General features: G+C 43.3%; 1 protein-coding gene and 1 non-coding gene across 2 annotated transcripts; one reads left to right on the forward strand and one right to left on the reverse strand.

Annotated features, from left to right (window-relative positions):
- Nucleotides 1-5,963: 5,963 nt before the first annotated feature.
- FBXW8 (F-box and WD repeat domain containing 8) lies at nt 5,964-120,784 on the forward strand. Its single transcript, XM_027124697.1, has 11 exons — nt 5,964-6,360; nt 21,031-21,135; nt 33,642-33,806; nt 37,545-37,633; nt 50,700-50,857; nt 71,969-72,165; nt 75,338-75,544; nt 101,085-101,212; nt 114,455-114,628; nt 117,009-117,119; nt 117,854-120,784. Exons 1-11 carry the CDS (start codon nt 6,040-6,042, stop codon nt 117,996-117,998), a joined length of 1,800 nt encoding a protein of 599 aa, XP_026980498.1. The 5' UTR covers nt 5,964-6,039; the 3' UTR covers nt 117,999-120,784.
- Nucleotides 16,188-16,294, reverse strand: LOC113630108 (U6 spliceosomal RNA). The gene has a single exon (XR_003436826.1). It is a non-coding gene; the product is annotated as a U6 spliceosomal RNA (small nuclear RNA).
- Nucleotides 120,785-121,896: the final 1,112 nt, after the last annotated feature.

The raw sequence follows: 121,896 nt of genomic DNA on the forward strand, positions 1-121,896 counted from the left end.
GCAGGCAAGGAAATCAGCTCTTGGAGTCTCAGAGTCTAAGCAGGAGTGAGAGCCCCCAAACCATGGCCACCTCCATTAACAGAGCGTCTCTGATGAGCCTCAGGTGGAGCTGAATTTTCAAGACAAATAAGGACCCAGGGATAGAACCCTGGGGAGAGTAACACCTACGGAGGGGGTGGTTTTGGAACCGGGCTGGGGAGATGAAAGGGGTGAGGGCTTCAATAAAAACAAGAGGAGACTGAGGAGAGAGAAACAGATATGTGGACTGGTGTCCATATGGGACAACCTCCTTTTAAGTGATTAAGTCTGTAACTGGCAGCTGACACTGAATTCCGTCTGTGCAACATTTTTAAAAATGGAATTATTGATGGGAGAATTCTCAAGAACAAGCAAATTGTTTCTTGCTATAGATAGTTTCTCTTTAAGACCAGAGTTGTTCCCCGAGGAATTTTATATTTTGCTATTTATGAAGGCATAAAACAGCAACAAAGGGCAATAATGCCTATAGCAACGAATACACCAGGGTCATGTTGATATGCGAAATGGCTGCTTGTAAAATTCTGATGTTTTTGTTAATGTTTCTAAACACTATACTTTGAAGTCACAATGATTTCTTTCTATTAGTTTCATGTTAGTCTCCTGGTGTCCTTCACTCATTAGTGGCCCCAAATGAGGTGTCGTTTCTCAATCCTGCTCACAAGAGCTAAAGAGGTATCTTAATGGTAAGTGGAAGGGAGCTTTGTCCTAATTGATGGATTGCTCAAGAATGAACTACCTTTGGGGTTTGGAGGCTACTGAATGCAATTTACACTTTTAATAAAAATCTTTATTCTTTAAAAATCAAAATTTGTCGCTAGTCATTAAAAATCAAGATACTGGGATTTGGAAGATTCCGATTAAGATCCAACGGCGGCTGGAGCAGAGTTTCGGTTTCCCCTCTAGATGGGCGTCCACACTCCATTTGCCGCTGTCCACACCTGCTCTACTTGCCTCATTTTGATTTCGTGGAGTCACCTGAAGGCATTTGGCTCTGTGGTCGCTGAAGGCCTTCTGTGGTAGGACCAACAATGGCCCCCAAAGATAGCCAGGTCCTAATCTCTGGCACCTTGGAATGCCACCTTAGATGGCAAAAAGGGTTTTGCTGATGTGACTAAATTAAGGGTCTTGAGGGACTTCCCTGGGGGGCCAGTGGTTAAGACTCTTCGCTTCCACTGCAGGGGGCACAGGTTCCATCCCTGGTTGGGGAACTAAGATCCTGCATGCTGCGCAGTGGCCAAAAAAAAAAAAAAAAAAGAGTAAATTAAGGATCTTGAGATGGGGAGAGGAGGAGGCTGGATTCCCCAGGTGGGCCTTATGTAATCACAGGAATCCTTATAAGACGGAGGCAGAGGGAGATCTGAACACAGAGACGGAAGGCAGTGTGACGGCGGAAGGAAGACGCTACCCTGCCGGCTTTGAAGATGGAGTCACGAGCCAAGGAACGCAAGGAGTGCACGTTCTAGAAGCTGGAAAAGGTAAGAAAACAGATTCTCCTCTCAAGGTGCTGAGGAAGCAGGGCCCTGCCAGCACCTTGATTTCAGCCCCACGCAATGGATCTTGGACGTCTGGCTTCTAGAACTGTAAAAGAATAATTGCGTGTTGTTTTTAAGTCACTTAGTTTGTTTGTGTGTTAGGAATTTTTTACAGCGGCCATGGAAACTGATAAACCCTCTTACCTTGTACATGAGAGCATCTTTGCTCCTGTCTCCCGCTGTAACTACTTTTTTGAGACCTCCCTGACTCTGCAGTGAAGAAGTTCTTGAACCCTTGTAGTCCAGCATATGAGTGGTCTGAGGAGGAGGTGTGAGGCAGGAGGTACTTGGGGAAGGGTGATGGCCATTTTTCAGCCATCTTTCTGGGGCTCTGGCAGAGCTGGGGTTTGGAGGGGAGCGTACAACATCTCGACCATGGGCAGAGGAGGTGTGCAGGCATGGGAAGTACTAAGACTGACTTCCCAAAGCCTCCTTCCTATGACAGCCTTGCAGATGTTTTAGCCTGGTCCAGTATCCCTTCCCCCTTCTGCTGTTTTGGGGAACTCTGCTGCCTCACTTCATACGGTCCTGGAAATCCACCCCACTGTAGACCCCGCTCCTTAGTCAGGGCCTGGAATGTGACCCAAACTAGGCCATTCCAGTGATCCTCTGGGATGGTGGTTCTCAAACTGGATTGTGCATCAGAGTCACCTGGAGGGACTGTTAAAGCACGGGTTGCTAGGGTTGCATCAGAGTATCTTATTCAGTAGTCTGGCCTGAGGGATTGCATTCCTAAGGAGTCCCCAGGTGATGCTGGTCCAAGGGCCACACTCTGAGAGCTCCTGCTCTGGGATTTTGAATCCCAGAATGTGGAAGACAGGTGGTGAATGTAACCAAAATGGATGGTTCAGGATTTCCTATAATGACATCTCTGAATCTGATCTGGTTCTGGGCATTCCAAGGGCCTAGGCATTCCTCTTTTCCTTTATTTCTCCGAGTTCGATTACTTCACGCTTCAGGTATCGAGATTTGATATCTGTTGCTTGCAACCAAAGATCTCTAATGGATTGGACTTGCAAGGAACACTCTTGATAGGGGAAACGGTGGGGCTCATGGAACACTAGACGTACAGAGGATAGGTTAGACATAATCTAACTGCCAGGACCGTATTAATGTGGATCATAACGGTTATTCACAGAACGCCTGCTCTGTGCCTCATGGATGCTAGCATATGGCACATCTTATGGCATCTTACCAGCCTTACTCTGAAGGGAAGATATCTTTACCTTTATTGTTTTTTTAATAAATTTATTTATTTTACTTATTTACTTTTGGCTGCGTTGGGTCTTCGTTGCTGCGTGTGGTCTTTCTCCAGTTGCGGTGAGCGGGGGCTACTCTTCGTTGCGGCGCACGGGCTTCTCATTGCGGTGCCTTTTCTTGTTGCAGAGCGCGGGCTCTAGGCGCGCGGGCTTCAGTAGTTCTGGCACGTGGGCTCAGTAGTTGTGGGTCGCGGGCTCTAGAGCGCAGGCTCAGTAGTTGTGGCGCATGGGCTTAGTGGCTCCGCAGCATGTGGGATCTCCCCGGACCGGGGCTCGAACCCGTGTCCCCTGCATTGGCAGGAGGATTCTTAACCACTGCGTCACCAGGGAAGCCCTTTATCTTTATTTTTCATTTGAGGATATGGAGGCCCAGGAATTTGCTATTTTATTGGCAAGATATAAACTCAACATGATATTCTTAGTGAATGGTAGGTAATACTGAGAAAAGGACAGTATTTCCCTTCCTCTTAGCATTTTTCTCCCCTCTTTCTTCATTTTCCCTGGGTGACTAATTGCCCCATTAGCCTGCCCCCTCTGCCCCTTAAAATTATTTTAAAGGGGCAAGAGGAAACTGACTTTTTGACCATCAAAATTAGGCATTTAAAACTTTTTCTAGTTTGCTTTTCAAGTATTAGATGCTCCATAAGTCCTAGAGATATAAAAAGAGCCTTATTTGCCTTCTGACCCACAAGCAGATAAATAAAAACAAGTTTGATCTTTGGAATTCATATGGAAAGCATCTAGAATGAAGTGGGATGTTAGCTGAGTGTTTTGGGGGAAAATAGCTCATTTTATCTTTATAACTAAAAATACTTATTGGGCACTTCTAATGCCCTACACTGCATCCTCTTGATTTGCCATTTACTTTAGCCCTGGCTGTAGCAACTGACTTGTGCCTGACAGTCCCTCCTGTTAGCTGTGTAGAGTATCTCTTGCTTTTTGCCCCAGCGTCTCTTCACTGCCTTGGTGTGGGACATCCATGGGAATCTGTTTACTTATATTCAATCTGGAAGTGAAAGATTATGTAAAACCCATGGTTTAACCTTTCTCTAACGGAGGATGAGCCAGTGGATAAATGTTGCCTTCCAGCTCTTACTTCTTGGGAGGACAATCTTCAAGGCTCCTTAGAAGGTCCCAGTGAGATTGAGTGTAAGTTGCCCAGAACAAGACCAACTCAAGAATGCTCTTTGGATTAGCTGTCCCTCCTTCCCTGTTTCAGTCTTCTCAGTCCCCCACGCTTCTTCTCTGGAATCACTCCTACAAATAACTAGCTGCCTGCAAGCCTAGGTCTCGGGCTCTGCTTTCTGGAGGAACTCAGGCTAGGACAACATTTATTGTAGCAAATTATAATATACAGATAAAGAAAAAGAACACTAAAACACCCATAATTCTGTTCTCTCTAGAGACCTCTTTTGGTAAGATTTGGGTGTATATTCTTCTTAATGCATACACCCTCTTTAAGAGACACCACTGGGATCATGCCATACCTACAGTTATGTACCCTGACTTTGCTATATTGTGAATAACTTTCACATAGTTAAGTTTTCTTCTCCAATGTAGTTTAATAGTTGCACAGTTTTTCATTTACTCATTCATTATTTGCAGTACTATGTGCCAGACACTGTTTTGAGCACTGAAGACATAGCAAAGAACAAATAGGTCAGGTCTCTTTTCTCATGAAGCGACAAGCCAGTTAGGATCTTTCTTACATTCTAATGGAGCATAACTTAATTAACCAACGCCCTATTGTCAACTACTTAGATTGCTTCTGATATTTAGCACTATAAACAACGCTTCCGTGAACCTCCTTGAAGGTATTCTTTGAACTCCTCAATTTTCTTCTCTTGGATAAATTCCTAGAAGTGGAATTGCTGGAAGAAAGAGGATGTGAGTAAATGAAGGTGCTGGGATTCCCACCTAGATCCAACTCTGGCACCCAGGCTGTCAACAACCATGCTGGTGATATCACTGAATTTGAAAATAGACACACACACACACACACACACACACACACACACACACACACACGCACGGTAACCAGAGGTGCCGCCAAGTGCTCCCTAGCTGGTTTAGATGTGTGGGCTCTATGATTCTGATAATTAATAGGTCAGGTATGTAGTAGGAAAGAGGATTAGAATCCTGGGTCTGCAAATTGCCAGCTGCGTGATTTGTGGCTATTTATCTGTAAAGTGGAGACAGTAGTTCTCACTTTAAGGGTTGTTATTAAGTAAATATTTATTGAGCTCCTATTAATCACTGGCCTCCAAGCTAAGAACTGACAGTCCAGTAGGGAAGGGAGATGTTAGTAAGACATCACACAGATATAAAATTACAAATTGTGTTCTGTGCTATAAGTATGGGATGCTGTTAAGAATGAATATCAGGGAGACCTGATTTGCGGGGGCGGGGTTTGGGAGGAGAACTGAGATATGAAAGATGTGTAAGAGTTAACCAGGTCAAGGTGGGGATAAAAGTCCCTGAGGAGCGAACAACAGATACAAAGCCCTTAGAAGTTGGTATGCTATTGTATGCCTCTTTCTTTCCAATCTCATAGCCCTCTCACTTGCAGTTCCTTCTGGAAAGATCTCTTCTGAGATCTGATCTTCCCATGGCTGGTTTCTCTCCTCATTTAGCTTTTAGTTCACATGACATATCAGACAGTCCATTCTCTGACCATCCTTCTAAAAGTAATTCTCCCATCCCCGTCCCTCGCCTTGTTTTATTACCTTACCTTGTTTTAGCTTCTTCATAACGCCTCCCACGGATTCAAACGTTCATATTCTTTTGTTGAACGCCTCCTCCTTCCCACCCCCTCACTTGAATGCAAACCCCAAGAGGGAAGAGATTATTTTTGTTGTTGCAGATTCAAATACTGAATTCTCAGCATCTGACATAGTAGTTGCTCAATGCATGTTTGAATGAAAAAACAGGGCTTGGCGCACAGTCTGCGCTTGGCAAAAGCCACAAGCGTAAAGTTGAGAAGCTGGGGGCGGGGGCAGGGCACAGACCTCGGCCTGGGTTGCCGCAAGCCACAGCGCCAGGGACAGCCGGAAGGGAGCACTAGGGGCGGGGCGGGGCCGGGCAGGCCACCCGGAACCCGAGCGCGGCAGCGGCGGCGGTTTCCGGTGGCGGCGGACACTTCCCGCGGAGGGACCGTCCCGTGGCACCTGGTGGGCCGACGGGGACGCGGCTGGCCGGGAGCGGCGGCGATGGCCGACCACAGTCTGGACGAGTTCCGCCGGCACTGGCAGGAGGAGCTGGCGCAGGCCCAGGCGCTGAGGAAGCGGCGGCGGCCCGAGGCTGCCGAGCGACGGCCGTGGCGGCCTGAGGTGGTCCCTGGGCGCGGCGAGCAGCAGGCCTCGGGGTACCTGGCGCTGGCCCAGGGCCTTTTGGAGGGCGCGGGGCGGCCCCCGGCAGCGCGGGCGACCCGGGCCGAGAGGCAGGAGGCGGCGAGCCGTTCCCGCTCCCCTCCGGCCCGCGAGGCTGCCGGCGGCGGGGAGCAGCTGGTGGATCAGCTCATCCGGGACCTGGTGAGTGGCCGTCGCCTCCCGCCGAGGCACGGGCTGGCCGTCGCCCCGGTACAAATGGCCTAATGAGTTGGAAAGTAACTGTGTGCCACCAGTGTGGGGGTGGGGAAATGAGTAGAGGTACACACCGCTGTGTTTGTGCGGGCATTGAGTATCTCTGGAAGGTGTGGTTCCCAGCTGGGGGCGATTTTGTCCCCCGTTTTGGCAGTGTCTGCAGACATTTTTAGATGCCACAATTGGGGCGGGGGTGTGTTCGCTGCAGGCGTCTAGTGGGTAGAGGCCAGGAATGCTCATGAACATTCTACAATGCACGGGACAGCACCCACAAAAAATTATCTGGTCTAAAATAACAAGTATGAGACCGAGAAATCCTGATCTAGAAGGGTTCCTAAACTTTTAACAAGGTTGCCTTTGTGGAGGAGAACTCACGACGTGGATAGGAAGGAATTTTAACTTTTCTCTATATAGTGTTTGTACAGTTCAAGTTTTTCTAACTGTTCATGTATTACTTCAGTTAAAGCAGAAAAAAAACTTTTGATAAGAACCTCCATGCTAATCATAGTGTACATTTTGTGGGGCATGAATCCCTTCCAGAATCTGGAGTAAGCTAGGAACCCTCTCTCTTAAAAAAAAAAAAAAAAAAAAAAGCCCCTTTCACAAAGTTGTCACAATCAAGATCACCTGAAACACATTCATGTTTAAGAGTTGGAAAAAGGCAGCAGGTTTTAGTGACTTAAATTGGGCTCAAAGGCAGCGTCTATGGTTTCTCAATAGGGAGTAATTGTGTAATTGCTAAGCTGTTTCCAGAAGAAATGGCTTATCAACATAATATGTAGTTATATTCAAATAACATTAGTAGCTATAAGATTTCACAGAGTTTCTGGTTCTGTGCTCTGCCTATCTCTAAGGTTAGATATTAACTTTGTGTGTGTGTGTGTTATAAACGTTCTCATTTAATGTGTTAATTCTTATATATGAAAATTCATATTGGCGTCATGCGTGCTTGTGTAAGAAGCGGGTCATCACTGAAGAAGTCTGACATGTAAAAATTAAATTTGTCAATGCCTTGGGAAGGTGACTTAGCACCTGATAAGTCATTCAGGCTAGTCCAGATCTACACACAAGTTATCCCCATAAAAGTAAACTTGTAGGCTGAGGCAAGACCAGCTTTGGGGGTAAAGAGAAACAGGAATGTGGATTATTAGGACAAAGGCACATTTGGGGCCTCGCAAATCCTCCGCACTGAATGTGGCATTGTATTCAGGAGTCACAACAATCCTGGGAGGTAGGTATTGTCAGTCTCATTTTACAAACGAGGAAATGCAGGTTTTCTGTAATTTGCCCAGGGTTACCCAGCTGCAAGTTCTTGGGATTGAATTTGGATTCAGATCTGTTGGACTTTAAATTTCACCAGGTAGGAGTTCCCTAAACTTGACTTGCTGTAACAGTCATATTAAGCCTTATTAAAATATAGGTTCTGGCCCTTCCCAGCCCTGCTGCATCAGTTTCCAGAGGAGGGGCCCAGAAACCTGGTGATTGGGATGATCAGGTGAGTTTGAGACATTGTTCTCAGCTGTACAGCTTATTTTGGTTTGAAGTCTGGATTCCCTACTCTTTCTAGTCCTAACATTCCTGAGGCACAGGCATTGATACCAAAAATAGTGGAGCCCTAACTGAAGTATCCTAAAAATGGAAGCGGCCTGCCTGCTGGAGGATCCAAGGGACTTCAGAATCTGTTTCATTTATAGTTAGAAAAAGCCTGCCCTGGAGTATATGCCCTTGATCCCTTCTGCTCCCTTTGGAATCACCACATTAGGCTCTGCTAGGCTCTAGGCTACCGTGAGGAGCATCCACACTTTGGGGCACCGCTAGTGGTTTTGTTTTTTTGTTTTTTGTACTTAGCAATCATCAGTAACACTGCTATAAATAAAAAATAAAGTAATCATAATTCATTGCGTGCTTACTTGTTTGTCTCCTGGGTATTGTCTTGTCAGGGTTTAGAGACGTTGTCTTCTTCAGTTCTCCCAATGGCCCTCACCAGTGGACAGCATTAGCCCCATATGACAGATGAGGTTTAGGAAAGTAATTGTTTTAAGGGACCCACCCAGTATCTTCAGTCTGAGAAATGATGGCAGCCTTTATAGAAAAGGTATTTCAGGGGTTGTAAGTCCCAAAGCCCACAGAGGGCAGGGAGGAAATGCAAATGAGTGAAGTAGGCTACATGTTACTCATTTGATCCTTTTTTCCCTAGTTCATCAGGTGTTGTGTCTTCAGATTCCAGCCATACTTTTGTAATAATTTGTTTCATAACGGCTACCGTTCTTTTTGTCACATTAAGTAGTAAACATAACGGTGTAGAGATTGTCTTCACAATACCCCTAAAGAAAAATACTCAACCATTTTTTCTTGAAGCACAGCCCTCCTCTTGGTCTTGTTTCCCCACTTTTTAAAAACTAAAACAAAAAGGCAACCTCTCTATTGAAGTGTACCAACCATAAATGTACATCTTGATGTATTTCCAAGAGTGTACACATCAATGTAAACAGCACCCAGGTTACAGAACAGCATTACCAGCTTTTCAGAACCCGTATGTGTGCCATTCCGCCCAAGGGTAACCACTCACCTGACTTCTAACGTCTTATTTTAATTTTATCTGATTTTGAACTATATAAGTAGAATCGTACAACACATACTTTTGGGTTCTTGTGCACAGCATTATGTATGATATTTATCCCTATGAATATGCCACATCTTACTAATTCTACTGTTGATGGGCATTATTATTTATTTATTTATTTTTGCTGTACGCGGGCCTCTCACTGTTGTGGCCTCTCCCGTTGTGGAGCACAGGCTCCGGACGCACAAGCTCAGCGGCCATGGCTCACAGGCCCAGCCGCTCCACGGCATGTGGGATCTTCCCGGACTGGGGCACGAACCCGCGTCCCCTGCATCCGCAGGCAGACTCTCAACCACTGCGCCACCAGGGAAGCCCTGATGGGCATTACTGATAACTAGTTTGTTAATAGCCAGTTTGGGGCTGTCAGGAATAGTGCTGCTGTGAACATTTTGTACATCTTTTGGAACATATGTACACACTCTTCTTGGGTATTTGCTTAGGAGTGGAATTGCTGGGTTACAAGATATGTGTATGTTCAGCCTTAGTAGATAATGACCATTTTCCAAAGTGGTTGTACTTTTTTTTTTCACTTTTCATAGTAACTGGAGTATGTGGAATATAGTATTTCACTTTCTTCTTTGCCATAAGTATACCACCACCCAACTGAGACGACATATGGCAACTGAACGTGACCCCAGCATGGATGAGATGATAGTGACGAATTGGAAAATGTTAAGCTGTGGCTGGGCTAAAAGCGAGAGCCTCTGCCCAGGTCAGCTGCTTGTGGCCGTGTAGGAATGTGGTCCTGGTGTTGCAGAGTCTTTAGGGATTTTTCCCCCCAAATTGCGATTATGTATTTTTATGTGGGCTCTATCAGTTTTTGCTACCAAAAAACCCCCAAAACTTTGGTTTAAGACAACCAAGATTTATTTAGCTCACCATCTTGCAGAGTGACAGTTGAGCTGGGCGTGAGTGGGCTCGTGTACCTGTCTGAGGTTAACTCCTGTCAGCGAGGCAGCTCCACTTCTGTGTGTGTGTGTGTGTGTGTGAGTGTGTGTGTGTGTGTGTGTGTGTGTGTGTGTATTATGTGTCTCATCTTCCAGCACGTTAGCCCTGGGTGGACCTTACCAGAGTTATGAGAGCAGCAAAAAGGCAAGTCCCAACGCCCAAGTGCTTTTGAAGTCTCTGCCTAGGTCATGTTTGTTATTGTCTCATTGACCAATGCAATTCATATGGCCTCACCCAGAGTCAGATACCCAAATGCTTGAACACAGAGAGGCGTGAACAAATTAGGGGACTAGTTAATATAACTATCTACCACAAAAACTTCCCACTTTTAGTTTTTGTTAACATATGTACACGATAGAAAACGACGCCTCTCCTTCGACTAGATTTGCCTTGGGCCATGAGTTTGTGATCTTTGCCTTATGTCTTCCCAAGAATCCTTTGATCTGTGGGTGGCTCCTGAAAAGGAAAATTTAGTTCATTTGGGACTCCCCAGAAACTCTGACAGGCTCATCCAGTTGACATGAAAGGGAAATAAAAAGCCGGTACCACCTCCTAACAGCCCCTCTCCCCTTTTTTCCCCGCCTTTGGAGCACTCTGTTATACCAGCACATCCTGTTGTATTTTTGGTGCAGTCTCTTTCACTTCAGTTTTCAGTATCATCACTAGAGCAAGAACAACTAGTACGTTAGCAGTCAGGCGTGAAATTGCCTCTTGATGGGCACATGAACAGCGTCACCTTACAGTGTCACATGGCTGGGTACAGGCAAGACCTTTGATGGACAAGCCCAGCTGAAACGAAAACTTAGAAACGACTCCCATTGAGCCTCGTCTTCTCTTGTGAAGCTTTTAGTAATAGTGCTTAGAAACCATCTGTTTCAGGTGGTGAGTTAGGGATACCTAAATTGTCTTCTTGGTATATGGTTGAGTTAGTGAAAGAAGTGATACAGCCCTGCATAGAATTTTAGAGGCAGTAGGCACTTTGTCTTTCTTGTCTTTTTTCCCTTTCTCAGTAAATTCGGGCTTCTCACAGATAGTAGAGTATAACTGCAAGTATGCTGCTGCTCTCTTCACTGTGGTGGTTATGAAATCCAGTTGCTCAGTCCCGTCTCTATTTAGGTGATGTGTCAGGACTCTGGGCTGCAAGCAGTCAGCACCCAACTCAAACTGGCTTAAAAAAAACCCAAACTGGGGGCTTCCCTGGTGGTGCAGTGGTTGAGAGTCCGCCTGCCGATGCGGGGGACACGGGTTCGTGCCCCGGTCCGGGAAGATCCCACATGCCGCGGAGCGGCCGGGCCCGTGAGCCATGGCCGCTGAGCCTGCGCGTCCGGAGCCTGTGCTCTGCAACAGGAGAGGCCACAACAGTGAGAGGCCCGCGTACCGCAAAAAAAAAAAAAAAAAACCAAACTGGAATCTGTTGATTCATGTAACTGAAAATTCCAGGTGTGGTCCTTGTTCTGGGTGGTTTTATGATGTAACTAGCAGTCTCTCCATCTCTCTTTTATTTGTCCTCCCCCCACCCCAGTTTTCCTGAGCTATAATTGACATAGAGCACTAACAGGTACAGCACAGTAACTTGACACATGTATATGTTACAAGATGATTACCACAGTAAGTTTAGTTAACATCGGTTACCTCAATAGTTACAAAATTGTTTTTCTCTGTAGAAATCTCTCCATCTCTCAGTCCTGCTTTCCTTTTGTTGGCTTTATTCATAGCCTTGGCTTTATTCATAGAATTGGCTTTATCCCAATTTGGGATAAAATGGCTGCCAGCAACTCCAGTCTTATATTCTGTCAGCTTATCAACCCAGGGGAAAGAGAGCATCTGTTTTATGCAGCAGAAGTTATGAACTTAAATTCCCATTGATCCAGACTGGGTCATGGAGCCATCCTCAAACCAGTCACTGACGCAAACTGGCCAGGCTTATATCCACTGCCCACTCCTGAAGGTAAGAGTGGGGTCAGCCCCACCTAAGCCATGTTGACCAAGAGTGGGGTGGTTTCCTAAAAGAAAAGAGGGGATGGATGTTGGGCAGAAACGACAGATGACCACTTTAAGTGGGTAACTGTTTGAAGCGGCACTAACTGTAGCAATGTAGGTGTTTTCTGTTCATCCAACACATTTATGGATCAGCTGGGCGCCGGGGAATCAGTAGTAAGCAGAATGGACACAGTCCCTGACCTCAGAAGCCTAGTGTTGCTTCTTTTAACTGAAAGGGTAACATTAATGGAGCAGGATGGCTTTGGTTACAAGTCCAGGCTCAGAATCGGGTGGACCTGAGTTCAGGTGCGGTCTCTGCTGCTGACTTGTTGTCTGACCTTGGGCAGGTCACTTACCCTGCCTTATCAGATGAGGACCAGGCTAGTATGATCTTGTGTAGAGGCTGGGACATTCTTAGTGCACCAAGCTGGCTTACAATAAGTAGACAGTAAATTAAAGCTGGTGCTATTATTACCATTAGTATTGCAGAAAAGTTCATTATACTATCTCACTTCCTCTTTGCTAAAGCTTATCCCTGGTGAGCCTCTTGCTTCTGGCCGCCTCCTGGAATCCCTGGAGGGCGGCGTCCCTTGTCTTCCTCTTGTAACCCCGCCTATGGTACTCAGTGCAGTGGGGGCCCCGTCGGCATGTGTGGAATTGAAATAGCATGGGCAGAGCTGCTGCTTCCAGCAACAGCCTCACAAGGAGGCTCTGTGATGGTTAGAACCCCTGTGAACATTCAGAGCGTTACGATTTGGGTTTTCAGGCCTGATGAAAGTTTTAATACTGTTGGCCAGTATTTATTGCTCACTTTGTCAATATTTAATTTGTCAGAGCCTACATCTATGTTGTCAGCAGGTCAATTTGATGACTTGACGTTCCTCTTTTTTTAAAGTTAGAAACAAGTAGGGGAACTGACTAATACAAAATGAGAAGGCAACCGAGTCAAATGTGAGCTCATGCACTGGCTTACCTGGAGTGACTTTCCTTCCTCTTTCTGTTCTTTGCCTTCCTTTTAAGGCTTAACTTGATTCTTGTTCCTATGTTAACTCTCCCCTGATCCCTCCAGCCCAAGGTTCTGCCTTTTCCGTTACTCCAACTAAAACGTTTTCTTGTCAGTGCCATGTATTTTTTTCCTGTTACGAGTGAGCACATGTCTACTTGGACATGTTTTGTAATGGTCTCTGTGTACACTAGAACAACTTGTAACTTAGGACGTCTGTTTGTTGAAAGGTTCTGCTGCTTGAAGCAGCCTGGGCTCCATTCATTCACTCCTCAAGTACTCATTAGGTGGCTTCTTGGTACCAGGTACTATTCTAGGCACTGAGGCTACAGCAGTGAACAAGTCAGAAAAAATTCATGCTCTTATAAAGCCCACATTCTGGGCAAGAGGGAGATGGACAATGAACAAATAATTGTCAGGTAATAGATGCCCTGGAGAAGAAGAAAGCAGGTGGAAGGGACAGAGTGTATATGTGTTGGGGATAGTGCTAGCCAAGAGGCCTTCCTAGGAAGGTCATGCTTATGGAAGAGGTGAGGGAGCAAGTGTGCAGAGATTGGGGGGGGGGGCATTCTAGGCAGAGAATGGCAAGTGCAAAGGTTCTGTGGTGGCCAGGGCCAGCTGGCCTCGTGGGCCCATGTGACCTGTGTGGTCACATAGGGCCCCAGGCTTAGAAGCACCCTGTGCTCGGTTTAATGCTCTGTTGTTGCCATCTTGACATTCTTAATATTAAACAAGGGGCCCCGCATTTCCATTTTCCACTGGGCTCTACAAATTATATAGCCAATTTTGATGGTACGAATGTGTTTGGAGTATTTGGGACCCTTGACGTGAAACTCTTTCCACAAACAAACCATACCCACACAGGCCCCTCTGGGACCGTTTTGATAAGGGAGCTCCCCCTCCCCCTCCCCTGCTGACTTCTTTCTGGAGAGAAAAACTGTATCCGACTAAAAGGGGGTTTTGAAAGCAGAGGTCGTGCGTCCTCTGCCTCCCTAGCTTTCTCCACTGCCCAGCCTCCTGGGGTTGCCCCAGCCCTCGCTGCCCAATCGTTTAGATTGCTCTCTGTGTCCACCCCTTGCCAGAATGCCCAGGGGAATCATACCAGTAGGTGGTGAATGATAATGGCTCTTGAAGTTGGGAAGCCCATTAAAAAAAAATCAAATCCCATGGACGTTTAATGTGCATCTACTGTATGCAGTGCAATGTACCTGTTAGATGTTGTAGTGTTAAAGTTCAGCTATATCATCCACGTATGCTGTCAACAAAAATTTATTGAATACCTTTTGCTCTTTCTCATAGCGAGGCAAGGGATTAGGTTAAATGTTAAAAGACATACCATTGTAAAGCAATTATACTCCAATAAAGATGTTAAAAAAAAAAAAAAAAGATAAGTTGGCTTTTTGTGGACTGCTTGGGAGCTTAACCACTCTTTACAGCATTGTTGCTTCGGAGAAGTGATTTCCAGGTTCTAAATAGCTGGCTTCCTGATGAACTTGGGAATACCTTGGGGGGCTATCTCTATTGCCTTTTGTAGACTCCAGTTTTTATTCCATTTTATGTGACAGTGATTTAGCTCTATAAAAGATTTTAGCTCTTTGGGTGTTGATATCATTTCTTATACATTTGCTAACAGTACCTCCCTCCCCCCAGCACCTGGCATGGACCTGAATTCAGATAGTGTTTTGAACATAAAACACCTTATCTTACAAATGTATTGTTTTTCTTTGTGAAACATGGTTATTGTAAAAATATTGAGGAAATTCAGAAGAATAGAAAGACAAAAACAAAAATCTCTTGTAATGTTATTGCTCAGTGGCTACAGCTGTTAACATTTTGGTGGACTTTTGTCATTTTTTTTCTTTTGTATAAATAAGAACGTGTTTTGAGACACATTTGGGAATGTAAATGAATGGCTGTTTATCTTGGCAGTGTTTCAGACCTTTTTTTCCCCTAATCAACTAATTTTATTTTTCTTAAAGAAAATGCAGGTGAAACTGGAACTCATCTGTTCCTTCTGATTGAGATTGTGTGCGTCTACTCCTTAGCAGTATGTAGAAAGTTGAGATAAATTCATGTAGAAAACAGTCTCCTTTCAGTGATAGATTTAGCAGAAATGCTATGTATCTATTGTTTGAACTCAGGTGCTTTTCTTAGTTTCTTAAAACACCATCTAGAGAGATCTTTCCTGTTGTTTGCCCTGGAGATTACACTGGGAACAAACTTTAAGTCAATTTCTTCACTTTTTACTGATTTGGCTCTTAGTAATTATCCCTCCTTCTACTAAACAAGAGAAGACAGATTAAATTTCTAACAGTAAGGCACAAAACCAGTCCATTTACAGACTTAGTCTTACATTAGCACATAAGAGTACAAATCAGCCTCCCTGGGGATGGATCTATTTGCAATTTCTCTTAGCGTTTTTTGGAGTAAGTCCAGTAGACTTTGGGAAAATCTAGTATTCACTGACTTTGAATTAACAAAGTAACATGACCCCTTTGTGGTGGCTTTTTTTTTTTTTTTCTTTTGGCTTGATTGGGAAAGGATTGATTCTTAAGTCTTTTGGTAAGTTAGGGTTGTGGTTCTCAACTTTTGGTTTGTATGAGGATTCCTGAGGAAGAGTTGCTTGAGCCCCATCCCTGGGAATTTGGGACATTAGGTCTGAGTGAGACCCTGGGCTTTTGGTTTAAAACACACACACACACAGACACACAACTCCACAGATGATTTTGATGTATAATACAGGACAAGAGTCACCAATATTGGAGAGAGAATCAATATCTCAACCATTAAAAAAAAAAAATTAAAACCCAAGTTGTATGTTGTCCAAAGGGTGTCCTTCTTTAAATTTGAAGGGATGTTAATACTTTAAATTTACTGGTCTTCTGTATGGTCTTCTGTAGCATAAATTTGTCCATTCTAAATTATTCTCTAAACATTGTAGTCATACTGATTTTTTATAGTACGACCACGTTTCCTATATTTCAGGTGTCTCTTTTCTTCTTGGAATATCTTAGTTTCTGAACTGCCAACTTGTCCATTTCCATATTTAAGTTACTATAGATATAGTTGGTTAATGTGGCCCATAACCTTTAGGGTGGCTGTATGCTTCAAAATAGCCTAGATGGAAGTCTGATAGCACCTTTTATTATTTTTAATTTTTTTTCTATTTAGAGACTGCAGTTAAATTCTTTTTTTTAACATCTTTATTGGAGTATAAATGCTAAAAATAGGGGACGCTTCACGAATTTGCGTGTCATCCTTGTGCAGGGGCCATGCTAATCTTCTCTGTATCGTTCCAGTTTTAGTATGTGTGCTGCTGAAGCGAGCCCTGATAGCACCTTTTAGATGCAGGGTACTTCTCTGCACACTAGTAGCAAGTAGTAGTTTTTTTTTTTTTTTACTTTGTGAACCAGGGTAGTACCAAATGAGAGTGCTTAGGACCTTCTTGCTGCTACTATTAAGGTACATGTGGTTACTGGGCTGCAGCCTCTGTCCAGGATGTGGCTCCACATCCTTGTCAAATTATGCTGTACCTGTAAAAGAATTGGATGTTTAACCACAGGATCCAGCATGCTCGTAACTCTCAATCTTTTGTAAGGTGTTCCCTAAGTGATATGTTACTAATAATAAGAGAGAGAAGTTTATGAGTGATTTACTTAACCCTGAAGCTGCTCTAGTTTTCTGTTTTTCGGTGTAATAACATCACTCTAACTTACCTGCATTCCACTGTTGCCTCCTTAGTAGAAAGGGAAATAGGTTACCTAATGTCTCTGGAGTTGTGCATAAGAGCCCTTGTGAATGTGCTGAACACAGGACTATTTGGGAATAAAGATTAGAATTTCCGTGAAACAGACTCTGAGATAGAGATTTGCATGCAGGTGGTTTCATGGGTTGGCCTTTCTGAGGGGTCCCACATAGAGGTATTTATATTCAGCTGTTGAGTAGTCATTGGATGCACACTGCCCTTGAGGAGGGAGTGTAACCTGGAATGAGGCAGCTTTTTGGCCAAGGGCAGTGCCTGGGAAGGGACACAGCTATGAGCCATTGGCAGGCAGCATTCTGGGCATCTGGGGGGAAGGTGTCATGGATCCAGAGGGGGAATCTGAGTGACCCACCACAGCCTCCACTACAAGAGCCAATGATAGAATGTCTTGCCAGAAGGATGCTAAGGGTGCAACATGAAACTTCAGCATTTGGTCTCCTGACCTTGTGGGTCTACATATTTCTTAAGATGTGGAGATGTGGACCTTCCTTTAGTATGTTGGTTTCTTTTTTTTTTCCTGCCATTCCCAGCCAGTGGTAGCAACAGGGAAGGTCATTTACATAAGAGTCTGGGACTTGATCTATTTGGGATTGACCATCATTTTGCAGTTTAGATGCAATTCTAAGAGCACAGTGATTTTTTTTTTTCCCACTCTTCACACCTTTTATTTTATTATTATTTTAAACATTTATTGGAGTATAATTGCTTTACATTGTTGTGTTAGTTGCTGCTGTATAACAAAGTGAATCAGCTATATGTATACATATATCCCCGTATCCCCTCCCTTTTGTGTCTCCCTCCCACCCTCCCTATCCCACCCCTCTAGGTGGTCACAGAGCACTGAGCTGATCTCCCTGTGCTATGCGGCTGCTTCCCGCTAGCTATCTGTTTTACAGTTGGTAGTGTATATATGTCCATGCCACTCTCTCACTTCATCCCAGCTTACCCTTCCCCCTCCCCGTGTCCTTAAGTCCACTCTCTACGTCTGCTTCTTTATTCCTATCCTGCCCCTAAGTTCTTCAGAACCTTTTTTTTTTTTTAGATTCCATGTATATGTGTTAGCGTACGGTATTTGTTTTTCTCTTTCTCTTACTTCACTCTGTATGACAGATTCTAGGTCCATCCACCTCACTACAAATAACTCAAATTCGTTTCTTTTTATGGCTGAGTGATATTCCATTGTATATATGTGCCACATCTTCTTTATCCATTCATCTGTCAGTGGACGTTTAGGTTGCTTCCATGTCCTGGCTATTGTAAATAGTGCTGCAGTGAATATTGTGGTACATGACTCTTTTTGAATTATGGTTTTCTCAGGGTATATGCCCAGTAGTGGGATTGCTGGGTCATATGGTAGTTTTTTTTTAGTTTTTGAAGGAACCACCATACTGTTCTCCATAGTGGCGGTATCCATTCACATTCCCACCAACAGTGTAGGAGAGTTCCCTTTTCTAAGAGCACAGCGATTTAAAAAAAAAAAGTTTGGCTTTGTGACGTTGGTGTTTATATAATTATAATTCAATGCTTTGAAGCAGTTGTTGCTCTCCAGAACTTATAAATGATCAAGAACCATAACACCATTGTGTTAGCAGTGAGACCAGCATGGAGTCTCTGACTGTTGGTGTGGGAGCCCTAATACCCCGGACTGGTCATTCACACCCTGCTGGCTACCTCCTTCTCATCCTCTGTGCACTAGAGCAGATCCGTCTGTAGTTATTACTGTGGTATAACCTTTTTAAATTGATGATTCTTTTTTTAAAGCCCTCTTGGAAAAGCCCTTGTTGTGTGGATACTTTCAGTATTCATACTTGTGAATGACAGCTTCTGCTGTACCATCCCCTTTCCACTGTCATCGACTATCATGTGCTTATCTCGTGACAAGGGGAGACAACTTTCTGTGTAAACAACAAGCTGACGTGGGGGCTACGCGGAATGTGGACCTAATCAAAAGTATGTGTTGAAGGAAAAAAAGGGACCTGGAATGCCACTCAAGGAAAGAAAATAGTACTATTAGCAATCAGTTATTGCATGCTGAGCCTGGGTACTTGTGCCAGGCCCTTTCCATGCATTATTTCATTTTATTCTCATAACTGCCCCATGAATAACGTATTAGGTGTGTTAATATCTGTTTCATAGATGAGGAAGCTAAGAATCAGATGCATTTAGCCTGGTCTCGTGGCTAGTCAGATGCAGAACTAGGATGATCGGTTGGAATCTGTGCTCTAACCCTCCATGCTCTGCTGCATCCCAGAGGTCATGGGGGCTGGCATGAAGGAGGATGGTGGCAGAGTTTGGAGTATGCTAAGGCAGAGGCGATATTTTCTAGGATGAGAATAGAGAACTGGCCAACTGAACAGGCAAAAGGGAGAAGGCACCTGCCACCAGAATTGTGACTTTTCTGCACAAGCAAAACTAAAAACAGAGATGACGTCTCATGCTTCATCGCAGTAGTGTCAAGTACAGACATCAGTTTATAGGGAGTCCCGAAGGGACCAATTGAAGAAAGCAATGCCTCTGGCAGGGGGGAGGAAAAAAAAAAAGCTAATTATGAGTTCAGTTTGCATGAGTGCAGATTTTTCTTTGCCTTTATTCTGCTTGTATGAGGATAGGGAACATTTTTCTCTTGTTTCTTTACTGAGTGGATAAGGTAGACTTCTCCACCTCACCATAGTCAAAAACTCCAAAAGAGAAAGCAGAAGGAGGTCCAGGGCTGTGAAGGATAGTCTTGTACTGTGTGCACCTTTCCTCCATTCCCTCCATAGTTACGGTAAGGAGTCTCAAGTTGGATCTGGGCATAGAGAAAGTGATGCCTCTCTCTCTCGATGAGTAAAGCTGATTAGCTGTAGGAGGGGACCTAGCATGACATTAGACAAATGACTTTCCATTATTTTTTTAGGCAGGGACCCCTTTGTCTTCCAATTACACTTGCAGATTTTTTTCTGTTGTTTTCTGTAAAGCCAACACTTCTGTCCTGATTTAACATGCCGTTCCTTCTTTACCCGCCGAGAACTGTCAGCTCTTCCTCTTCTTTCCTCTAGAGATCCTTCTTGGCCTTCGTGCTTAGCCTTGCGCTGTTTTTGCAGTTGAATACATTACCTCCTTATGCCCTGGATTATCTTTTAGCCCTGAGACTCCTAGATGAATGGAAACATGATTCCAGAAAAATCTTCACCCTGAATCGTGGTAGGGTTTGAGTCGGTGCTCACACTCCCTTAAAAATGCTGAGATTCTTTTCATGCAGCCTTGCAATATACAACTGTTGTATTTGACTGGTGGATTAATAATTTGCTTGCAACCAGTAAGTCACCGACGTCAGCCAAAGCTTATTAAACATGAATTTTATTAAGCGAGTTTTGTTGGGATGCAGAGCTCTGCTTTCCCCAGCTTTACAGGAGCACACACCAAAGTGAGCTTTGGCATGTGGAGTCGGGAACAGGCAGAGGGATCCATGTGCACACTTGGCCTTTTTTCTGTTTCACCCTCGTATTTCTTTGTGCTACCAGGATCGTCATGACAGCCTTATCTCTCAAATAAAGCCTGTTACCTCATCCCTAATTGCTTATCCAAAGGCAGGCAAGCTCTAATTTCTCCACATTAATAAATGACACCGAAGAAGAACTGCTCTGTTTGCACTGGCTCACTCAGGTTAAGCAGCACAAGCCCCCGGGTGCATTAGGAAACCTTGTGCTTCTCCTGTGGCCACGGGGAGACGGACTCACCTTACTCAAGAGCAGCACTTCATTTGTTTACTTTTTGCTCACATTCACAGCCCTATCCCCCTCTTCCTGATGAAAACACTGCAGTGACCTAGGTCAGCATTTCTTCGCTGTGGGCATTCACCCCCCTCCAAGTTGGGGGCTAGTAGCAGTTGTCCTGGAAGGACCAGTGGCCTCCCTGATTCCAAGGCTCTTTCTTGACTGCCTACCACTCACCCTTCCTTAGAAGCTGAGAGGTTTTCCACAAACCTTTGCACTGATTCCTGTGGCACACGCCAGGTTGTGAGATGGTACCCCTGCTTCTCCTTTCTGAAGCATTACGGGAAATGGTCTTGTGGAGTTTATAAGTGAATGTAAGGAGGGTAAGCTTGTGGGGGTTGGAGAATTGAGAGTAGCTGTCAAGCTCTGAATTAGTTCCATGACTGTGCTGTGCAGAATAGTGAGAACGCTTTGCTTCTCCTGGGAATCAGCATCGTCTCTCTTGTCACCACTTAAGGCTATTGCTGGTCATTTAAAGGGCCTGTAAATATGAACATTTTCATATCTCAGAATCTTAAGCTTGTTTCTTTTCTTTTTTCCTTCTCAGAATGAAATGGATGACGTGCCCTTCTTTGATATCCAACTGCCGTACGAGTTGGCAATCAATATATTTCAGTATCTGGACAGAAAAGAACTAGGAAGGTGTGCACAGGTAAGCTGTCATTAATGGATGGTCAGGATTTACCTACATGTGTAATTCAAGTATGGGAAGCTCTTCCATAGCAGAAATTTACTTTACAGAATGACAAACTTTAAAGAAATAATGAGTTGGATAGCAGCTTTACTTGAAGGAAAGCAACCTTGAACATAAACGATTATGTTCCATATCACCATGTCATGTTTATCTTTTTGTGACCGTCTGTCCCAGAGCTGTGTTCCTCCTGCAGTCTGAGTTATGGCTGACCTGTGGCAGCGTGCTCAAGGCTGACAAGGTTGTAGTTGCCTTTACTGAGATCGCCAGACCTGTTAATGTCCTCACCGTTTCTAATGCAAAGATGCAAGGCCTTGGTTCAGTCACGCCAGTCGTTAGGTTGGGAGCTGAGGGTCAGCCTGGGGACAAAACAGTGAAGTCATGTTCCACTGTATGATCCAAATTACCCTTCAAACATCAGAATTCCACTCAGTGAGGCGAGAGGCATGTGAGAGCTGAGATCCACCAAGGGAACTGCAGATCGGCGTCACCCATCTCATGCCTACTCTGGGGCACGTGCCCATGGCGTGGAATGGTGGGAGATACAGTCTAGGCGGGACTTTATTGTGTGCATGAATCACAGGGGATCTTGATAAAATGCTAATTCAGATTCAGGAGGTCTGGGGTGTGGCCCAATTATCTGCATTTCTACCAGGTGATGCCAAGTGTGGCTTTGGCCGTGCTTTAAGAGGCAAGCATTTATATCATTAAAGTTAGTCTGTTGTTCTCTTCCTTTTGGTGAAGAATGTCTAATTTCTCATAAGTTAAATGTGTATGTGATTGACCATTTGGCTTTTCATGGACAGCTGTGTTCCCAGAAGGCACTGGAGTATCCATTGCCAAAGAAGTAATTTGTTTAGTGGTTACTGTTTCCCATCCCTGAATCCTATAATGCATTTGATTCAAGTTTCTGTACCTTCAGGAGAAAGAGTTTGGTGAAATTGAGTGGTAGGAGAACTATACAATAAAAATCTGAAACACCACCATGAATATGCAGGTAAAAATATTAAGGCAGTTTGAGGGTGGTGAAAACTAGACAGACTCTAGAGCTGTCTAACTCCATGGCAGTTCAGTGAAATGACACAAAATACAGGACAATGTAGAGAGTTTCTGGTTTTACTTTATTCCCCTATTATGGTTTTACCCTATTGTGAAGCATTTTGCTTAATCAAAACTATTTTTCTACTTAAATATGAATTTGAGAAAGTGTTCAGTATTTTTGATTGCCACAGCATCAGTTAAGGGGGGGTATTGGCAAATATTTTTTGATGCAGGGTGTGGAAATCTTTCGGAAGAAACTATGCAGAGGCTAAAATTCACAAAATAAAAATGTTTGAAGTGTACACCACACTCAGAGCCTATCGACCGCATGAAGTAAGAGTACCTACATTGTCTTCTTCTTTGCCTTGGAAGTTGGATTTGTTATATTCTAACTTTACACATTGGCCCTGTTCCCAAGAGTTGAAAACAAGGGTGTAGCTAAACGAGTCCAGCTCCTGGATTTCAGCCTGATGCTGTTAGCCAAAGTCTTGGAACAGGGTCTATCTAATAGCTAGCTTTCCACAAAGTCAGCCTTAGATGATAAAATCTTCATTCTTGATAGGGAGCTGCTGTTTAAGGAATCATTTCTTTTTACGTTGCTTTTGCTCTCCTGCTTTGTAGAGGGCCATGTGGCTTTCACATCTGCTGCTGGTTTTCTCATCCAAAGAGTTTATCAGTGAAAGATAGGATCTGGTGGAAGAAGAAATCCCCCTTTTGGTACCGTGGGGCTGCATTCCAGGGTAGATTGGTTATGCTGGTGAGATTATTCTGCAGGTGTGAACAGTTTAATTTGCAACACAGTAGTCCAATTGTGCACCAGAATTCTTCCCTCTTGGGCCAGTTGGATTTGGGTTTTTCTGGTTGAACCTAATTTTTAGAGCACATGTATAAGATTAGAAAATATACTTAAACAGAACCCCTGAGGTGGCTCTGATCTTCTAAGCCAGGATTTTTTTCGTAGAGCTTTTGCACAAAGATGACGATGGATGGCCAGTAGTTTGTGACTTGGCTTTGTTTTTTTCAAGCATTAAAAGAAAACCACAAAGTAATAAAAATAAGTAGCATTTTCATTTGTTTCTCGTGGTGTTTTTATTTTTGAAACAGGAAAAGGGCCTTCTGTTGAATGGAGTGTCCTGCTGCTTTATGATTTTATTTTAGAGGGGGCTCGCTCTCTCCGTCTCGCTCTTTCTCTCTGGTTCTCTTTTAATCTAGCCGCCTTGGGATTTCAGTGAAAGTGGTTGGGCCAGTTATATGGAATTGGCACCATAAACTATATGTGTGCCCTTGGAGAAAACCTGTTTGCTTAGATCCTTATGCCAAATTGGTAACTGACTAACAGTAAGGAACCCTGATTGGGGCGGACTTCTGAGATTTCATTATGCCACAGACTGTACTGGGGAATTGATTTGGCTCTTGACTTTGTCTCCTTTCTGCATCCCCTCTCTTTTCTGCTTTGTGAGGCTTTACGCTTCAAAACTAAAGCCCCCTTACGTTAGTTTGTGGTCCTGTGTACCCTGAATGCTGACCTCTAGCTCCTTGGTATCCATACTTGTCCCTCGAGGGATTTAGTATCTCTGTGGGAGAGTATCATGCTGGGATGTCTCAAACAGTGTGGGTTTTAGTAAGCAGTTATGCTTGGGGCGGTTCATTGAGCAGTTTATCATTTCGCTACTTAGAATTTTTTGTTCTTTTGTGTGTGTGTGTCCACAGGATTTCCAAACACTTTAAAGGGTAATATTTTAAAATGGACAACAATGACAAAATTGTCGATTTCGAAATTACAAAATTGTTTGGTTTTTATGAGAAAAGTGAGTGTGCTGTTATATTACAACATGAGTAATTCTAAGGAGTAAAGGTTTTTAAGTATTTACCAATGTTCATTTAAAAAACTTTAAAAGTAATTAGAAATTCATAAGTTGCAAAAAATAGTGCAGAGAAGTTCTGTGTACCCTTCCCCCAGTTTCCTCCATTGGTAATGTCTTGCAGACTGTAGCCCAATATCAAAACCAGGAATTGACATTTGCAAAGTCCATGGAGCTTACTCAGATTTCATCAGTTTAATACACTCTTATTTGTGTGTATTTAAGTCTACGCAGTTTTATCACGTGTGTAGATTTGAGTGACCACACGGTCAAGATACAGAATTTTCATCACAAGAGTCCTGCTACTCTTTTATAGCCATGCCCTTCCCTAACCCCTGGCAACCTCGAATTTATTCTCCATCTCTATAACTTTATTTTTTCATTTTCAATTTTAGCATATATTTTAGTTATGTGTATTTCCTAATGTGTAAGTTTAGAAATAGAGTTGCAAAGGCAACAGGGCCATGATTTTCAAGTAAAAGGTAGAAAAACGTCCTTGAAGAATGTAATAAAGAAAAAGAAGGAAGATGGGAGAGGTTAAAAACTTAAGATTTATGTTAAAATTGGCAAGCAAGAAGTAGGTGTTACCAAAATAAGTAAGTAGCTCTGGAACTAAAGCCCAGTGTATTAGATTATGATATTTCAAGTTTCAAGGCAAATGTGATCTTATGATCTTCCCATATGTCCAAATAGGAGAAACTAAAATTTGAGTTTTTCTAGCTACAGATCTTAATGACATTTTTAAAGGTTGGAAATTTAGAGCCAAGTGTGCCTGGTTGATTTTCAGAGCAGAAATTATTCTGAGGACCTGTAGTTGCTGGCAGGATTCCCTTAGTTCTTAATTTCCACCTTTGCCCCCAGACTTCTCTCAGGGAGATATGTGCATGCCTGACACCCAGGCGTCCACAGGAGTTTCCTTTTAATTCCCCAGGTTGCAGTGGCTGCTCCCTCTAAAAGGGGTTAGGGAGAACCAAAGCAACTCCAGAAAAAAAGATGGGGAACTAGATGAAACAAGAATAGCAAAATATTGATAGTCATTTGAACAGAGTGGGGGTGACTTGGGAGTTTATTACGCTGTTCACTTTACTTTTGTGTGGTTGAAATTTTTCATATTAAAACTTAAAAGAGAAAAAAATCAGAAAGCAAAAGATTATATTTGAATAAGAAAGTCAAAGCCTTCTGAGAGCAGCACATGCCAGGAGCTGACCTTTGAAAATAAAACCAATCCAGTTTTTTTCGTAATTTTTAAATTTTATTTTATTTTTTAATACAGCAGGTTCTTATTAGTTATCTATTTTATATATATTAGTGTATACATGTCAATCCCAACCTCCCAATTCATCACACCACCACCACCCCCCGCCACTGCTTTCCCCCCTTGGTGTCCATACATTTGTTCTCTACATCTGTGTCTCTATTTGTGCCTTGTAGACTGGTTCATCTGTACCATTTTTCTAGGTTCCACATATATGCGTTAATATGCGATATTTGTTTTTCTATTTCTGACTTACTTCACTCTGTATGACAGTCTCTAGATCCATCCATGTCTCTACAAATGATCCAATTTCATTCCTTTTTATGGCTGAGTAACATTTCATTGTATATATGTACCACATCTTCTTTATCCATTTGTCTGTCGATGGGCATTTAGGTTGCATCCATGCATGACCTGGCTATTGTAAATAGTGCTGCAGTGAACATTGGGGTGCGTGTGTCTTCTTGAATTATGGTTTTCTCTGGGTATATGCCCAGCAATCCAGTTTTTTTAGGTGTTGAACTTAAAAAAAAAAATTGGACTTATTCTTCTCATTCGGTTATTTACAGAGGGCCTACTATGTGCCATGTACCATTCTAGACGGTGAACAAAACATAAAAACCCCTGCCTTTTGGAAAGCTTTACATTATGTGCAGTAAATATATCATTAAATATAGAATATATCTGATGGTGGTAAGTGCTATGGAGAAAAATGAGACACAGAGATGATGTTGGGGGTTGCATCATCTGGGGTGGCCAGGGAAGACTTCATAGAGAAGGTGACCTTTCAGCAGAGACCTGAAGGAGGGAAGAAGGAAGCTGGGCTGGTCTCTGGCAGAGGGGAATAGCAGGTGCAGAGGCTTTGAGGTGAGTGTACCTGTTGTGTGAGGAACAGCAGGAAGGTCAGACTGGCTAGGCTGTGGCAACTGAGTAATGGCCTCCCTGAGATGTTCATGCCCTAATCCTCAGGCCTGTGACTACGTTATCTTTTATGGTAAAAAGACCTTTGCAGATGTAAGTTAAGGATCTTCACATGGAGTGATCTTGGATTATCCAGGTGGGTTCATTGTGACTACAGAGCTCCTTAGAGGGAGGCAGGAGGTCAGAGAGGAGAGGAGATGCTATGTTGCTGGCTTTGAAAATGGAGGAAGGGGCTGCAAGCGAAGGAATGTACGTGGCCCCTCAAAGCTGGAAAAGGTAAAGAAACAGATCGTCCCCTGAAGCCTCCAGGAGGAATGCAACCCTGTTGCCAACACCTTGATTTTATTTTATTTCTTGGCCACGCTGTGCAGCTTATGGGGTCTTAGTTCCCCGACCTGGGATTGAACCCGTGCCTCCTGCAGTGGAAACGTGGACCACCAGGGAGTTCCCCCAACACCTTGATTTTAGACTTCTGGCCCCCAGAACTGTAAGAGAATAAATGTGTGTCATTTAAAGCCATAAGTTTGTGATAAGTTGTTAGAATATCAATAGGAAACTAACACAGGGATGTAGTGAGCAGACAGGGCTAAGAGAAGGAGAGAAGGTCCAAATTCAGAAGGCACTTAATCTGTTAACAGAACTTGAACTTTTATTCTGAATGAGATGGGAAGCCATTGAAGTGTTTTAATCAGAGGAGTGACAAGGTCTGACTTATATGTTAAAAGGGATCATTTTCCCTGCCATGTGAAGAATATGCCGGGGAACAAGGCCGGCAGCAAGGAGACCAGTTTGAAGGCTACATGGTGGTTTGGACCAGGACTGTGCTGGTAGAAGTGGGTGGAGTCAGGGTTGCTGATGGGTTGGGTGTGGGGAGAGGAGGAAGAGTCAACAGGACTCCAGGGTGTTTGGCCTGAGCAACTGGGTGGATGAGGTTACCATTACTAATGAGGGGAAAATGGTGGGATGAGCAAGTTTGGGGGGAAGATCAGTACTTGAATGTGAGGCTGCAGATGAGTTCTGGGTTGAACTCAGGGTTGAAGATGTCAATTTGGAAGCAGTCAGCACATGAATGGTATTTAAAGCCAGGAAACTGAACGAGATCATCAGGAAAGTGAGTGTAGATAGAGGAGGAGATTAGGGGTTGGGCCCTGGCACAGACAGTGAGTAGACGATAAGCAGACTGAGAAGGCGGTACCTGTGAGCTGGGAAGAAACCTAGCGTGCACAGTCCTCTGAACCAAGGGAGGGCAATTTTCAAGGAGGTGAAAGTGATCAAAGGTAATAAGCGGTCAAGTGAGAGGAGGACTGAGAAGAGACTGCTGGGTTTAGCAATGGGAGGTCAGTGGTGTGTCCTCCCCAGGTAGACTTCATTATGTCATTGTGTGACTGGAACAGTGACACTTTTTCCCCTGTTGTGGGCCTCACTGGTAACCTTAATCCAGGCAGAGTTAATAAAGCTAGTTTTTGAGTCAAGGGCTTTTTTATTTTTTTTTCTTTTAATGCTGCAATTCATAGTGGTGCTATAAAGCAAAATGCTGGAGACACTTTTATTAGCAAATTCTTGCAGCTGAGGCTCACTCCGTGGGGCTTCTACTGGGCAGGGCCAGTCCAATCCTGGTGTATTAAAGAAAGACCATTAGGCCTTTGGAAAATTCAGGCTCGTAAACTTTCTAGATTTAATGTAATTTAAGAAATCAAAACAATTAGATTTCCTTTTGGTGAGACTCTTTAAAATTTACTTGTGAAAGTTTGACTAGGTGTTTTTCTTGTTGATTTTTTCCCCCTTCAGGATTAAAAGAAATTCTTAAAGCCTATCATTTTTGTTCTCCTTTACAAGAAGAATAAAAAGGCAACCCTCTCTTTATCATTTGCTAAAGAAATTGTTGGCACATTTCTGTGTTCAATACCTGATCGTAGATACAATCCTGATCCCTTTTTGGAAGTAATTCTCACCTCTAGCTTTTATAAATCCCTCAAAGAGCTTTATTGTTTGTTTTCCAGGATTAAACTCTATCCTGAATATTATTTTCTACAGAAGAGGCCCTGTGGTCTAGGGGTCAGTGGTGGGGATGATGCACCGAAACATCAATGTTTTGTTCTCAGGTTTTTATCCCGTAACCCTGTTGTACAAATTTCAGACTGTGTTATTTAAGACAATTTGACATTTTCTTCGAAGCTGATATAAAAAAATGTTTTCGGCTTCCAAGATTTTTAAGGTCTGACATGTATTTGAGAGTTCTTGAAAGTCTCTGAAAAGTTTCTCTATTTTAAAGTGGCTGGAATTTGTACAGTTTGGTACTCATTAAAACTCATCCAGAATGTTTAATTGGGATATTCTAGTTTGTAGTCACTGAGCATTGAATTTGGATTCTCCTGAAATGATGATGATTCACTGGCTTCATCTAACAAAGTGCAGCCTTGTAGCTAATTTTTGGACTGCAGAATTACAAAGATTACCCGCTGTTGGGGGCCAGTCTTGTGATCCAACTCGACTGTAAGGGCAGAGACCAGAACTTTTCCCTCTAGCTTCCCCAGCCATGGGCAGGCGGCCCCAATCTGGTCATGTCCGTGGGGTGTCACCCACCTGCAAAGGTGTCAGTTTGGCAGGTTGAGGTGGAAAGTAGATAAGAATTGCTGGCCTTAGTGCCCGCATACAGTTGGTGCCCAACATATGTTTTAATTGACTGACTGATACCCATATCAATGTTCTGTAAGGTGTCTTCTGGAGGACACTGGGCTTTTGAGACACTCCTTGTAAGAAGAGTTCAGGAGCCAGATAAGTTCGAGGAATGCAGCCTCTTACATTTCCTTCTTAGAGATATGCAACACGTGTCAGTCTGCTAAAAGCTCTGAGAAGTTCTGCAATGAAGAGTCTTGCTTAGTTTTGTTTAAACCAGTGTTCTCCAAACCCGTGTGACCGTGGAATCCTTTTTTAAAATAACTTATTAATACCCTAAGGAGCTGCTATTCTATTGAATATGCTTTAGGAAGTGCTGGTCTGTGTAGTGAAATAATGAGTCTGGGTCTTTCATCTAGTAGTTACATTTCATAAATTCTACAAAATTTTACATTTTATAATTTTTACAAAAAAGGGCTGATGTATCCCAGGGATCAGAGTAAACTGCCGTGTGGTTAGCTAGCACTTTGTGCCTTTGAGAAGCCATGAGGGTGTCTGTGTGTTTACCCTTATACTTTATTTAACCCTGAATTGCAGGGGCCTGTGGCAGAAATACTCTGCTCTGGAGCTATTTGAGCTGTAGCCTGGCTCCATCACAGCTGATGTTGGTCTGTCCCTGTCTGTGCTTCATGATTGCCTAGTGCTGAGACTCACTTTGGCACAGACAGATGGACAGACACCACCCACTGTCATGGACAGGCTCAGCTGTGGACCAAACATGCCAAAAATAAAACCATGGTGTTCTGTCTAGTCGAAACTGGAACTCCAGTGTTACTGAGTCATTATCCCATTCTTTATTTCCTGACCACTTGTGATCAGATGAGGGTTTGTTTCCCCGATGCCCTTATGGCTAAGATGGAGAAGTGTGGGATGACAGTGTGGTTAAGTGGATTTGTAACTGATGCTGCGGCCGTGCCTGGGGTGGGCTGCTTAATGGATCCATGGCAGCCTTGGGGGAGGGCTCTAGTGGTTTGCCACGGGCTCCGTCCTCAGCCCTATCCTGGTTAATTTTTTAAAATAATTAAGACATGAAGCCCCACAGACTGTATTTTGCTGATGACTTATGTAAAGGAAAAGTAGCATACCTACAATGGATGACAGAATTGAGATGCAAAAATGATATAAAATGCTGGGGGTGGGTATGTGTGATGAGCTGGGATTTAAAATGGATAGAAAGTTTAGAAAGTTAAGAATTTAAGTTTAAGACATAATAGTGTGAGAGTAAGAAATGGGGAATTTATTTTTCTTTAATTGCAACTTGTATTTAAAAAGACTCTGAAGATTGATAAATACCGAACTGAGGTTACTGTTGGTGAGAAAAGGATGTGGACACTGGGAGATGCACAGGAGTTTTAAGCTTATTGGTAATATTTCTTAAGCAGGGTGGTGTATCCATGGGTGTTTGTAATATATACCTATTTGTCTGCCTTAAATATTTAATAAAATAAACAGACTCCAGAAGCTCTGGACCATACGTTCTGTAACCATGAGGATGTTTCTTCAAGTGAAGTAGCAAATTAGTATCTGATAAAATCCTTCTGTTCATGGCACTTGACAGTCTATATCTGGGGTATTGTTTAGTCCTGAGTATCCCTTTTGAAGAGGGACACCAGAGATGCATAAATACTAGGGTACATTTCAGAGATAATGGGTAGGGGAGCTAGTCCTATGACAATTAGTTGGAGAAAATGGGTGTGTTTAGACCAGTGAAGAGGTGACTAAGGGGAAATGTGATGGCTGCCTTCAGCCATTTAAGGAGCTGTCAGTATGTTTTTTTGTTCCTCTTTTCCTATATTACTATCTTCTTTTTTTTTTTTTTTTTTTAAAGAAGTTTATTTATTTAAGTATGTTGGGTCTTCGTTGCTGCATGCAGGCTTTCTCTAGTTGTGGCGAGCGGGGGCTACTCTTTGTTGTGGTGCACGGGCTTCTCATTGTGGTGGCTTCTCTTGTGGAGCATGGGCTCTAGGTGTGTGGGCTTCAGTAGTTGTGGCTCGTGGGCTCTAGAGCGCAGGCTCAGTAGTTGTGGCACATGGGCTTAGTTGCTCCGTGGCATGTGGGATCTTCCTGGACCAGGGCTCAAACCCGTGTTCCCTGCATTGGCAGGTGGATTCTTAACAACACTGTGCCATCAGGGAAGCCCTGTTTGGTTCTTTTAAAAAAAATAAGATATTGTTTCTTTGTCAATATTCTCTACTTTGTGAGACATTGTGCTCATAAGTTTATTTCTTTAGATATGCTTTCCTTTAGTATTTTGAATATATTTATAATGGGGTATCCCACTCCCCAGGTTTTCCTTTTAAGGCTTTCGATTAGCCTCCTTTTAGCCCTACTTGGTAGTGCCATGTCAGGCAGCTGCACTGTTAAACAGTTGTCCCTTATTTTTTTCTGACAAATGCCCTGGATATAGGACAGAGTTAGATCTAAGTCAGATTAGATAAAGACAAGCCTCGAGAACAGAGCTTTCTAGCAAGCTGCCAGACAGGCCAAATAGTGACGGTTCTCTGGGGATGGTACTTTTGGAGAGCTATAAACCCATTTGGCCTCTCTGGGAGCTGCTAGACTGCTGGTTTTTACAGCTGCTATAGTTGGAGGCTGTTGGTTTTCAAGGCTACCATGGAGCTAGAGGATGAGGATGGAATTAATGCAAGTGAAAACAATACAAAGGTTGCTATTCTTACCAAGATTCAGCCATTTTTCTTGAATAGATGCTTCTCAGAACGTTGCAAGCCTTTAGTTAATTTCTAGAGTTCTGAAAAAGTTGATTTTGACAATTTTTGGCAGTATTCTTGTTGGTTTTGTGGAGGAGCAGATTTTCGGAGATCTTCAACTCTGTAGTCCTGGAAGCTAACTCCCTATTGGTATTTCTCAGATGAGGCACCCTTGTGTAATGAGAGTCTGCCATGCACATGCTGTGTGCTCTCTCTTTGTCTCATGTTCTCTCTTCTTGTCTGAGTATTTGATGTCTTGAAGTGGCCCCAAGGGAGTGTTAAGGAGCACAAGTTACCATGAACCACTGGTCATGACTCTTACTTTCTTAGAAGTGAGGCTCAGCCTTTGGGTGGGCAGCAAGCAGAATGTGTTGCAGACCCCAGATCATGTTGATCTGCTGGATCAGTTTCTCATTTTGCGAGCAGAGTCCATCTTTTGCAGTCTGCCCAGCTTTGTACATTATCCCATGATGAAGTAAATCCATCCTTCCCCAAAGTTAGGGTTGGAAGACAAAGCACTAATAGCTAGGGTGTGGAGAAAAGGGAACACTGTTGCACTGCTGGTGGGAATGTGAATTGGTACAGCCACTATGGAGAACAGTATGGAGGTTCCTCAAAAAACTACAAATAGAACTACCGTATGACCCAGCAATCCCACTCCTGGGCATATACCCTGAGAAAACCATAATTCAAAAAGAGTCATGTACCACAATGTTCATTGCAGCTCTATTTACAATAGCCAGGAGATGGAAACAAGTGTCCATCATCGGATGAATGGATAAAGATGTGGCACATATATACAATGGAATATTACTCAGCCATAAAAAGAAACGAAATTGAGTTATTTGTAGTGAGGTGGATGGACCTAGAGTCTGTCATACAGAGTGAAGTAAGTCAGAAAGAGAAAGACAAATACAGTATGCTAACACATATTTATGGAATCTAAGAAAAAAAAATGTCATGAAGAACCTAGGGGTAAGACAGGAATAAAGACACAGACCTACTAGAGAATGGACTTGAGGATATGGGGAGGGGGAAGGGTAAGCTGGGACAAAGTGAGAGAGTGGCATGGACATATATATACTACAAAATGTAAAATAGGTAGCTAGTGGGAAGCAGCCGCATAGCACAGGGAGATCAGCTCGGTGCTTTGTGACCACCTAGAGGGGTGGGATAGGGAGGGTGGGAGAGAGGAAGATGCAAGAGGGAAGAGATATGGGAACATACGTATAACTGATACACTGTGTTATAAAGCAGAAACTAACACACCATTGTAAAGCAATTATACTCCAAAAAAGATGTAAAAAAAAGACATTGGTGGTAAAACAAACAAACAAACACTAATAGCTGAAATGGCCATTTCCTCTGGATACTGTTGGGATTTGAAATTCAGTCCAGTCATAATATTAATTTCTCTATATCAGATCTTACCATCCTAGATAATTGCTTGAGTTTTCTGTTAAATAATTTTTTTAATCTACACATTTAAAATCTAAGTTTTTGCATATAGTATAAATCTGAATTTCTCATGTGACCAGAAGTTTTGGGTTATGGATATTTTATTACAGCTCTTTACTTCAGAGGTCATTGGTCTGTAGCTCTATAAGATGGAAAGACAAGTGCTTATTGGTGAAAAGTAAAGAGATTCTGTTCTGAAAAGCTGTGTATGATTTTATATCTATTAACGTGTTACAGTGTATATTTTATGCCTTTTATGTATTTGTGTATTTTTTTCTCTTTATATTTTATACATATATATATAAAATAATTTAACCAAGTAGTTTAAAATGTGATATTAGATGGTAGTACAACAATTTTGAAATCTTGAAAGATAAAACAGGAAACATTTGCTTGTATTTTTTTTCGCCTCAGAGTGTTTTGTTAATGAGACATTTTATACTGCCATAAACCCAGGGCAGTAATAAAGGTGTTGATTGATTTTTGGATGACAAGGGACTTCTCTAATTGCAGAATTTGACATTTGTGTCACTTCTGCTGTTTTAGGTGAGCAAGACGTGGAAGGTGATTGCAGAAGATGAAGTACTCTGGTACCGGCTGTGCCAGCAGGAAGGGCACCTTCCCGAGAGCAGCATCTCCGATTATTCTTGCTGGAAGCTCATCTTCCAGGAGTGCCGAGCCAAGGAACACATGTTAAGAACCAACTGGAAGGTAGGCAGTGGCCAATATCATTACCTGTAGGGGAATAGCCTGCAAGGACACAGGAATCCAAGCCTGGGATTAAACACCCGAGTCCTTCCAATTTCATCCTGAGATTAACTGCCAAAAACAAGGAGAGGAGGAGGATGGTGAGCGTCCCTTCAGCTGTTGGTGATTTGTTGCCCCTTTTGTTGCCCATTAGAGTATCTGCCCTTGTTTTCAAGCACACTCTTTGGGAGCGTCCTGTTGTCCTCCAGGAGTGGAGGGGCGAGACTGAGGATCCGGTCCCTTTGCCTCTGGTGGTCGGGGTCTTTAGGCTAGTGCTCAGTGCAGCCCCTTTTCACTGCCACCGTCTCCCTGGATGGACCAAGAAAGCACCACCTGAATACAAAAGAGGGGCTGAAAATGCTATCTCCAGTAAATTCTAAGAGGGAGATCATTAAGCATCTCTAAGTACTGTCTTCTCTTCCCTCACATAACCTATTGGCTTGCTTCCATAACATTTATCACTTCAAAATTTCTACAGAAATATTAGATCACAGCTATGAATTTGCACAGAACAGTGTTTCTGTAGAAAATAACTGTCAAGAACAGTGTTACATAAAGCTGTTTAAGGCATGACGAGACAGCAGTGTGGTGCCCGTTTCTTCCCACCTGGGTAGCTGGATATTCAGTTGGAAGGAAGGGACAGAACTGTATTCTTTCCCCTCCTGTAAAGGTCAATCCTAATAGACTTTGAGATTAACAAGCTTTTGCTCATTACTGATAGTGACATATTGCCTATGTGCATGTCTGTCCCCAGTCACCTCATAAGCTGATTAGTGACCGATACTCTTGATCTGGGCAGCGTCACCGTTCCTAGCAAAGCTAATAAGACGTAGTGTTCCTCTAACTCGGGTTTCTCAACCCCAGCACTAGTGCCATCTGGGACCAATACTTTGCGGTGAGGCCTGTCCTGGGCATTGCAGGATCTTCCGCAGCATGTCCAGCCTCTCCCCAGTATATGCCAGAAGCATTCTCTTCCTCCCCTCAGCTCTGACAACCAAAAAGTCTTCAGACCAGTCCGATGTCCCCTGAGGGCAAAATCAGCCCTGGGTGAGACCCATCCTTCTAACGAGGATTAGCATAGCCATCCTCGGCCATGAAGACCTGCCACTCAGTACAGACCCCTCTGGCCCCGCTCTGTGTCCACTCCAGGTAATAAACTCGCGTGAGGGCCCCCTCGCCCTCTTGCCCATTGGCTTGATTATGTCTGTGTGAAGGACATAAGTGAGAGCAGGCATTGGGTTTGCCAAAGCTGCTTAGACAGGCTGGGGGCCGGAAAGCAGAGGGTCTGACCCTGGCAGGAGGAGCCATAATTTAAGGAAAGCTTGAGAGTGAGGCGTTTACTAGGGCCTTTCTGTCTGGGAAGGAGGGATACTTTTGAGATTCGTGAGCATGAGAGCTGGAGATATTCCATGTACCCTGGCTTGAATTCATAAATGTCAGATTCTAAGAGAGAAAGCAGCAGCTGAGTTCTTTGTTTCCTCTTTGGTATTAGAAAGTTAGGGAGGGAAGCAGGTGCCCCCTCCTCATCCAGGCTGAAGGGGGCCGAAGTGAAGGGGTTTAAAGACCCGCCGCATAGCATCGGCGCTTAATGCCAGTATACAGATTACGTACAATCCAACTGAACGTCTGTTCTGTTGTTCTTCTCCAACAAACCCAAAGCCATGTGTTTGTTAAGTGCTCAATAAGAGGTTGTTGCTTGAATGACCTGGAGTCAAACTGCAGGGAGACCGGAGGGAGGCTTCTCTGTGGAGTGTCTCGGGCCCATTTCCTGCACTGTTACACCTGTGAGGACTACAGAAGTAAAATGTCAGATGATGACTCTTGCATTAACTGTAGTGATGGGATTCTTGTGATTCTAGAATGAAAGGAATTCTTATGAAAACATGAAAAGTAGTGCAGAGCAAGATGCTTTCCCTTTGTGTGCCTCTGATTTCTCATCTCTCACGTGGAGCTGAGAGTAGCTGCGCTCTTTGCGCTGTCGTGAGGATGACTGTCTAATGATATATCTAACACTCCTCCCACAGCGCGTGGCCTGTGTCTGCTGCTCAGTTAGCATCGGCCTTGGCATGCAGATGCTGTGGTTTTGTGCTATTCATGGTCAACCTCAGGATGGGTTGGGAAGGTGGTTTGGTTTGGCATCTCCTAGGTTGGTGTTGGAGGAAGCTGAGAAGGGACCCCAGGGTTCTCAGTACTTCCACACAGGGGATGACCTGTGAATGCAGGAACTTACCTGGACCTGCAGGAACTTACCTGGACCTGCAGTTCAGAGCCAGCGTGCAAATGATGTTCCTTTCCCTGGTGTTTGCATACACTCATTTCACTGTAGCATTCTAGGATCTCTCTAATCCAGAATACCAGTGTGGGGTTGGAGCCCTTGATGGGGAGGAAGCCACGTGATGAAACTTAGTGGAGGACGTGAGCACACAGGCCCTCTCCTTTTCTTTCAATAGCTTGTCCCTCAAAAGAGCTTTGCTGTTCTTGTCATTTTGGCTGTGGCCCTCAAACAGATGATTCTCAAGTCCTTCCATCCCCATGTCTCCACTAGTAGGACAGCCCCACTTGGATGTGTCCAGTTGTGTCCCTCAGCCTTGGACTTGGTCCTCGAGTTCAGTGAGATCACCATGTAGATCGTCTTGCACAGTGCCTGGAGTACAGCTGCTTAATAAACATTGGTTTTAATGGAACGGATGTCATCATCTGTCTCCTAATAATATAAATAGTAACTACCATTTATTGAAAACCTGTTGTGTGCTAAGAACTGTGCTTGCCACTTACACACACTATTTCTAATCCTTGTGCTGGTACAGCAAAGTTGAAATTATGGATGGCTTGGTATTTTTTTTTAATTGAAGTATATAGTTGACTTGCAATATTGTTTCAGGTGTACAGCAAAGCAATTCCGTTATGTGTATGTATTTTTTGATGGCTTGGTATTCTTGAATACCTTTTATTCACGCTTGCTTTTTGGCTTAGCTGTCCTGCCCTGCCCTTCCCAACATCCCACATGTAAATACTTTCTATTCTTCAAGATTCCCTTTATTTTAAAAATAATTATTTTATTTATACATATTTTGAATCAGTAAATAAACAATCGTGATGCAGTAAATCAAAAGTCATAAAAGGGCATATACTGGAAAATACATCTCTTTCTCACCTCTCTCCACCTACCACCTAGTTCCCTCCTCAGGAGCAGCTGTGTTATGGGTTTTAGGGTTTCCTTTAAATACCCTTTCCATGAACCTCTGACCTCTCAGTCAGAAACAATGTCTTTTCTTTTCCCCATCCTGATTTTTATCTTGTTGTATATACTTTTTCATTTTATTCTGAGAGCATTAATAAGGGGTGTTAACAGGTAAAATACCATTAACTACTTTCTCTCATCTGAACTGGACTTTTTAAATACACTTTATACATTTCTTCACTAGCAGCCCACTGCGGAGTGGAGTGGTTAACATCCTGTAATCCCCTCAAGGACAGGGCCCTCGTCTCGCGCATCCCGTGCCCAGTAGTTTCATTCAGTGTGTTTGTAACTCATAAATACATAGCTTAACATATTAGTTGTCTCTGTCCTTTCGAATGTCTTGATAACTATGGACACAGCCCATGCCATAAAAAACTGCCATGAATGTAGTTGAGAGCGAAATGCTTTGTCTCCTGGCTATCCAGAGAGTAGTATAAACTGCACCCCCTTTTCTTATGCAGAATCGCAAAGGCGCCGTGAGTGAGCTGGAACACATTCCTGACGCGGTTTTATGTGATGTGCATTCTCACGATGGTGTTGTCATTGCTGGGTAAGCGAAAACAGTTTTTCAGTTAATATTCTTCATCCTAAGGTCTTTCACTTTTCATGGACCACCCTTTGCGTCCCAGCCACCTTATTCTCCCTTGGGAGTGCGTGCCTTCCCACTTATAGCCCTCGTGGAGATGGGCCATCTCCATGACTCTGTATCCTCCAGTAGTTGAGAGCTCTGAAGCTAGTGGTGTGGAGCGGCTCTGTAATCCATTTGTGTCCATGCATCTTTTGAGCTTTTAAATCACTCTTATGGCATGTTCTGTTAGATTTTCATTAAGGCAAACAGTTTGTATTTTATGAAGACATAAAAAAGTCAAGCAATAATAATAAGTGTTGGCAGAAACAGGTGCTATTCTTTTTTTTTTTTTTTTTGCGGTTTGCGGGCCTCTCACTGCTGTGGCCTCTCCCGTTGTGGAACACAGGTTCCGGACGCGCAGGCTCAACGGCCATGGCTCACAGGCCCAGCCGTCCCGCGGCATGTGGGATCTTCCCAGACCAGGGCACGAACCCGTGTCCCCTGCATCGGCAGGCGGACTCTCAACCACTGTGCCACCAGGGAAGCCCCAGGTGCTATTCTTGATCTCTTGTTCTGAAGCCTTTATTATGAGGAAGGGCTGTGGCCACAGGTAATCTTCCTTCCCCACCACACAGTTCGTATTTGCAGTTAACTTGTCCTGAAATAGGCTTTTTGTTTGTCTCCATTGCCGAGAAATTTAATTCTAACTTCTGTGTGAATTCCTTTGGCTTCTGTTCCAAAAACCACTTTCATGAATTCTGCATATTTTATTACAGAGATGTTTTTATGTGTTTCTTTAATGTATAATAAGAAGATGACTTTCTTCTTGGATTAACAAGATGTCTTGAACTAGAGTCTCACATTGTGTACTTAATGCCATAGAGACCAGGACACTTAAACTTCTGAGTCTGGATTGACTTCGCAGTGAGACACCCAAAAGAGCTTTCTACCTGGAGGAGCAAACAAAAACAAACCTTGGACTTAACAGCTTAGTAGTAGGAGAGCCTTTTTCTTTAAAGAAAACTCTTTCCTTCAGAAGCATTCCTTAACTGAAATTTCCAAGAGTCAGATTATTTTAATATTTTGTGGTCCGTAGTACCTATGTAAAAGTATTTTGCTTCAAACAAGATAAGCCTTAGGAGGAACACTTTCCATTACCTTGTGTTTTACTGGCCATGATTTCGAGGCCAGTAAATACCCTTCTTGGGAGTGCTATAGAACTATTACTTTTAGAAAAACTAATGGACCAGAAATCTAGAATTTTATCCCTTCAGTTATCAGTGTGGCTCTAGGCTTCTGCCCCTCATTGCTAAAGTATGGGCCTGAGAGCTCATGCTAGGTAAGATCCTTTTCACCTGCTAATTCTGAGATTCCTCAATAACTCCCAAAGGGACTGGGATCATTCTAGCTTAGAGAAGTCTCCTGGTGTGTCAGGGGCCTTTGAGGACAGACTATTGAGATTGAACTGAAAGAGTCATAAAAGGAATTAGAAATGAGACGATTCTCGAAAGCCAATTATGAATTTCTTATCTGGACACTAGTCCAGATGCCAGTCCTTCTTTTCCTGCCTCTCCGTTCCCTCGAGGCCTGCTCAACATTACAGATTATGCCAGCACAAAGCAAAGCGATGGCAGAGTTTAGTGGATCGATAAGATGAAACTTGATCTGTGGGTCAGAGAGGCTCCTCATGGCCCCTCTTTCTAAGAGAACCTTAGTTTATGGCCTAGCATCAGATACTTCAATCTTGCTTGTATATAGAGCATTTTGTGTTTATCATTAAAATTTTATCTGGTGGTTACGATGCTTGTTTTCTGGGTCAGATCTTGAATCCCTTTTCATTTGAGACAGCGGTGTTTGTGGTTACCTCATTCCCAATCAATGTTGTATTCACCAGGCTTTCTGCAGTTATGTATCTCCAAGGAGCTTCTTAAAGAGACAGTGGCCATCTCACCATTTCCTTCTCTTTTATTTCTCTTGCATTTCTCCTATTTTTCTTCTTCCCTTCCTTCTTCTCTATTTTTTTACACAAGTAGAATCTGTTCAGACGCTTAGTTTTTTTATATCTGCAGCTAACCGATGTGACATTTTTGCATTTAAACCTGTAAAATTATTTTATATAATTGATGAAGATTATGTTGCAGAATCTTGCCCCAGCTTCTTCCCAGCTTTTCAGTCCTTTTGTGTAAATGTTCCTGGATTGGAACTGCATTGCTTAGGCTTAGACTAATTTGTGTCACACTTAAGCTTAGAGCGAACCCAGTCTCGGCTCTGCCTTACTCTTCTTTGCGCGCAGAACCAGGGCACCCTTCAGATGCGCATTCACTCGGAAACGTGGAGACACTCAAGTCCCTGTCCAGTGAAAGGACGGGGACGCCTCTTACCTGAGGCTTGTTTTTCCAGCAGAGGAAACAGACGTTATTCTCAAAGCTTTGATCTTTCACTCTTGTCCATGAGTGTTTGCTTCCTTTCCTGTCTCATGGGTGATAGTTTTCCAGTTACCTTTTCCTGATGTTTGGAGCCTTTGAAATTTGTTTCCAACCTCCCTTTTTCCTCATTACTCTTCCCAGGGCACCTTTGGTTCCCTCCCCCCGCCCTGCCACACTGTCCTAGTCACCTCTGACCATGTCTTTTTTTTAACTTGAGATGCTGTTTCCATACCATAAAATCCACCCTTTTAAATTGTGTAAGTCAGTGATTTTTAGTATATTCACAAGGTTGTGTAACTGCCCACCATTATCTAATTCTAGAACGTTTTTATTACCCCCGAAAGAAACCCAGTCCCCGTTTTTTCGCGCCCAGCTCAAGCCTTGCCTCCTCCCACAGGTTCCATGGGGTGCTAGCCTGTTAGCGCCCCACTGCCGCTCTGCCCCAGCGTCTACCCTCCTCACACCTCCAGAGGGGTGATTATCTGCAGCTTATAGGGCAGCTAATCACGTGGCCTTGAGGCTTCGCCTAAGCATTTTTGTCTTAACCTTACAGCCATGTATTTTTTTTCAGTTAATTTGTAAGCGTCTTTTAAAACTAGAGGTGATACATAATATTTCATTAAATGCTCTGTAGTACTAATACTTTTTTTAGTCTGAAAAAAAGGATTAACATTTGATAGACTCCCTTACCCCCCACCTGTATACTCCATGTTACGTGAGAAGCTGGAGGAATTCCTAATTTCTTTTGTCTGTTCTCCGATTTCTTAGTTTTTTTCAACTTAGAATCATACAGCTTGAAACCTGGAAGGAACTTAGAGATTCTCTTCCGAAACACTCATTCTGGGTGAGGTAGCTGAGGCTCAGCAAGGTCCGGGGAGTGAGCTGGCAGCCGTGCCCTGCCTGCCTCGCTGTGCTTCTGTGGGGGGCGTGTGGAGAGCCGGGCCCCAGCGCTGCCTTCTGCAGCCCTCGCTCGCTACTCTGATGGCTTGGCTATTATAGCGTCACTTTGGTTTCTTTCATGCCATGTGTGGACCTTTCCTTTCTGTTAAAAATGAAAACAGTAGTAAAACCACATTGTCTTTGCAAAACTATTAGAAAGTGGAGACGAGAAATCCACCTAAACCCCAGCATGCTGCCACAATTCCCGTCGTGGCTTTTGGTGTGTACCGTTTAGTTTTCTGCCTGTTTTTTAATATTACTGGATTTAGGTGGATGGATTTTTATTTTTTCCAGATTAAGAAATTATTTTAGGGACTTCCCTGGCAGTCCAGTGGTTAAGACTCTGCACTTCCACTGCAGGGGGCACGGGTTCAATCCATGGGTGGGAACTAGGATCCTGAATGCCGTGTGGCACAGCCAAAAAATTTTAAAAAAGAAATTATTTTAAAACGCCTTCCTAATCCTCAACTTCTTTCCCATGTAACTTTTTGCCTTGAAGTCTCTAAACCATCCCTCAAACCCGGTCTCCTGAGTGCACCTTCCTTTTTTTCGGTCAGTGCCATAAATAAAGATCAAGAGTTTTATCTTGTTGCCTGTACCGTTTTCAAATGGTGGGGGCCATGTATTAAGCATGTTTGTAACCTCAGAGCCTAACACCAGTCCCAGCACCGAGGAAACTTTGGGGAAGGTATGTATAGAAGGAAAACTCCTTGCACTTCTGAGACCCTGCACTCTCTGAGCCTCCCTACCGCATCTTTGACTTACCAAGCTCTTAACTCTGGCCCTTCCTCGTGCCTCTCTGTGGTGTCATGTGGCCACCTAGCAGTGATATGCAGCATCCCAGAAAATACCAGAAACAGTGGTTTTCTTTGCTGGTCAGGTAAGTGGAAGTTCCTTCAACGGTGACTAAGTATGTAATTCAAATACAACCTTTACTTTGATTTTTTCTGGCTAAAATTTCCCATTTCTTTAACCTGAGAATAATTTGTGCTGAGAAGCCACCAATCTCTGCGATAAGCCACCTGTCTCTTTCTCTCAGAGCTCAGCCTCTGTCTGTGTTTTCTTTGTGATCTGGTAGCGTTCCTGAAATGCGGTGAGGTTTAGCGTGTGTCTTCCTTGGATTTAGAAGAAGAGATGTTATCTAGAAAGTTGGTTGATAATAAGTGATTAGGAAGCATGGTGTTTGTTTCTTTGTTTTTGTTTGTTTGTGGTGAGAGCTCCGAGAATTTTAGAATGTCTCTCAAATTATACGTTTATCATTGAGGGAAAAGACTAGAAGGGACGAGGCTATGACGGCATCCCAGTCCTGTTTTGTGAGGCCTAGACCGTCCTCTTTCTCCACAGTTGCACTCTGGGAGTTAAGGGTGTTGAAAACAGATGACATCATGAGTTCAGAAGGGTCACATTATAACCTGAGATGTAGGTCTAGGTATAATTTGCCAGGAATATATTCGCTTTACTGCCATCTAGTGAAGGAGAGCATCTCGGGTAAAACTTGCCGGAGAAAGTCAAGCGGGGTGCTCACTGGGAGCCTTGTGCCAGCTCTGCTAACCATTAAGCTATTAGCTCACGAGAAGCTTTTATCAGATGCCCAGGAGTATGGTGGTGTTTTGCAGTGAAGTCCCTCCTCACTGTCACTTAAGATTCATAAGTCTGAAGCGCTTCAGTTTGCGTAAGAAAGCATACTATTCACATTAGAGGACCATTCCCCCCCCCCCCCCCCCCCGTTTTGGTTTTAAAAATCATCAAGCCCCCTCTTTGTGTCAAGGTTTTTCTCAGCACTCCTAAATGCCTCTCCTTCCGTTTTCTGCTGTGGTGATCTGCCTTTTTAGGGTGCAACTCCTGCCTTGACTGGAAGGAACAGTGACTGTGTATCCATGTTTCTTCTCTGTCAAGTGTGGTTGGAGGGAAAACTGGATCGTCTGATGTCACCAAGTGCTAGGTATCTTCTTTCCCTGAAAAGTACTCAGTTGTCCTGTTTGGTCTCCTGCACTTCCTCCATCTCCATTCCCTCTGAGGCAAGTGACACCAAGCAAAACCACACACACGTCTCTAGCAGCCAAGTGACCTCTGGCTGTCGTTCTGGCTTTTATCCTTCCTAGAGCTCTGTCTGTCACAACCTGGACAGAGTCGAGAGGGTTGCCAGTCTTATGTAGACATGAAGCAACATTTTGAGCTTCCAGTTTATGTATGTAAAATTTGGTGTCTGAATCTCTGGTTGGTTCACTTTGCCTATTGACACTTTATTGGAATGTTATCATTGTTTATAATTAAGAACTGTTGGAAAATAATAGTTCAGACATAGGCACATGTCTAAGGTAACTTGAAATAGCTTGCTTTTAGCCATTTTTTCTCCACTTTTCCCAGTAATTAAAAATGTGCCTTTGTATTGACCATGTACCATGCCAAAATATGGCTTTGATCTGAAATAGTGTGTATTTGCCCTGAATTTTACAACACTTGCTATTCAGGAGCTGAGGACCTCAAGGATGGTGTTTGTAATACTCTAGCTTCATGTGAATGTATAAAAATGGATAATACATAGGATTAGTTTGAGGCTCTTGAGATGATAACAGATGCTTTGTAAATACAGATTGGTGATAAAAATTGCATTAGATAAATGTCACCCCATATTTATACTTACTAAGGACTTGCTTTCTGTCTTTCTCCTTTTTAAAAAACTGTTTCTCTTGGCAGTTCCTTTCAACCTTGCGTTATATAGACTTTGTGCTGCTGCTTATTATGACATTGGATTGTTTCCCATAAGGAATTCGATCATTACCCATTAGGGACCTCTTTTTATAAATACTTTTATTTATTTTCTGCTGTGAGGTATACATGCTTTTCTGGTAAGTAAGTCTGAGGTAAGATATTGATAAGAGACCAGAGGAGAGCTTTACATTTATTATATCCTTAATGAAGGAGCTCCAGAATATCCTTAGTAAATACTGGTGAACTCATGACTGCATTTATCCATCTCTGGTTCTCCAAGGAATAATGGGAAGGGCCATAGCTACAGTAACTCTGCATAATCATCATTGGCTCTGACTCTATTGATTGTGATTAACCAAGATGTATGGAAAACAGTTTTAAGTGTGTAGTGCATGGATCTCGTAAGGTCCATTAAGATGTTCATTATTTTTCAATTGATGCATCTTAAGCTGCACTTGATGTTTGTAGTAGTGCATTTCCACAGAAAGACTGCACCGTGGGATTGAGTTCATTTTGTTAATTGCATAATACAACACAGTCATGTTTCATAGAAAACAGTAAATACTCTTGCTTTCATTGATTTGTAATCTTTGGTATTACTAAAGAAAGTATGGAGTATGTGTGACTAGCTCCTAAAACCTCTGCATGTTAAGGGCATAGTGAACATTTCTTGAAATGTGGGCACTGCACTCGTAGGGGCCTCTGCCTAATTGCTTTGTAGGCTTTAAACCACTTCCATCTTCTGAGTTTAAGTCAGAATCGTTCATTCAGTATGTACTAAGCACAGATGAATACTGCAGACACATTCCTTGCTGACGGGAGGGGTACACATCTCTTGCTTTCCTTGCTGAGGGGAGGGGTACACATCCCTTGCTCATAGGCCAAAGGGATACAGTTACAGGTGGTTACAGGACAGTGTGAGAGAGGTTAGGGTAGGGGAAGAGCGGGCATTCTAACACACTGGGGAGAGGCACCTAGTGTAGGCTCCAAGTCAGGCAGGGTTTCTCCTGAGAAGTGACTTCTGAGTTGAGTCTGGAAGGGATGACTAGGAGTTGGCCAGGCAGAGTTTTTATTTATTTATTTGGCTGCACCAGGTCTTAGTTGCGGCACGCAGGCTCCTTTAGTTGTGGCATTCGACACCTAGTTCCCCGACCAGGGATCGAACCCGGGCCCCCTGCGTTGGGAGCGTGGAGTCTTAGCCACTGGGCCACCAGGGAAGTCCCCAGGCAGAGTTTTGTATGGAGTAAGGACGCAAGTAACTTGCATATATTCCATGGCTCCTCACTCCCAAACCAACGGTGGGCATGAAAAATCCGTTACAGCATTTATTTTTCTGGTGAGTTGGATGGAATACAGCTTCAGAATCCTTCTCAACACAGGGCTGTAGGCAGCCACTACTGATTTATTGGATTTGACACACAAATGAAACCATTTGCTGTTCCTGGCCTGAGGCCTCATGACAAGGCTCCTTTTGGCTGCTGTGAGTACTTGATCAGAATAGACTTGTGACTTTGGGGGTGGCTCTGTGACTATGGTCCTGTAGAGGGTGAAGTTTTACCAGCCATCCCACATGTGCTCCCACATCACCTGTGAAGCATGTGTAGGCGGCACCTTTGCATCTGCCCAGTCCCACGCCCCTTGCCAGCATACTGAGCTTTTTTGTTGTTGGCTTCTTGCCTTCCAGTTGAGCTGTAGTGGTAGAATTGATGAGTTAGGGTCAGGGGCTATGTCCGGCAAGCCTGAGTCACAGTATTGAAAACAGTAAATTCCTTATATTGCACTTAAATGGGGATGGTTCTTAAAAGCCGTATGTGTTTACAGACACTCATCGGAGGAGGCAGAGTGACTTGTTGGCTAGAGCAGCAGTTAGAGAAAAGCCTGGGGACCCGGTTTGACCCCAGCTGTGCCATTAAAATGTTTCTTGTGACCTTGGGTAAGTCACTTAACCTGACTACCAGATTCTTAAAACAGTGCCCCAGGTTGTTGTGAAGAGCCTTGAAAAAAAATTTTTTAGCAAATCACTGGCAGCTGGAAGCAAAATGGAACCATCCCCCCACAGCTCCCACCTGCTTGGCTCCTTAGAGGAGGAGAAAGGTTCAAGGTTGTTTGCAGCTGTACAGCACTTCTTCCATTTTCTTCAGGTCTCCTAGTCCAAATAAGCAGTCTGCTTATTGGAAATGTACTAGTTAATGAAAGCTCTTCCATGGTAAATCATTTTAAATTGGCAGTTGCTCTGGTGTGCCGAGCTTGAAAGAGGCTCTATTCCCATTCTTTCAACAAAAAATCAGCTGTGGTCTCTGACCTATTTATTTGGAGGTAAACTCAACGTTGCCAAGCATAAAAAAAGACTGGGAAAAGCATACAGCTTCACTGGTCCGTGCCGTGGGCCGGGACGTCCTTACTCGTTTGGAAAAGGCTTCTTTCTTCCTTAGTTTTTCTTTAGCGTTCTTACATCAGCTAATATATTAGTCGCAGTTGTACTTTGCACAGACACTAATTAGAGAGCCATCAACATTGGGGTCCAAAGGCTTACTGACAATGCAACTGTCATAGTGGTGTCTTAATTGGTTGAGTGTAATTGTCATTAGGCAGCCATAAAGACATCTGGAGCTCTGGAGAAGAATCAGCCCTTTTCCCTACCTCCCTTCCCTATCTGTTCTTGCTTCTCCTGGCCAACGTTATTAAGCGCTTTTAGATCACATTTAGAGTTTGGTCCAGGTCCCTCTACCCCAACCAGTGTTTTACCCTCATGAAAATGTCTGTTTCTTTAGCACGAGTTCATTAACACAGTCTGAGCACCACTGCTGTGGTTGCTTTCATGTGTTAGATTTTAGAGCCTATTGCTGAGTCATCGTGTAGTACCTGCTGAAATGGGATATTTATTCTCTTTTCCCATCATAAAGGAGACACCGAGTCTTTTATATTTGCCTTGTGAGTTGCTTTGCAGCATTTATGCTATTATCATGCTTTTTGGCCATGAAGAATGGAGTTGATTTAAACGGATATATATGGAAAATTTCATGTTTACCAAAATAATTTACTTATTCCGTGTTTTATAGAGAGGTTTTAATCAGTTTGGAAGTAAATGCAAGAAGTCTGACGCATCTCGATGCACGCATTCCGGGTGTTTCACTGATCATTAGCACTAGAAGGTGGGCAGCAGAAAGAAAAGGAGATGCCACTCAAAGCAGCTGGGGACCCCCTTCTTTCAGCTGTGTGTAAGGCACTGTGATGGAGGCTGTGATATTGAGGTAGGGCGCTCACGAGGACTTCACGGTCAGGGTGAGGAGACGTGGGATGTAGCAGTGAACGCCATTTCTTCAGGTCCAAGGGCGCAGTAGTTGAGTCAGAGAGGCTTCATGGAGGAGGAGGGCCTGGGCTAGGCCTTGAGACGTTGGTGGGCTTGAGTGAGGTAGGTTGTTCTCAATCTTGGTGGCACGTTGGGAAACACTGTTGTCTGGTTCCACCCCCAGAGAGTCAGATTTCATTGATCTGGTGTGCCCTTGGGTATTGGGAGTTTTAAAAGCATCCCAGGTGACTCTAATGTGTAGCCAAGGTTGACCCACCCAGCTGGTTCATGGGGAGGGAAGGGGCTCCAGAAAGGTGGAGCCAAGGTGCAGAGACACCTATGGTGTGGAAGCCAGTGAACGGCAGGCCTGGCTAGAGGCCAGCTCATGCTAAGGAAGAGGAGAAAGTGAGGCTGGAAGAGGGGTGGAGGCCAGTTTGTGGAGAGTTCTCAGTGCCTGGCCGGTAGTTAAAGCTTCATTCAGTGTGGTGTTGAGGCCTTAGGATTTACAGAGGGCTTCCTAGGTGTCAAGTACTATCGTAGTTCTACTGTTCTGGTCACTGGATCAACATCAGTGAGCAAGACCCAACCCCTGACCTTAGAAGCTTGTGGGTTCGTAGGGGAGACGAACAGTCAGATGACTACACACATACTCACACAGTTGCCACTCGAGGAAAGTCTAGGCCGCTGCCATCGTAGATGATAAGGCTCGGGGTCTAGTGTGGAGGGCGAGGGAGAGAGGGAGAGAGATCCGCGTAGTCAGGTATTTTTGAGGGCTTGGCTGGTGCGGGGCTGGCTGCAGGTGGGCGAGGCTCAGGAGTGAGGAGGCTGCCGTGGGCCGGGAGCTGATGCGGGAGCGGGACCTGGTGGCAGACGGGGAACGAGAAGGGCAGGAAGGGCGTGCTGACCGCATGTATAGCAGTGTGGGTGGCCGGGGAAGGAGGTATGGAGGAGCCCCTCGGTTTTGTACCAGTGACCTGGGATGGATGCTGTCACCGACAGAATCAGGAACTTGCAACAGGCCAGTCTGGTTGTGGGCTGAGGCTTTTTGAGGAGAGCACGTGTTTAATTCTAGGTGGGTGGAATTGCAGTGGGAAGGGGACAGCTGCATGGAAGAAGAGGCTGGTCAGGAGCCTTCTCGATGTTAAAAGATGCTCCTCTCTGGGTGACCTCTGCCCTCCGTCTCTCCTCTTCCCCAAAAGAGAGAGACACGTTGTATTTCATAGCTCACGGTTGTGTGGTTCAGCAGTTTTTCAAGTTTTGGTTTGGTTGTTGTTGCTTTACCTTGGAACTCCTTGTGTAAAGGGAGCTTGCGGATGGTGGCGCTCAGGCCACCCAAATCCTGTCCTCTGTATCCACTAAGGGGGCACCTCAGAGGACCACGTGAAGACGGCTGGTGTGGTCCCATATGCAGGCCATAAGAAACAGAGTGACCAAGACTGATGGAAAGTACGTACGTTTTCCTGGTTTGTGTACTTCTTTCTCTCAAAGTTCCTGAGTCCTCTGATCTCCTGAGTTCCCTCTGTCTTTCACTTACCTTCTCTGTATTTCTGAAAGATGTTGCCATCCTTCTTACCCTTCTTTTCTGAATTGGCCGGTTCCTTTCACATAGAATTTAATCTTAAGAATCTAATAATCATACACAGCCTAGAAATTCAACCATGTTGTCTCTGTTGAGTGTCTCTGTTGCTAAGCATGTGGCCTTATTGCAGGGAATGCTCGAGTCATTTTCAGGGTGTCAGGGTGAGCCTGGTAGCTTTGGTGCAGTGCAGTGTGTGTTCCTATGGAGGTTTCCTCATTGAAGGTGATATGGAGCTCTGCCTGGAGGGTCTGGGAGCCAGCGGCCGTGGCGATATCAATAGCTGCCTTTGCTTGTGCATCGCCAGGTGTAATGACACTCATGGAGTGAGCGTTTCTGTTTACTGGAGGATCAGTGGTCAAACAGAGGCCCATCAGTCCAGTTTTAGAAAGCACGTCTCTCCTATTTGCCTCTTTACACTATGCATACACTCTCCAGTCACTGTCCTACAGGGAGAGTCCAGTGCTCCAACCTAGAGAATGTGTGTGACAGAATGGCCTTTGAATTCAATGTACGTATTTGCTGTCAACTAATAATTTGAGGGAAACACTGCTACATTTAGTAAATGAAGCATTCCTGAATCAGAATATTCCCAGTTTCTTTATTAAGAAACCTCTCATGAGAAATTAATCTATAACCACTTCATAGATGCATCATGTCATAGACTTAAGTAATTAAATAAATCTTGGAGTTATCTTGTTCAATTCTACACTTGTAATGTGAGATCAAAGAAGGAACTATGGCTTGGCCTCAGGAAGACTGAACACCTTTACAGTTGTCTGCCTGTCTCTGTGTTTGTGTGGGTTCATCATGAGACTCTTACCCCGTTTCTTTTTTTTTTAATCTTTATTGGAGTATAATTGCTTCACAATGCTATGTTAGTTTCTGTTGTACAACAGAGTGAATCAGCCATATGCATACATATATCCCCATATCCCCTCCCTCTTGAGCCTCCCTCTAGGTCGTCACAAAGCACTGAGCTGATCTCCCTGTACTCAGCCATCAAAAGAAAGAAAATTGAGTTATTTGTAGTGAGGTGGATGGACCTAGAGTCTGTCATGCAGAGTGAAATAAGAGAAAGAGAAAAACAAATACCGTACGCTAACGCATATATATGAAATCTAAAAAAAAAAAAAAATGGTACTGATGAACCTAGTGGCAGGGCGGGAATAAAGACGTAGACATACAGAATGGACTTGAGGACACGGGGCCAGAGGGGAGAGGTCGAAGCTGGGGTGAAGTGAGAGGAGCATCGATATACATACATTACCCCGTTTCTAACGTGCTTTCCCACCGTTGCTTTACATGTTGAATCAAACCCCCTGTAGCAGATGTGAAGAACTTAGCGTAGACACCTCAGTGGCAGCCAGCGCACCACCTCATCATCTGGCCGTTCCATTATCTTTGGGGCCTGGTGTCTGCGCAGGTTCTGGCCCTGCCTTGGCGTTGATGGAGTGAGGCATTTGCTGCAGTGGCAGGTGTAATCGGAGAGAGTGAGCGCTCCTGTCCTCTAAGCGGGCGAAACCGGGGTGTGTCATACATGTTGGCAAGAGCTTTTCATGAGAAGGCAGCACTGTCTGGCTGCTAAAGGCAAGATTTAATTGTTTCAGCAAATCAATTAGTCTTTAGGGACTTTAATCAGTCAAATCTGATGCATGGATGAAGTACTAGAAAGCTTGTGCTCGTAAGACCATTAGTCCTTAGCAGTTCCCTCTCTGTCTTTCGCGTGTGTGCGTCTGTGTATAAATAGCGTGGCTTCTACACATTTCTGCTAGTGATCCCTTTACTGGGAGGACTTAAGGTAACAGACTGGTTATAATAGTCAAAAAGGAAAAACAAGGAGATCTTGCTACCCAATTTTTTATTACAGTATTCTCACTTGAAATTGTCCCCATTGTGCTACGAGAACAGGAAACGTGCTCTTGGCCTTTCTGTTACAGAGTTGCCATTTCCTCTTGTTGGAGTGACTCGTGTAAACAGTGTTGCAGCAGTGGCTCCACACCGGCCAGATCTGACTCCTCTGTCATTTTAAGGCTTCCCCATTCTCTCCACGGTGGCCCTGCTCTTCACTCCCCATTTGGAACCAAGCGTGTCCTTCTTTTCCAGATATACATCAGGGGACGTAAGGGTGTGGGACACCCGCACCTGGGACTACACAGCCCCCTTCCTGGAATCGGACTACGAGGAGGATGAGCCTGGAATGCAGCCATATGTCTCCTTTGTGAGGATAAACAGCTCGCTGGCGGTAGCGGCTTATGAGGATGGTAAGTAACCACAAGCCTCCTCCCTGTTAAGGAAAAAAAAAAGCTTGACAAAAATTAAGCAGCTGTGGCCGGCTCCACCCATAATCCCTCTGTACATACATGTTCACACACACACCCTTATTCTTGCCTTTATGTGAAGAAGTTGGCCAATAACCCTCAATGCATTAGTAGGCATTGGAACACAGCGCCCTTTCAAACTGGTGTTTAATTCCTACTGGAACTGTAGGGCTAGGTTTTAGAGCCAGACAAGGCTGGCCAAGCCATCTTAAGCAAATAACTTGTTTGGTGTTAAATATACTTGGCCTACTTTTCCTTTCGTCTCTGCTTGATCCAAAGGAAAGAGTGAAAAGAGGATAGACATAGATAATCTATTGACAAATATGGAAATAGAAAAATAAAGGTAGGCAGGGCCTACCTTTTCCTGGCACTTACATACCATACGAGATAGTTTATGGTAATACGTTGTCTTTCTGGGACCAACAGAATTCTTTTTGTGTGTGGGCAGCTGTGGATTTACAGAACTAGGTAAGAAGAGTCTAATAATTTTGATGGCTGTGATATTGTATACTACCTCTCATGCTCCTAACTTCCATTATGTTGTAAAGTTTGAGTCTCCAAAAGCTTTGTCTCCCCACGTGCCTGGAAGTTGGATCACAAGATATTGCAGAATGTTAGCGTTCCTGTCATGGCGTGGTTGCAAATCTTCAGAGGTAGCTCAGAGGGACAAGACTGTAGTAAAGGACCTAATGGGGAATTTTATATCCATATGCCATTTAAGAAATAAAAATTAGAGCTGAAATATTAAATATTTTCATTTTATTACTTTAACATGAACTCTGTTTTTTTGGTTTGACGTTAATTGGGCACCATTGATGGATTTTCCTTTCAGCCTCTAGAAATTCAGCTGAGCTGTCTCTGGGGTATGTCATAGTTCGTGTATGTTTGTTAACATCCTGGATAGATAACATAAGAGCAGCTTGAGTGTGATTCCTATGTGCCGAATTATCAATGAGGTTTTTTTCAAACAACTATGCAGAAGTTGTAATACTTTTAAGTTAGAATCATATACAGTTTTAGAACCATCCAGTAGCCTCTTCCTGCCACACACACATTCTTCTTCAGATCGGGAAACTGAGGTCCAGAGAAGCCGACTAAGTTATTTCTTTGAGGTTGAATCATTCATCAGTCGCAAATCGAGAACTTTGGTTGTGTCTTCTGGGCCATGCCAGGGATGTAGTGCTGTTTATGTAATAACTCCACAGAGACACTTATAAAGAGGTGCATCTCAGTTTTTTGCAACCTCACATCTCATATCTTGTGAGCTTGAAAATAGAGTTTTTGGTGATGTGCACGTGTGCTGCCGGTTTTAGTTTGTTGGTTAGAATTGTAGTTGTCACCCTTATCCCTGTCGTTGCACAGAAATAATAGGAAACCTTGTAGATAGGCTAGGGAAACTTCTTTTTTCAGTAAATACTTGGCAAATAATTGTCATAATGTATTTTAAATACTTGGTTTAAAAAAATTTCGTAGTTAAAATTCAACGCACAAAAGGATAATATATAAAAAAAGAAAATGTATACAAAAAGAAGTTGAAGTGTTCCTCCCTGCTCCCCTACTCCTAGTTCCTCTCACGTTTCACACGTATGTCCCACTCTGTGTACTCTTCTGCATGTTGATTTTTCACCTAATGACACATCTTGGGATCTTTCCATATTAGCACTTATAGGTAAACCCTGTTCTTTTTCAGCTTGTGTAGTATTGCATTATGTGGCTGTACTATAATTTACTTATTAGGGCCCTTAACGATGCACATCTGGATTGGTTTTTGTTGTTGTTGTTGTTAAAAGCAGTGCTGCAAAACAATATCCTTGAACAAGTATCGTGATGGACTTATGCAAGTATAGTCACAGAGTAAATTACCAGTAATACCGGATTGGAGGCTACAGATGCTTTACGTTTTGATAAATGCTACCAGATTGCCCTCCAAAAAGGTTTCACTAGTTTATAGTCTCACTAAAAGTATATGAGAATGACTGCTTCCTCATGCTTGTCTGATAGGTGGACATGGTAGTTCACTGTTGTTTTTGTTTACCTTTCTTTATATAAGTATATATGAACATCTTTTCATTGTGTTTTTAGGTGTTTGTATTTCTTTCTCTGCAAATTGTTTCCCCATTTTCTTTGGGTTGTTATCTTCTGCAGTTGAAAATAAAGGGCTAAGGAAATAACCCTTGTCATTGATTTTAAATATTTTTTCAATTTGACCCTTATTCTTCAATGGACTTTGTTTATGGTTTATTTTTCTAGATAGTAGTTATGTATGTATGTGAATATGTGATTTTAATTTTTTAATCCATAAATGAGTGGGTTTTATTTTGTAATTTAATGCATTTGACTAAGTAATACATTTTAAGGGATGTAAGGTCAAGCTAATATATAAAGTTATGCATTGCAAAGTCTTGCTTCTACCCATTTTTGTCCACTCCATTCTAAAGCAACCATATTTTTTAGTTTGTTTTCTATCCTTCTAGTATTTCTTTATTGTAAATACAAGTAAGTATTAGTATCTATTCACATTCTCTCCCCGCCCCCCTTTTCTTCTTTTTTTGGCTGCTTTGGGTCATCTTTGCTGCGCGTGGGCTTTCTCTAGTTTTGGTGAATGGGGGCTACTCTTCGTTGTGGTGTGCAGGCTTGTCATTGCGGTGGTTTCTCTTGTTGCAGAGCACGGGCTCTAGGGGCGTGGGTTTCAGTAGTTGTGGCGCACGGGCTTAGTTGCTCTGCAGCACGTGGGATCTTCCTGGACCAGGGAACGAACCTGTGTCCCCCGCATTGGCAGGCGGCTTCTTAACCACTTCGCCACCAGGGAAGTCCCTCCCCCCCCTTTTTAAACAAAAGATAGCGTACTACTTTATATCATTCCATACCTTGGTTTTTTTCACTTAATGGCGTATCTTTTTTTTAATTGGATAAATTTGACATGTAACATTGTGTAAGTTTAAGGTGTACACTGTGTTACTTTGATACATTTATATACTGTAATATGACTGCCATTGTAGTGATATTTATCACATTACATAATTATAGTACAATATTGTTATCTGTATTCATTATACTATACATTAGAACCCTGTGGTTTATTCACCACTTGTTACAAGTTTGTACCTTTAAACACCATCAGTCTTATCCCGCCTGTTCCTCCCCGCCCCACCCCGTAACCACCGTTTTACTCAGTTTTTTTTAAACAGGTTTGACTTTTTTAGATTTCACATGTAGGTGATACCATACAGTTCTTGTCTTTCTCTGTCTGACTTATCTCACTTAGTATAATATGCTCAAAGTCCATTCACGTTGTTGAAAATGGCAGGATTTCCTTCTTTCTCATGGCAGAATAATGTTTTATTGTGTCTGTATACCACGTCTTTTTTATCCATTCATCCACTGATGGGCATTTGGCTTGTATCCATATCTTGGCTATTGTAAATAATGCTGTAATAAACCTGGGAATGCTTACATCTCGTTAATGACACAGCTTGAAACGTTGTCCACGTCAGTGTATGGAGAAGATGCTCCTTTTTCATGGTATTCCATTGTGTACACGCACTGGTTTATTTACACAGTCCTTTATTGAGGAACAGTTGTGTTATGCTTTTGCTATTACAGTGTGATAGTGAAAAGCCTTGTACGTATGACATTTCATGTGAATGCAGGAAGGATTATTTCCTACAGAAATGTCTGGGTCAAAAGGTGGATGCGAATGGGCTTATATTATTTTGCACTTGAACCAGCAGGGTATGAAGTTGTGCCCATTTTCTCAGCAAAGTATGTTTCAAACTGTTCAGTATTTGTCACTTTGATAGATAAGAAATGGTATCCAAATGTTTCAACTTACATTTCTCTTAGTGTGAGAGAGGTTGAATTTTTTCACATGTGTACCTGCTACTTGTAATTCTTTTTTCTTCTGTTACTGTTTGGGCTTTAATAAAATTTTTTTTTTATTGAGATGATACTATATAAATTTCAGGTGTGCAACATAGTGATTCACAATTTTTAAAGGTTGTACTCCATTTATAGTTATTATAAAATATTGACTATATTCCCTGTGCTGTACAATATATCCTGGTAGCTTATTTATTTTATACATAGTAGTTTGTGCCTCTTAAACCCCTACTCCCGGTAGTAACCACTAGTTTATTCTCTGTATCTGTGAGTCTGCTTCTTTTTTGTTGTATTTGCTAGTTTGTTGTATTTTTAAGATTCCACGTATAAGTGAGATAATACAGTATCTGTCTTTCTCTGTCTGACTTATTTCACTTACCATAATGCCCTCTAAGTCCATCCGTGTTGTTGCAAATGGCAAAATTCCATTCTTTTTTATGGCTGAGAAGTATTCCAGTGTGTGTGTGTGTGTACACCACATCTTCTTTACCCATTCATCTGTTGATGGGCAATTAGGTTGCTTCCATATCTTGGCTATTGTAAATAATGCTGCTATGAAGATTGGAGTGCATGTATCTTTTCAAATTAATGTTTTCATTTTTTTCAAATATATACCCAGGAGTGGAATTGCTTAGTCATATGGTAGTTATAATTTTAGTTTTTTGAGGAACCTCCATACTGTTTTCCACAGTGGCTGCCCCAATTTACATTCCCACCAGCAGTGTATAATGGTTCCCTTTTCTCCACATCCTCACCAACATTTGTTATTTGTGTTCTTTTGGATGATAGTGTTATGGCTTATCTTTATATTTGAATCTTGACCAGTATAGAGTTCATCCTAGAATAGTATATGAATCTGATTATATCTTTCCAGCATCTCTTACTAGAAAGCCCATCTCTACCTCACTGGTTTGAGGTGCTGCCTTTACAAGTTTTTGCATATGAAACTCTTTTAGTATTTCGGTCTGTTTCTGGATGTTACATTCTGTTCAGTTGATCTGTCTGGTTGTTTACACTTACATCATCACGTTTGTCTGTCTTATTATTTTGGGTTTCATTTTGCCCTTCTGTGGGTAAAATCTATAGTACTTCCTTGGCTGCATCGTTTACACTGAAATCTTTGCTTTGTCTTGAATTCCTTTTGGTATTAGGATTGTTTCTTTGATAAAAGCTCTTGTGTTTTCTTGTTCCTCTCTCACTCAGCTTGTTTACCAGTCTGATGGGAATTGTTACTTTCTGAGATAAGCAACAGCTTCTCATTCCCCCCTCCAACCTCACCCCAGACCTCAGGTAGCATTGTCTTTGGTCTTAACTTCAGTTTAACAGATTGTCATTGTGCTATTTGTACCAACATACTCCTGAGTAACTACTTCTGGCCAAAGACAGGTTGAAATAATCAAACACACATTTTGTATTGCTTCTTTCTAGGAGCAGGGAACACGCGCTCCTTAGGCAGTGCCATAGCTAGCACAAAGGAGATTCACCTCATGAGATCTGAAATTCGGGACTGTGCCCCACAGAAAAGAAGAATAAGATAATAAAATGAGCCAGTGAACTTCAGCTCCCTGTTTGTGCCAAAGGGAAGCTCTGTAGCCATTGAGACCCCCTTGATGGTCTGTCTGTACACATTTTCTCTGCAGAAGGAGTCAGGTCCAGAGGGGGAGATGGAAACTGCTTTGGGAAAAAGTTAGTCATCCCCACGTCCTTCTTAGTCTCCTGGCCCTGCAGGAGCACTGTACCACCCACCTGGGGTGTTGAGATTTGGCAAGATGATCCACAGTTGTGATTTTTTGAATTCCAACCCACTGGCCTCATATTTCTTCTGCCTTGTTTCCGATTGTCAGCACTGGCCGTCCTCCAGTTTGATTTTACCACTAATTGTGTTGCACGTTACCGTACCGAAATGAATCAAATCAAAATGCTTTTCCTGGAGCATTAGATAAAGCAGGCGAAGGTTCTGAGTAATGAGCAGATGCTACTAATGCAGGGACAGTGCAGACCTTGCCAGGACTCCATCTGCTCCATGCTTGCCTGCCTTTGGCCTGGAGCCACAGCATTGGGGAATGGCAGCATACTCGAAACCCGCTCCCTGTTCAGAGTTTGTCACGAAAACTCACTCTTTGGTGAGAAATGAGATTACACACTTCTTAGGTGCAAAGAAGTTCTTATTTGTCCCCCTCAGTGGAGAGAGGAGAGACAAGACCCAGTGCACATTAGCACGTGGAAGCCTAGATAGGACAGCCAACAGTCGTCTTTCTGTGGCGCCGTCAAGCAAGGCAGAGTGGCTTATCCACTCCTGCAGCACTCCTAGTGCAGTTGTCTGAATGCACGCATGCTCCATTGTCCAGGGCTGTGCCTGACCTGGGCCGAAGTGACTATGATTTCTCATTTACTCTCGTGCACACAATGGATGGGAGTGGGTCTCTCCAAGCTTCTTTTTAGCAGTGAACAGTAGGACCATATTTTAGACGGCTGTAGAGACTAGGTGCTTCTAAAGTTTTATTTGTAACTTTGTGTTTAATAAAAAGTCGGTTCTTCAATAGTTTTGTTTATGTCTCTCATTTGTATGTTGATGATGACATTTCAATTTAATAACATAACCTTTGAATGTAATATTCAATCTCCTCCTCTCCCCTGGTGTTTCAGAAGTGGATTATTAACATACTAATGCATTGCTTGGGAGATGGCTAGGACACCTGACTGTGGATTGTGGAGAATTTTTTGTTTTTTCAAGGCCTGTCTTTTCTGGTCATTTTTCTCTTAAAAGTTTCAATAAGTAATTGTTGCCTGAAACCGTTGCCTACCCTTAGGTCTTAGGAGTCTTATTCAGACACTTGGTGGATAAAACAACATGAAACAACTTTCTGATAAAAACCAAAAAAATACCAGATGGAGTCCTTTTTTTCTTAACAGTAAGAGTGCTCACATTTTAAAGATATTCAGAGTGGATTTAAAAATTGAAATGTAGAGTTTTGAACTGAGGTGGTTCTTTCAGTCCTGAGGAAGTATTTCTTAGGGCATTGAACTTTAAAGTTGACTGCCACCTGGAATGGTCTAGGGTGTTAGATTTTGTTTCATAGACAAGCCATAGAGACTATGTTTATGTGATGGAGGAAGTTGCTGAATAAAAATGCTTTTTTAGGGCTTCCCTGGTGGCGCAGTGGTTGAGAGTCCGCCTGCCGATGCAGGGGACATGGGTTCGTGCCCCGGTCCAGGAAGATCCCACATGCCGCGGAGCGGCTGGGCCCCTGAGCCATGGCCGCTGAGCCTGCGCGTCCGGAGCCTGTGCTCCACAACGGGAGAAGCCACAGCAGTGAGAGGCCCGCATACCGCAAAAAAAAAAAAAAAAAAAATGCTTTTTTAAAGTTTTTCTATTCTTCAGTGAGGGGAGTTTGAAGTTATATTTGTTTTACACTTGCTTATATGTACTTTGGACTGAATATGCACTGTAACTAAATAATAGTTCAGTGTTCCTTAAGTAGCATTCCACAGATAAAATCGTGGGTGGGAGTTGTGAGATCTCTAGGAAATTTTTTTTTTTTAGTAGAGGGAAGGATTGATTATTTATTTATTTAGTTAGTTTTGGCTGTGTTGGGTCTTCGTTTCATGTGAGGGCTTTCTCCGTGGCAAGTGGGGGCCACTCTTCATCGCAGTGTGGGGGCCTTTCACTGTCGCGGCCTCTCTTGTTGCGGGGCACAGGCTCCAGACGCGCAGGCTCAGCAGTTGTGGCTCACGGGCCCAGTTGCTCTGCGGCATGTGGGATCTTCCCAGACCAGGGCTCGAACCCGTGTCCCCTGCATTGGCAGGCAGATTCTCAACCACTGCGCCACCAGGGAAGCCCAGAAAGTTTTTTTAAATCTGTGTATTTTTATGGTAATTTTAAAAAGGAATCTGGATCTTTTGACCTTGTAACTAAACCATACTGTGAGATCTCATTATTTGAATTTGCATTTTATAGTCATAGGCTGTTGGCACCAAGTGATCACCTGTGTGCCTTGTAATGCTTTGTTTTTCACACTGACTGATTCATAGATGAATTCTTAGAGGTCTGCAAACTCTCAAATTTAAGAAACTGGAGAGGGAAGTTCTCATGCTTTAGGCACACATTAGCAGGTGATCAATTTCTAGGATAACTACAAAATTTTGAAGTTACTAGTGAAAATAATTTGAAATAGTTTTATCATGCAGGAAACAGTGGCACATTGCATTTATGATACAAGGTTTGGTGTTAATCCTTTGGTTAATTGGGGGGTGGTTTTCCTGAACATTGATACATTTTTTTAGTACGTCTTTATTGGAGTATAATCGCTTTACAATGTTGTGTTAGTTTCTGCTGTACAAGAAAGTGAATCAGCTATATGCATACATATATCCCCATATCCCTCCCTCTTGAGCCTCCCTCCCACCTTCCCTATCCCACCCCTCTAGGCCATCACAAAGCACCGAGCTGATCTCCCTCTGCTATGCAGTAGCTTCCCACTAGGTATCTATTTTACATTTGGTAGTGTATATATGTCGGTGCTACTCTCTCGTTGTGTCCCAGCCTCCCCTTCCCCCACTGTATCCTCAAGTCCATTCTCAACGTCTGCATCTTTATTCCTGCCCTACCACTAGGTTCATCAGTACCAGTTTTCCAGATTCCATATATATGCGTTAGCATACGGTATTTGTTTTTCTCTTCCTGACTTACTTCACTCTGTATGACAGACTCTAGGTCCATCCACCTCACTAAAAATAACTCATTTTCGTTCCTTTTTATGGCTAATATTCCATAGTGTATATTGAACGCTGATTTTTTTTTTTAACATCTTTACTGGAGTATAATCGCTTTACAATGTTGTGTTTCTGCTGTATAACGAAGTGAATCAGCTATATGTATACATATGTCCCCATATCCCCTCCCTCTTGCATCTCCCTCCCACCCTCCTTATCCCACCCGTCTTGGTGGTCACACAGCACTGAGCTGATCTCCCTGTATGTTGCAGCTGCTTCCCACTAGCTATACATTTTACATTTGGTATTGTATATATGTCAGTGCTACTCTCTCACTTCGTCCCAGCTTACCCTTCCCCCTCCGTGTCCTCAAGTCCATTCTCTACGTCTGCGTCTTTATTACTGTCCTGCCCCTAGGTTCATTAGAACCATTTTTTTAGATTCTGTATATATTGAACACTGATTTTTAATGACACAGCACGATGCATAAATTTTGAACTGAATGAAAATTAGAAACAGTATATCAGTATATGGGATGTAGCTAAGGCAATGCTTAGAGGGAAATTTATAGCATTAAGCGCTTATATTAGAAAAGAGAAAGTCTCAAATTAACAGTATAGCTTTTCACCTTAAACTAGAAAAAGAAGAGAAAGTTAAACAAAATAAGTGGAAGGAATAAAGTAATAAAGATAAGGGCAGAAATCAATGAAATAGAATAGAGAAAAAAACAATAGAATAGAGAAAAAAACAATAGAGGAAAATCAATGAAATGGGCAACTGTTCCTTTGAAAATTTTGATCAAATTGACAAACCCTAACCAGATTGATCAGGACAAAAAGAGAAAAGAAATGAATTACCAACATGAGGAATGTAAGAGGGGACATCACTACAGATCCTATAGATATTAAAAAGTTACAGTGAACTATTTTGAACAACTTTATGCCAGTAAATTCAACCAGTTAGATAAAATGGATAAATTGATTTTTTGAAAAACAAACTACCTAAGTTCACTTAATAAGAACTGTAAAACATGAATAGCTATATTTCCATTAAAGAAATTCAATTTGTAATTTAGAAGTTTCCACAAAGGAGACTGCAAGCCAAATGGCTTTACTGGTGAATTCTACCAGACACTTAAGGAAGAAATAATACCAATTCTACACACTTCCATAAAATAGACTAAGAGGAACACTTCTCAACTCAGCTTGTGAGGCCAGCATTACCTATCAAGACTAAAGAAGAAAAAATAATAACTAATATATGATAACAAGTATACTGCAGATTGATAGTCCTCATGAACATAGATGTAAAAATCCTCCAGTGTTATCATTAGAAGTTTCATTGCAACTCCATCCTAATTGAGAAGTCACTTAGTTTTCAGGGCAGCTACTGAAAACATTTGTAAGATACAAGTTAATATGTTTTTACTTTTGTTAGGGATGGCCTTTCAAATTATTTTTTAAAACTGTTTTATTATGGAAAATTCAAAACATGCAAAAGTGGAAAGAATAGTCTGATGAGCCCCCATATCCCTGTCCCTCAGCTTCAGTAGTTACCAGCACTGCTTTTAAATTACACAGGTTTCTAAATATTATACAGTTATATCACTCAACATATGAGTGGAGCTATTTTTGAAGACAGACATATTTTCCTGTTAGCAGTAAACAGTAGTTTTAAAAAGAAAAAGAACAAGGAGGCTAAGACTTACTGAATGCTAGTCCTAGCCGAGGCCCTGTGCCGGCCTGATCCAGGAGAAGTGGTGGTGATGTTACGGATTCCTTTGGAGTTTTTGGGTTTTTTTTTTAGTTTATTTTATTTATTCATTTTTGGCTGCATTGGGTCTTCCCTGCTGCGCGTGGGCTCTCTTTAGTTGCGGCGAGCGGGGGCCACTCCTTGCGGCGGTGTGCGGGCTTCTCATTGTGGTGGGCTCTCCTGTTGCAGAACATGGGCTCTAGGCACACGGGCTTCAGTAGTTGTGGCATGCGGGCTCAGCAGTTGAGGCTCGCGGGCTCTAGAGAGCAGGCTCAGTAGTTGTGGCGCACAGGCTTAGTTGCTCCTTGGCATGTGAAATCTTCCAGGACCAGGGCTCGAACCTATGTCCCCTGCATTGGCAGGTGGACTCCTAACCGCTGCGCCACGAGGGAAGCCCTTTCCTTTGGAGTTTAATTCACTTTAACCCATCAATGAATCGGAAGTAGAATTTGAGTTTTTAATTTAATTTTGTATATCCGTGTTAAATATTAATTATAAAATGTGGATTGTGATTGGGAAAAATAATAAAGATATCTCATCACTGATAAAATTAATATTTATAAATATACGTGTACAAATTATAACAAATTGTTTGATGTAGTATTACATGTAGAAAAAACATGTAGTAAAAAATGTTCTTTCTCTCCCTACCACTACTGGGTCCTGGTTCCCCCCAGTCACCCCCTCTCTTCTCTAGAGACGTTGACCAGTCCCAGCGTCTGATATAGTTTTCCAGATATACTCTGTATTGTTTACATCACTTAGTTGTAGTGCAGGAGAAGATTGGCTGGAGTTAGTGGCTGTGTGCACACTGATGTCTTCCTTGCACTGTCTGCCTTCTCTGCACTTCCCCTTATAGAAGAGCTGGTCCAAATTCTTCCCCATCGATCTGTTTTTCCTTTGACTTTGTTAACTGTAAATGCTTCTATTTAGTCACATTGTCATATTCCTACACTATATCACTTGCCTCCTTTTTAATTTACTGTCTCTTTGTTTTTGATTCTTCTTTTTAGAATGTTCTTTCTTTCTGCTTTGAACTTGAGACCACTAAATATATTCATCTTTCCTCCTTCTTGACTCAGTTTCTGCTTTGGTGATCTTATGTCTTGTTGTTCCTTTGCTTATGCACTAACCAGTCACTTCATTGGTCCACAAGCTCATTCACATTCCCTTGTCAGTCTGGAATGCAGCTTCCAGAATACTTCATATGTATTGTTTTTCTGCCATAAGCAAGAGAGTTCAGCTTTAGAGCTCTGTTCAGCTGGGATGTTGAGGATGACATGCACAGTGGATACAGCATCTAGGTGAGAGATAAATTTCATTTAGTTTTTTCTGTTTCAAGACCCTCCATGATTTAGCCCTTCTTTATGTCCCTTGTTTACACTGATTTTAATGTCCTACTGGCCTCTTCTCCCATGAAAGCAGAACTTGTTTTGTCCTCTCAAACTTTACACCACTTACATCTCTGGCTTACATTTCATAGTGATTTTGTGTAGACTTAATGAGTGAAGAGGTACACGTTCAGTGAGTGCTATGGGTATATTTATTTATTTATTCTAAATGCCCGATTTAATACATGAATGAAACATGAAGAAGCCCAAAGAAATAACCCTTGAAGCATCCTTGAAAATCTCTTAACAACTGGTTTCTTCAGCACATGTCTCTTTAACACACAGATTCTTTAACACGTGCCCATGTTGCAGATATTTTACGCAACTGGTTACAAGGAGCACCTTACGCTTAGACATGAGACATGCAAGAGGGAAAGCAGTCATTCAGCTGTGGGTGAGAAGCTTCTATATCAGTGAACCCCAGTCCCACCAAAAATGTTACTACTGGGACCTGTGCTTGGCTGCCTCCTGACTCTCCCCTCTCCCAGCTCTTCCCACTTTCCCAACCTGGTCCAGGCTTCATCAGAGCTATTTTTGGTTACTGCATCTCTCTCTCTCACACACACACACACACACACACCCCAGGCCCCCCACAGTAGGCACTCCCATGGCTGCCGTGGGCCAAGGAGAAACTCAGCAGGCAAACCTCCAAATATTTGGGCTGAGAGCAGTGCCTGAAGGGCAAATATCAGGGCCCCTGGACTGGGTGGGGCCCAACTCCATCCTCACCCCATCCTGGGTCAGAAGCATCCCCCCCGCACACACACGCACAGATGCACTTGGCCAGCCTCCTCAGGGCTGGGAGGTGGCCTGCCCTGGGCCCCTGTTTGCTCCAGGTTTACACTGTAGTAAAAATATGCCTTTTCTCTGTCGGCCAGAGATCTGCAGGATTGGCTTTCTTGTGTGGCTCCTCCTCTGACATACAGGGAAGAGCAAGGAATATTTACTGATCACCTACGACCTGTATGGGTGTATTTTAAATTTCTGTTAAGATGCTTTTTCTCATTGCAGAATTTCCTTTGACTCCTCCTTAATTTCTTATAGGCAAGTGTTTATTTACACTTGCCTTGGTGGAAATTGAGATTGCCAGCTGTCTTTATGAATAGTCAACGTCACTAAGTGTCTCTGAACTGCAGTTAGTTGATCTTGTCTACTTAGTTATTATGAAGCTGAGACCAAGCCTCAGAGTCAGGTGTTTATTGTGTAAGCTCAAGTGAACAGGAGCTCGTGGCTAAACTAAGTTCCGATCAAGAAAGCGCGATGGGACTTCCCTGGTGGCCAGTGGTTAAGAATCTGCCTGCCAGTGCAGGGGACATGGGTTCGAGCCCTGGTCCGGGAAGATCGCACATGCTGCAGAGCAACTAAGCCCGTGCGCCACAACTACTGAAGCCCGCGCACCTAGAGCCCGAGCTCCACAACAAGGGAAGCCACGGCCATGAGAAGCCTGCGCACCGCAAGGAAGAGTAGCGCCCACTCGCCACAACTAGGGAAAGCCCGCGCACAGCAGGGAAGACCCAACTCAGCCAAAAATAAATAATTAATTTAAAAAAAAAGCGCGAAAGACCACAAGACAAATTGTGCAGTTCAATAAGTGACCAGTCTATGACTTTCTAAACTGTTAACCTGTTTTAAATTTAATGGTGCATGAAAAAGATCAGAGGGGAGGGATAATACCAATTGTCTTTTTCCAAAACCAGTTCAGCAGTTATTTACCTTTCAAGCAATTAACATAATTACCATTATGCTAAAAAGCAATTTTGGGAAGTTCTGCCCTGAGCTCTTATGATTCCACTGGGACAGTTTTAGTTGGGACTTATCTTTTTGATGGAAGCCTAATTGCAGTTTTGGCTTTGTGCATGCAAACAGAAGCAGCTAATTGTTTAGGCAAATAGCAGATTAATTTAAATATGCATCCCTAATAAAACAAAAACGGTATCCATTATGGTCCTTGTTCCTATGATGAGGAATATAAATATTCTGTGCAAGTACCATTAGGTGGAGGTCTTAAGGATTGTTGACATTATTTCACAGTGGTAGCACTTTCCTGATATCGAGTAATCTTTACAAAAGCTAACATAAATCAGTTTAAACTCATTTAGATCCCATTTCCACTATGTGCAGTTTCATTACCACACTCTGGCTGGCCTCCTTTGGGAGGTGGAAGGGACATGCTGCAAACTGGCATGGGTGCCCATCCACAGCTGCTGAGCAGACTTTATGTCTCCTCCAAAGACTGGCCATCGTTACTCATCTCCCCCTTAATGACTGTTCCTAGGCTAGGGTGAACTCAGAGTTCCTGCAGCCCTGGTGCTGCTTGTCAAGGTGGAGGGCCCTGAGCCCAGAGAGCAGTGGGACTGCCAAGCCCTACTCCTGTCTACTTTATTGGGCTGATGGCCCTCACTCATTGTGGTCTTCCGCAGTTTTTGAGAGACCCTTTTTTTTTTTTGCCTGTGTCCTTTTCATTTTTCTCATGAATGAAACGGTATTGTGATCCCAGCACTAGCTCAGGAGTCAGCATCTTTTATGCAGCCATTGAGGTTTTGTCATGGAGAAAGACAGACACCTGGTCTCCTTTCAGCTTTCCGGGTGTGGGTGTCAGCTCCAGCTCTGAGGGTTATTTATGCCTGGTTCAGGGAATGATGGCAATGACCCGTTTACTAAGTCACTACTGAGGAGCCACACAGAAGCTCCCTTTGCATTTGCTGAGAAGTTTTCTCTTGTTTCGCCTTGGCCTAGCATACGGGATAAGGGTGGTAGATACCTTTTGGAGTGTCTCCTTGCTCTGAAGCCCCTCTAGAGGTAGACATATTTATAGAATTTGAGTTGGTCTTTTGACATCAGCTGAGTAGACAAGGATGGGGACCCCAGGCCTGGGGGCAGCTGATTCATGTTCTTGGCTGAACCGTTTGGGCTGCAGACTTTAAGTCTCAATTGTGTGCTTGGAGTAGAAGACCTTGTGAAGTGGGGAATAGAGAAAGCTGCTTTGTGTAGAGAGGGGGGGATGCAGTTACAGAGAGAAGCAGAGGCAAGATGTATGGTGCAACAAGAAACGTACTACCTTGATCTGAATGTTTTCCTACTTCGGTTCTGATCCCTTTTACTGTCCAGCTGTATTTCCTGCCCTTGGGTTCCATGAAATAGCCTTGTTCCTTTTCAGCCTGTTTCCTTTTGTATTTAAACCAGTTTCAGTGGATTTGTTTCTTACAACCAAATGTTCCATTGCTAAAACATAAGACAAACATTCAGCAAACCTTTATTGATGTTCAGCCACTTTCAGTACTGTGAAGTCACTCCGTAGGAAATGTAGCAGAAAAAGGACACAATCCTGCCACTTCAGAAATCCACCCAATACTAGGAGCCAAATCCATATTAGTGCTGTGTCTGCAATATGATAAAACTTGGCCTTTCAAATGAATTTACATCAAATTTTTAAAATCATCACCTGTTTGGGAAGGAAATTTATTTGGCTCTGATAGGTATTGACTAATATTGTGCAATGTATGTGGACCCAGTTCAACTTGAAATGTCTGCGTAAGTTAGCTGCTCCTTTTTGGGAATCTTAAAATAGTTTGACAATAGGACTTATCCATTTTTAAGCTTAGCCATTGTCCCATTGCAGTTTGTGTATATATCTTTTATATTTTTGTTATATTTTCGTGACTATAACATGTCTTTCTGCAGTGAGAATTTTGTGAGAACAGAGATCATATCCCTCCTGTATGCCCCCAAACAAGATGCTTGGTGATGCCACTAGAATGTCAGCTCCATGCGGTCAGGGACTTTTTTGTTTTATTTTGTCTTGTTCACTGCAGTTTCCCCAGTGCTTGGAAAGGCAGGGGCTCAAATACGTGTTGAATGTATTGTTGCATTAACTCCTTTTTGGCTAAATATTGGTTAACATGGATAATAATCCTCTACAATATTATAAAACATTCTTATAATTCAAGTATTCACTGTTCAAGCCCCTGCAGTTTTGAGGTTGTAAAAGTAGCATGATATAAACTATATTAACTAATAAAATGACCTTTTATAAAATTAGCTTTCACTCAAGCATCCGTCCTGTTAGCTGCTGTGTCTGTTCCTGCTCACCTTGCCCATGTGTCTTGGGGTCAAATATCCGACAACACCGTTGCAAAGTGAAATTGCACATCTTGCAAAAGCTGCAGGATTTAATAATGTTAAAAGTGGTAAGGGGAAGAGCAGTAGAAGTGGTAATTACATGGGTAAATATAAATGGCTTTTTTTGTTATTTCTCTTTAAAAGACAATTGCCTGCTTATGCAAAAATAGTAACAATGTATGTGGGGTTTATAACATACAGTAGAAATAAAAAGTGTGGCAACAATAGCAGAGAGGCTAGGAGGGAGGAAATGGAAGTGCGCTGCTTCACTGTACGTGAAGTGGTGTAATATCGCTTGAAGGTAGACTGGTAGTTACAGATGCGTGCTAAAGACCTAAAGCAACAACTAAAATAAACACAAAGAGTTTTGGCTAATAAACCAACAAAGGAATTAAAAGGAAATAAACACATAATTAATCCAAATACTCAGTCCAAAAGAAGGCAGAAAAAGGGGGAAAGGAAGCAAAGAACAAATGGGACAGATAGAAAACAAGCGGCAAAATGGTAGATTAAACCCATCCTTACCGATAATCACATTAAAGATAAGTAGTCTAAATACCCCAGTTAAAAGCAAGATCAGTTAAATGCCATCTACAAGAAACCCACTTTAGATATAAAGACAACACAAAGTGAAAGGACAGAAAAACACATAGCATGCTAACACTAACCGAAAGAAAGTTGGAGTGACTATATCAATATCAAAGTGGATTTCAGAGCAAAGAACATAACACAAAGAGGGACATTTCATGTAATACAGGGTCACTTCATCAAGAGGACACAACAGTCCTAAATGTTAATGCACCTAAAAGTGATCTTGGAGGACTGTGCAAACGATAGTGGCACTGATGACAAGTGAGGATCTGGCCGAGTTACACACTTAATAGCTGCAGTAGAGAAAACAGACAAAGATCATGACACAACAGGCATTCAGAAGAGAAGGAGGTGACCATTAAATAGATGGCACCCAGAATATATTTTCTAAAAAGACCCTTCTTAGAATAGCTCTGCAACCTTGTGGTAAAGGGGATTTTGTTGCATACAATTCTGTTGGGGAAATGAAGCCAACAAAACCAGTACTTGATTAGTAATGAAAAATGTGTTTATAGATAAACTCCATGTGTGCTTCGAGTGAGCTGTGGTTGAATAACTTCCACACTTGGCAGAACACAGGTTAAGTTTATGTCAGTTACTCATGGACTCATGGTTACTTCATGCACTTGTAAATGTAGCCGCTTATCCTGCACTTTCTTTTTTTTTTTTTTTTTTGTGGTACGCGGGCCTCTCACTGTTGTGACCTCTCCCGTTGTGGAGCACAGGCTCTGGACGCGCAGGCTCAGCGGCCATGGCTCACGGGCGCAGCCGCTCCGCAGCATGTGGGATCTTCCCGGACCGGGGCACGAACCCGTGTCCCCTGCATCGGCAGGCGGACTCTCAACCACTGCGCCACCAGGGAAGCCCTCATCCTGCACTTTCTAGCTAACTTCCAGCCCAGCCACTTCACGTACCAAGTGGCTTTGGACCAGTTGTTGAACCACTCAGAGCTTCTGTTTCTTCTGTTTTGTCAAACGAAGATAATGATGCTCTTCCCAAGATGGAAGTTAGCGCTGAAGGAGAGGAGACAAGTGATTGAACAGTCAGAGGCTTCATGCAATAGTGGTTGCTTTACTGTTTTATTGTAATGTCTGCAAACAAATGCAGTGCAGGCCTATTTGGAAGAGGCACATCCTGGAATGTGCCTGTCTCCTATTTAATGTGTAGAGTCATTGGCATTTTTTGCAGTGTATTTGCTTCTTCTGAGTCAAAATGGAAAGAATTAGCTAAAATATTTGCCAGAGGAATGTGTTGTGGAGCCTTCTGCAATCTGCTTATCCCCCAAGTTTATCATAATTCTTAGAAGAGTGCACTGTTTTACATCTGAAGCAACATTTAACTTGAAGAAAGCTCTGCTTTTGTTTGTAATCACCTACTTAGCCTACTGACAGTTTGAAAGGCTTGCAAAGCAACCCACAAGTATTGTTTTCTTCTGACTCAATGTATTTATTTAGTGATGAATGATACCTTATGGTAAGATCCTAAGTTCAAAGCATTTACTGTTTAAGGACAAAGTACAAGACAAGAAAAATGGGAAGAGGGATTGCAAAAAGATGAGAAGTGAAAGCTTTATTTTAGAAAGTTGTAGGAAGTAGGACTGGATTTATGGATGGGCAGTAGAGAGGAGATTAGTGTTATTAATAGATTAAATATGTTCTATAACATGGCAGGCACTATAGAATACATAAAAATGTAGAAATGCTTGGTCTGTCTCCAGTATTTTGTGTGGTTTATCTCCTTTAATCTGCCCAACAGTCCTGTGTAATGGGTAATGTTACCTTCAGTTTTACAGGTGAAAAAACAGGCTCTCAGCTTTAAGTAACTTGCCCAAGGCCTTCAGCTAGCAAGCAGCGGAGCTGGATTTGAACTCAAACAACCACAGACTGTGTTATCTGCACACAATTATTTTCAGTGATTTTTGAAAAATAAAATCAGTTGGAATTGGAACAGGACATTATCCAGCATGATGCAGAAAGTAATTATTTTCTTGAATAAAGCTTTGTGGGTAAAAAGGTAGCTTAGTGGATGGGAGTGGTAAAAAGAAATTATTTGGCAAGAAAAGAATAAGTGGCCCTCCAAATACAGAAAAATTTATATTTCTGATAGAAAAGTGTAAGTTCCTGCAGACAGCTGGTTCTCAAACTTGGGCATATATCCCAGAGTTTGCTGCCCAAGAACCTGCATTTCTAATAAGCCCCCAAGTGTTGCTGATGCTGCTTGTCCAGGGTCTACACTTGGATATCATTGCTGTAGACAGTTTGAGAAGGGTGGAGACACAGCCACTGTGTGGAAGAGGAATTCATCTGGGGAGCAGCATTCAGGGGGCTGGGGAGAAGGGTGTATAGTATGTGGGTAAATCGTGGTGTTTTTTGTTTTTTGTTTTTTTTTTTTTTGACTGCTCCACCCATGCATCTTGCAGGATCTTAGTTCCCTGACCAGGGATTGAACCCGGGCCGCCGGCAGTGGAAGCGTGGAGTCCTAACCACTGGACTGCCAGGGAATTCCTTAAATCATGGTTTTTAACAAGTCTGGGATAGTCAAGCTCGTGTTTTAGACTATGCAAAATAAAACATCTCTGCTAACTGTGGCTAAAAGAAGGTGGTGGTGAGGAGGGATGTAAAATACTTATAGGAACCTCTTAGAATGTGGGTTAGTGGCTGTTTTCAGATGTTGCTAGTGTCTAGGTCAGTGCCTGGCATATAGAAAGTGCTCAATAATAATTCCTTGCATGTTACTTCACCTCTTAGAATGGCTGTCATCAAAGACAAGAGTAGCAAATGGTGAGGGTGTGGAGAAAAGGGAGCCCTCATGCAGTGTTAGTGGGCATGTAAACTGGTGCAGCCACTGTGGAAAACAGTATGGAGTTTCCTCAAAGAATTAACAATAGAACTACCATGTGATCCAGCGATTTGACTTCTGGGTATATATCTGAAAGAAATGAAATCACTATGTTGAAGAGATATCTGCACCCTCGTGTTCACTCACAATAGCCAAGACATGGAAACAACCTAAGTGTCCGTTGACAGATGAGTGGATAAAGAAGATGTGGTGTATGTATACAGTGGAACACTACTCAGCCATAACCAAGGAGGAAATCCTGCTATTTGCAGCAACATAGATGGATCTTGAGGGCATTATGCTAAGTGAGATAAGAGAAAAAAAAAAATGCTGTATGATCTCATTTATATGTGGAATCTTAAAAAAAAGAAGAACCTCATAGAAACAGAGATCAGATTTGTGGTTGCCAGGAGTAGAGGAATTGGTTGAAGGTGGTCAAAAGGTACAAACTTCCAGTTATAAAATAAATAAGTTCTGGGGATGTAATGTACAGCATGATGACTATAGGTAATAATACTGTATTGTGTATTTGAAAGTTGCTGAGAGAATAGATCTTAAAAGTTCTCATTATAAGGAAAAGGACATTTGTAACTATGTGAGGTGATGTTAACTAAACTTATTGTGGTAATCATTTCACAGTATATACATATATCAAATCATTCTGTTGTACACCTTAAGCTTATATAATGTTCTGTGTCAATTATATTTTAACAAAACTAGAAAAAAATCTGTTGCATAGACAAATAAGGGAATGAATTAAGAACTCCATATGTTAAAACTACTGAACAATTATGGCCTCGCATTCTTCTTAGATCTCTCATAAAAGTATTTTTTAAAAATTTATCTTTTTGGCAAGGATAATTTTGGGGAAATTTTTCAGAATATACAAGGGGATGTTATAGTAAATTTCTCTCCTACTCTTGTCCCTTTTCCCTGGTTTCTTTCCTTAGAGGCCTTAACAATTTCTTTTTCATTGTTAGGTTTCTTAAGTATCCTTCCAGGATACTCTGTGTATACATTTGTGTGTATGTGTGCTTGTACATTTTTTAAAATGCAAAAGTAACATAGCATACTATACCACTATTCTGCCCTTCCTTTTTTCATTTAACAGTATATTTTGTTGATCATTTTATATAGCTCATGTATAAGGCTGACTCTTTTAATTGCTCACTTTATTTAAATTCCAAACTATGGAGGTACCATTATTTAAGTATTTCTCTATTGGTGGACATTTAGGTAGCTTCCAATCTTTTGACATAATTTAAAACGTAGTAACTATCTTATATACATTTGTGATTTGGTAGATATTATCAAATTGCCTCCAGAGTTAGTTGAAATAGTTCACATTCCTGTGAACAATTTAAGAGAAAGCCTGTTTCCCCATATCCTCAAAAACAAAACGTTTTATGAAATTTTTTGTCTTTGTCAATTTGATTGGTGAAAAATAGTATCCTATTTTAGTTTTTATTTTTCTAATTGTGAGTGAATTTTTATATTTATTTTTTAAATGTTTATATGTCAACTGCATTTCTTTTTCTATGAACACCATAGCACACTCATGTCCTTTGCTCACTTTTCAGTTGCTTTTTTCTTATTGAATCTTAGAAGCTCTTTATATATTAAGGAAATAGGCTCTTTGTTATATGTAATGCAGATTTTTTTTACCAATTTATTATTTATCTTTTATATTTTCTTTATGTTGCATGATTATTTTATAATTGTGCATACTAAATGAATTTAAAATTGTTACCTGAATTTTTTTTCTACATAGGATTTCTTAATATTTGGGATCTAAGGACTGGAAGGTATCCTATTCATCGTTTTGAGCATGATGCAAGAATACAAGCACTAGCCCTCAGCCAGGAAGATGCAACTGTTGCCACAGCTTCTGCTTTTGATGTCGTAATGTTACGCCCCAATGAGGAGGGATATTGGCAAATAGCTGCAGAATTTGAAGTTCAGAAACTGGTGAGCTTTTAGTCTGGTCATTTTATTTTTCATTCTTAGAATCTCTGGGTCTGATATAAACAGATAGTAATGATGTTGGCAGTGCTCATTCACTCAGGGCTTTCTGTGGGCCTCATGTCCATAAATTTCACAACAGCCTTGCAAAATAAGTAGTTGTATTTTCCTCATTTACCAAGCAGCCAATAAAATCTTAGAGCAGTGAATTGACTTGCCCCTGATAAGAAGTTGTGATTCTGACCTCAAGGCTGACATCGGGGTTGCAGTTTCTCATCACTGTGGTCCTCAGCCTCCTTCACATTAACAGAACGTTCACCCCTGGAAATCTGAGATCAGGATCTGGCCTGATACATAAGTGAAGATGAGTTCAGTGGTACCATCGCAGGCTATATGGGAAAGAAAGTTTCCATCCTACACTTTCTCCATCCGAAGATTTTCTCACTTGGCATTAAGGGTAACTCTTGAGTGAGTATAGATTCAAGTCGGTGTTAATCGGGTAGCCGTGTTCCATGACGTCATACGTGAAGCTCCGTTAACCTTACTAGTTCATTACGTAGAGCCTGTTTCTGAGTTCACTTGTACATGAGCCTCAACATTTGCATGGTGGGAGATGATTTGGTGGTAAGAAGGAGGAGCTGAAATCTGTCTATGCTGAATTTGGATTTAATTTAAAGCAAACTTGATTTCGGCACTGGTGGGGGAGTGAACAGAAAAGCCAGCGCTGAATAATGAACTGATGGCCTGACCTGGAACAAATCCTGTTCCTCTCCCTTTTCCCCTGGTGAAAATCTTGTTAGACATGAATAACTAAAAAGCCATGGCATCACTGCTTCACCTCTGTAAGCTGCTTGTGCCTTTAATGCTCAGCCTCTGCGGTTCTAGTGTAGTGTTCTCAAAACTGCCTGATGCTGTCTTCTTCTCTTGGAGTTTTATTAGAAAAATGTGAAAGTACCATATTTCTGTCTGTTCTCAAAACTACATAGTGCTTGTTATTTGGTTTCTGCCTAAAGAACACTGTAGATAGATCAACAATAGCTATATGAACTCAGACAATTACTTGAGACGTGAGTCCCTTCAGAAAGTGCAAATCCGGCCTTGGCAATAAGGTGGCATCCTGGCATCGACCGGAAGCTTTCTGAAGTTGTTTACAGTTCCCAGAAGATGGCACAACCGCAGTCAGTCTGAGCCTCTTGGTCTATCACACATCCAGCATGAAGGTGAATTAAATGGCTAGACTGAGGATGTTGATTTTAGGAAAGCAAGAAGTGATTTTTAGGATGGGGGAGAGAGGAATGAAGCAGCCGTTGCTGGAGCCCTGTGTTATAATGCTCTTTATGTGTTATTTCTCACCCTGGATGAGGGCTGGCCACAGAATGTACTGTCTCTGGAAAAGGCAGCCCCTGGCCTGGGCTGCTGGGCCATCTTTGTCTTCCTCAGATAGGCTCCCTGAATCACAGTGGCAGTGTTCCCAGGTGGTAATACTGGCCTAGAACAGCTGTCCTTCGCGATGGGCCCTCGGCTGGGGATGTGGGGCCACTACTCACACTGTGGGTCCTCAGGGCTAGCAGAGCCACCCAGATGTTTACTCTCTCGAGCGCTTGTGGACAGTTCTCAGGATTCAGGTCTTTGAACTCGTTTCGCTTCTTGTCAGGGACCATGGATTTTCATAATCACATAGGTGGCTTACCTTCTGCTTCTGTACTCTCAGAATTTACTCAGGGAGGTGAAAACCCGATGTAAACTGCACTCGGGGGAAGCATGCCACTTAACGAACATAGGAAAGCAAGTTACTCTTAAAGGCAGCTCCTCATACCTACGCAGATTAGAGAAAGTAGTAGCAGTGATGCGGCTGGAGGACTGTGTGGCATAAAAGTGCTTGCAGTGGCCTTCCTACCCTAGGATGGCACTGAAACCGGGAGAAAGTAGATAACTCGGGTGCTTTTAACCTTTTAGGAACACATTTTTGCTATTTGCACGAATGTTAAAATGTGATTTTGGGGCTTCCCTGGTGGCGCAGTGGTTGAGAGTCCGCCTGCTGATGCAGGGGACGCGGGTTCGTGCCCCGGTCCGGGAAGATCCCACATGTCGCTGAGCGGCTAGGCCCGTAAGCCATGGCTGCTGAGCCTGCGCATCCGGAGCCTGTGCTCCGCAACGGGAGAGGCCACAACAGTGAGAGGCCTGCGTACTGCACAAATAAATAAAATGTGATTTTGGCTAATTTGGAACTGAGTGAATTTTATGTTATTTATTCAGTTTCTTGTGAAAAAAATAAAAACTTTTATTTTTGAATAGTTATTCTAGCCTCGTGGTTCAGAATTTAAAAAACACAATAAGGTTTACAGTAAGAATCTCCTTTCCACTCTGTCCCACAACTCATTTCCGTCCCTGAAGGCAGCCGTTGTTAGTTAGATTTGTGCATGTATAAGACAAGCGTGTCACAGGCTTCCTCTGCCCCACCTTTACACATAGTAGCACACTGTGAATCCTGTTACCTTGTTTTTTTCCCCCAAATTTATCTTAGAGGTGACCCCGTTTTTATGAGTTTATAAAGGTTGTCTTCCTGCTTTTTTCTGTGACCACATGGTATTCCAATACATGGATGTACTGTAAGTAATTTAATTAGTCCCTTAGTAAGGCATGTTTAGGGTTTTCTAGTTTTTAGCTATGACCAACTAGTGCTACAGCAAATAATGTTGTACACAGTCGTTTTGCATAAATGTGCGTTTATTTGTAAATAAATTCCTAGAAGTGACTTGCTGTGTCAGAGCCTATGCTCATCTGACATTGTGTTAAGTGTTCCCAGATTTTGGACCAGATTACATCCCACCAACCTTAGTGGGATCCATAAATGTGGTTGTCCCCTCTCCACTTCCAGCCCAATGTCTTATCAGACTAATTGACCTTTACTGATATGACAGATGAAAATGCTATCTTGGTGAATTTTCACCTTTTATTTCTCTTGTTAGGAGTGTGTTGTGTTTCTTTTACGATGAGCATCTTTTCATTTGTGTAGGAGCTGTGTTTCACTTCCTGTGAACTGGCCCTTGGCCCGTCTTTTTCTGTTGGGTTGCTGGTCTTCTCATTGATGTGTAGGAGGAATTGTGTATTTTTGAGCAAGTCAGGATGAATTGTAGGTAAGACCTGAAGGACTAAAATGACTCTTATTCTTTAACAGGTTGACTACCTTGAAATAGTTCCAGATACTGGAAGGTATCCTGTGGCCGTAGCCACTGCTGGAGATCTGGTATACCTGCTAAAAGCCGAAGACTCTGCCAGAACCCTCCATTATGTCTACGGGCAGCCTGTCACATGTCTAGATGTCTCCTCCAACCAGGCTGCTTTTGGTGTGAAGAGTCTGGGATGGGTGTACGAAGGAAACAAGGTACAAAAATAGCAAGATGTGCAATTAACAAAAAAGATTTTCGATTTTATTTTTTTAAAGGCAATTTAAAAATTAAAAATCTCTAATATATTTTTAAAAGATGTGTTCAGGCAATATATATCAGCCTGGTTAAAAAAAATTCAGGTAGTTCAAAATGATATAAGTAATTGTTTTCTTTCTCTTCCCTTCCCCCAGCCCTACTCCACAGAAGAAACTATTAACAGTTTTTAGGTATCCATCTAGAAAATTTTAATGCATATATATACATTTATACACTAAAAAACATACCTTTGTTGAAATGAGATCATAGTGTACATACTGTTCTGTGCCCAACGTTTTTATTCAGTAATGTACCCTGGAGAGCATTCCATGTGAGCTCCTTCTCCCTAGAATTCCAGCGATGCTTACAACCCGTAGTCTGCTTAACCAGTCTCCTCACTAGTGGGCATTTAGGTTGCTTTCTCTGTTTGGGCTGTTATAGACAGCGCTACAGTGTTTGTTGCAACTTGTAAATCTCTAGGATAAATTGCTAGCAGTTATGTTGCTTGGTCAGAGGGTTGATGGACATTGCCAAGTTGCCTTCTAAAAAGGTTGCATCAAAATTTATATTCTTATCCACAGTTTGTAAAAGTGCCTCTGATACTCTTTCAGCCAGAAACAAGGAGATAAGTTTTTAATTGAAATTCTTTGCATGATGACTCAATTTTATCACTACTTAGTATTTTACCATCCTGACTGCAGGCCAAGTACTTAGTCTTAAAGCTGACTTACAGAACTCTTTCTCTTCCAGTGGAATCGGGGGAGAGGGATAAAGGTTCGTTTTATTTTGCTTTTCCTCCAGTTTGCTGGGTCTTGACCCTGCTGGCAGTGGGTGTAACCCTGGGAAGGAACTTCTCTGAGCCAGCAGCTCCTCTGACGACGTCCTTCTCCCAAGGAAGGAGGCCCTTTTCACGTAGCAGTGTTGTGAAGTGGAAAAGAGCCAGTCTCTGGATGCACACCGTCTGCGTTCCAGCTGCAGGCCTACCACCTGCTACCCTGTGTGACCTTAAACAGGTTGCTTAACCCTCATTATGCCTCAGTTCCCTCATTTGTAAAAGGGAGTTCATAATGGTACCTACTTCACAGAATTGTAGGATTAAATGAAAACATATGTGTAAAGCTTTAAGCATAGTACCTGGCATTGGAGTTAACGATCACTGTGTGCTTCCTGTTCTTTCTGGCTCTCATAGTTTGAGTCTAGCCTCTGGTTGTGATTTTTACATCTTGTTTCTCCTGTGCAGCCACCTGTAAGGTCAAATCTCACCTATCTAGGTGTTCACTGGTTTTGCAACATGGACTCCAATTATATGTGCTTCACCCAGGAAGCTAGATGAAGCCGTAGAAACTACATGTGGCTTAGTTTAGTCTCACTTGAGAAGGGACCCCTTTGTGCTCGAGCTGGCCTGCTTCGCTGGAGCATAGTCAGCATATCTTAGCTGGAAAGTCTGTGATGAAGTCATTCCTGTGTTTTGTCTTCCCAGGACGTGGGGGGAAAGGGACAGCAGTTGGTTTCCTAAGGCAGTTTCCTTTCTTGGCCTTCGAAAACACTTTCTTTTCTGATCCCTGGTGAGCTCATTTGATGAGAGGAGAGAGACTGTTTGCTTTCTAATTTTTCATCCATCATGCTTTCAAGTTTCAGTTATCTCACTTATTTCTCGAGTTCTCAGTGTAGTGAGGTGATAGTTTATTTAATCCTAGCCTGGTTTAAATTTTTCATATTTTTAATAAACTTTTCACCTAACAGGTTCTATTTCTCTGACTTACCTGAGTGGATCTGTTTCTATAGTGATACAGTTGCAGTGGATATATTTGAGAAACCAGTTAAAGGGATAGCTCAGCACAAAATTAGATTGGAAAAAAAAATAGACTGGGAGCATCCTTTAGGTGTTGATGTAAGTAAGCACTTTCTTGGATGCCTCTCAACATTTCCAACCCAATTAAAAAGCATTAATTATAAGAATTAGCTGATTCTTCTGTTAATTTGATAAAAATTCATTATTAAAAGTTTATAGTCCCTCTAATAACTTGTTAGCGGGTAGTTTTCATTGGTGTTTTAAAATTAAGAGTGGAAGTAAATTTGCTACAAGAATGTGTTTAAGTGCCTCTTTGAAATCTGACAGTAGCATTTAGTCATGCAAGTATTTTGAGTACACCAGCAAACCTTCAAACACTTGTGTGGGTGGATGGGTCGTTGTTAGTAGTGCTGGTGGTAACTGCATTGAGATGCTTTTCCAACATGAACGCCACCCACTTGAACGTGAGGGAAGCCAAGCTTTAACTGTGAAACTTTCCTTATTTTTGCAGAGGTAGGACTTTCTGTCTGATTATGTTTAATGGATTTTCTGCTTCCTCAGAAAACCCAACATTTCTGTGTGAATTAAGCCATGTAATGGGTGGCTCTGTGAGATTTTAGTAGCATCCTGCCACCCCATAACGTACTGTCATAATTCTTCAGTCTTATGTGCAGGCTCTGTGTCACCTTGCTTGTGAGCTCCACGCTTTGGTCCTGTCGGTCTCCATCCGGCCTGGCAGCACGTTTTACTAGGTTGGTATGAGACTGGGAGCAGTAGAGTTTGCCTGGAGCTGTGTCCATGTGAGGGTTTGTGTCTGTGCCTCTGGGCCTGTATGTTTACGATTCAGATGAAGGCTTTATGAGAACACAGAGTCTGGTTTATCTTCCTTTGTACCTGATACAGAACTGGGGGTTAGCTAGAGTCCACTGTTGATTAACTGTGATAAAAGCAGACATGAAGTTCAAATGTTGGTAATAGAATTTTAGTCAGGAACTGAAATTTCCCTGACCTGTAGGACTATTTCAGCAGTGTTACTTTTGTTTACTTGGAAAATGTCTTTACACCATATGATGATCACATTAGCATTTTATAGACACCACAGCTGTCTGAGCATCAGTCATAATGGTTCAGACTCATCCGTTCACATATCTACTAGCCAGCCTGTCATGTATTTATCACAGAGAGTTACAGAGCACCAGTTGTGTCCTGGCACCGGAGCATTAAAACAACATTGTGCACAGATTTCAGCAGACGGGTATTTGTCAAGTAACTTAGCTCTGTTAGTAAACATACTTAGTTTTCTAAGGAAATGAAACCAAGTAACTGAGCAGAAGTTTATCCATTTAATCTTAAGAAAAGGCTTGTGAATACCGCTGGTTCAGTCATTTCTAGCTCTGGTGGGAAGGCTCAGAGCAGGTGTTAGTGCTCTCACGTTAGGGGCCACACTTGGGTTTGCCAGCATGTTCTTTCTTTGGCCACGTAAAGTTGTAGGAAAAAAAAGGCTATTATCTATTTGCACTCTTTCTTAAAAGAGCAGATCTTTAAACATCTTTAAAAAAATATTTTTTGACTAGGTAATGCATTCACCTGATTCAGAAATCAAAAGACATGAAAGGAAGGGTGTGCAGTGGGATGACTCCTTCCCACTCTTTTCAACCTGCCACCCAGTTTCTCTTCCTGGAGCAGCTAAATCAGTGTTGCCGGTGTCTTGCACATCCTTCCAGAGATTTTTTATGCATATGTAAGCAAATTGTCCATACATGCCCTCAATCCTCTCTTTCTAAAAAATATAAATAGTAAAATACTCTATTTTTGTCCTGCCTCTTGCTTTTTTGTGCAACAGAATCTCTTAGAGATGATTTCATCATTTCTTATAACATAATAAAGAACTTCCTGGTAGGTTTTTTTTATTTTTTGCAATTTTATGATATTGCACCTTGTAGTTGTACCTTAAGTAATTCTGCGACCCTACCCCCTATTGATGGATGTTAGCTTACTCCCAGTCTTTTGCTATTGTGACCAACACTTGGTCCACATGAATGTATTTGTAGGATTAGTTCCTCAAAGTAAAGACTTGCTGGGTCAGAGGGTGCTGTGCCTTCATGATTTTGATAGCTGTTGCCCTCTATAGTAGGTGTTCCTTGGAAAGTGGAGGATGGCAGTGCATCCCATTCTCCTAGCAGTTCCTTAACATCTTTCCTCTCACAGGCTTTACAGAAGGGTCACAACAAAATGAGGCCAGAAGGAATAAACAGAGCTCTGTCTGGTCCTGCCTTCGTTTAAGTTATTTTGTAGCTCTCTGCTTTGAGGATGAATGACCTCATCTAGAATCACATGCTTTACCTAGAATCAGTGCAGTGGGACTGACAGCCTTATCAGACCACCATTAGGGTGGACAGAGCTACCGCACACACTGATATGTGCCCCTTCTCGGCTTGTTTGCTACCATTTGAGGGAGAACCCATGGTTCTTTAAAGACAGTAGGCTCATCTGCCTCTTTTTTGTAAAATGAGGAGGGTTGGACATGTGACTTTTGGTCTCCTGTCCAGCACCCACGTTCCTTGATTCTTTTTTTTTTTAATTAATTTATTTATTGGCTGCGTTGGGTCTTCGTTGCCGTGTGCAGGCTTTCTCTAGTTGGGGTGAGCGGGGGCTACTCCTTGTTGTGGTGCGCGGGCTTCTCATTGTCGTGGCTTCTCTTGCTGCGGAGCATGGGCTCTAGGCGCGTAGGCTTCAGTAGTTGTGGCACGTGGGCTCAGTAGTTGTGGCTTGCGGGCTCTAGAGCTCAGGCTCAGTAGTTGTGGCGCATGGGCTTAGTTGCTCCGTGGCATGTGGGATCTTCCTCAGGCCAGGGCTCGAACTGGTGTCCCTTGCATTGGCAGGCAGATTCTTAACCACTGTGCCACCAGGGAAACCCCCTTGATCCTTTAAGCAGTTAGGTGGTTTAAATTTTTTCCTTTACCTGTGGAGTCGTGTTGAGCTGGTCTGTCCTTGGAGGCTATTTGGGAGCTGAGGGTTTCTGAAATGGATTGAGGAACCCATTGCTCTCCTGTTACTTCTCTAACGGGATCTCCTAAGGGCCATGCTTATTGCTGGCAGGAATGATTGGGCAGGAAATGGTTTGGTACTTTTTCATCAATTCCTGTGTCTTTTTGGGCAAGGGGTATGTGGTGAGAAGGGCTGCTTGAATGTCTTTTACTTTTAGATGAAAATGGACTCTTAAGTGTTGACGTTGCATTCTTGGGTTCTCACACTTCAGTGGCATAAATGATCTTAAAGGTAGTCGTTGCTAAGTGGCACATGATTGTAAAAGAAAACAAACGGAATAGCAGTTACTCTGGCCTCATCTCTTCATCATGTTGCAGGGCAAAGATCAGTGTCAACTCTCTTAATGTGGCCCTTTGTGCCCAAATAGCCCTTTAAAATTTGTTTTTAGTCTCATACTTCCTGAATCTGTCAAAAATACTTCCACTCATGAAAATGTTTTTATGATGCTAATCATCTTTATTAATTCTTTTGCTGCCTGAATTAAATTTTGCTCTCAGAGGTGGAGGGTTAGGAGATAGAATTGCCTCATTTAAGAGCATTATGTTGACGATGAATCTCATGCCTCATAAAGGAAGAGAGAGACCCACTTACAGCTCTCAGCATCATTCTGTGTATTTGGACATATTTCCTAATTTAGTTCTGAAGTGCTTGGCATTCGGTGGCAGATTGTATTTAGCAGCACGCGGCACGCATCCTAATCAGGGTGACGTGAGTGAAGTAATCCAGGAGGCTGGGGTGTGTTTGACAAGGACACTGGCTTGGCGCTGCTGCCTCAGCTTACATCACGCTGGAAAATAATTGCTAACGTCTCTTAGGATAATCATTCCCTGTACGCGGACGTGAAAAGACTCTGGATTGGTTATTGCACTCGTCACAAGTTGAAATACCTGTCTGGAAGAGCCTTTGGGATCAGAGGCTCATGGATTCTGGCACCATTCTCCATACCTACACCAGAATATGAAATCCATCTTTCCTTTTGTTCAAGGTTCCATTCCAGAGGAGAACTAAAGACTGTATTTTACAAGCAGGATGAATAATTTGAAATTGAAAGTTCACAAAGTAAATAAGTATCTCATTTCCTCTTCACTTTCACCTTAAACCTTTAACATTTTTCATATTTATTTACTTTCTGCTTGGAAAAGTTTAAGAAAATAATAGCTCTTGGAAACCAGTTTTCTGGGTTGTTGAGTGATGTTGACTACCAAAGGGTCCACTTTTGTTGCTAACGTTGCTGTCATTGTGAACGACTGCTTACTGAACACACACTATTTACTGGATATCTGACCGTGCTGCAAACAGGGATGTCTCAAACGTGACATCCACGTCGGGGCTTACCTCCTCGTGGGCTTTAACAGCAACTTAGTGATACAGAGGTGGTTTTCTCCATGTTGAGATGGACATGAGGTCGTAGGGAGACCTTCACGGTTAATTTGCTGAATTCCAAAGTACTGAAAAGTTATACAGGTAAATACGTAGATGAGGATTGAATATTCATATGCATTTTGTACATGTTTTAATATTAAAATGTATCAGTGGTAAGAGATTGGTTCAAGGTGGCAGAGTAGAAGGACGTGCGCTCACTCCCTCTTGGGAGAGCACCGGAATCACAACTAACTGCTGAAGAGTCATCGACAGGAAGACACTGGAACTCACCAAAAAGATACCCCACATCCAAAGACAAAGGAGAAGCCACAATGAGATGGTAGGAGGGGTGCAATCACAATAAAATCAAGTCCCATAACCGCTGGGTGGGTGACTCACAAACTGGAGAACATTTATACCACAGAAGTCCACCCACTGGAGTGAAGGTTCTGAGGCCCACGTCAGGCTTCCCAACCTGGGCGTCCGGCAATGGGAGGAGGAATTCCCAGAGAATCAGACTGTGAAGGCTAGCAGGATTTGATTGCAGGACTTCGACATGACTGGGGGAAACAGAGACTGCACTCTTGGAGGGCACACACAAAATAGTGTGTATGTCAGGACCCAGGGGGAAGGAGCAGTGACCCCCATAGGAGACTGAACCTGACCCACCTGCTGGTATTGGAGGGTCTCCTGCAGAGTTGGGGGGCGGCTGTGGCTCACCACGGGGACAAGGACACTGGCAGCAGAAGTTCTGGGAAGTACTCCTTGCTTGAGCCCTCCTGCAGTCTGCCATTAACCCCACCAAAGAGCCTGTAGCCTCCATGCTGGGTCATCTCAGGCCAAACAACCAGCAGGGAGGGAACTCAGCCCCACCCATCTGCAAACAATCAGATTAAAGTTTTACTGAGCTCTTCCCAGCAGAGCAACACCGAGCTCTACCCACCACCACTCTCTCCCATCAGGAAGCTGGCAGAAGCCTCTTAGATAGCCTCATCCACCAGAGGGCAGACAGCAGAAGCAAGAAGAACTACAATCCTGCAGCCTGTGGAACGAAAACTGCATTCACAGAAAGATAGACAAGATGAAAAGGCAGAGGGCTATGTACCAGATGAAGGAACAAGATAAAACCCCAGAAAAACAACTAAATGAAGTGGAGACAGGCAACCTTCCAGAAAAAGAAGTGAGAATAATGATAGTGAAGATGATCCAGGACCTCAGAAAAAGAATGGAGGCAAAGATCAAGAAGATGCAAGAAATGTTTAACAAAGACCTAGAAGAATTAAAGAACAAACAGACAGAGATGAACAATACAATAATTGAAATGAAAAATACACTGGAAGGAATCAGTAGCAGAATATCTGAGGCAGAAGAACGGATAAGTGACCTGGAAGACAGAATGGTGAAATTCACTGCCGTGAAACAGAATATAGAGAAAAGAATGAAAAGACAGCCTAAGAGACCTCTGAGACAAAATTAAATACACCAACGTTCGCATTATAGGGGTTCCGGAAGGAGAAGAGAGAGAGAAAGGACTCGAGAAAGTATTTGAAGAGATTACAGTCGAAAACTTCCCTAACATGGGAAAGGAAATAGCCACCCAAGTCCAGGAAGCAAAACCCAAGGAGAAACACGCCAAGACACATAGTAATCAAATTGACAAAAAGCCAAAGAAAAATTATTAAAAGCAACAAGGGAAAAATGACAAGTAACATACAAGGGAACTCCCATAAGGTTAACAGCTGATTTCTCAGCAGAAACTCTACAAGCCAGAAGGGAGTGGCATGACATATTTAAAGTGATGAAAGGGAAGAACCTGCAACCAAGATTACTCTACCTGGCAAGGATTTCATTCAGATTCGAGGGAGAAATCAAAAGCTTTACAGATAAGCAAAAGCTAAGAGAATTCAGCACCACCAAACCAGCTCTACAGCAAATGCTAAAGGAACTTCTCTAAGTGGGAAACACAAGAAGAAAAAGACCTACAAAAACAAACCCAAAACAATTAAGAAAATGGTCATAGGAACATACATATCGATAATTACCTTAAACGTGAATGGATTAAATTCTCCAACCAAAAGACACAGGCTTGCTGAATGGATACAAAACCAAGACTCATATATATGCTGTCTACAAGAGACCCACTTCAGACCTAGGGACACATACAGACTGAAAGTGAGGGGATGGGAAAACATATTCCATGCAAATGGAAATCAAAAGAAAGCTGGAGTAGCAATGCTCATATCACATAAAATAGACTTTAAAATAAAGAATGTCACAAGAGACAAGGAAGGACACTACATAATGATCAAGGGATCAATCCAAGAAGATATAACAATTATAAATATATATGCACCCAACATAGGTGCACCTCAATGCATAAGGCAACTGCTAACAGCTATAAAAGAGGAAATCGACAGTAACACAATAACAGTGGGGGACTTTAACACCTCACTTTTACACCAGTGGACAGATCATCCAGACAGAAAATTAATAAGGAAACACAAGCTTTAAATGACACAATAGACCAGATAGATTTAATTGGTATTTATAGGACATTCCATCCGAAAACAGCAGATTACACTTTCTTCTCAAGTGCACACAGAACATTCTCCAGGATAGATCACATCTTGGGTCACAAATCAAGCCTTGATAAATTTAGGAAAATTGAAATCATATCAAGCATCTTTTCTGACTACAATGCTATGAGATTAAAAATAAATTACAGGGGGAAAAAATGTAGAAAACACAAACACATGGAGGCTAAACAATATGTTACTAAATAACCAAGAGGTCACTGAAGAAATCAAAGAGGAAATCAAAAGATACTGAGAGGCAAATGACAACAAAAACACAACGATCCAAAACCTATGGGATGCAGCAAAAGCAGTTCTAAGAGGGAAGTTTATAGCAATACAACCTCACGAAAGAAGAAAAATGTCAATCTCCACTCACACCTAAAGGAACTAGAGAAAGAAAAACAAACAAAACCCAAAGTTAGTAGGAGGAAAGAAATCATAAAGATCAGAGCAGAAATAAATGAAATAGAAACAAAGAAAACAATAGCAAAGATCAATAAAACTAAAAGCTGGTTCTTTGAGAAGATAAACAAAATTGATAAAGCATTAGCCAGACTCATCAAGAAAAAGAGGGAGAGGACTCAAATCAATAAAATTAGAAATGAAAGTTACAACAGACACTGCAGAAATACAAAGCATCCTAAGAGACTACTACAAGCAAGTCTATGCCAATAAAATGGACAACCTGGAAGAAATGGACAAATTCTTAGAAAGGTATAACCTTCCAAGACTAAACTAGGAAGAAACAGAAAATATGAACAGACCAATCACAAGTAATGAAATTGAAACTGTGATTAAAAATATTCCAGCAGGGCTTCCCTGGTGGCGCAGTGGTTGAGAAACTGCCTGCCAATGCAGGGGACACGGGTTCGAGCCCTGGTTTGGGAAGATCCCACATGCCGCAGAGCAACTAGGCCCGTGAGCCACAACTACTGAGCCTGCACTCTAGAACCCGCGAGCCACAACTACTGAGCCTGCGCGTCTGGAGCCTGTGCTCTGCAACAAGAGAGGCCGCGATAGTGAGAGGCCCGCGCACTGCGATGAATAGTGGCCCCCACTTGCCGCAACTAGAGAGAGCCCTCACACAGGAACGAAGACCCAACACAGCCAAAAAAAATAAATTAATTAATTAAAAAAAAAAAATCTTCCAGCAAACAAAAGTCCAGGACCAGATGGCTTCACAGGTGAATTCTATCAAACATTTAGAGAAGAACTAACACCCGTCCTTCTCAAACTCTTTCAAAAAATTGCAGAGGAAGGAACACTCCCAAACTCATTCTGTGAGGCCACCATCACCCTGATACCAAAACCAGAGATACTACAAAAAGAGAAAATTACAGACCAATACCACCGATGAATATAGATGCAAAAATCCTCAACAAAATCCTAGCAAACAGAATCCAAGAACACATTAAAAGGATCATACACCATGATCAAGTGGGATTTATCCCAGGGATGCAAGGATTCTTCAACATACGCAAATCGGTGTGATACACCACATTAACAGATTGAAGAAGAAAAACCATATGATCATCTCAATAGATGCAGAAAAGCTTTTGACAAAATTCAACACTCATTCATGATAAAAACTCTCCAGAAAGTGGGCGTAGAGGGAACCTACCTCAACATAATAAAGGCCATATATGACAAACCCACAGCAAACATCCTTCTCAATGGTGAAAAACTGAAATCATTTCCTGTAAGATCAGAAATAGGACAAGGATGTGCACTCTGGCCACTATTATTCAACAAAGTTTTGGAAGTCCTAGCCATGGCAATCAGAGAAGAAAAAGAAATAAGAGGAATACAAATTGGAAAAGAAGAAGTAAAACTGTCACTGTTTGCAGATGACATGATACTATACATAGAGAAGCCTAAAGATGCCACCAGAGAACTACGAGAGCTAATCAATGAATCTGGTAAAGTAGTAGGATACAAAATTAATCCACAGAAATCTCTTGCATTCCTATATACTAACATGAAAGATCAGAAAGATAAATTAAGGAATCAATCCCATTCGCCATTGCAACAAAAAGAATAAAATACCTAGGAATAAACCCACCTAAGGAGGTAAAAGACCTGTACTCAGAAAACTATAAGACACTGATGAAAGAAATCAAAGATGACACAAACAGATGGAGAGATGTACCATGTTCTTGGATTGGAACAATCAATATTGTGAAAATGACTATACTACCCAAAGCAATCTACAGATTCAATGCAATCCCTATCAAATTACCAATGGCAGTTTTTACAGAACTAGAACAAAAAAATCTTAAAATTTGTGTGGAGACACAAAAGACCCCAAATAGCCAAAGCAATCTTGAGGGAAAAAAACGGAGCTGGAGGACTCAGACTCCCTGACTTTAGACTGTACTACAAAGCTACAGTAATGAAGACAATATGGTCCTGGCACGAAAACAGAAATATAGATCAGTGGAACAGGATAGAAAGCCCAGAGATAAACCCACACACCTATTGTCAACTATAGGTTGACACAAAGGAGGCAAGGATATACAATGGAGAAAAGACAGCGTCTTCAATAAGTGGTGCTGGGAAAACTGGACAGCTACGTGTAAAAGAATGAAATTAGAACACTCCCTAACACCATATACAAAAATAAACTCAGAATGGATTAAAGACCTAAATGTAAGGCCAGACACTATCAAACTCTTAGAGGAAAACATAGGCAGAACACTGTATGACATAAATCACAGCAAGATCCTTTTTGACCCACCTGCTAGAGAAATGGAAATAAAAACAAAAATAAACAAATGGGACCTAATGAAACTTAAAAGCTTTTGCACAGCAAAGGAAACTATGAACAAGATGAAAAGAGAACCCTCAGAATGGGAGAAAATGTTTGCAAACGAATCAATGGACAAAGGACTAATCTCCAAAATATATAAACAGCTCATGAAGCTCAATATTAGAAAAAGAAACAACCCAGTGAAAAAATGGGCAGAAGACCTAAATAGACATTTCTCCAAAGAAGACATACAGATGGCCAAGAGGCACATTGAAAACTGCTCAACATCGCTAACTATTAGAGAAATGTAAATCAAAACTGCAATGAGGTATCACCTCACACTGGTTAGAATGAGCATCTTCAGAAAATCTACAAACAAATGCTGGAGAGGGTGTGGAGAAAAGGGAACCCTCTTTCACTGTTAGTCAGAATGTAAATCGATAACAGCCACTATGGAGAATAGTCTGGAGGTTCCTTAAAAAAGTAAAAATAGAAGATACCATATGACCCAGCAGTCCCACTACTGGGCATATACCCAGAGAAAACCATAATTCAAAAAGACACATGCACCCCAATGTTCACTGCAGCAGTGTTTACAATAGCTAGGTCATGGAAGCAACCTATATGCCCATTGACAGACAAATAGATAAAGAAGATGTGGTACATATATACAATGGAATATTACTCAGCCATTAAAAGGAACGAAATTGGATCATTTGTAGAGACATGGATGGACCTAGAGACTGCCATACAGACTGAAGTAAGTCAGAGAGAGAAACACACATGTCATATATTAATGCGTATATGTGGAATCTGGAAAAATGGTACAGATGAACCGGTTTGCAGGGCAGAAATAGAGACACAGATGTAGAGAACAAACGTACGGACACCAAAGGGGAAAGTGGAGGGGTGGCGGTGGTGGGATGATTTGGGAGGTTGGGATTGACATGTATACACTGATGTGTATAAAATGGATGACTAATAAGAACCTGCTGTATAAAAAAAATAAATAGAATGTATCAATAATTGATATAATTGTTAGTGTATTGTTGATAATGAATAGTTTTCACATGTTGTGAAAACCCTGAAATGCCTCCACAGAGCCCCAAGGGCTTCTCAAGACAATGTCTCTGACTTAGAGACCTTTGAGGACCCGACCACCTCTGATATTCTCTACAACCATGATGGGTGATTCTGCAAAAACTATTTCTTAGAACGCTGCCACTTCTTGTAGAAGTTAAGAGTGCTTCAGGATCTCCAGCGATCCTGAGCTACTCCTGGGAGGGAGTGATGGAAGTTACAGAAAGTGAATATAGGGAAAAGTATTTTCAGCTAAGCCGGGTAGTGGTATAACCATTGGGGACTTGGAGTCAGATAAGCCCTAGGCAAGCTGCTTACATGCCTCAGGCTTCCCATTTGGAAGTGGGAGAATACCTGGGGAAAGGAGGTAATGTGCTTATGGCTGGTGCTCAAGACTTGTTAGGCGCCTCCTTCACCTCCCCGTCCCCACCAGCTTTGGGGTCAGTTCAGAGTTCATCAGGAAATCCTGGGCAAGGGAGCAGTCCAGGCAGAGGCACCAGGCCTGGAGGAGGGTTTCTGGGGGGCCAGGAAGTATTGCTGGGGTGGTCCAGGCGGGCTGCAGCACAGGTGCCGTGGGCTGGTGTGGGAGCTGTGCTAAAGCCATACCTGCTAGGAGTCATTTTCCTGAGAGTTGTTTTACAAGAATACATTTAGAATAGGAAGGGCTGGGGGAATTCAACTTTTTGCAGGATGAATGCAGTTAAATTAATGTGAATGCTGAGTCACTTCGTGTATGGTCACTTTGAGATGTGGAGCCTCATTGGAGAGGGCCGGCACTGTGTCTTAAGTATCTTTTGTCTTCGCTCACACTGGTGTAGTTTTTGTATATCGTGACATGTGTATCGTTTTCTAATTTCTAAAAACATTGATCAGAATTCTAGAAGCACTGAGCAAGTTTTTACAAGACCATTACATTGACATATATGATGATCATTTCCTTTTTTTCTCATGTGCCTTTTAAAAAAAATTTAATTTATTTTTGGCTGCATTGGGTCTTCGTTGCTGCATGCGGGCTTTCTCTAGTTGCGGCAAGCAGGGGCTACTCTTTGTTGCAGTGTGCAGGCTTCTCGTTGCGGTGGCTTCTCGTTGCGGAGCACGGGCTGTAGGTGCGTGGGCTTCAGTAGTTGTGGCACGATGGCTCAGTAGTTGTGGCTCTTGGGCTGCAGAGCGCAGGCTCAGTAGCTGTGGCGCCTGGGCTTAGTTGCTCCGTGGCATGTGGGATCTTCCCGGACCAGTGCTTGAACCCGTATTCCCTGAGTTGGCAGGTGGATTCTTAACCACCGTGCCACCAGGGAAGCCCTCATTTGTCTTTTGAATTAAGCTTAGAATTTTATATAGGGCCTAATTTTTCTAATGGCTTTCCTGATTACTTATGTGGGATTTCCATCCAGGTTTACCGTTCCATACCCATGGGAGAGTGTGAACTTGGAGTTGATCTTGGCATTTATTTCACTCTTTGAATAGGTGGCTTTGGCTTCTTTGTGCCAGATGAGCAGCAACTAGTTTGTTAGGGTTAAAAATCAGCTCGTTTTTCAGTTAATGAAGATCACTGAGGCCTATTGGAAATGTTTACCTTTGCTCTATAATCAGTAACAGTAACACTGTAGAATAGGCTGCAGGCTTTCCAGGTGTATATATCCAGACAGTTGAGACAGATGGTGTTGGTTTGATAGAGGGTAGGAGAAGAGGGCACACAGAAAATGGCCTGAGTGAGTTTGAATTTCACAATATTTAAGACATTTTATTGTTTTCAAGTACACGTAGCAGCTTAAACTAACAAAAATATTACAAAGTAGAGGGCTTTTGCTTTTTATTCAATATGTAGATGAATATGATGTTTTAATTTACCCGGCACTTCAGTCTATAAGGCACTGTGTTAGAGAGTGGGTTTATAATTAACTTATCAGTTACTGAGTTGCAGATGAGTTCTTCTAATGGACGCAAAGTTAACTCTCTTAAGCATCCTCTCAGTGTGTTATTAATTTACAGGGTAAATCCAGTTTTGTAGATAGTCAAAGGAAAACCCCAGCTCAGTCCACATTTGAACAATCACATTCCAGATTAAGGGACTCGGGAGGTTTTCAGTGGGTCACAGTGAGGCCAGGAATCGTCTGAATGTGCCACGTAGGGGAAGCAGTTCTGCCGTGACCTGGGTTCTGACCGTCTCCTGCTGTAGGTGGTCCATTGATATGGGACTGACCAACTGGACCAGGACCAGATTCAATACCCACATTTCTTTGGATCTTTCTAGGTTAGGACCTCTGGCCCAGGCTCTGCCTGTTCCCCTGGGTGGCCTCTCTGGACTGCGGAGTTTCCTTAGGGTGTGAACTCCTACCTCATGTTCCACAATAAGTTTTAAAGCATATGTTGAAAATGACATGAGAATACTTCTTCCCCAGCACCCCGCTCCTTCACCTGCCCCTGCCGTTTCCCCACCTTTGGTCTCTTGTACCACCTGTCAGTGTCCCTCCTCATGGTCCCTTTCAGATTTTGTCGGAGCAGTGGCTGCGTGCCAAGGACTGTGGGTGACTCGCTGGTGCGCACCTTCTGCCTGGCCTTCCAGACCCTGGAGAGTCAGCCTGCCACTCTCCACCCTGCACCTGCAAAAGGAGCCTGTGCAGTCCAGAATATGCCATGTTTATTCTGGACTAGCAGCAGCATTCCCTCTTCCCCTCCTGTCGCTCCGTGTCCTTTCAGGAAAGGTCCCTCCAGGGTCCCACTTATCAGAAGAAGCCTTCTCAACTGTTGTGGCTCTCAGTGAACACCTCCCTTCCCTTACACTTAGAGTACACAGGGTCTGCATCTCACCTTGCCTTACTGTTACTGCCCAGCGCTATTCTTAACCAGATTGCCGTCAGCTGGGAGGCAGGACGTGAGCATTTAGAGCTGAGTACCACTGCTTTAATGTTTCCGATTCTTTTTTGGCTTGGGAGGCAGTCAGTGTCGGTGTAGTGCGGGGGTTCTCAAACGCCAGGGAGTATCAGAAAAATACAGATCTTGGGCCTCCACCCCAAAGGCTTGTGACTCACCGAGTCTGGGTTGGGGCCTGAGGGTCTGTTGTGCCCAGCGCTGCCGATGCTGCTGGTCCAGAGCCGCGCTTTGAGCACCCCGGGGTAGTTGGAGGCCCACCCACCCAGCTTTGAATTCCGGTTCCAAACCTTCAATTCTGTGTAAGTGATTTGGCCTCTCTACACCTCTGCTTCCTCATATATAAAGTGAGTAAAGTCATGATAGCCCCTGTATGGCATGGCGGGGATCAGGTGAGAGGACGCGTAGTCTCAGTGTTTTGCACGTAAGAGGATGCTATAAGTCTTAGGCATCACTACCCATTTTTGCCAGGACTCAGGAAAAGGCTTGTCATATGGTGGCAAACACTGACCTAGAAATGAGATTAGCTGGGCTCTGCCTAGTGCATCCTCAGCTGCTGTTGTTACCTGTGTAATTTGGAGTGAGTTATTTAAATTATTTTAAGCCTCAGTTTCTTTATGCATAAAATGTGTACGGTAGTGTTTGTCTTCCTTTGCTGGTTGTGAGAATCAGATGGAATGATATTCTGAAAGGATTCGTGTGAAAGGAATATCATGATGATTATTAACAGCTGCTATTTACAGTGTACTTCGTGTGCAAGACGCTGCTGATCACGTTTGTGCCGGCACTGTCGTGTACCACGTAGTACCATATAGTGAAAGGTTGTTATGCCCTTAAGCGTGTGAAGGGGACTGGGGTGGACTGCGTGCCCTACACCAAAGGCGCCAGTAGTTCACTGCAATTTTTCATGCTCCTGCATCAGCTGTCATTTGTCTCAGTGATCTGATTGTAGCCACATTCTGCCTGTCTACCCACTTCTAAGCCTTTGTCCAGTCTAACTTGGGGCCAAATGAGAAGTTGCCAGGCCGGTTGCAAACTGACGCGCAAGCACCGTAATATCCTGAATTGCGTATACATTGTGAAGTCTACAGGCTCACGAGTGTTGTTACACGACCAGCTCTCACTTGCAATCTTCCCATGTAAAAAAATCATGTCCAGGTTGTCTTTAATTCTGAAGAATTCATTTCGTAGTTTGCAGCCTCAGTTTTCCTCCCTACATAACACAGATTTAATGATAACTTTCTTTCTCGTGGGGACTTTGGTTAGTTACATGTAGTTAATATTTGTGAAGTGCTCAAAACCGTCTGTGCTCTTTATTGTGATGAGGCCTGCTGGGAACCTGAAAGGAGTATGTGAGGATTTTCAGCTTTGAGTTATATATTTGCATAATAATTATAATCTCTTCATTGTGCTAAATGCTCTGACAGTGAGCGTTTCCTATTCATTTTATGTACCCCATCAACCCGTTCTTTGTTAGTCGTACCTCTTGTCCTTCTTCTAGCACTAGGACAGAGACTGTCTAAAGAGATCCCTGAAGCAAAGCAGAGAACCATATTCTGGTCACTACCTTCCTTCATTATTTCCAGCACCTATGGGTGTAGGGGGAGAGAGAGGTTGGGTCATATTGGCCTGCATTTTCACCCAAGTGCACTCCTGCTCTCTGGGTTCTTTTCAGGCTTAGGTCACAATAGGTGTTGGTTTGGCCTCTCTCTGGTCCTTTGTAGACATCTGCCCACATCACAAAGCCCCATGTTTGGCACAGTCTGCGGTGATTGGCAGTGCCTTCCCGGGCAGAGTCCAGTCCTGGAACAGCAGGGGTTGCAGGTGCATTGGCACGTGGTGGTGGGGAGTGCACACGGGCCTGCCTACCCGTGCCTGGCGAGGCTCAGCAACACCGTCCCATCCCTGAAATACCCTGTCCTCGTGGGCTTGTCACTCTCATTAAAACTTAAACATGAAAGCAGTTCAGGCTGCTTCTCCCTTTGTGCCGCGTTTGAGGGTGGACTGTGCCAGAAGCATGTCATGGAAACTGTTGAGGGGCTGCTGTGTTTCAGGGAGCTGTGCTCATGTCAGGGGTCCATTTCTTCGGCTCTGCATCTTGCTGTTTGCTGCTGCTAAAAGCACCTGAGAGGCAAGTTTTTGTTTGCCAGCAGAGTCACCTTTGGGATGGTGGTGAAAGTCATTTTCCACGTGTTCACAGATACGCCGCGTTACCAAGCCTCTTGCACTGACTTATCTCTGGCAAGGACTTACAAAATAGTCTCTCTGGCTGATTGTCAAAAATTACATCATATCAGAGTAAACTGCTTTTAAATCAGACATCCATTATTCATGTATATTAACTGCTTTTTTATTTTTTTATTGGCTGTTTTTTGTATGATTTACTCTTTTCTCACTAGCTCGCCTTCCCTCCCCAACTGTCTTTCTCATCGTTTTTTACAATCTTAGCTCATCTGTGAATTTATAGAGACTGTTCACTTAGCTTTGTATGTGAACATCAATATGCAGACCCTGCATTTTTTGTAGTAAAATTTTTGAGCACATTTTTGAGGGTCATATTTATGTTGGGTCAGAAGAGCAGCTTGGGTCGTTTACATGAGTAAATTCTACCCCAAAGACTGAGAGGTCTTTTTTTTTTTTTTTTAAGTTGAGCATTACTAGTCTCGTACTTTGAGTTCTGTATGGAATAAAGCTGTACCTCCCACTTATGAACCAGCTAAGTACGCTGCTGTTGGTGGAAAGCAAATTGACTTAATGTGTTCATCTGTGGGGGGGGCATATCTTTAATGTAAGGCTGGTGTGTCGTTCACCTGTAATCGACACAGGCAGAGGTGTGCAGCACTTATTCATTCTTTCAGCAAATAGATACTGAGTCCTTCCTTTGTGCCAAACACGGTACAGGTATCCAAGAAAGTATCTGTTCACTCCAAACCATGATGCTGGAGGTCCCCCGTGCACCTGGCATCTTTGTGCTCCTGGTACTTTGACCTGATGCATGGCACTTGACTGTTTGGAATAATAATGACTAGATAGAGTTTATTCTATTTGTTTAACCCCATATCAGCATTGTTGTTGTGTATAGTCAACATTCGCATATATTCGTGCACATCTACCTGAATCTTCTCTCACTGTTCTTGCCAGCATTTCAGACCTTTTATTCTGGAATGATTTTATATCTTCCAAAAGTATATTGTGTAGTGAGGGTCTCTTGGCCACAAGTGCTCTCTGCTCTCGGTATTTTTATCCCAGAACATCTTTATTTCATACTCATTCTTGAAAGGTGGTTTTACTAGTCCTTTATCATTCCAGGATGACAGGTGTTTTCTCTCAGACCTTTGAAGAGGTGATTGGTTTGACTTCCACTGTTATTACTGAGAAGTTGTTTAACTGTCATTCCCATTTAGGACTTTTTCTCTTCTTTTGGCTGGTTTTTCCTTGTCTTTAATTTTCTGTGGTTTCACTCTGCTGTCTCTAGGTGTGGATTTAGTTTTATTTTCCCTGTTTGGGGTTCTCTTGCACTTCTTTCCTTTCAGTTGCAGAAAGCCCCAGCCATTGCCTTGTTAAAATTTCCCCTCATTCTCTCTATTCTTTCTATCTAGAACTCAGGTTAGATGTGTGTTAGACCAACTTGTTCTCCCTTCTGTGCTCTTCCTCACTCACTCATCTTTTCCATCTCCATCTCTCTGTGTTGCGTCCTAAATAATTTCTTCATCTTTGTCTTCCAGTTCACAGATTCTCTCTTGGACTCCGTTTAACTCATCCATTGATTTTTTTTTTCCTTTGGTTGCACTGGGTCTTATTTGCAGCACGTGGGCTCCTTAGTTGCGGCACGTGGGCTCCTTAGTTGCGGCATGCATGTGGGAGCTAGTTCCCTGACCAGGGATCAAACCAGGGCCCCCTGCATTGTGAGTGCAGAGTCTTATCCACTGCACCACCAGGGAAGTCCCCTGATTTTTTTTTTTAATTTCTAGAAATTCTATTTGTTTTGTTTTTCAAAGCTACTTAATCAGTTTTGCTGCTTTTGATCCCTCACCCTCTTTTATTTCTGTAAACATTTCCAGCATGCATATTTTTCTTCATCTGATAAACATCTGATATCCTTGGAAGCCTGTTTTCTGTCTCTCACTTGTGATGAGCTGTTTCTGTGTTGGGAAAAAACTTTTTTTTAATTGTGAGCTCACATCTGGCTGATCTTGATTTGTAGATCTCCTGTGGGGCCTGGGTTGAGAGGATCTTCCTCCTGAGAAGATTCTGCCAGGTACCAGGAAGCATGTCACCAGCGTGAAAGTACTTTTTATTACTAGATCTGGGGTCTTTTGGCCTTGCAGGTAGTATAACTTCAAACTCCCAACCTGCGTGAGGCTTGCAGGCCGAGGGCAAACATTTTCCATCCTGAGCTGAACCTGAGACAGGCAAGTTGCCACGTAGGCTCTCTTCACCAGTGGATAGATTTTTGTTCCTATCTTGCTTTTTGCTGAGTGTACATAGCTGTCCAAGGGGCCCAGCTTTAGGCAGACTTACCAGTTCTGGTTCCACCTGGCACTGGCTGGAAACCTTGCCTCCTATTTCCCCAGTTTTCCAGGCTCTGACGCTGGCAGACGCCCCCAGAGCAGCCCCTGATGTGAGTACTACTTCCCTTTCGGGTTGTAGTGCTCTCTTCATTTTTGCCTCCTCGGACTTTCTCGGGTTTCGTAGGAGTTAAACAGAATGTTTACAGGAATGTTTACTAGACTGAATCTTCAGTGTTTCAAACAGGATGGTTTCCCAGACATTCTAGACATTCATAGTGTGCTGTGTTGTCAGAGGTGGAACCTTGGGCCTGGATACAGTTTGGGAGTTCTGGAATCTGGAGACTGTGGAGAGAGATCTGTGGAAACTTCTGTTTTGAGTACAAGGAAGTGGTTCCTTTGTACAAGCTGGCAGCAAGATTAGGCATCCAGAAATGGGGGAATGTGTTAAGCAAAACAAGGACTATCTGAGTACTTATTATGTACCAGACCATGGTAAGCCCTGGGTTTGCCTGATAAATGTGTACCAGTCAGTTAATCTACAAGCACTTACTGAGTACCTGGCACGTGCTGGCCCTTAGTCAGTGCTGCAGGAATGAATGATAGGATTGCTGCCCCAAGGAACTTACAGTCTAAGTCTAGGACAGTGTTTTACAATATGTGGCATGGCGCTTGGTAACAGTGCCTTAGCTGGCTTGCTAAAATCACAGTCTCCTCGGTGACCCTCCTACCCTCCAGTGTTTGAGAACCATGGGTCTGGGGAAAAGTTGGAGGAAGCAAATGTACAGTTCAAGGTGGCCCCTTGGGGACACCAGATGGGGTGCGTAGATGGTGAATACCTTCAGCGCTGACAAGAGGGAATAAACTCTGCTAAGGGCTCAAAGAGAACCCACAGTAAGCTTAATTGGGATGGAAGAGGAGAGACCATGAGGATTATTTTCTTTACTCTCTAGAATTTGGCTTCTTATCATGACTTTACCCCCTCAGAAGGGCAAAGTATATGTGGTAGTGATGGAGGTGGGTTGTTAGAGATCAGAAAAGAAAGTAGGTAGACTTTGTTATCTCCAGGAATTTCAGTCAAATCTTCCTCCCCATGCCTTTTTTAATCTTTTACTTCGCTGCAATCCAGCACAGCGTCTCCTAACCTTTTCTCTCTCTGTCGCTTCCCTTTTTTTTAGATGGTGGCAGACAAATTAATTCACAATGCCTTTTTTTTTTTTTTTTTTTTCACAATGCCTTTTAAAAAGCTATAGTCTTGTAAGGAAGCCTGCTGACAACTCCTCACCCCTTTGGAAAGGCAGTGCCTGGGGTCCTGAGGCGGTGAGCCCGCTGCTCAGGTTGATGTTGGTGGTGGTGTAATGCCTTTGGCAGATGACACATAGGAGTGTGAGGAAGACTCACTATTTTGGTAAACTTAAAGAAAACACAAATGGAATTCCTTTTTTCAGTCATTAGCACACAGCCAAAAGTCTGGGACTGCAAGGCTCTGTAATCTCTTCATAGCTATTTCTGTATACAGTGGTTCCTGTTTCATTATGAGGCTAATAGTAGTCCCAGATTAGGAAATGTTTGTATTGCTAAGTCCAGTTGTTAATGGGTGAAGGAGGAAGTTGGCCTGCCTTGAGCTCACCCCACTGCAGGGGCAGTAGCCATTTCTTATCCCTTTCCTCATGGTTTCGTTGGAAAGCCAGTCCTAGGCACACCAAATGGTCCGGGTCACACCTGGGAGGAGCGGGGCCTGCCTGCACCGGGGCGTTGCCGATGTTTCCCAGATGTCAGGCCTGTGGCCACCACCTCCATCCTGACTCTACACTGCTGCCCCTACTGTTACACCACCACCTGCTAGGACATGGCTGTAAGGTGGGTCTCCTTAGAGAGGCGAGCCCCACAAATGGCGGACCAGGACAGTTGGTGGCTGTGCACTAGCTGGTGAAGAGGTGGATTGTTTCAGCTGGCAGCCGGCCGAGGCTCCTGCACATCATCCACCCTCCCTGTTCATTCCAGTGCCTGCTGCACAGAGAAGAGTCATAAACATTTGTTTACTGGCTGTTGAAAGAATTACAGCATTATTTATTTTGTCTAAAATATTAGAAACAACCCAAATATCCATCAATATGGAATCATATATCCGTAGACAAGTTCTGTGCAGCCTTTAAAAAGAACAAGATCTATGTATAGGTACTGACGAGGAAAGAACTCTCATGTTATTTAGTAGGAAAAACAAGTTGTAGAATGACAGTCCCATCGAGAGAAAAAAAAAATTTTATACACAGAGAGTGTGCGCGCAACAGACCAGACAGACGTGTATAGAAAAAGTCTAGCAGTACATAGCCCTCCACATCCACAGGTTGCAAATCCACGGATTCAACCAACCTCGGCTCAAAAATATTCCCAAAATTCTAGAAAGTTCCAAAAAGCAAAACTTGAATTTGCTGAGCACCAGCAACTATTTACATAGCATTTACATCATATTAGGTGTTGTAAGTAATCTAGAAATGATTTAAAGTAGATGAGAAGATGTAGGTTATATGCAAATAGTACACCATTTTATATAAGGGACTTACTTGAGCGTGGGCAGATTTTGGTATCCGGGGGGTCCCGGCAGTAAACCCCCATGTATACCAAGGGACAACTGTATACACTAAACTGTTAAAGTGGTTTAACAGTTTATTTAATTTCAGAGAAATTTCAGAGAAATCTGAATAATTGACAACAATGAAAGTTAGGATTCTAAGACTAGGATTTGTGAAAATACCTTAACATCTCTAAGAAGGAAAAAACAGAAAGTTCTTTTTAAACAATGCTTGCTTCCACCAGGTGCCCTCTAGATCTCCCTGGAAGCCAAAGAGAAAGGAGTAGACCCTGCAGCGTCCGAGACTACACACTGCATCTCCTGCAGTTACCTTTGTAAAATACACAACATGGTTCAGTCATTTTAGATAATTCTTAAAGAAACATCCAACTTCTATACAAATTTGCGCCTTTATCACTGTTTAAACCCTTTTGTAATATACATGTGGTACTTAAGAAAAATATCCCCAGCAACATCTATTGATTTGGCGGTCACATTAGTGCAGAACATTTTCTCCAAGATTTTAGCTATGGGTTGTTTTTTCCTTCTTTCCAGCATATCCATACACTTCTGAGAGTGAGTCAAGTGGCCGTGGGTTGAGACTTACCCAACTAGGGCAATAAAGAGAAAAATTAGTCTAATGCATGGTCTTAACAAGAGGGAGAGTGTGAGCATGAATAATTAATCTCACTAGTCTGTGGCAATCAGATAAAATGAAGTCCCATTTGCTCAACCTTATTAAAAGAGAGAGAGCGTGGAGGGGAGAGAGAGATGCTAAAGGTTGTTGAGGGACTCGTAACGTGGGAAGAACCGCCTCTGAGATGGGTAATGTGTTTTCTAATCTCTGCGGTCTTTAACTAAACGTAATGGTCAAGGTACTCTTTGGATAGTTCTGATTCATTGAATTATTAAACATTTTAGAAAATACTTGACTCCTGACTACTAACTTATACGATGAATTTGCAGTCTTTTTGAAGAGGGATTAGATCCCACTGTTTCATTCAGAAATGATCTATCCTCTTGTCAAAAAAGAACTTCTAAAAAAGAGTATAAAGACATAGGAACAGACCCAATATCAGATTTTAATTCTTATATTTATCATGGAACATTTCTTCTTGCTATAGATGTTGAAGTATTTTAAAAAGAAGAAGAGATTGAGTCCAAAAGCCCTCTTGAAAGCTGTATAGTGATATATAAGTGCAGAATGTTACTTTCAGGGTAGACCATGACATTGCTGGTGTTTTTTTTTTTTTTCTCCCTCCAGGAACCGATTTTCATGCAATTTTTAGGATATTTACTGTAGATGGAAGATTTGATTTATTTCTATGTCCATACTTGGAAGAAGAATCTTATTTTGGATATTTTACAGTTGAAATTTTCTCAGAAACTTTTATTTTCAACTGCATGAAAATAAAAATAAAATTTAGCTTGTTCTCTATGGTCTTTAGGGATTAAGAAGGCATTTTACGGGCTTCCCTGGTGGCACAGTGGTTGAGAGTCCACCTGCCGATGCAGGGGACATGGGTTCGTGCCCCGGTCCGGGAAGATCCCACATGCCGCGGAGCGGCTGGGCCCGTGAGCCATGGCTGCTGAGCCTGCGCGTCCGGAGCCTGTGCTCCGCAATGGGAGAGGCCGCAGCGGTGAGGGGCCCGCGTAACGCAAAAAAAAAAAAAAAAAAAAAAAGGCATTTTACATTTTGAAATTGCTCTCTTTCCTTTCAGATACCGTGAGCAGTTTTACTTAATATTATAGTGTTGTTTTGACTATTAGGAATTTCCAAAGATTCAACTGTTAGAAATATGTGTCAACAATGAGATCAATGGTTTTCAAGGTGGAGTCAATTTATTAACCTCTCAGTACTAAAATAGGAATCTGTACACTGATAATTGATAAATGTATAGGTTAATAAGAAAAAATAGCACATCATTTTCATGTGTGGGCTAAGAGAGGAGACTCTACAAAATATTAACATTAAAACTTTTGAGTTCAGTGATTAATTTTAACCACATGATCAACAGAATATAACGTATGCTCACATGTGTGTGTGTGTTTAAATGAGGAGGATTTTGAACAGTGAATTTGGGTGCAAGGACTAACTATGTCTTCAGTACTTACAACAATTACTGACCCATGGCAAGCACTTAATGTTAATTGAATTACTAAGATCTTTTTAGTAAAAGACTTAAATAATCTTCAGAAAGATTCCTTATGAATCATCCTTGTTTCCCCATTTGCTGGAGAAAAGGCAGTGTTCAAATGTAATGAATACATTGTCTAGAGATCAAGGATACTCTCTTACTTGCCTCCATACCTTATGGAACAGAGCTTACTATAATTAGCTGGTGGAGAGTGACTGAAGAGAGATGTTGGGGAATATCAGTGATACCTCAATTAAAAAAATATTTTTTTAACGTTTGGGAATAAGACTATGTTTTGGTTTGTAGTTTAATCTAAAGGAATCATCTAGTGGTTAACTGTACAAGCTTCATCATCCTGGATGCTTATACTGTTTGTTCTTTTTACCTTCTGTGGTATAAATACAGAGGGGGAAAAGAGAGAGAGAACCTGTACACAGACTTCTTGTTAGCCTCCCCCATTAACTAATCAGAAGCAGTCAGTGACCCTTAGTTTCCATGCTTCTTTTTCTGTGTTAAGAAATTGGGATACCGAATTTCCCCATTTGGCATTTTTTTGTGTCCTATGAGTTTGTTTGCACCTTGGCCTGGAATTCTTTGGATTTTCTTTTCTCTTGTGTTTCCTTTTGTTGTTCTAAGAGCCATCCTTATACTGTCATTACCTGGAAGGGGTCAGGAAATGGAGTATTAGAGCCTCTTCTCTAATGGGAGTTGGTGCTGTGACCGTGCCCCGGGGCGACGCTGGGTGGAAATTGTTTGTGCAGGCCTGCTGCCCCTAACGCACACCCACGTGTTTTTCCTCCTCCCCAGATCCTGGTGTATAGCCTGGAAGCAGAACGCTGCCTCTCGAAGCTGGGCAACGCGCTTGGCGACTTCACCTGTGTCAACCTCCGGGACAGCCCTCCCAATCTCATGGTCAGTGGCAACATGGACAGGAGGTAGGTGTCAGTAGAGTCGCATCTTAGAGCCACAGGCAGCTTCTCTTGAGGCCTGGCCGCTCGGCCTCCACTGAGCTCACTGATTTCCTCCCCGGCTCACCCTCCTCACTTCTCACTCACATCTCTGCCCACCTGAGTTCAGCCCTGATCCCATAAATACCATCCCTGTGAACTTGGAGAACAAAGTCTTGTATTAGGTAATAGTTGGATGGAGTTGCGTCTCTGCCTCATTTCTGAAACACCATGGGAAGGTTGTCTTTTAGGCCATTTGGTGGACGCAGTTGGTGGAAGGTCCAGTGAGACCACTTGGAATATCTTTTGTCCCCCTGCTGTAAAATTTGTTTGGCATTTAAAAGCTCACTTTCTAATATTAAAAACAACAACCTAAGGGATGAATCATGTTCAGCAAAATAGGTTTGCCTGCCAAATGATGTCAAGAGTGTGTTTCAGACCACTATGGTGTCCCTCCGGTGATGGGGAAAAAGAGACTTCATGTGAACAGATTCCAGTTTCTATTTAGCTGATTAGCAGTCTTCCCTTTAACGTATTGGCTCAGGGAGTTGGATTTTCCCGGTACAGGGTCCAGTGCCAGCTCTGGCCGCTCCAGGACCCATCAGCATGGAAGGATTAAAGTGTTTGAAAAGACTGTCTGAGTCCAAATTTTAGACTTTTTTCCTTTCTCTTCCCTCTCCCCCTTGTCTTTTCCTTTTCTTTCTTCTTCCTTTTTTTTTTTTTCTTCTTTTTTTGACTGGTTATCTGTCATGTCTGATCCAGTGCCCTGAAGAGAGGTAGCGTGGCTGGAGGCCAGGTTCAGCTGGCGCCCCCTCCCCTGGCCAGCCCCGGGCTGCAGGTGGCGGGCCACTTGGTGGGGTATCAGATCGTGAGGCGGGTCCTCCTTTGTGCCAAATCCCAGACCTCTGTCGTACCAGTGCAGCAGCTTGCAAAAATAATTATTTTGTCAGATAATATTTTCAACTTCTGACCTTCACTACTACTATCTCCCTCCCAGAGAGCAAAAAGATGTGAGTATGCTTTATTGAAAGAAAATACCTGATCTTTTTTTCCTCGAGCCCTCCTAAAACAGCTGATACTTCTCATGCTTGAGAATTGAACTCCTCAGTGTATGTCCAGGCAGTTTTTCTCTCTAAAAAAAAAGAAAACAAACTAGGCTTGATAAGTGGCCCCACTTGTGGCACAGCAAATGAAACACATCAGTTTATAGTTTTTGGTTTTTTTTTTTTAACATCTTTATTGGGGTATAATTACTTTACAATGGTGTGTTAGTTTCTGCTTTATAACAAAGTGAATCAGTTATACATATACATATGTTCCCATATCTCTTCCCTCTTGCAGTTTATAGTTTTACTCTCCCATTTTCAGTTCTGACTGAGCTGTACAAAGGCTCCAGGCTTATCTGATAGGATCTACCCGCAGGGACCTAACAGCTCTTCGCCTTCCAGGAGAGCAAATGCAGAGGGCTCTGTGGGGCATCCAGATGGAAGGGTTTGGGATTGTAGGTTATGCTTCAGAGTTTGTTGACAGCATGACCATTTAGGTGTTCAACCACAGCTAGGCTCCCAGGAAACCAAAATGGTGTTCCAGAGAAGAGACCTCTGCTTTCTATATAACGTAACCTCAGTAGCTCCAGAAGCACAGTTACAGCCAGATTGTCGTGACCATTGTCAGCTGCACGTCCTGCTGTCAGTGAGGAGGCCTGTACGTACTCGGTAAAGCTGACGTTTTCCTCTGGAGCAGGGCTGCCTGACCATGCTCCCCGTTGCCAGAGGAGAAGCCAAATGCACAGTGTAAAAGGGCTCCCTGGCCATTTTGAAGGCCAGATCTGACCACGTTAAAATCCATTTTATTAGTAAACCAGTTACGTTTTTTGTGGGTTTTTTTTACACCCTTTGTCTTTTTGGATGAAAAGAATAGACTTGGGACTTGGAGTTGGGGAGGGGGCTATCCAAAATGGCATTTAATCAGGGCCACTTGTAGATCTGTGTGCCGGCTATTTGACCACTACTGGTACCGCAGAGGCTTGCCATCATATATAAGATTGTTCTTTATGAATCACATTAACAGTGTTAGCAATATGAATTTCAAACATGGGGCTTAAAAGCACTCTACATCTGGAAAAAGGAAGGAATAAGGACTCTAGACTTTTAAGTGATAGAGGTATGTCTTGTGGGGTTTTTCCCAGAGACTTAATAGCTATGAGTAGGAACTCATCAGAGATGCACACCCAGGCTTGTACAGCTTATGTTTTATTTCAGAAGTGGGACGGAGGGGGCAAATACTATGAAGAGAGCTAGGTGGCTATCACTTCATGACAGATGCAGTTTAAAAACCTTGGAACCTCCATTTTTATTTAAAAAACTGAACTTCTATTGCATTCTCTTAGTACTTTATAAATGAGAATGAAATGGACTCGAAAGGTACATAAAACTGTCCAAGGTTAAAACAAAAATAATGTTTCTTTAAGGAAATCAGCTTGAGTAACTTTGCTAATAACATGGGTGAAATTTTCTAAAGAGTTGGTTTTTTTTGGGGGGGTGGGTATAAGCTGAAATTAAAAATGAAACAAATAGCTCACCTAGCTTGTCACTAGAGGTTAAGTGGAGTCTGATAAAGATTAAGAGAATGATCAGGGTGGGAACTGAGTTATGGTTGGATTGTACTTTTCCCTCGCTGGGAGGGAAGGGTTATAAAGTGGGGTTATATAGGTGGGGCTCTGCACAAGACTTTTAACACTACAGATCAATGAGGTTTTTTTAATGCGTATTTTGTCCTTTCCTGCTAAGCCAAGAAGAGTGGTAAGTAACATTAGGGAGGGAGCGGTGTGCATCCGGTGTTAGGACAGGACGCTTGTGTCTTACCACAGTGTCTGTCTAGTGCTCAGAGAGGGCTTAACTGTGTATGTTTTGCATTTATTCTGAGATGCACTTTTTTTTTCTTTACATTTTCACATCTATGAAAATCAAGATGTGTCTTTTATAATAACATCTTACAAATGGCAGCATGTTAAAATATTACATAAAGTAATGGTGCTTCTTGAATTGGATGGTGTTTTCAATTAAATAAAAGTCTGTATTTGTTCAATGAAGGCAAAAATAAATCTTAGGAATTAGAACAGTTATGAGAAACTTGAATGGGTTACCAAGATAAAGTCTGCAGGAAATAGACCACTGTGAGTTTTTTTGTTTTGTTTCTTTAGTTTAACCTTTGGGGTTCACTGAACATTTAGAATCTGTAAATTTATGTCTTCCACCAAATTTGGGATGTTTTTGGCCATTATTTCTTCAGATATTTTTTTCCACACTGATCCCTTTCCCCTCTCCTCTGGAACTTCAGTGATGTGAAGAACAGACTTTTGGTATTATCCCACAGGTCACTGAAGCTCTATTCATTTTCTTTCCTAAGCCTTACATTCTTCAAGTTGCACATATCTACTGATTTAACTTTGGGTTCATGAACTGTTTCCTCTGTCACCTCCATTCTGCTGTTGAACCCATCTAGTGAATTTTTTATTTCAGATTTTATACTTTTTTGGTTCAAAATTTCCATTGTTTCTGTTTCTCTGCTCAGAATTTCATTCATTCTTATCATTGTACCTTAACCTCATGGAATATAGTTACAATAGCTGCTTTAAAGTCACTGATGATTCCAAAAGTCTGGCTTATTTTAGGGTTGACATTTTCCCTTGAGAATGGGTCACATTTTCCTGGGGCTTTTGGGGTGGGGGTATGTCAAGTAATTTTGGATGTATCCTGGACATTTTGTGTCCACTTTCGATCCTGTTACATAATCCTCTGGAGGATGTTGAGTTTTGTTTTTGTTTTAAACAGGCAGTCCCCCTGGTTAGGTTCAGACTGCAAGTTGTGTCTTCCCTTCTGTGGGTGGTGATTCCAGTGTCAGTTCTATTTCCAAAACCTTTGCTGTGCTTCTCTGACTGCCCTGCACACGTGCCACCCAGAGGTTAGTCTGAGCTGGCAGTGGTTGAAATCTTACCTGAGCCTTTGCTGTACTGCTTTGGGTCTGCGCCTGGGCCACGCGCGGGGTCGCACGCGGTATCACGGGCTCCCCGTCTCCAGTTCCTCCCTCTCTTCATCCCTGTGATTCCTAGCTTTCAGGGCCCTTGTCCCCTGGGCCTCTGACGAGAAGATGGGGTTTCTCTCAGGGTTTCACCTGCTGGCATCCCTACCACCATGCAGCTCTGTGAATAGGGACTGTCTTGGGGCAAAACCAGACAGAAAAGAGATGGGGGAATCCCCAAAAATGCCACACCCACGTTCTTTGGACTTAGGGGTTCCTCTCCTTGGTTCTTCAGAAAGAGGGTGTTTCTGTTAGCGTTTTAGCTACCACACAGCTGTGCTACAGGAGCTCACACTCGGGGTGAGGCTGTGAGAGAGAAACTCCTTTCCCCACGGCCCCTTCCTCCGTGGCCACTTCCCCCACAATCCACTGTAGTGAGTCAACTCCCCAGGGTCCTCAGGTGTTTGCTTTTTGTGTTTTGTCCAGAGGTTTGGGTTGTAGCAGCAGAAGACAGAGGCAGTAATGGGCTTACTTTAGGTCAGATGCAGAACTCCTACTCTCTTTAAATAATTTAAATAAACTGTTTAGTTGGCAGTAGAGGGCTGTATTAAAGGGGGTCCCTTCCCATTCTGTTGCTCTTAGTCTTCTCATCTGGGATCTGCTCATTTCTAACGAATGAAATCAGGGATCTAGACCAGAGAATGCTCTGCTGGGGAGAATCAAAATAAGAGTTGGTGATAAGGGTGGGACTTCCCTGGCGGTCCAGTGGTTAGGACTCTGCGCTTTCACTGCCATGGCCCAGGTTCAATCCCTGGTCAGGGAACTAAGATCCCACAGGCGGCACGGCGGGGCCAAAAAGAAGAGTTGGTGGTAAGGGCGTACATCAGGTTGTTAGTGGGCTGCCAGAGCAACATGCACTGAGCCAACAAATCCCACTGCTTTTCCTCCTGTAATCTTAAATTGATTTAAAAAATTTTTAGCTTTATTGAGATAGAATTCACATACCTACAATTCACTAATTTAAATTATACAATCCAGTGTAAAGTTCACAAGGTTGTGCAGTCATCACCAGGTCAGGTTTAGAAGATTTTCATCACCCCAAATAGAAACCTTGTGCCCATTAGCAGTCACTCTCCATGTCCCCCCAACTTCTCTAGCTCTAGGCAACCACTAATCACTTCCTGCCTCTACGGATCTGTTTTAGATACTTCATATAAATGGAATCATAGAACGTGTGACTTTTTGTGACTGGCTTCTTCCACTTAGCATAATGTTTCCAAGATAAACCTGTGTTGTAGCTTGAATCACCACTTAATTCCTTTTTATGGCCAAGTAATATTCCATTGTACGAGTATACCACATTTACTTATTCATTCATCAGTTAACATTTGGGTTGTTTCCATTTTTTGGTTATTATGAATAATGCTGCTATTACCATTCAACTACAGATTTTTGTGTAGACATATGTTTTCAGTTCTCTTGGATATATACCTAGGAGTGGCATTGCTGGCTTATATAACCCTATGTTTAACTGTTTGAGGAACTGCTAGACTCTTTTCCAAAGTGACTGTACCATCTTACACCACCAGCAGTATATGGGGGTTCCAGTTTCTCCACATCCTTACCAGTACTTGCTATGGTCTCTGATTATAGCTGTCCTAAAGGTATGATGTTGAACATCCTTTCATGTGCTTTTTGGCCTCTTTGGATAAATGTCTATTCAAATCCTTGGCCCATTTTTTATTAGGTTGTCTTTTTATTTATTGAGTTGTAGGAGTTCTTTATATAGTCTGGATACCAACCTCTTATCAGATATGACTTGTAAATATTTCTCCCCGTTCTATGGGTTGTCTTTTCACACTTGATAATGTGCTTTGAAGCACAGAAGTTTTTAATTTTGATGAAATTCCATTTATCCAGTTTTTCTTTGTCATTTGTGCTATTGGTATCATATTGAAGAAGCCATTTCCTAGCCCAAAGTCACAAAGATTTACTCCTATGTTTACTTAAAAGAATTTTTATGATTTTGGCTCCTACACTGAGGTCTATGATGCATTTGGAGTTAATTTTTGTATATTAACTGTGTGTGTGAGGTGGGAGTCCAACCGTATTCTTTTTTGCATGTAGATATATATTGTCCTAGCATCATCTGTTGAAAAGACTATTTTTTCCCCATTGAGTTGTCTTGGCACCACTGTTGAAAATCAGTTGACCATAAAATAGAGAGCTTACTCTAGGTACACTCATCTGATTGAAACTTAAAAGGATTTATTAAAGTAAGCTAAATGTTTCTGTGTTTCCATACATCATTTTTGTCCACTGGTGGTGTTATGGGCTGGCTCGTAAGGGTTGCAGAATTTTCGGTCTAGCAGAGCTCTTTAAGACCATCTAATAGCTGGCCCAGCTAAGGAAACAGGTCCAGAAAGGTCGAGTGATCAGTCCAAGGGGCTTATTACTCTTTATGGGCAATAAACAAAGAACTCTAAACTTTAGAGATACAGCTTTACAATAATACATAAAGCTCTAACCATAGCCTACTTGGATTAAACTGGGCAGTTCTACCTGAAAATACATGTCTTTCTAGTTGCTATTAAAAATGAATCGTTCACCAAAGGCCATCATTGGTGCTGTATATATGTTATAGCTACTAATTTGGGCATATAACGTTGTTTTTAAAAATCCTCTTTAATATAGGTTCGATGAGACAAAACAATCATGTTATTGATTTCTTAAAAAAAATGAGTTTTCTTGATTAATTTGGTCATTTAAAAAAAGAGAGACTGTTTTAATGCCGTCTTGCTTGTTCCCTTTATTTTCTGGATAGAAATATAGCTGAAGGTCAGGTCCTTCTTAATGAAACTGCTGAGCCAGAGCCTGAACAGACTTCATCTTTGCCATCAAATACAGTTTGCCTTATTATTTTATGGGACTGTTTTATCCAAACCAATGGGAAGCAAGCTCTGAGTTGTGACCCCTAATTAGAGAGTGTCGGAGCTTCTCGCCTTGACAAATGCAGAGTTGTGGTGGCTTCTGGTGCTGCTGCTGACCGTTAGGGAGAGTGAGTGGGGCGTAAATGTTACATTTGCTCCATCTGCAAGTGTTGTAATAAGTTATTCAAAGCTCTCAGCACAGGACCAGCCAGCGCGTGCCTCCCTCTCAGTTCCAGCACGTTTTCCTGCCCATCTGATGGATGCTCCTCTGTTGGAGTCTTTGGAAGGTTCCGGTGTCTTTTGTTTTAATTGGCGGGCTTGAGCTGACTCCTATGGTGTGATTTTCATTAGAGAGGGGCTGGAGAGAGGGAGTGTTGGAACAGCCCTCCAAACCCAACCATGAATATTAAACATAATACAATTACAGCTTTCAGACCAATTATTTTTTTCTTTTCAACGGGCAAAGTTGATGAAACACACGCTGGATAGGGATTCGCAGTGTCTACCGTTGGCTTCTTTTTGTCCCTGGAATCAGTTGTCTTGGCATGTTTGTGCCCATTTGCTGTGCTACCTGTTTCCCCACGTCAGGAATTTGATTTGAGCGCTGAGGGTATGGGCTCTGCCAGGGAACGCTGCTGTGCACGCTGGGGCCGCGCCGTCAGGTGTGTGAAGCAGAGATGCATTTCATGATGTGAACTCGAAGGGTTCGCGTGGACTTCGCACCCCGCGCTGTGTGCTATCTCTTTCTGTCAGCCAGAAACCAGAGCAGTGCCTTTTTGAGGAGATGTCTTCTAAGTGCTTCTCCTTTTTCCCTGTGGGGAGAAGTTCGAGTCTGTTTTTTGGCCCATTTTTGTTTTCCTTAGTGATAAAATACACTAATGCTGTATCTTTTGGTGTATTTGTGTATTTTGTTTGGAGCCATCCATGCCGGTATCTAAATACAATAGGAAAACAGATGGCAAACTTTGAACTTCTGGACCAAATTTGTGTTTGCCTTTGTCTCCTTAACAGCCAAACTGTAAATTATGGAGTATAAATATTCAACAGAGGAGCTCTTTATGAAAATCACTAGAGCAAAATAGACCCTTATTAACCAAATACGCACTGAAAAGTACTCAAGCTAAAAATTTCTCCCCCCTCCCCTTTCCTTTTCACGTTCCCATTAGTAAGCAGTGCAGCTGTAGCCTCCAGGCAGAGTTCCTTTCACGGCAACTTTACCTTTTCTCCCTTCTCTAACCCACAAATGCCTAAAGATTAGTGTCTGCAAATGCTGACTGCGGGAGCTCTGGAGCTCTTTGTCTTCTGTGTGCTTCCTGCTCGCTCGGCATCCCTCTGGTCACAGACCCCTCCCTGGGAAGAGGGGAGGCGGGGTGGGGTGGGGGTGTTGATTGGCCTGCTGTACTAAGGGAGCTCTCAGTCAGCCTCGCCGCCAGCAGGGAAGAAGCCATGGACCTCACTCACCCCCGTGTCATAAGACTATAGATTTCTAAAACCCTGTTTTATTTGAAACAAAACATCCTTATGGGAGTGTATACAAGGTATGCTGTGTACAATTTAAAGAACGGAACACCTGAGCATTCCCGCCACCCACCCACCCACTTAAGAAACAGAGTGTGACCAGTACTTGTGAAGGCCTCTGGGTGCCCCTCCCAGTCATGAACGAGTTCTTGTTCCTTAAACAACATGGCAGCGTCTAGAATAAAAAGTAAAAGCCGCATTTATTCCCCTCATTCTTCCATTGAGACTCTTCCCCAAGGTAACTGTTGTTACCAGCTCCAGTATGTCCTTCCAGAATTTTATCTTTGAATTTTTTTAACTTAAGCAGGTAACCTTTTGAATTCAAAAGCACAAAAAAGTATATATAGGGAGAAGTTGTCTCCTGGGAGCTTCTCTTTCCTCAGCGGAGGCTGTGCTGCGGCGTTCTCTAGAGGGTGCCTGCGCACAGATGCGCGCCCCCCTCCCCCGCCCCCCAGCTGCCGTCACGCAGCTGGGCCTGGTGCGCTGGGTGTGACTGTTCGGGCGACGGCTGTCCTCAGTATGTGTAGCTCTGCCTCATTCCCTGATGCCCGTGCAGGTCTCCACTGTACCGGATGTACCGTCACGGCTTTACCTGGCATCTGCTGATGGAGCTAGGTTATGTGCCTTCCCCGTTGAGTCAAATTCATGGCAGTGTAAATACTGTTTCTCATTTTTCCTGTTGGTCTGATTATCAGAAGTCTTTTTGTCTCGGGTTGCTTTTGAGACCCCTTGTGTCTTTTGCGGTTCCCCTACTTTATTATGATACTCTGTAATACGTATTTCTTTTCATTTATTCTGATTAGAGCTCATGAGTGTGAGTACGCCTATCTTTCATTTTGGAAAAGCATCGGCCATTAACACTTTGAATATCGCTTCTTTGCCACACACTAGATTTTTTTCCTTCTGGGATTTCTTTTGGGCGTAAGCTGGAACCATCATCCCCTTCCATCCTTCCTGTCTCTCATTCATGTTTTTCATCTGTTTCTCTCTTTGTGCTCCATTCTAGGTAACTTCAGATTTACTTTCTAATTTACAAATGCTTTGTCTAATCTGCTTCTAGCCTAGCTAATGAGTTTAATTGCAGGGATTATGTTTTCGTGTCTAGAAGTTCTATACTGCTTTTTTATAAAGCAAGGTCTCAATACTCCCCTTTGAGTGGACCCCAGTCTTACAGCCTTGCCCCCGTGGTACAGTAAGAGCCAGTCCTGTTGCTTCCTGAGACTGGCACCTGCCAATAGCCTCACCCCCACCGCACATGCACAGAGGCAACCAAAATTGCAACTCGAGCTCTCCAACCTGGTTTTCTGCGTGGGCCCTAGGGAGGTCGCTGACTCTGTGAGCTCAGCAGTGCACTTGAAAGGATGTAGTTAACGTCTTATCCAGCAGTATGAAGTGATTTTCAGTGGGAGGGTCAACAGGGTGCCTGAAACAGAAGCCTCATCTTTGCTACTGAAAAAGTACTGTGGCTAATGGCCTTGTATGTATATATGTGGATGTACGTGTATGTTAGATATAGCCTATATAAAACCTTAGAAGCAGAACTGCTAAGTCAAAGTGAAGTATTTTTATTTTGTTGGATATTGCCAAGTCACTTTCTTTGGGCTTGTGCTCACATCAGCCGTACAGAAGTACCTCTCTATCCAGGGCTCACCAGCGTGGAAGGGGTCTCGGAGTACTACCAGACTTTACCTTTGCTGGGTAGGCAGGTTGAGTGGTATTACTGCATTGTAGTTTTAGTGCATTCTCATTACCAGCGAACTTGAACGTCTTACAGTGTTTAAAAGCCATTAGTACTTCTTTTCCTGTGAACTATTTTTTCTTTTCTTAAACTTTATTAAAGTTTAATCCTGGGTTATCTTTACTATAAATTTGAAGGAATTTTTTTTATAAGAAATTAGTCCTCTGGTGCAAACATTTTTCCCAGTTTACCATTTGCCTTGACTTTTTTTTTTTTTTTGGTAATGTTTAGAAAGGCCTTCCTATCCTGAATATTTGTTTTAACTCTCTGAGCCCTCTGTTATTAATGTTGGTGTAATGCATATGGTAGAGCTCCAAGTTGAGAAAGTTGTTACAGGGTATTTTGCTTATAATTGCGAATTTAAGTGGGATCTTTTCTTCAATTACATTTTTAAAACTAGTGGTTGTACAAAGGATAGTTATTGATTTTGACATATTAAAATATATTTGATTCTGAATTACCTTGGATTGTCAACCCTAATGATAAATTTGTCCACTTCTCTTTTCTTCTTTTATCTAATTGTATCTAATTTTTTTTAAAACAATGTGAAATAATATTGGTAAAAGTAGATTACTGTTTTTTAAAGACTTTTCATTAGGAATAAGTGTTCTATGTCATCAAATCTCTCTTCAGTGTCCACGGAAGTGACCCTCTCTGTGGGTTTCTTGTCAGAGAGGCATGGTGGACCACAGGAATGGACATTCTAGACAGAGTCCACTTGCTGGTTAACGTGTTGCTGTGAGTTCTGTTAGTTGATATTTTATTCAGGTCTTAGCACTGGTGCAGATCTGTCGTCTCTGTCATGCTTGCGGTGTCAGGTTTTGCGTAATAACAACGCTGGCTCCATGTAAAGAGTCAGAGCTTTCCTCCCTTTGCTGTGCTGTGGAACAGTAGATGTAGCCCGGGGTTTGGGGAATGTGGGGGGTGGTCTGTTCCTTCCAGGTTGGACCCATTTTGCTTGTTCTTGTTTTGCAGGGACAGCTGGCTCCTCGACAGCTTTCCCAGCTTGCTCTGTGTTCCTTGATCTATTTGGATTTTCTGTCTCCTGGGGGTTAGTTTTGATAATTCTTATTTTCCTACAATGTCATTTATTCATCTAGGTCTTCAAATATGGAGATTCAAAAACTGAACTCAAGAAATAGAAAACCCGAATAGATTATAATGATGAAAGAAACTGAATTACTAAAAAGGGGGGAAAATCAACCTACAGAAAGTAGGTCCATGTGTGGTTTTTTTAATTGAAATATAGTTGATTTACAGTTTTATATTAGTTTCGGGTATCATGTGGGGTTTTTGTTTCTTTCCTGGCAAGTTTTATCAAACATTTAGTAAATTGTATCCTTCTCATCATTTTGAAGTACTCTCAGGCTAATGCTTTTTGCTCTGAAATCTACCTTTTCAGGTATTAAAAATTGTCACACCTCTTCCTTGTCACATGCAAATGTGCCTTTCGTGTGTAGCATACATTGAGGGTTTTTTTAAATCTTTTTTTTTTAAAGTACTATTCGGTTCTTTTTCAAACCTGCTTTTTAAAATTATTAATTTAATTTATTTATTTGGTTGTGCTGCGTCTTAGTTGTGGCAGGCAGGCGCCTTAGTTGCGGCATGCATGTGGGATCTAGTTCCCTGACTAGAGTCTTAACCACTGTGCCACCAGGGAAGTCCCTATATTGAGTTTTGCTTTGTGACTTGAGGCTCTTAAGAGGTGGGTTTGTCCTGTGTGCGTCTGCCCACCCAGCTGACACAATAGGGCTTTCTAAGCTGTCTGCTAACATTCAGTGTTTGTTTCATACATCCCTCCGTGGCGTGTGTGTCGGCTCCTCATGGCCCTTCTACATCACTTTCTTTCAGAGAGTATCCATGGGTAGCTCACATTGAGTCCTTTTATGTTTAAAAAAAAAAAAAAAAGTCTTCATTATGCCCTCAAACTTGGTAGGTGAGCTAGGTATAGAATTTCCAGTTCAAATAATTTCCCCTCACGCAAAGATACTTTGTGTCTGTGCGTGCTCATGTACCTGTAAGAGTTTAGGACCTAGAACGTGTTTGAGATGATCCCTTCTCCCCACATTATTTGTGTCAGACATGTTTGTCCAGCTCCCCTGCGAGCTAGCTAGTGGCATCTTTTCAGGGCAGCGACTGTCTTTCCTTTGTGACTTGCAGCATAGGGGCTGTTAATTTCACCTGTACTGAAATGTTGCCACATTCAGTTTTAGCTCTTATGGCTTATTTCAGGAACTGTGTTGGTACTTCTAGTGGATAAGAGATTTCTGTCTCATCTAATTTATCCTTATGTGGAAATTCAGCATATGCTTGTATAGAAAGTAGTTTTTAAAGATGTTCTTAAAGAAATTCAGATTATTACAACGTAAGTAATTATCTCAAGACTTTAGATAAGTGACTGCCAAGTGTCCACATACTCTTAACTCTTATCACGATTCTGTTATGCTTAGTCAACGGTAGATGCATCGCCTTTCCAAATTCCAACAAGATGGTGATGAACTTAAAAGTTGAGTTAAATTACCCGAAAAGTGTTATTTTCCCAACCAGGTAAGGGTTCAGGTTTCAGACAAATGTAGCTGTTTTACAACTTGCTCTTAACAGACTTTTATATGAACAGTAAAACTGCCATGCTGGGCAGTATACTTACCCTCTGGACAGCCTTCTCAGGCCGACGTCCCCATGGCAGTGTCAGGTCAGCCTCCATCGCAATGGGCTTGCCCAGGGCAGGCGTCTCCCCTGAAGTGAGCAGCAGGGCAGCTAGTGTATCTGTTCTGAGTCCTCCTTATTCCGTGCTTTGAACGGTGGGGAGTGCTCTAAACTAGTTCATTTCTAGTGCCTCTTGGCCTCCTCTGAGAGTACACTAAGGAGGTGGTGAAAGTTTAGTATCAGTATTTAGATGTTCGTAACTGAGGGGTTTCATACTCTGTTTTCATAGGGTTGCTGTACACAGACCAGGATGGCTGAGGAGGAATTCGTCATTTCAGGCTCTAATGCTAATCTTTGCACTCGTCTCTGGCCCTGCAGGGTGAGGATCCACGACCTCCGCACTGACACGATCGCCCTGTCCATCTCTGCCCACCAGCTCGGAGTCTCTTCAGTCCAGATGGACGACTGGAAGATTGTCAGTGGGGGCGAGGAGGGCCTGGTCTCCGTGTGGGATTATCGGATGAACCAGAAGCTGTGGGAGGTGCACTCCAGGTAAGGTGGGTCCTCAGGTGCTTCCAGTAACCACAGTAGCAGCAATGATGGCATCAGTCAGCCACTGAGCCAGGTACTGTGCGAGTGCTGTCCACACGTTACCACGTGGTCCTCACTGGAACCCTGCAAGTCAGCTGCTGTGAAATGCGCTCAGAAATGGCGCTGGTCACTGTTCAGACTGCCACAGCTCCCAGCTCGGGTAGAGACCACAGTGGGGCAGGCCAGACAGCGGGCGGGGGCACTGCAGGCAGCCCATCCGCCCCCAGGTGGGGCAGGCCCCCCACCCCCTCCACTCCAGGAAGTCTTGATCTTCCTTACTGTTTACAAGGGCGCTTCAGACTGAAAGTATTCAGGCTTCAACTAAGGAGGAATTTGTAACTTTAACCTTTAGCTCTAAAATTCAAGAGCTGTTCTCCCAAGCGCAGCAGAGGGCTGTATGGATGTAGGTAAATGGATACTAAGGTGGCCCAGCCGGTTAAACGTTGCGTGCTGGCGTCTGACCTTTAAAGCAGAGGCGGCCTTGCCTGGAGCAGGGGTCGGCTGGAGCGGACCCGAGGCTCTCCCCTGTTGCCCACATTCATCCAGCCCCCATGCCTGTGCGAGACGCACCGAGCTCCCCTGGCTGTCCCTCAGCACCTCTGGGATGAGACGTGTCCCCACTAACTGCAGAGAGTGATAAAATGAAGACTGCTCACAAGTCTAGCTTAAGTACGAGGTCAAAAGAGGAACTGGTTTCTTCCTTGGAGGGCGGCCATAACCGGTGCTTGGGCCTGCATCTTTCTCAGACCACGGTGGCCTCCACGCTTCTTGGTTGGCTCTGTCCCTCCCTGCCTGCTGTGGTGATGCACTGAGTTGCCACCAGGTGGTGCCAAAAGGCAACTAAAACTCATGCTTGGGAAGCCCAGAACCGTCTGCCTTTAAGGACACCCTTCTGTTTTAAAGAGCTGGACCTGGCCTCCAGGACAGCCTCCTCGGCAGTCCAGGCCCCCAGGGACCGCCGCCAGCAGCTCCGTTTAGTTCACTAGGCCTGCACTCCAGCAGATCTCATTTCTCTCCCTGAAAAGCTGCACTCCCTCGGATGGGTCATTCAGGGGAAGCCAGGCTAAGCGAGGTCGTGCCCAGAACTGTCGTCCCGTCCCAGCCTTCCTAACTCATTTGTAAGTGCACACGCGGTTCTCACCGGTGCTTAGTGGCTTGTCCCGGAGAAGGTCACCGAAGCAAGGCTCCCGCCCGGGTTCCCGTGCTCACGCGCGTCCTCGCGGCACAGCGTGCTGCTGCTGGGCCTGATTCCCCCTTAAGCTCTGGTCCCGCTGTTGCTCGGTCTCCTGCCCCACTGCCCTCCCCAGCCCGCTCTCCCTTCCCTGTCCTCCTCGCGGCTTTGTTTTCTATCCCTCCTGCCTCACTGGGCCCTGAGCGAAGTCCTCCAGCCACACTTTCTCTAGTTGGTGCTGCAAACCCTGGACTCAGGCACCCCTCTTGAGAGAATCCTCTGCTGTGGCCAAGACGCCTGTCCCTGCCTCTGGCACAGCCGTGGCTCAGCCTGAAGGGACTCCTCTTCAGCCCCTCTGTGCCACCCTCCGCCCTTCTGCAGCAGCCTGGCTGCCTTTGCAGTCCGTGCTGCGGTCTCCTGTTCCTGTTGCCAAGTGCTGAATTCTGTGTCTCCTCTTGTGCGCTAGAAACACTGGTTATTTTTTGTGGGAATGGATCTCACCTTCGTAACAGTTGGGAATCCCTCTGATGGCAGGCATCTGCTTGCATTAGACGTCTTTCTTATCCTGTGTCTCCTGGCTCAGTGCTCCACTGGAAAAAAGGTTTTAGAATGAACAAAAGCCTTTGCTACATAGGTTTCAAGCCATTTTGTTCCAAAACTTTCTGAATGGCTTTCACAACCCAGAGTCCACGTACCATTTGTAGCCCCTGACTTCAGGACTGGCGGGCCTGTGTAGGGCACCGCTCAACACAGCCTGCCGCTGGGGAACCTGGCTCAGAGAGCTGGAGTGACTCGCCCAGGGCCGGCCGGCCAGCCGGGGGGGCAGAAATGGCGCTGTTCTCCACTGCGTGTGTCCGAATTGTCTCAGGTTGTTTGTCCTCTGTGTCCCAACGCACCAAGGTGTTAGGGCGTCAGCCAGTGAGCACAGGGACGTTGAGACGTGTTTACAGAGTAGGCTTGGCGTGGGGCCTTCTCCAGCTAGCTTTGGGAACTGAGGCAGACACTGCCCCTCTGGGGGCCCGGTTTCCTCCTCTGTAAAAGAAAAAGCTGGCTTAGGTGGTTCCAGAGCCCCTTGCAGCTCCAGACTTCCGAGACCAAAGCAGCAAAGGTGGGATGTGCTGCGTTCCAGTGGACTGAACCCTGACGAGCGTTCTCGCCCGTCTGTTCTAGACACCCCGTGCGGCACATCTCCTTCAACTGCCACAGCCTCATCACGGCCCACGTGCCCTACGAGAGGGTGGTGCGCAACGCCGACCTGGACAACTTCGTCACCCACCGGAGGTCAGTGCTTGGGCTGGGTTGGTCCAGGTTTGTAGGAGTTCAGACGAGACACTCTTGGCTTGATTTTATTAATAGAACATCCCAGGCCACATTGGTCCGTACAGGATGGTACCCTCAGGCTTAGCCGCTCTTTTCATAGAAGTCAGGAGCATACATGTACATGCGGGCAGGATGGTATCAGCCAAGAACACGTGCTGGGTGCGTTTCAGGCACTTCAGCAGGACGCTACAGGGGGGTGGGATGGGAGCGGGAGGGACACAGAGTGGGAAGGAGGCCACACGTGCCAAGAGCCCAAGACAAAAGGCTTAGGGACCTGTGGTGTTGAATACCAGTGACAGAGGCAAAGCAGACCGGGGCACGAACCCGTGTCCCCTGCATCGGCAGGCGGGCTCTCAACTGCTGCGCCAACAGGGAAGCCCGGGACCCTTTCTGATTACTACTGGCCTGGCTTCCAAGCAGCCTCGTGTGAGGCCTTCCCTGAGGCTGACCCTTCCTGCCTCCCTGTTCAGACAGATGCCTCCCAGCACTCAGTTCCCTCCATCAAACTTGTCTGCTCACCTGTTGGTCTCTAGTCGCGGGATCTGGAGCGTCCATAACACACTGTGGGGCCGAAGCAGACGCGTGTCACGATGACTCGCTCTCCTGTCTCCAGCACATCCCTGCTGCAAAGACAGAAGTCACTGGGGGGCTGGGGACCAGGACTGACCCTGCCGCCGTCTCTGTGCTTTCTCTAGACACCGGGGGCTGATCCAGGCCTACGAGTTTGCAGTGGACCGGCTGGCCTTTCAGAGCACTGTGCCCATCTGCCGTTCGTCCTGCGACGCCATACCGGGTTACAGCTATGACCTGGTGCTTGCTTTTCCCTGTGACAACAGTTAGAGAACTGTCTCATTTGGGAGCTGGGAGAAACATGGGAAGAACCAATTCTGTGTATTTTAGAACTACAGAGGAGCACCTCACTAGGTTTTAAGTGTTGGGGGAAAAAAGCAACTGCAGGGCGCGCTTATGTGACCCCCACATCTTCCTCTACTGCCTTTGCTTTTCTCCTTTGCCAATTCATTTTTCTCCAGCTGCCAGCTGTCAGGGCTCGTTTCATCTTACTCTGTTCTCACTCTCACTCAGGGCTTTCAGTACCACACACTGATGGCTCAGATTTGTACCTCCTTCCCCCACGCTCCTCCACCGCAGCCCTGCATCTGCTCCCCACCTGTCTCAGGAGTGTCGCCCGGGCCCAAGCTGGGACCTCCCCACATCGTTCTGTACACTACACACAGCCCTTGCTCCAGCTCTGAGAAAGGCCCTTCTGCACCCCTGCTCATCCTCTTTCCTGTCTCCAAACCCTTGCTTCTTTGGGGGCCTTTGGACATGCTAGTCTCTGAGCCCTTGGATCTGGATCTGAGACCATCTCTGGGTCGTCTTCTCTGACACCATCACCCAACCTGGGAGAGCAGTGCTTTTTCCTGGTAGATTTTAACATGGTTATAATTATATATTTATACAACTACTTCATTAATAACTGTTTTGCTGACTATTGTGTCTGCAATGCACGATACAAAGTAGACACTTTCTACGTACCGTAAACACCCATCCTCCGTGTGGGGTGGAAGGTGATGGGTTCTGGAGTAGAGACTGAGAAGGGGAGAACGCGGAGGGACCATTACGTTCAACCACCGAGCTAACACGGGGCAGCACGAGAGGCCGCTTCCGTGTGATAACTAGCTTCCGTTTCCAAGGATTAAGAGGGCAAAGCCTTGCGTTACTCACGATTTAGACTGTTGTGAGCAGCAGCCGCCGTCTACTGTACCTTCAAAACAGCAAAGCAGAAAACTGACAACTACTCAGAGAAACAAAATCCATGCCCATGCTGGGTGATGCGGCGGATTTACTTAATTTATGAGCGTGACACGATGGATGTAGGTAGGATTCTGTCCCTTTTCAAATACCCACAAAACATGCATAAAAAATGACCATGTATGAAGGCCACAAGGAAGATCTCAGATTACACAAAGAGCAATACCAGACAGGTCCAATCCGGTGCCCCCAGTCCCAATGTGGTACGATTAGAAATCAACAAAAAGCTAAACAAAAACATACACCTGGAAGCCCCAGGCACTCCTGAATTAACTTGGTTTTAAACAGGGAAAGAAAAATGGAAAATAGAAACTCTCCAGACCAGGGTAATAGTGGAAGCACTGAACACCAAGACCCAGGGGACGAGGCCCGAATGGGCGGGGAGACGTCATGACTTTATAGAAAATAAGACAGAAAAACAAAGTAGAAAGAAGGAGTTAAATCCTTCTTTAAAGGAGTTAAAAAAGGATAAAAATACTTTAATGAACTAGAAAACCAACAAATAGTGAAGTTGATCATAAAGCAAAGCGGAAAGCAGGTTTTTGGAAAGACAAAATATACGACTCTTGATAAAGGAAAAAAAAGGCACAAGGGACAAACCGAGTATTTTCAGCATGGGAATCACTTCCTCACTTCCCCCCCCCCGATCCAAGAGCGAAGTGAAGCTTTCCTGTTGTTCACAAGCGTACGCAGTTGGGAAATGCACCACTACGCAGAGTCCTACAACTTTTTGAGTCGTGAGGGTTTTGGAAGGTTTTTCAAATTAAGATCCTCAGTCATAAAAAAATCCACATCCAACTAGACAGAGCCACATAGAGAGCCGCGACCGGGAACCATCCCCTCAGTCCCGAGAGCACTGCTTTCCTTCAGGCTGCCTTCCCCGGAAGGCAGCTGTGTCAGGAGGGTTTTCTGCTTCCTTTCAGAAAACCCAGTTACTTCATAAACGAAGCCAACGTGCAGTGGGCAAATGGAGTACGTACTTTACTTACGCTCGCTGCCTTGTGCTGCTCTGACCCCCTAGTGACCTCGCTTTATACGGTTTTCACCTCTCACAGTCTTAATGCAACTGGACCACTGCGGAAAGTTTATTTTTCCTTTCAAGAAGTAGCCCCTTCCAGTCTCATTTCACAGTTCATTTTGCAGATATATTCTCCCTCCTAGCTTTGCAGGAATTAAGGGTAATGGAAGAGTTCAAAAGAAATTCGACCCAGAAAATTTTACTGAAAGTAAAAACAGTTTTAAACTACTTTCATTCACTGCCAACTGCTGGTCCAGTGTAAATGTTACAAGCATGGGGTTTTTCCTCCCAGCCTGTTGATAACATCTCCCATTCACGGAAACCACCTGGGTTTTGTGAAGGAGGTTTATTGGACCCAAATAATCTCCAAGCACACCACGTTCAGTCAGTGTTTTTTGCTTTAAACCTTACATTCTGGAAGAAATAGCCTGATGGGGAAAGGATCAAAGTTCCTTTACGAACCAACATTTACCAGTGGCTTAAAAAAATCTTGGCCCGTGTCCACCCCCATCTGCTCATCCCATCTTACCTTTGTCTCCATTGGCTATTTTGTGGGAGCTTCTTTGCAAGTTCTGAACTCTTAGTTGACTTATCGTCTCCTTTTCTTCTGTATCTCTTCTGCTTTTCAAACTCGGGCCACATGTCTCCCCTAAAGACAGAAGAGACTCAGATATGCCGCTGGGGGAGCCAGAGGGCCAAACACCAGAAATCTCTGCCCTGTCTTAAAACATTGTATGACTGTTTTCTGCTTTATAACATGTCCATGTTGGTTCTAGTATTAAATTTTTTAAATGTATTTATTGCTGAAATTACTTGTCACCCTGGCAAGATGCGTGGTGACAGTCCCCTGGCATACCACTTTACCAGCTTCCCCCCACCCTGGAAATCTCACCTGACATGTTGAATAGTTTTTCCCAGAACCACTATTAGAGGGGCTCCTAGCCCAGGATCCAAGAAACCCACACAACCATATGTGAAATTTGCATAAGGGCATTTTCTGGGAGGAAGTATGGCTCTGTCATCAGATTCTCCAAGGGAATTATAGTCCTGAGCGGCTGCTAGGCTGTGCTTTGCAGTCTCAGCCGTGTGCTGCCACGGTGCTGCCACTGCCACTGCCCAGGCAATAATCCATTTGCAGAGACACCCTAGGGCCAGCAAAACCTCCCCTACCAAGGCTGCCCAGATTCAGCTGATTCGAGGAAAAACTGAATGTCCCCAACAGTGGAGTTTTGGTCCTTCCTGTGCAGGAGAGCTGACCACAGCAGGATGAAGTCCTCCGTACCCCTCCTGGGAACCAGAGGCCCCACGTTTGAGGGGATAGCGCGTCCCACTCTGCATTCAAATGACAAACACCGGTCAGTGCAAACCAACTTTGCTCACGCTCGGAGAGAAACGGTTTCCTGGTAGGGGCACAGCCTTCTCCTTAAGGCCGTCCACGGCCTGTCAGGACGGGCAGGTCTACGACAGTGGCTGAGGCGGGGGCCGGCTGGCTCTCCCGACTCGGACCTTTGCTCTGGGCAGCAGCTGTGGCAGCCGGGAGCATGTGGTGCTGGCCGCCTGTCTGCAGCGCCCTGAGCCTCGCAGACCTGCCCACCTCACCAGCGGCCAGGCCAGATGGCTCCCTGGCTGCTGCAGTGGGCAATGCAGCGATTTGGACGGAGGCTGCCTGGGATGGGCAACGGCACAGCCCCTCTCGCTGGGCTCTGGCCTGTGCCATGCGGGTGCCAGCCTGCTCTCTGCCTCTGATGCTGGGCAAGGGCTTTCAGGCAGAAGCTCTGTGCCGGGGACCTTTTCATCCCCTAGGAAGGGAGGGCAGGCTCCCCCCCGCCCCACCACTGTATCTCCTGTCCCCTCGCCCGGTGCTAGCACTAATGCAGCCGCCTCGTTTCTCTAAGATGGAGGCGGCCA

Source organism: Aethalodelphis obliquidens, unplaced genomic scaffold (assembly GCF_003676395.1).
Source record: "Aethalodelphis obliquidens isolate GAN/ISIS:26980383/991018 unplaced genomic scaffold, ASM367639v1 scaffold28, whole genome shotgun sequence".
Classification (NCBI taxonomy): Eukaryota; Metazoa; Chordata; class Mammalia; order Artiodactyla; family Delphinidae; genus Aethalodelphis; species Aethalodelphis obliquidens.

Excerpts from the sequence above, each read along its gene's own strand:
- FBXW8 (XM_027124697.1), top strand. The coding sequence starts at position 6,040 with ATGGCCGACCACAGTCTGGACGAGTTCCGCCGGCACTGGCAGGAGGAG. Across the intron at positions 21,136-33,641 it reads AACTAGGAAGGTGTGCACAG|GTGAGCAAGACGTGGAAGGT; the intron begins GTAAGCTGTCAT and ends CTGCTGTTTTAG. Across the intron at positions 72,166-75,337 it reads AATTTGAAGTTCAGAAACTG|GTTGACTACCTTGAAATAGT; the intron begins GTGAGCTTTTAG and ends ATTCTTTAACAG.